The sequence below is a fragment of the Odocoileus virginianus genome, unplaced genomic scaffold, assembly GCF_023699985.2.
Source record: "Odocoileus virginianus isolate 20LAN1187 ecotype Illinois unplaced genomic scaffold, Ovbor_1.2 Unplaced_Contig_8, whole genome shotgun sequence".
In the NCBI taxonomy this organism is placed as follows: Eukaryota; Metazoa; Chordata; class Mammalia; order Artiodactyla; family Cervidae; genus Odocoileus; species Odocoileus virginianus.
In genome coordinates, this window is record NW_027224325.1 from 1,581,754 (window position 1) to 1,725,932 (window position 144,179).

Genomic DNA, 144,179 nt, shown 5'->3' on the forward strand with positions numbered 1-144,179 from the left:
AATGATTGGCTAAAGACAACCCGGAAACTAATCCCATCACCATAAAACCCAAGGCTGCCAGCCACTGTGGCAGAGCAGTTCTCCTGGGTTCCCTTACCCTCCTGCTCTCCACCTGGGTGCCCTTCCCAATAAAATCTCTTGCTTTGTCAGCACATGTGTCTCCTCGGACAATTCATTTCCGAGTGTTAGACAAGAGCCCAGTTTTGGGCCCTGGAAGGGGTCCCCCTTCCTGCAACAAATGGCAACTCTGGCAGGGACTCTTCTTCACTGCGACTGACATCCTGACCACTCGGGGTACTCAGGGGCCAGCTTGCCTGCCAATGGACCAGACCCAGTGGCTGCAACTGGGACCCTTTTGTCCCTGGTCTCCTCCTGACGCAGACAACTGGCCAGAGTGCCCCGACCGGTAAGGAACAAGAGACTTTATTGACCTCTCTCCCCTTCCCTCTCTTTCCTCTCCTTAGCCCTTCCTATCCTTCCCCTTTTTTCTAGTCCCCCGGTCCTGGACGTAGCCGAGCCCATTGGAGTCTGGCTTGCCTCACTGCACAAGCTGATCACCAGCAGCAGCTGGCCTCAGTGACACTGTTTTTTGTCCTGGTTTCTTCTGTTTTACTCACCAGTACTCATGTCTAACGACCAGAGGAAGAGTCTGGCAGAGAAGCCCCAAGCCCTGCCTGGCTCTACCAGTTTTCAGCTGTGTTCCCCTGTGCAAGTGGCCTGATTCTCTAAGCCTGTTTCCTTACCTGAAAAGGGAGATCTTTCTTGCACACCTGGCGGTGGTTTGGCTTCAACAATGGAAACCTGTGCCTGATGCTGCCCAAGTGTTACACAACATGAGCTGCTACAGTCCCTCAGTCTGGTCTCTGAGGCCCATCTAATGGCAGAACTCAAAATCACCCTCCCTTGCTGGCCAGGCCTTTGGGTCTAAACCACACTTGTGTCCTCAGCCCTGCACTTGGGAAATAACTTGCCCCCAGGCAGCTGCATAAGCCCTGGCTGGCCCTCCCTCTCAGCAGGCCTGTGGTCATTCTGGGCTCGCCTGGATTCTAGAAAGTCTCCAATTTAGACACAAGCCTAATCTGTGGACAGACTCTAGTCTCCCCTAGAACCTAAAATAACATAGGACTGATATGCTCATGGAATCAATGTTGAATTGAACCTTTTCCTTCTGACAGTTCTGCCAGAAGCTTGTTTCAGTAGAGTGGCAGTGGCTAGCTTGTGAATGAGTGTCATCTGGCGGACCTTCAGCTGCTGCTGCAGGGCCACCTCTAACCCTGCACGGTGGCCCTTCTGGGGTGAAATGGAGTTGCTGCCTAGCACTCTCTTCCCAGATCTTCCTTGCCTCCCTCATCTCTGATTTTCTGAACTTCCTTAGCAGATTGTTGCTACAGGATAGATGCCAAGGGCTCACTTCCCCATTATTAACGGCCTAAGAGAAGGACGGGTAACTCACTGCAAACTTAGTCCACCACTGTTAGTGGCTAAGACTCAGAGAGAGGACCCAGTTACAAGGGGTCAGTGCTTCCCATCAGCGCTCACCTCCCCACTTGATAATTTTGTTTCCTTAACACGCCTGCATGAGCTTCCCTTGTAGCTCAGCTTGTTAAGAATCTGTCTGCAATGTGGGAGGCCTGGGTTCGATCCAGGTTTGGGAAGATCCCCTGGAGAAGGGAACAGTTACCTACTCCAGTATTCTGGCCTGGAGAATTCCATGGACTTTACAGTCCATGGAGTTGCAAAGAGTTGGACACCATTGAGCAATTTTCACTTTCACTTTTCACTTTCAAGACAATGGCATACCTTTGTTGCCAAGCCTTTGCTCATGCCATTCCCACCCCACGGAATGCTCTTTCCAATCTCTGTCCTTGGAAGTCTGTAACATCCCCTCTACAAGTTTCCAGACACCCACCACCATTATGATCAGCTCACCCATCTATATTAGCAACAGTACATTCCTCTGTGTGTGCCTGAGACTGCATATATTTTGGTCAAATTGATTTCTTTCATCTTATTTCATTTAACACATTTTTATGTCTTCCCCTTTGTTTTTTTAATTAATTTACTTGGCTGCGCTATGCCTTAATTGGGGCACATGGAATCCAGTTTCCTGACCAGGAATCAAATCCAGGCCCCCTGCATTGAGAGCAGGGAGTCTTAGCCACTGGACCACCAGGGAAGTCCCCATTCTACACATTTTGAAAACATCATTCCAAGAAGAGGTCCATACCTTCCCTGATTGCCAAAGGCACCAGAAAGTGAAGCAGCCTTGCGTCTAGACTGTGCAGCCCGTGCCCACACATCCAACAAGTCCCAGCACACAGTAGGCTCTCAGTGCATGCTTGCTGGTTTGAACTGGGCCAGCGTGGATGACAGTTCTCACAACACGTTGTGGCAGCGCGTCCCCAAGCAGCTCAAGCAGCCCTGTCTCTTACCAAGGACCGCAGTCACTCTCATTTTACATGTGCTGCTTGGCTGCCCTGCTGACCAGGCCCCAGCATGGCCTTGAGGCTCCCGCACTGCTGACCCAGCTGTGACAACATGAGACTGGGATCCAGCTGTGAGCGTGTCCGCAGCTTCTCAAGGTCACACCCAAGGCTCCATCTGAGGGCCCAGGATCTCAAGTACGAAATACAGTTGCAGCAGAATTTCTCTTTGGCTAATTTGTCTTCTTTAGTATCCAAGCAGAAAAATCAGACTCATTGTTCCGCTCTTAATAAAAATAAAATTCAGTCTGGAGAAGCAGCTGAAAGCTGGTGGTGTCCACTCAGCTATGCAAGCCCGGTTGTCACTAAAGCTGATTGATAGTTACATGAGCATTCAGAAATGATATAACTTTTATGTCCCTAGAAATTCCTCATTACACATTTTACCCCTCCTTCTAGGTTTTCAGTCGTGATTGCTTCACAGTCAGGGATGGTCTAAGAAAACAACAGGGATCAGACTAATGAAACTCAAGAAGACAGAGTTGATTGGGGACGGGGAGGAGCATAGCTGTCTTGGAGCATCTACTGCATCCCAGACCCTATTTCAGGCAGGTTACAAACTTCTTTTCATTTATTCTCATACCAACCTTCTGCATTAATTATGCTGATCCTCACTTTGCAAGGGGGGAAGTCAGGGTTCAGAGAGGGCAATAAGCATGTGCAAGACCACACAGCTAGTGAGGAGCAGGTCTGGGTTTGTCTCAGTTTTGTCCCACCACAAAGCCTGTGCACTTCCCAAACTGGTCAAGTGGCCCAGGGCGAGGGCAGCTTCGAGCTCGACCTGAATCTCTGGAGTGACAGATGTTTGGTCCTTTCATCTGGGTCTGTCCTAGTGTCCATGGCCGCTGGTGCTGCCTGACCTAGCCACAGTCCTTGCTGGATGGGTGAAACAGCCACGTTTTTGCTGACCGTAAACTGAGCAACAGGCAAAGTTATTGCCAAGAAGCCCCAGAGCAGGTGGCAGCACTCAGTCAGCCTCTGCCACATTTACAAAAACAGAATATTTGGCTTTTCTGAAATCCCCAAATTCCTGGTTGTCTTCTTCCAAATTCCTGGAAGTGACTCCCCTGTTGTCCATTCCAGCTAGCATCTTTCTTCCTTTTGCTCTGAATATCCTCACAACAGCTTCCTCTTCTGTAAACCTGCCCTAACAAAGGACTTGGTAGATGAATTCCCTCTGACTCTGACAGGGCCTAGTACATACTGCTCCCAGAGACATTTATATTTTCCAAGAGCCAAAAAAATCTTACAGGTCAGGAATGACTTTATAACTGTGAAGTCTTTGGAGGAGATGAGTGAGGTAAATGGAGAGAAAGTATGAGAACGGAGGGACAGAGCAATGTCTTCCCCGTGGAGCCCCGGAACTATACTCAGGGGGCAGTTGCCAAAAGTAAAATTAGTCCTTTAAAAGTCTCTATCCAATAAAGGGGACCCTCCTGCACAGTTGGTGGGAATGTAAATTGGTATGGCCACTGTGAAGAACATTGTGGAGGTTTATCAAAAAGCTAAAAATTGACCTACCAAAGGACCCATCAATTCCATTCCTGGGTATATATCCAAAAGAAATGAAAATACTAACTCGAAAAGATACATGTGCCCCAGTGTTCATAGCAGCATTATTTACAATAGCCAAGATATGGAAGCAAACTCAGTGTCCACCAACAGATGAACAGATAAAGAGAATGTGGTGTATATGTACGATGGAATACCACTATTTAGCTACAAAAAGAATGAAATTTTGCCATTTGAAACAACATGGATGGACTTTGAGGGCATTATACCAAGTGCAAAAGTCAGAAAGAAAAAGACAAATACTGTATGGTATCACTTATATGTGTAATCTAAAAAATACAAAAACTAATGAACATTTTTTTTTAAAAAAAAAGCAGACTCACAGATATAAAGAATAAGCTAGTGGTTATCAGTGGGAGGAAGCCAATATACCTGATACAAACTATCAGGTATAAAATAAGCTACATGGATATATTGTACAACATAGGGAATATAGGCAATATTTTATAACAACTATAAATGGTGTATAACCTTTAAAATTGTGAATCACTAACTATAGTATACACCTGTAATTTATATATTATATAGCAGCTATACTTCAACAAAAAATTAATATTTAAAAAATTTTCCATCCAGATGAGAATCCTGAAGTTTGTTCTGTAATCAATCACTGGACCAATTTCCTGTGGCCTTTTAAATTCCCAGCAGGGTTTACAGAGAGCCATCGTTTTCCCCTTTGTTTCTAATCTTCACATCTTTGAAGGAGTACTTCTTCTTTGGCTGCCCGTTTGGCTGCTAAGTTGTCTGCAACTTTATCATGATACTAGGATAAAAGGCGATGCCTGAAGAACTGATGCAGGCCTATAACTGCTGTGTCTCAGACAGGGCCAGGTTCCAGTCAGGGCGGGGCCTTCAGGGCAAGACAGAGGGCAACACAGCAAGCTCAGTTCACTGTGCCCACGGGGCTTTCAGTCTGGTGGGGTATGCAGGAAATTTAAAGTACACCCCCATATTTTTGGTACCTGGAAGTGGACTGCTGCCATAACAAAACCCTTAAATGTGGGAATGGCTTTGGCACTTGACCTGTTGAGTGAATAAACAAGTGGATGGATGAATGGATGAAAACAGATTAAAAAAGAACATGACATGGTCTGGAAACCGAATTTACTTTGGAATTACTAGAGCAAGGGGTTCATTTTGATGGGAGGTGCAGGAATTTTCCTCATTCAAAAACTATTTATTGCCTATTTTGTTCCTGACACTATGCTGCTGTCTAACACTGCAGTGATGGGCCCAACACACACAGTGCATGAAGCTGGGAAGGTGAGCTGATGGAACCCCCGTACACATAAAGCTCCTCTTCCTCCCTCCACACTTTCAGGGCTTCACAAGGTCTCGACTCAGCTCCTTCTCTCCCTCTCCCTCTGCATCCACATCCCTCTCCCCTTGGCTCTGAGTCTGTATTTCCTGCCCAGACTCGTCTGAGCCCCGGCTCCGTTTGTGGCAGGTTGAACTGGTCCACAGGGAGAAGCCCTGAAGACATTTGCTGGGTGATGACAAGGCTTTTGTTATGCTCGTGAGGGGTGCAAGCTAGGAGCCAAAGAGGAACACCTCAGTTAATGGGAGAGTTTAGAGGGCTCATGAGGAAAGGGAAAGAGGAAGTAGGAACGAAGAAACTATGTTTCTGCTGTCTGGTGGACAATGTCATTATTATAGCCTAATTCCCCTTGAAATCTTTGGCATATTATCTGTTCATCTATACATAATGTCTATTTTTCATGAATACAGTATCTGTTAGATTAATGGATATATTAATAATGCATTATCATATCTACTTATCACTAAGAAATACTTGTTGAGCACCTCCTATGTGACAGACAGGCAGTTAATGCGCTGTGAAGTGGGGTCTGTTTGAGGGTGAGAGTCGCAGAGTGAGGCAGCATCAGGATGGGTGTAGGGGGACTTCCCTGCTGGTCCAGTGATTAAGAATCTGCTTGCTGACACACGTGACATGGGTTCGATCCCCAGTTTAGGAAGATCCCACACGCTGTGGAGCAACTAAGCCTGCGAGCTGCAACCACCGAAGCCTGCGCCCTAGAGCCCAGAAGCCGCAACAAGAGAAGCCACCGCAATGAGAAGCCTGTGCTGCCACAGCTAGAGAAAGCCCGCGCAGCAGTGAGGACCCAGTGCAGGCATGCTGGATCGTGTTCAGTCGTGTCCGACTCTTTGTGACCCCATGGACTGTAGCCCGCCAGGCTCCTCCATCCATGGGATTCTCCAGGCAAGAATACTGGAGTGGGTTGCCATGCCCTCCTCCAGGGGAATCTTCCCAGCCCAGGGGTCAAACCCAGGTCTCCTCCATTGCAGATGGAGTCTTTACCAGCTGAACCATAGGGAAGCCCCAGTGCAGACATAAACAAACAAATAAAGATGCAAGTAGGCAACGGGAAGGTCTTCCCTAGGGCTACCCCTGTCTGAGTTATACACCCATGCCACAGATATCCATGGAGCACCTGACATGTGCCAGAGGGCTGCAGAGTTGGACAAAGCAGGCAGAAAGCCCTGTCTTCCTGGAACATATCTGTCTATGGCCCATTTCTTGGGGTCCCACCTCAAATGTAACCTGCTGAACTATTCTTACACTCAGCAAACTTGCTTCTTTTGTATTGTTCCTCTCAGTTTGTGGTGCCTGTGTTCCATATCTTAGCAAAAGAACACTCTTATGCACATAATTACTTAAACAGAGTGTCATCCCTCTCCTTTCCCTATTATTAACTCATTATTGAGTAATAGCACCTGTTAATATTAGACCAACAGCCATTGTTGCTTTGCATGTTTGTATTCTCCATCATGAGCTCTATATCAAGATGCCTGGCACATAGGAGAAGCTCAGCAAACGTTTATCCAACAGAGGAGGGAAGCAATTGTAATAAATTTAGCACAGGTAGAATTGATTCCCCCAGACCTTGGGAAATACTCCATGATTATCATCCTCCTAGCCTCTCCTCTCCTCTCCCTCCTGCCTTTCCTAAGGCACTGGCTCAGCTCAGGTAATGACAGCTCTTGCTGTATATTTCAGCTGTCGTTTGGCATCAAATCACATCACTGCCCCTGCTCCAAAATCATCACATCCAGGTCTCTCAAATTCCAGTCTGAATGCCTGTCTAGGCCAGGCTCACCCTCACCCTGGGTGCCGACCCTGCTCAGAGAATCTTCATTTTTCAAGCAGCCTCCTCCATAACTGCTCACTCCTCCCTCCAACAGATGCACACAACACTCTTCTATGAGCACCCGCTCCTCTCAACCTAGTAGTGGGGAACCAGCCTAGTCATGTATGTCTCATTCATTCTACACCTTGCCTTGCTCTGAAGCTAACAAAGATGTAAGAAAACAGCAAGATTCAGTAGAGCTACCAGATCCAGTTGTGCAGGGTGTTCACTGCACAAAAGCACCCACTGAAGGGGAAGTTGGGGGCTGAAATCCAGTCCATCTCACCCAAGCCATGCAGCCCAGCTCAGGCTACACCTGCTCAGAGATGGCTTCTTTCTCTATTGTGCACAGTCTTCCACGTGCCAATGAGAATTAAAAGTAGAATGAAAGATGAAATAGAGAAATAAGGCTGAAGACAAAGGACAGCCAGGAAAGCTATGAAAGCCCCCAGAGGCAGACATCTGTTCAAATCCTTGCCCAAGTGTGTCCCTTAGGAAAAAGAGAACCATAAACATGTCCAAGATACATCCAGGGGCTAAAACGAAGAGAAAGGGTAACCACTGCTGCTCCATAGGGAAAGACAAGAAGGATTTTGAAGAACATGTGTCACACTGCCTCGCACTCTGGTTGTTTCACTGGCCTCATTTCTAGACACATCAGAGTCTAATCAGGTGAGGCAAATGCCTGTGAAGGGAAAGGCAGCAGCCTCTTCTTCTCCCACATTGAAGAATCAGCATCACTAGTTCACAAGAATATACTCACCTGGGAAATGCTTGTGCGTGGGCTCTGGCCCCACTGTACCAGCTACCAACCGGATGACCTGGGACTAGAGTTTTTTTCTTGGATACTTCTGTTTGCACAATTCTGATATGAATTCTGTGGGTAGAGAGAATGGGGAATGGATTCTGTAAAGGCTACAAGACTCCCAAATCTGAAAAATAAAGATCAGCGGTGATCCCTGGCCCTCCCATGCCTGATCCTACTTACTGGCTTTGCTACCCTTAGCAAAACAATCTAAAAGGGCTTTGGCTTTAGCATCTGAGAGTCAACACTGCAACATGCTTCTCACTCTGCCTGACCCACGTTTTACTGACACAGATAACGCAGAGCTACTTGGTAATTTAACTCACCAGTAGGACCAAGAAAGAACTATAACCTCTGCTTACTGGCCCAAGGGTCTCAGATGAAGAATTTATACACATTTTGCTTTGCTTAGTATGTGTAATGAGTGGGGAAAACTATTACAATATACCAAATGATGGTTTACCTCAGGTCCACATTTTATAAGACCCATTCACACGAGATTATATTAACAAATGTAATCAACAAAATGACAAAGTATAACATTAAGTCAGCAAGTGTTTCAGGAAGATGATACAGCCACTCACCTGCCACCCCACTGGGGGATGTGTCTGGCTTTGTGGGTGGGAGCTGGGGGTTAGGGGGGTCACACAGGGTCCACCATCCTGGAGCCTGTCCAGGATCTCTGCCTTGTATCTTCCAGGGGCCTGCAGACCGCCCAGCAGCTCCCACCTGTGTGCTGGCCACCTGCCAGCCCTCAAGACTCCAGGGCCACCTCTAGCTTCAGAATAGCCCTTTCATTTCTTTCAGGTACTCTCGCAACGTCTCTGAGTTTGTTAACTTACAAAATGAGAATAATACTCTCTACCCCATACGACAATTCTTTTGAGGTGGTTTTTTTTTTTTTTGAGATAACATGCCAAGCACTTAAAGTACCTGGCACATTAGCAGATCCTCAACAAATTATAATCATCATCAATCTTCAGAGAAATAAAGGAACAGAATGTAGGGGTACTAGTCTAGCTCCTCTCCCTGGTCTTCCTTCTCTGGGTTAACTAGTGTCTCAGAAGCTAAAACAAAGTGGACCTCTTCAAAAAAAAAAAAAACTTTTTATTTTCTGTTGGGGTATAGCTGATTAACAATGTTCTGATAATTTCAGGTGAACACAAAGGGACTGAGCCATACACGTACATTCATCCATTCCAGAAAGTGGGCCTCTTTTTGCATGCCATACACTGTGCCTGGGTTTACACCTGTGTGCTGAACACTTGCAATGAAGACTGCTTTGTATTCACATCACTGTGGGACTAGAGGCTGAACACGGTCTGGAGAAAGGTGCCCAGCTCTTGACCTGAATAAGCTGGAGAGTCTCCTGGAATAGTATATCTTCATCAATAATAAAAGGCTCTTTATACATAGAGGGCATAAGACACATAGCCATTTTTTTTTTTTTAAATCTGCTTCAAAGGACAAGAGGCAACCTTTAAGAAGGTATAACTTGACAGCAACAAAAACAAAAAGAAAGAATCACCATCAGGCTCCTGTCCAAACCCTCACGCCGTCACACAGCAGGGAGAGAAACCCAAGCTGTCAGGCTTGCGTATGAGAGGAGAGGCAATTCAAGTACTTTGTGCAGAAGGAAACACAGGTTACTGCAAATCAAATGTTCAGGGGGTGACGCCTGAAAATTGAGTCAGAAAGCCTTCAGTAAGGCCTTGGAGTCAGAATGGGCTCGCATTTTGCAAGCCTGAACAAAAGCCCCTGTCCCAAACCAAACTCAAATGTAAACTGTTATCATCACTGGCGAGACAATCCTTGAGTGATTTTGGCCCCCATACTCTGCCCATAATTAGTTTTATAATAATCAGGGCTCCAGTCAGGGGGGAAACATGATAGGCTGAGCATGAGAAAATCGGACTACTTCCATGGAGGCTTGGTTCAAGCCTTGGTACAACCCTGTTACAGCAGTCGGCATTTTCTTTCCATGGCAAGTAGCAGAAACCCACTTCAAAGGAAGATAAGCGGAATAGATTTACTGGCTCCTGGGAAGAGGTGGATTCAGGGGCTCAAACTTTGACTTCAAAGTTCTCTTTGCCTTTACGTCTCTCCGCTGTGTTTCTCTTTGCTCATTGGCTTTATTTCCTCCAGATGGTATTTCCTCCAGAGGCATTTGCTGTACCCCTCAACACTGGTGAAGATGGCTCAACCGGAGCTTCAGACAAGCTTATTATCCAAAAGGAGGGCAGAGCCTCTCTCCTCTGGCTTCCGTCAGTGACTAAAACAGGTGCTGACTGGCTGTGTTTCGATCATGTGCCTGACCCTGTGCCAATCATTCGTGTCAAGGGTGAGAGGTCTATTTTCATTGGCCAAACTGAGGACAGGTACTTCCCTGTGTTGGGGGAGGTGAGGGCAGCGGCACCTGAACCACATGTAATGGAGAAGAGTGGCTTTATTTCTAGGAGAAGTAGGAGGGTAAGCTGGGCAGGCAAAAACAATACAAGTCTCGACTTCTGGTCAATAGGAGAGAATCATTTGGGGGCCAAGGTGCAAATTGATATAGTCAGAGCCTCTATCCGCTAGACTAAATTCTAGATATTTGGAAGGAGGGCAAGTCAACTGGCTTTAAATTGGTATCAGGTTTCCACGAGAGTATTGAGCCCTCTCCTCTCCATACCACATTGGAAACCCAGGGACCCAAAGTGACTGTAAACTTGGTGGGACCAGCTTCTGCACCACTCAGGGACGGCTTGCGGGTAAGCCAGACTTGTCTCTTCCTGACCTCCCTAAAAGGCCAAAATAACCTAACAGCCCAGATAGCCGGACTTCCTGATGGGACCCTCCTCTGCTTAGCATTACCTTCAGCTTGTAGTGTCCACAGAAGCATTCCCAGCTCCTGACACTGCGACTGGTCTCCTCTCCTCCTCGTGGGGCAAGCAGTGTGTTTGCTAAGTAAGCCAAACTCTCCTTCCACTCCTCAGTCGGCCCCAGGCACCAAGGAGGCACTTGATAAATGTTTGCTGAGGCCTTTTCCCAGCAGATGAAAGTAAATACTTTTGAAAAATGACCTGGGCTCCCTATTTGTGGTTCATCCATCAGCAGATGAGAGCTCCTTATAAGACCTGGATGGGCTATTCTCGAAGATATCCGTACAAGTAAAAAGAGACAAACACCCACAGCCCACACAAACCTGTTTCCCTGTGAGTTAGAAGCTATCAAGTACTAATAACTCCTTTCCTACAAAAAAGCATCCTGAACCCAAAGGGAAGACGGCTTATTTGCTGAACAAGACCGGTGGCAGCAGAGCCTCAGAAGGTTTTGGCCCTGCAGAGAAGCTCACTCAGAGTTTTGGCAGGTGCCTCTGACTGCCTCTTGCCTTGATGCCATAATGGAAAACAACCAGCAAGGCTATTTTCCACTGTGTTCTAAAGGCCCATCATGGGCAGTCCTTGGTAGGTCCAGAAAAATATTTATATAGTACTGTTACAGGCTGAATGTGCCTAAAATTGATATGTTGACGTCCTTACCCCCCATGCCTCAGAATGTGACTGTATTTGGAGACAGGGTCTTTAAAGAGGTAATTAAGTTGAACTAAGTTAATTAGAGTGGGCCCAAATCCAATATGACTGCTGTCCTTGTAAGAAGAAGAGGCGATTCGGACAGAGACAACACAAGAGGAAAGACAAGATGAAGATAGAGAGAGAGATGGCCATCTCTATAAACCAAGGAGAGAGGCCTCAGAAAGAAATGACTGCTTCATCTGACACCTAATCTCAGACTTGACTCCGGAATTGTGAGAAATTACATTTCTGTTGTTTGAACCACCCTGTCCATGGTATCTTGTTATGGCAGCCCTAGCAAACTAATACATATGCTTTACAATTTATAAAGCTGCTTTCTCATACCTGAGCTCACTTAATTTTCACAACAATCCAACTGAGTGGAGAGTATTATCCTCATTTTATTGATGAAACACTGAGCCTAAGAAGCTATTAGCCTAAAGTCATACTGCTCAAGAGTAACAGAGCCTTGGCTTGAATCCAGAGTTTCTGATTCCAGACCCCATGTTCTTCCCAATAGACTTGCTTTGTTCTCAGAGTGCCTGGTGTCATTGTTGTCATTTGTTTTTCTGCCCATCAGCCATTTAGAGACAGGTTACAATTGGCCTCTTAACCTGGAGAGTGGCTGAGCAATTCACTCCAGCTTACACAATAAGTTGGTGGCAGGAACGGTATTAAAGCAGCTCCTGAAATTCTGGGTCATTGTTAAGTGATGATTTCTTATTTCTCCTGTTCACTCAGCCAAACCCAAAGAGTCAGGAGCTTTGGGGTGGGTGGTTTTGTTCCCAGACCCAAACAGTAACAGGCCCTGCCTCGAACTCCTACTTCAGGTGAGCCTGCTGAAGGCAATCCTGGAATTCAGATGCTCAGCTCCTGAGCTCCCGACCCCCTACCCTGTTGTTAACAGGCCTTAGTGCAAGGGCGGGATTGATTTGGTCCTTAAGGACCTGCTTTCATCATTTACCACCTACTGGGAGGAGAACTGAAGAGGGTTCATCTGGAGTTTGCTTTCAACTTAAAATAGTCATGTCTTTTCCTGAGAACATTGATTGAAAAGTTGATACCAAAGTAAGCAAAGGAGCCAGACTAGCAAATTCCAGTGGTCTGAGTTCTTTTTCCTTTTTGGGGGTGGGGCAGAAGTACACGATAGGTGCAAAGAGCAAGAATTGATATCAGAATACATAAAAGAAAGAGAAAATGATACCCATAACCCTATCACCTCAATTTTTTCTTTTGGTGTTCCTTTGTTTCTTTGTCCAGATATGCATGTAATTTCTACAGTTATGCAAAGATGAGATTTTATATTTTCATTTAACATCATAATAGAAGCATTTTCTCACATCACCACATAACCGTCACAATTATATTTTTAATGGCGCATAATATCACTTGAAGTGATGGAACCCTCATTTGTACAATCCTTCTTTCCTTAGTCATTAGGTTGTTTCCAATTTTTCACTTCAAATGATCCATTCTTTTGCAGACTACAGAAAAGCGGCTGATTCTTGATTTAACTGCGAGTTTTCTGGTATCAAACAGTGGTTCCGTTTACAGGTGGGTACTCCGGAGTCGCCCTGAGGCTGTGGTGACTGATGGAGCGGTCAGCACAGAGGGAAGGCTGGGTGGGGAGGAAGGGCTGGGAGCCAGGGAGCTAGAGTCAGGCATGATCATGCATTTTCCCACCCAGACTTTCCTGTCTCTCAGGGACCCCTGGCAGCTACTCAGCTAGCACTGAGGTAGGAGCAGCCTGTGAACACAGGGGATAAATGACAGAGGGTCCCATTTTGGCTGCCGTAAAAAACAAAACCAACAAGCTACCTGAGAAGGTTCTGTGCCTTCGGCTCTTCCCAGGCTGCAGAGCATTGGGTCTCCTGATAATAAATACTCAGGCTACTTGGTGGACCTAACCACTAATCCCAGGAGGCTGAGCAGAAGAGATATGGTGGATTCTGCTCATTTCATCAAGTTGCATTCTGTCTGACCCGATCCTAGCATATTTTCTGCTTTCCTGCAACTTCTGCCTGAAGGGACAGAAGTCCCAACCCAAACGCAGCCTGGGCACACCCACCTTGGTCCTGCCCCAGCCAGAAATCCCTCTGGCTCTCCACACTTCTCCTCCCAGAGTGTCTTACCTGACCCCTTAGGGAAAAGCCCCCACTTGGTGAGAACTGCTGACAGCCTTGGGAACTAAAAACAAGCAGGAAGACAGAGGACGTTCTCATTGCATTGAAAGTCAGCTCCACTTGGAGGCAATTCAAAATGCAAGCGTACTTGTGCAGTCACTGTTGGCCAAGTTAATTTATTGCCTCCTGGTTACAGCAGTAGTCCCGCCCCCTTAGAATGAATTCAGCTTGGAGTCTCGTGGCTGGGCAGAATCCTACGGAATTTTCTCCATCATCCTCTTCATGGCCCATCCGAAGGTCATTCAGGATTTCCCTTGACTGACAATAGAAGAAGCCAACCATGAAGCGTATTTACTGCTAGGGACTAAGCAAAATGGTTTACATAAATATCTCAAATGATCCTCGTAACTTTATGAAGAAAGGAGTATTATTACCCCCATTCTATGGATGAGAAATTCTATAAATGAGAAAAGGCTCAGAAAGGTCAAGTAACTAACCCCAAGTCATACACCAGGTAAGTGGTGTTAGTTAAGACTCAGATTCAGACAGTCTGACTGGAGTGCCCAAGCTCCCCACTAGGGACACCTCTTTTTGCCAGCCTAGCCGCACCGCAGTAACAATAATCATTAAACTGAACCGTTTAAGTCCCAGGCACTCTGCTAAGGCATCTGCTTGCACTCCTTAAACTCTTGAATGAGGAAATAGAGAATCAGAGAGGTTAATTCACTTCCCCAAAGTCACATGGTTAGTAAGCAAGTAAGACAGGCACTATTTTCTTCTAAGGGCCTGCCTGGTGGCTCAGTGGTAAAGAATCCACCTGCCAATGCAGGAGACACAGCAGATGCAAGTTTGCTCCCTGGGTCTGGAAGATCCCCTGGAGAGAGGAGTGGCAAACCACTCCAGTATTCTAGGCTGGAAAATCCCATGGGCAGTGGAGCCTGGCAGGCTATGTAGTCCATGATGCTGCAAAGAGTTAGACACGACTTAGCAACTAAACAACAATGTCCTCTAAAATCCATTTTCTCCTTCTTGTAGAATAATAGATTCTCATTATTAGCTGAATATGTGGCCTTCTAGAATCAAGACTATATTTATTTGCTAGATTTTGTTGAAGCTAGGTGAGTCCATGTGACTAAATCATGGATAACAAGATGTAAGCAAAAATGCTTTGTACTGCATAGCACAGGGAACTCTCCTCAGTGTTGCATGGTGGCCTGGATGGGAGGGGAGTCTGGGAGAGAATGGATACATGTGTATGTATGGCTAGGTCCCTTCACTGTTCACCTGAAACTGTCACAATATTGTTTGTTAATCAGCTATACCCCAGTACAAAATAAAAAGTTTTTTAAAAAGGCTATGTGCAACTTCCTGGAAGTGTCAGTCTTCTTTCCTCCTTCCTGCTGGTGGAATGTTGACCTGAGAGCTGGAGCTGGAAGGGTGCCAGCTTGAGCCGTGACATGACCAACGCCACAAGTAGCAGAGCCACAAGGTAGAAGGAGCCTGGGTTTCCGTGGACTCCATGGAAACAAGTCAACTCAGCCATCTTGAGGTAACCACCTCTCAACTTTTACGTGAAAGAGAAATAAACACCCAGCTTGGTTAAACCACCATTGTTTTGGGTTTTCTGTCATTTACAGCCAAACCTAATCCTAATTAACATAGTGGTGGAGCAGAAATCTAAACCAGTTTGACACCAAAGGCCCAAATTAACCACTCTGACATGCTGTTTCTACTGTACAACTCTATGCCCACACTGGTTCACAACATTATCAGCCTTCCTCTCCCTTCATTTGGAGAATCATGCAATAAATATCTACCAAGTAACAGGGCCTGAGCTAGGGAATAAGCCAAGAATATAAATATGAATGATTTGGTCAGTGCCCTCAAGGAGTTGGCAGTCCATCTTGAAAGACAGATGGCTAAGCAAATAAATAAAATACAGTGGGACGAGTCCTATAATAGAGACATGAGCCAGATGCTGTGGGAGCGCAAAGAGAAGAGCGACTCACTGCCTGAGGATCAGGGAAGATTTCACCTAAGTATAGCAGATGAGCTGCACATGCTAAGCAGCTGCAAGAAAGTGTGAAGTGTCCTTGGTTCTCATACACCAATACATATAAATGTGGTGCAAGTGGTAAAGAATCCGCCTGCCAGTGCAGGAGAAACAAGAGATGCGGGTTCAATCCCTGAATCAGGAAGATCCCCTGGAGGAGGGCATGGGAACCCACTCCAGTATTCTTGCTTGGAGAATCCCATGGACAGAGGAGCCTGGCAGTCCACCAGGTCACAAAGAGTCAGACGCGACAGAAGCCACTTAGCACACACGCACCAATGACCTACCATCTTTTGTCTAGAAGTGCAGCCCATTCTCCTTTCTCTGCAGTTTTAGACTCGAATTCTTCAGCAGTGGAACCCCATGGAGCCCCTTGGGAATCCAGACTGGTTTTGTTTGCTGGACCTTCAGCCATGAAGAAAAACTTATGTGTGACTCATAAGGCCAACCCTCCTCACAACAAGGAAGAAAACAGAAGCAGGACACAGAAAGCCCCCAGCAGCAGGGCTGGATAAATAAAGATTCTTCAGCATAGCTGTGAAAGCCAGAATGAGCTCTGTCCGTAATTACTCTGCGCTCGGAAATGTTGTTTCCAATGTGACCTTTCTACCTGTGATTCTAACAGAGGAGCTGCTGTCAGTGTTAATAAAGCCCGGACTCGGCTCTCCTTGATTGGAGCCAATTAGAATTACCCAGAGAGGGCAGCCAGGGCAGCATGGCCGCTAATGAGGGCAGCTGATGTGTTGGCATTGGTTTCTTTGCCCAGTGAGGAGGGGATGGGAAACTCACCCCGCCTAGCGGTCCCCTCTTCCCCCCTCCCATGGCCTCCAATAACTCTATTTCTTGAGCACCAGCTTTAAATCAAGGCAATGAGATCTACTGGGGAAAAGAATATCTCCTGGATAATGAGGCCAAGCAACACTTTTTCTCACTCAGCCTGTATTTATTAAGCAAACTACCACAGTCCCCCTTATCCGAGGGGATATGTTGCAGGACATCCAGTGGATGATCGAAACTGTAGTCATCCCTATATACACTATGTTTTTCCTTACACGTGCATACCTGTGAAAGAGCTTATATGAATTAACACAGTAAGAGATGGAACATTTATAACAATATATTAGAATAAAAGTTATATAAACATGTTCTCTCCCTCTCTCACACTCTCAAAATATATTATGGTACAAATTCAATGCCTTTTCCATTTTAACTAAGCACTTATCACACACTGTGGTGTTAAGTTCTGCAGTATGAGGTTCGACAAAGCTAGCATGAGTTTCTCAGTGTTATGTGGCAGCCTGGATGGAAGGGGAGTTTAGGGGAAATTAGGTACATGAATATGCTGAGTCTCTTCATCTGAAACTGATCACAACATCGTTAATTGGCTATACCCCAACACAAAAACAAACAAACAAAAAAAAACCGCATGAATTTTTCTTCCTCCTCACAATTTCACAGACAAAATTTCATTCTTACCATAGATCTTAGCAACCTCAGCATAGGATTTTTTTCTTTCCTTATTAAGTGTAGAACTTTCACCTTTTCACTTAAAGAAAGCGCTTTGCAACTTCTCTTTGGCATATCTGAATTGCCAGCATCACAACTCCTGCACTTTGGGGCCGTTATTAAGTAAAACAAGGGCGACTTGGACACAAGCACCACAATATTTTGACGGTCACACTAGTAACCAAGATGGCTACTAAATGCTAACGGGAGAGAGATCCTGGATGAAAGGATGATTCACGTCTCAGTGGGAGGAGGTGGGATGAAGCAGGACACTCGAGATTTCATCACACTACTCAGTTCAGTTCAGTCGCTCAGTCATGTCCGACTCTGTGACCCCATGGACTGCAGCACACAGCCTTCCCTGTCCATCACCAACTCCTGGAGCTTGCTCAAACTCATGTCCATCAAGTTGGTGATGCCATCCAACCATCTCATCCTCTGTCGTCTCCTTCTCCTTCTGCCTTCAGTCTTTCCCAGCATCAGGGTCTTTTCCAATGAATCAGTTCTTTGCATCAGGTGGCCAAAGTATTGAAGCTTCAGCTTCAGCATCAGTCCTTCCAATGAATATTCAGGGTTGATTTCCTTTAGGATTGACTGGTTGGATCTCCTTGCAGTCCAAGGGACTCTCAAGAGTCTTCTCAAGTACCACAGTTCAAAAGCATCAATTCTTTACTTTAAAATCAATTTTAAACTTATGAATTGTTATTTCTGAAATTTCCCATTTGATATTTTCCAACATGGCTGACTACAGGGTAACTGAAATTGTAGAAAACAAAAGGATTAGGGGGACCACTGTACTATGGGCCAGGAGAGGTGCCAGGGCAACATGCAATAACAACTAAGATACAGACTGAGGCAAACTTACCATGAAATGAAGGAAGCTTAAGCTTTAGGGCATCCCATCAGCACAAGTTCTGAAAGGGATACTGGCAATGCTGTTCATGTTTTGGTCAACTTTGCAAACGTAACCACACTTAGTTAAGAATGCTGTCTCTTTCTGTTCAGACTCTGTCACACTTCCCCCAGGGTAGAGCAGCAATGAAGTGGCATTTATGGGAACTGGCCAAGGGCAAGTAAGTAGGGGATACGATTAGGTTTGCATTCTGTGGAGGTATATTAGGTGGTTTGCAGTCACTTTTTAAAAATTTTATTTCTTTACTATTTTTTTTTGGCTGCACTGGGTCTTCATTTGCTGCTCGTGGGCTTTCTCTAGCTGTGGGAAGCTGGGGCTGCTCTCTAGTTCTAGTGCATGAACTTCTCACTGCAGTGGCTTCTCTTGTTGTGGAGCGTGGGCTCTGTAGTTGTGGCATGGGTGCTTAGTTGTTCCTCGACATGTGGGATCTTCCCAGATCAGGAATCATACCCATGTCTCCAGCACTGGCAGGCAGACTCTTTACCACTGGACCACCAGGGAAGTCGTGCAGTCACTTTTTTTTTTTCATTTATTTTTATTGGTTGGAGGCTAATTACTTTACAATATTGTAGTGGGTTTTGTCATACATTGACATGAATCAGCCATGGATTTACATGTATTCCCCATCCCGATCCCCCCTCCCACCTCCCTCTCCATCCCATCCCTCTGGGTCTTCCCAGTGCACCAGGCCCGAGCACTTGTCTCATGCATCCAACCTGGGCTGGTGATCTGTTTCACCATAGATAATACACATGTTTCGATGCTGTTCTCTCAAAACATCCCACCCTCGCCTTCTCCCACAGAGTCCAAAAGTCTGTTCTGTACATCTGTGTCTCTTTTTCTATTTTGCATATAGGGTTATCATTACCATCTTTCTAAATTCCATATATATGTGTTAGTATGCTGTAATGTTCTTTATCTTTCTGGCTTACTTCACTCTGTATAATGGGCTCCAGTTTCATCCATCTCATTAGAACTGATTCAAATTAATTCTTTTTAATGGCTGAGTAATATTCCATGGTGTATATGTACCACAGCTTCCTTATCCATTTGTCTGCTGATGGGCATCTAGGTTGCTTCCATGTCCTGGCTATTATACACAGTGCTGCGATGAACATTGGGGTGCACGTGTCTCTTTCAGATCTGGTTTCCTCGGTGTGTATACCCAGGAGTGGGATTGCTGGGTCATATGGCAGTTCTATTTCCAGTTTTTTAAGGAATCTCCACACTGTTCTCCATAGTGGCTGTACTAGTTTGCATTCCCACCAACAGTGCAAGAGGGTTCCCTTTTCTTCACACCCTCTCCTGCAGTCACTTTTTAAATAAACTTCTCTAGCCATCTCAGTGTGGAAGTAGCTTCCAGGAATCCTCCTAGTGCCCATGGTATCTTCTCATCTGGCATGTGGCACTAAGGAGCAGGGCCAAAGTTCGTATCAGATTTGAATACATCCTACAGAAACAGGCAGTGGAAGTATGTGGGTAGTGGAGAGAAACAAGATTTGAATTGTACAGAGCCAAAAGCTAGTCTATGGGAAAATCTTCTATGTGTAAAATTCTAAATGCAGGATTCAGCTCTCATAGATACCAAGTCATATATACTAGGAATATTCAGTAATACACTGATGCAATTCTATCCTATACCTTTTTTCTTTTTGATGACAATTACGCCAAATAGGACTTATCAGAATATGTTTGTAAAGTATAAACTAGCAGCCCTACAAACAGCAAGTATGTCTGGTTGGGAATTCACATGTTTTATGCATCCTAATCATCAATAATAAATCTTATTTTTATTATGCTGACGGAAAGACTTAATTCACTTTCCTTTTTCTATACAGAAAAGATGACAAAACTGTTGTTATATAAAGAGATGAAAAAAGAGTATTCAAACAAAAAATGCAGAGGAAGAAAAGTATTATAGCAGTGTGCTAGGCAATTAATAAAAACATTGTATTACTTTTCTGTATCTTGTGATATTTGTGAAATACTTCAACTTTAAGAGTCCTACAGTTTGTTGTCATTTTTTCCCAATCTAAGCAAAGATCCACTTTCACACCCAATTTTGTATTTGTAATTTTTTATTTTTCTTAAAGAGGGTCCTTCAAATTGTCTAAGTTTCAGGTCCCACAGACACCCCTGGAGCATCCAGTCATGGTTTACTCCCTATCATAGTCTGACTCTGACAAGAGAACACAGTTGCCTTTCCCTGCTCCACACATGTGCGGCCAATGCCCACTGAGGACCCAGTTCAGAGCCAGGGCTGGGCCGGCACACAGTGGGTGATAGAGCAGATACGGCATCTTCCTAGGTGTGGAGAGGGAGACACCACTATCAAATAAGCTAAATCATACAGCATGCTGTGGGAGAGAATAAGGAAGCAAAATTTTCATAGGAAATATTTTAGCTGAGACCCAAAGGTTAGGAGTTGTTCAAATGGACTTCCCTGGTGGTGCAGTAGACAGGAATCTGCCTGCCAGGCAGGGACATAGGTTCAATCCCTGGTCCAGGAAGATTCCACATGCTGTGGAGCAACTAAGCCTGTGTGCCACAATTACTGGAGCCCGCGTGCTGCGACTACTGAAGACCATGTGCCTAAAGCCTGTGCTCTACAACAAGAGAAGTCACCACAATGAGAAGCCCACACACCAAAATGAAGAATAGCCCCTGCTCACTGCAATTAGAGAGACCCCATGTGTAGCAACAAAGACTCAGAGCAACCAAAAATAAAATAAATAAATAAATTTTAAAAAAAGAATTTGTTAAATGAAGAATTAAAAAAAAAAAAGAACATAGCAAGCAGAAAGAACAGCATGAGTCTTTACTCATGGTTCTGGGATGGTAAGGGTTTGATGTATGACAGGTACTCAGTAAATATCTAGTGAATTAACTTTTAAAATAAATACTACAATTTGGGCAGGGCCAGAGCACTTTAGGAGCACATAGGAGAGGCACTGAACTCTTGCCAAAGGGCAGCTGGAATGAAGTAATGAGGAATAAGCAAAAGTTAGGTTAAAATTGACTTCCTGGCTTTCAGGAGAAGAAACAGCATGTGCAAAGTCCCTGGGATTAGAAAGAGATTAGAAAGCAGTGCTGTATGGCTGGACAGATAGCAAGCTAGATTTAGGAAGGAAAGGTTGGCTGAGGGAAGATGGAAAAGTAGAACTGGCAAGAAATGAGGCTGGACATGTAAACCAGAGCCAGACCATGATAGAGCCGCATCAGTCATGGTAAGATGTTTGGACTATGTTAATGAGGTGGCTTTAGCAAAGGAAACGACATGCTCAGATCAGTACATTAGAAAGATCACTACATTGGTTGCCAGGTGAAGAGGAGACTGGATGGGGCCTCAGGCAGCAAGACCAAGAAGGAAACTTACAGAAATGCAAGGGAAGGTGGTGGCCAGAGGCAGTGACAGTGGGAATGGGAGAGGTAGAGAGATCCCTAGAGGAAGATTATGGTACCTGATGCAGTTAGATTAGCAAGGTAGAAGAATCACAGCAGGGGCTGGAGCCAGGCTGGTTCCTAGTTCCTCTTCTTTCAGGAAGCTAGCCAGTCTCTTGTTTTCGGTGAAGAGTTTCTTTCCAGTAACAGGACTGCCTGTGTCCTACTGGTCATCCTGGGCTCCATATCTTTGTTCACTCCTCGGATCCTGCTCTTTTTTCTCTGACTTCTCGTTGGGTTCAGCCAATGGGAGCTGACAGAAGACTGGAGGTCGGGGGAGAAAGGTCACAGTATTTAATCCCTGTGGCCTCCCTAAGAGAAGGACCCAGGCTAGTTATGCCCTTCAGTCTCTCTCAGGTCAGCCTTCTCATCTCTACTTTCCCCCTCCCTGGTTTCAGTATTCACTTCCCTCCCCTTCAGTTAGGGCTTAGGGAGGTTACAGCTCCACTGACCCGTGGCAGAATCACCTCAACATCTCTTGGTTTCTGTAGGCCTCATCCACACCTTGGTAAGAGGTTTTGAATCAGACCACACCCCCACAAGCCCGGCAGCTAATAAGGCCAAGCTCGAACCCTCAACTCTTCCTGGTGACCAACCAGCATCTTCCTGTGCACCTTGGCCCATGTCAAGTCCAGTTTCCTCCCGCAGTGTGGAATTCATCTCTGATTCATGGCTCTGACTCTCAGGACTTCCCTAGCATTGCCCACCCCTGCCCTGTTCAGTCCCTGGGGCTTTCCTCCAGCACTGGGGAGACCTGGGGAGCCAGTCATCAAATGACTAGTGGTCAACATCCCTGCCTGCCTCCCTGAGAGGTCAGACTACACCCGCCCAATTGCTGTTCTCAGACTCACCATCCTCTAGGCCCCCTGCTGACCTGTAACCTTCTTTATGTCTATCAAGGTGTATGTGTCTAGTTCAGTCGCTCAGTCATGTCCAACTCTTTGCAACCCCATGGACTGCAGCACGCCAGGCTTCTCTGTCCATCACCAACTCCCGGAGCTTACTCAAACTCATGTCCATCGAGTCAGTGATGCCATCCAACTATCTCTTCCTCTGTCGTCACCATCTCCTCCTGCCCTTCAATCTTTCCCAGCACCAGGGCCTTTTCCAATGAATCAGTTTTTTTGCATCAGGTGGTCATGTAAATAAGTATAAATAATCATACTTGGAACAAAATCCAGTCTCCTTACCTCACCACTGCCTATTCTTTTCCTCTACTGCTCATCTCCTTTCTCATCAGGGTCTTTTCCAATGAGTTGGTTCTTTGCATCAGGTGGCCAAAGTATTGGAGTTTCAGCTTCAGCATCAGTCCTTCCAATGAATATTCAGAACTGATCTCCTTTAGGATGGACTGGTTGGATCTCCTTGCAGTCCAAGGGACTCTCAAGAGTCTTCTCCAACACCACAGTTCAAAAGCATCAATTCTTTGGTGCTCAGTTTTCTTTGTAGTCCAGCTCACATCCATACATGACTACTGGAAAAACCATAGCTTTGACTAGATGGACCTTTGTTGACAAAGTAATATCTCTGCTTTTTAATATGCTGTCTAGGTTTGTCACAGCTTTTCTTCCAAGGAGCAAACATCTTTTGATAGCTCAGTTGGTATGTGTCTCAGTCTCTGGTATTGGTCTATTCCTCCCTCCCCACCCCCAGGGGCAAGGATGTTGCCCGGTTCTTGCTTTATTCCAGCACCTACCCCAGTGCCTGGGACCTAGTGGTTACTGGGTAGCTTTTTGTCGACCAATGGACCAACCAACTAGACTCTTGTTTTCCGCTAGACAAGATAGAGCACCATTGATTAGGCTGCAGATTTAGTCTTACCTCCTGGAGAAGCATCTCGTCAACATCACGACTATTTCCCATTCATATATGACAACTCCTCAGTTATATATGTATAATATTCTTGTGCGACACTCCCTGGGCCCAATTAATGTCTTCATTGGCCCTAAGCACTGCTAAGTACACAAGGACTGACTTCACATGAAAATAAAAATAAAATTTTATTTTTTGATCTAGCAATTGCTAAGAATTTAAAAAGCATCTTCCTTCTAGATTTTTTGCCTGCAAAATTATGAATAAACTCATTACAGCTATACTTATGTCTCTTCCTGTCTCTCAGCTTGATGGGACCCCAGGCATGTATTTCCTCTATTGGGTGATAGTCATTAAAAAAAAAAAAAAAAAAAAAAACCTCCAAAATCTTCCTAAGGCACAGTGCTACTTCAGGGTAAGCTGTACTATCTCAGGTTAAGAAGCATTGTGACCTGTGTGGTTGAAGGCAGGTTGGGAGAATATCCTGAATGGTCCTACGTTCCCCAGTTCTTTACATCCTCTCTGTCCCTCCCTCCTGAAGTTGCTGAGCCAAGGTCAGCAGGTCTCTATGCCCTCAGCTTCTCCCCGCTCTGAGCAAGCAACTATGGCTCAGGTAGTATTTTGTCATGTGGTGTGACTCTTGTTATATCACCACTTTTCACATTAATTAACTCTCGGGGCTTCGTTCTAGAACATTCCCAAACCTGCTTGTGTGTCTCTGAGCAAATCATAAGCTCCCAGAGGGCAGAACCCATGTTTTATACCTCTTTAAGGTGAGGTGTGTCCTTTTATACAGTTCATGAGGCTCTCATGATAAGTATACTAGGGTGGTTTGCCATTCCCTCCTCCAGTGGATCACGTTTTGTCAGAACTCTCCGCTATGACCTATCTGTCTTGGGTAGCCCTACACAGCTTGACTCATAGCTTCATTGAGTTACGCAAGCCCCTTTGCCATGACAAGGCTGTGATCTGTGAAGGGAGGCATGGTGTGCTGCACTCCATGGGGTCGCAAAGAGTTAGACACAACTGGGCAGCTGAACAAGAGCAACAAGGTGAAACTTAGGTGTGAGGTGACTCAGGAGGAGGCATCTAGAGATCAGTGTGGAATGTGGGTCTGAGGAGGAGAGAGGAGTTTGGAGCCTGACACAGATTTGGGAGGCAGCTACCCACAGGAGGAGCTGACACTGGTGGGAGAAGCTATGACATTATTTGAAAAAATGACCACCTTCAGGGTGTGGGAGGAAATATAATGCCCAACTGAGGAAAAGACGGGATGATATACTTGTGGGAGTTCATGGGAATGTTGCTGACTCACAGAAGTCGACAGGGAGGGGACAGGTCACCAGGACCAGAGCACGCGGGAGTGAGAAGGGGCTGCTCCACAGGTCAGCTGAGGAGTTGAAGGTGCCTTCTAGGAGAGATAGAAACAGTTTGTTGGCAGAGGTGGAAGAACTGTTTGCAATGGAGTGTTTGAAGATGCAGGCAAGCCAGGTCTGGGTAGGAGAACATGAGCTTCAGGTGGGGGCTCTTGGACTTGGTCAAGAAACAAACATTCCTGGAAGACAGGAATGATGGCATGCAGGGAGGGTGGGAAAAAATGGATATTTTGCAATGAAGGGATTGCTTCCCTAGCAAGTTTGCCAAAAACATGAAATAACTCTGATTCTTTCTTATTTATGCAGAGTCATTTTGATGGATGTCAGAAGCTCTTGAGCCTCTTATAGAATGCAGGATTTCTGTCATTAGATTTAAAATGTCTACCCTAGAACATTATAGCTCAAGCCTAAAGAGAGAGGGCATTTGAGGGCAGGCTCAGAAAAAGGAGATAACACTACCAATGAGCCCAGAAAACCAAAATGCCTCTTTCATTCCGAGCACAGAGGTCAGTAATAAAAAAGCATTTAATCCACAGCCTGAATGCAAAGGTTAGAAGCGGGGGGAAAAAAGGCGGTTGCCTAAACTATATGATGCCCACTCTTCCTTTTTACAACCCTGACAAAAATAGGCAGGAGACAAATCCCATTTGTAAGGACAGCAAAATCTTGATCTCCTCTCTGACCCAAACCCTCTCTATGCATCATAAATATTTCCATAGTCATAAATATCACTGATGAGGAAGCAGAAGGCTCTTAATTGGCTCCAACTCATTTCATGGTGGAGGAAGCTAGGAAAAATGCACTGAATAAGAATAAGACAGGGCGAGAGATCTCCCGGGAGGAAATTAAAATAGCATCTTCTACCAAAATGATGCTCTATCTATGTGCTGATTTACACCAGGAAAGAATTAGCTGAAGACTCATTGTGAGAAGTATCTTCTCCCACTGTCCCAGGGTCTTTTCCACTTTAGAAATGCCAATTCTCTTCAAGCTGAGTTCTATGGTGGTTGATTTCGTTGAAAATGAGCCACTATAAGGAAAGAATGGAGCTCACTAGTATTTATTAAAACTTCATAGCAGGATAGTGGATAAATAAACAGTAGTATATTCATACAATGGAATACTACTCAACAGCAAAAAAGATGGGCCACTAATCACACATCATCAGGGACGGATTTCAAAAACATTATGCTGAGTAAAAGAAGCCGTATACAAAAGAGTACACACACTATAGGATTCCATTAATATTATGCTCTCTAATAGGTGATCTATGGTGGGGAAAAAGTCCAAACAATGGTTGCCTCTGTGGGTTGGAAAAAAGACGAGAAGGGATGTGAGGGAACTTTCTATAATGACAGAAATGTTCTCTGCATCTTGATGGGAGTTTGGACTACACAGGCACTCACATTTGTCAAAACTCAGCAAAAGTTCCCTTAAGATTTGGGCATGCCATTGTATCTAAATTTTACATCAAATGAAAAAGCTAGACAAAGGCCGAGCTTTAGTAATGATATGCATACTGAAGTATTTAGCAGAAAGTGTTCTGCTGTCTACAAATTACAGTGAAAAGCGCCACTAAAATAAAATAGATTCATGGATGGATACAGAAATGGAACAATACGTGAGAAAGCAATTTTAGTAAGATGTTAATAGTAGAGTTTAGGTGGCTAGTAGACAGCTGTTCCCTGTAAAATTCTTTCCACTTTTTGCTATGTGTATGAAAAATGTCACAATAAAATGGGAGAAATAAGAATAGTGTGATTCATTAAAAATAGCAAACATTTACTGATTCCGTAGGTTCGCCAAGTGCTTTACATAAATTTTTCCTCATCCTATCCTGATTTTACAGACCAGGAGGTTAGCATTCAGAGAAACGCAATTTCAGAGTCAGGGACTCTTCTTTGCCCTTCTCTTATATGTGCTCTCCAGATGAAGGCACTTATAGTTTGGGTAATAAACACTCTCTTCTGCACCTGTGACCACTAAACCTTCATCCTCATTAACTGGGAAGGTGAAGAGGCCTTCTTGACCACCAATCAACCAACAGTGTCACAAAGACTAGCCAAACACCTACTACTTCCCAGGGGGCTCAGTGGTAAAGAATCTGCCTGCCAACACAGGAGACTGGGGTTTGATCCTTGGGTCGGGAAGATCCCCTGGAGGAGGAAATGGCAACCCCCACTCCAGTATTCTTGCCTGGAGAATCCCATGGACAGAGGAGCCTGGTGGGCTGTAGTCCATCAAGTCACAGAGTCAGGCACAATTGAACACACACATTCATTACTACATGTAGGAAATTCAAAGAAATATAAAACACAGTCTTGGCCTTCAAGAGGCTCCTGCAGTATTGAGCCCAGCCTAGACTCCTCTGTGTGTGACTTTGGCACTAATTAGCTGTGTGACCTTGAGCAACTTACTTCAACTCTTGGGCTTTATTCTCTTTATCTGTGAAATAAGGGTTTGAACTAGACCAGCCCTCAGGTTCCTGACCACCCTCGTGTTTCTGTGACTCTTGACCCATAGTAATTTAAGGGTCAACAGCTGGTCCAGATAGTGTTTGCTAGCAGAATACTGAAGAAGGAAATCTCTAGGTGAAGGTGAGTGGGGGAGGAAAAAATCTCCAGGAAATGGGGTCTAAGCAGTGCCCATGTGGATGGGGGAGGAGATGCAAACATGGGGCCTGGAGGCAGGACACACAGGGACTGTGAAGAGGGAGTGTGACTGGAGACGGAGCTTAGTTACCAGAAGCCGAGACAAAAACCAAGAAAACAATTTGCACTTTAACTTCTGAGAAACAACATCCCACCAGAGGTATTAAGCATGGGAAGTATGTGATGAGATGGTATCTGAGGAAGATTAATCTATTTATTTTCAGTCCTGGAAGAAAAGAGCAGCATAAATAACCACAAATGGCAGATCATTATAAGACTATGTGGCAGACTCTGGAATACCCTTGATCTGTGGCTTTCAAGTTACCATCTTGAGAACATTAGGGTTCCTGGGAGCAAGGGGACACTGGGGGAGGGCAGGGTCCAGCACCCTCTCCCATTCCCACCTTAACCAAAACAGCACTGCTTTTAATGGTTTCATAATGGGAGTTCCAGATCAAATTTATTTTTAAATAATTCAACAGACTTCAGTTGAATTATGTAAATTAATTACACAAATAAGAACCAGACAAATGTGTCAGGAGGGGGTTGTTGGAGGAGAAATAACTTGCTGGGCACGTGCCTCACACAGCTAACTGAGACTCCACATTTCCACCTGTGAGGTGCCAGCACTGACGAAGGAGAAGGGTCTTAGGAAGAGGGCAGATTTGGAAAGAGCTGTGCCTGTGCCCCATGGTGTTAACGAAATATCCTCACTCCGTGCAATATGCATGTGCAGGGGACTTTCAACTACTAAGCCCCGGGGGCCTGACTCGGGCTCAGCAGGGCTCTGTCCTAACTTGATTCCCTCAGCAGGTCCCAGGGCCTCACTCACTTGCCTCTTCCTGGTGGCTGCCTCCAAGTAGCTTTGGGTGGGGCACTGTCTCTCCCCACTCCCTGACTCTTTGTGATGTGCCACCCTAAACAAACATTCAAGAGCTTTCCACCCTGTAAAACTAGACCAGAGTGGCAAAAACAACAAAACTTCGGGAGGTTCCACAGGTTCTAGATTCTTGCAGGTGTATTTTGGTTGGCTCTCCTGGCTTTTGTCTTCTTTGCAGGAGATATTAACTGACAGATTCTGCCCTCCACATTTATTCTTGAATGGTCTCATCAGTGTTCTTCTTTCAGATGTGACTCTTAGATGCCCTTAGGCACAGCATTAGCTCTCTGCTTGTTTCAAGTGCTCCCTGACCCTCTGTCCCACAGAAAAAGGGCCTTCCTCATAGCTGTGTTTTCACCCCACTACTTCATGCATGACTTTATGCTCTGCACCCTGGTTCTCTAACACTGCCTGACAAGTCGCCAAAAGCTTAATGGCTTTAAAAAAAAAACATCATTTATTCTCTCTCACAGTTTCTGTGGGTCAGGAACTTGGGAAGGACCCAGTAGGGCAGTTCCGGCCCAGGGTCTCTCACGTGATTGCCATCATGCATCAGCTGGAGCTGCGGTCATCTGAAGGCTTGGCTGGGGCAGGAGGATCCACTTCCAAGGAGGCTCACTCCCCTGACTGTTGAATTGCTGCTGGCTCTTGTCAGGGGGACCCAGTTCCCCTCCATGTGGGTCTCCCCATGTTGCTGCTTGAGTGGCCTCATGGCGTGGCAGCTGGCCTCCCCCCAGGCAAAAACCAAGAGTCCAAGCCAGATGCTGCAACGACTTTCATGGCCTAGCCTTGAATGTCATACACTGTCCCTCCTACTCATCACACAGCGACAGCCCTGACTCACTGTGAAAGAGGACCATGAAGGGAGGCAAGGATCATCGGAGGTCATCTTGGATGCTGGCCCACCACACTATAGGAGAGTGGTCCTCCAGAAGAGGAGGACCCGACTCAAGCCATCAAGTAGTTTACAACTTAGTTGGTAGGAGATGGGGGAGAGAAATCTTACATACTTGTAGTAGGAGGAGGAAGGAGGAGGAGGAGGAGGGGAAGGAGGAGAAAAGAAGCAGCAGCAGAAGGGGAAGGGGAAGGAGGAGGAAGAGAAAGGAAGGAAGGAATAAGGGGACGACGAAGGAAGAAAAGGCAAGCAGAACATGCCCTAGAATGCAAATTAGGTATGGAGTAAGCACATAGGAAAGATATAGTCTCTGGCCTCTTGAAGTTTGTGATCTGGTGGGAATGACTGTTTTCATGTCAGTTCAGTTCAGTTGCTCAGTCGTGTCTGACTCTTTGTAACCCCATGGACTGCAGCACGCCAGGCCTCCCTGTCCATCACCAACTCCTGGAGCTTGCTCAAACTCATGTCCATCGAGTCGGTGATGCCATCCAACCATCTCATCCTCTATCGTCCCCTTCTCCTCCTGCCCTTTAATCTTTCCCAGCATCAGGGTCTTTTCCAATGAGCCAGTTTTTCACATCAGGTGGTCATGTAAATAAGTATAAATACTTGTACTTGGACCAAAATCCAATCTCCTTACCTTGCCTTGCCTATTCTTTTACTCTACTGTTCACCTCCTTTCTCACTGAGCTTCGACCATTCGACCGCACTGGCCCTTCCTCCCACACACCAAGCTCCCATCTCCTTCGGGACCTTCCCCTTCTGTTCCCTGGAATGCTCTCCAGATCTCAGCACAGTCAACTCTTTCTTGCCATTCAGGTGTCTGCATTTAGTTGCCACATGATCTTTTCTGGTTTTGTCATTCAATTCCTCCGACTGGAACGTAAGCTTCATAGAACAGAGACTTCGTTAATCTCCAGACCCAGAGAGCACTTGTTACACACCAAGTGATGAATATATGAGTATATAATGAGTAAATGAAGTACCTCTTTCTGACATGGTTCTAAAATTGTATAAAATCATCCTTCTAGAATGCTGTAAACTGAAGCTCCAGCCCTGTCTCTTGTTCATCTTGCAATCCAAACCAAGGTTGGCGAATTGCAGGCTTACCGAAAATCTAACCTTGCTGACTTCTCGTCTCTGAGCAAACAACATACCTCTGCCACACCTGATCTTCTGCCACATCTGAATTCAGCGGATCCAGTCTGGGCTGACTGTGTTGCTTGTGTTTTCCCTCAGAGTGGGGTCCTCAATTTCTGATTGCCTTTGCTTGGCTTCTGGAACAACTCCCCTCTCTCTCTCCTCCAAGGGAAGGGCCTTCCAGCCTGTTTTGCTGCACTCATGTTTTCAGCTTTCCTGGGCTGAAATATTGAAAACAGTTGCTCATTAATATCCCAGCTTTCCTGCTTTTCAGGAGAAACAATATGACAGAGATCCCCACGCATATTCGTTTTGAAAAAATGGTTTCTAATTTGAAAGTAAATGGATGCGGCTGGTCTGCAGGTCTTTTCACCTGCTGCGGTGTGTGATTAGTGAGGCCTTTTCTCTCTGGGTGGTGGTGCCAGCTAATGGACTCACGCTTCCTCTGTATGTATTTATCTCAGTTAATTAAAATTTTGCCAAGTCTTCCTCACCGCCCTTGTGCACAGCAAGGCCAAACATTGGCTTGTGGCACTGATCCGGGCTGGGAGGCTGGGTGGGGGCAGCCATTCTATTAAATATTAATCGAAGAGGGCAATCAGGCCTGTGGGCTTCCACCCCTGGGGTTCTCCCACTGGGAAGTCACAAATCGATGCCAGAGCTCAGTGCTGGTGGCAACTGTCCCCACCAGGCCTGAGTCAGCATCAGATGCAATTATTTGGAATGGTTATTTGACAATAAATCTGAGCAGAATTCTGGGAGATGTCTCTTAAAAACTGGAATGAATTACATGCACATCTATCTTGAAAGGGGATGTTAACCATCATGTGAAACTCTATCTTATAAATGATGATGGAGTCAATTTGCCAGCATTAATTTTGAAGTTATGGGTTAGATTAAAGCTAGAAGAGTAACCTAGACTTCAGATGTTATGAAACTGGGCCGCCACCACGGCTGGGGGAGGAGATTAAGAACTGAGTGGGCACTCAAGGCCTCTGTCGCCCCATTTTAGGAAATGCTCACAAGTTCACCTCCTCACCAGCCTCCTCCCTTCAGTCACTGTGAGTTGTGTCCTAGCTTTTGAATCATTTCAGCAGGTACCGTGGCTGACAAACTTGGAAGATAGGAATAGTGCTCTGTTGTGAGTTGAAGTGTTCTATATGAGTAGAAGATGAGTTGAAGTCTTAGCCCCCAGGACCTGTGACCTTATTTACAAACAGGGTCTTTGTAGACGTGATAGTCAAGATGAGGCCATACTGGATTGTGCAGGCCTGATTCAGTGACTGGTGTACTCATAAGAAGAGATCACAAGGACCTACTGTACTAACCCAACATTATACATCAACTGTAATTCAATTTTTAAAAAAAAGAAGAAGAAAGAAAATAAGAATAGATCACAGAGCCACACAGGGAGACCACCATGTGATGTGAGAGGTGCAGATCGCATTGATACATCTACCAGCTAAGCTGTGCCAAGGATTGCCAGCAATGCCAGAAGGTAGGAAGAAGCAAAGAAGGACCCTCTCGTGGAGCCTTCAGAGATAGCAGCCCTACTGATGCCTTCATTCTGGGATAGAAGCCTCCAGAACTCCAGAGAAGATAAATTTCTGTTGTTTTAAGTCACTAAGTTTGCAATACTCTGTTACAGCTGCCCAAAGAAACTTAAGCACACTCTACTCCAGGCCCCACTGCTGCCTGCCTCAGCCAACTTGCCTCTCTGCTAGACCTCTTGGTCACCCTGGTTCCTTTCCCTTTCTGAAAGGTCTTATACAATGAAATCCCAACTGGCTAGTAGGTTTACAAAGTGGGGAGTCAAACTAAGAAGAAAACCTCATCATATCTCAAGTCTTGTGGATGATTTTTGCAACATCGTAGCCTGCCTTCTTGCCTAAGTGGAGGTCAGTGAACATAGTAAGATGGTTCATTGACAACAGAGGATGTTGCTCTGCCTCAAGGGTCATCACTCTAAATTCACGTCTCCCTGGTTGGCATCACAGATAGAGAGAAAATAAGATGTTGGCATAAAATTGTACTGACCTCAGCACTTATTCTGGAAACTGAATTTTTATTTTCATATTTTTGAGTAGCTCTTTGTCACTTCTAAAATTTGAGTGTATAACAACAACAAAGTGCAGTTAGACAGAGAGCTAGGTGAGTTTCTAGTAACCAACCTATCGTTAGGTGAGTTGCCAGCAAACAAGATTCTATAATATTCTGTTGTAGCTGGGGGGAGGGATAGTGAACTTGAGGTTAGAAAACTTGGACTTGAATTCTACCTCTGCTCATCCTCACAACAGACTTGCAAGGTAAGTATAATTATCCCCCAGTTATGCATGGCAGGATGGACTGAGACTGCCCCAGCCCCTCTCCAAAGAGATACACTCAAGAACTAGAAGGATGGCTTCTGCTTTGTTTTGCTGAGTGGGGCACACCCACGGAAGGCAGAGGCGAACAACTCCCGACAATAGGGAGAGTTTTAAGAAGATATAAAGGTGAAAAGGTAAAAAGGTGAGAGAGCAGGAAAATTATTGACAAGAGAGAGGAATTTTGGAGGGTAGGTGGGAAAGAAATGTGTGATGCAAGTGCTTAAGCTCCGAAATATCCAAACACCCGTACAATTCAACAAAAAAAAATAAATAATCCCATCAAAAATGGGCAAAGACCTTAATAGACATTTCTCCAAAGAAGACATACAGATGGCCAGTAGGCACATGAAAAGATGCTCAACATCACTAATTATTAGAGAAATGCAAATCAAAACTATAATGAGGTACCACCTCACACCAGTCAGAATGGCCATCATTAAAAAGTCTACAAATAACAAATGCTGGAGAGGATGGAGAGAAAAGGGAATCCTCCTACACTGTTGGTAGGAATGTAAATGGAAAAGAATGTGGAAGTTCTTCAGAAAACTAAAAATAGAATTACCATATGATCTAGCAACGCACTCCTAAGAATATACCCAAACAAAACTATAATTTAAAAAGATATATGCACCGCTGACATGGAAATAACCTAACTGTCCATCAACAGATGAATGGATAAAGAAGATGTAATACATGTATACAATGGGATACTACTCATGCAGAAAAAAGAATGAAATAATGCCACTCGCAGCAACATGGATGAAACTAGAGATTGTCACACTAAGTGAAGTAAGTCAGAAAGGGAAAGCTAAACATCATGTGATATCATTTACACGTGGAATCTAAAATATGGCACAAATGAACCTATCTACAAAAGAGAAACAGACTCAAGGAGAACAGCCTTGCGATTGCCAGGGGGAAGGGGGAGGGAGAGGGATGCATTGAGAGTTTGGGGTTGCATATGCAAGCCATTTCATTTAGAATGAATAAACAGCAAGGTCCTACTGTATAGCGTAGGGAACTATATGCAATATCCTGTGATAAACCATAATGGAAAAGAGTATTAAAAAGAATATATATATGTGTACAACTGAGTCACTTTGTATAGCAGAGATTGACACAACGTTGTAAATCAACTATACTTCAGTTAAAATTTTTTAAGAAAAGGAGTCTGATGGAGAAATTGATTTGGTATCTATTATGTAGTATGTGTGGGGGCTTCCCTGGTGGCTCAGATGGTAAAGAATTCACCCGCAATGCTGGTTCGATCCCTGGGTTGGGAAAATTCCGTGGAGAAGGAAATGGCAGCTGCGTAGTGTGTGATCTGTGTCTTTTCCCCTATATCCCCCCCCAAAAGGTTTCGAGCTAATACATTATTGAGCTGGATCTGGTTGGGCAGTAGGAATCTGATGACAACAAAGACCACCTATGAGGATTCAGCTGTCCCAGGACTAAAAGGGAGCTGAAGTTCAAAGAGCTTGGGTGCCTCACACAGGGTTGCACAGCCTCAGGTTCTGAAGTCAGATCTGTCTGACTCCACACCTATGTTCTCTCCTATAACAGACAGCTTATTCTCATCATCAACTTGCCAAACTATTTCAAGCCCAAGAAGCAGAGAAGGCTGAAATTTTAAATATTTCAAAACTATTTGTATAAATGCCCTGAACAACAAGCAATAATGACTTATTAATTATAGTTTTCATATGGCTAGACCTTTGCAGTTTTGAGATGTGGCCTTCATTTACTGAGCGTTTACTCAGTGTCAAACACTTTTCTGTGCATTTTATGATCTAATCTTCTGAGTAGGCCTGAATAGTAGACATTTTAATCCCTATTTTACAAGTGAGGAAATATTAAAGTTACTAAACCAAGTTGCTGCTGAAAAGCAGCAGATCTAAGACCTAAACACCAAAAATCATGTAATTTACTTTCTCAATAGTTAACATATACATACAGTACAATGTTTACCAAGGATAAGGTCAACAGTGAAAAGTTAAAGCCTTTCTCTTCACCATCCCCCAGAGACCCAGTTCCCTTTCCTGCCAGCCTCATATTATCCACTCTGACCATTACCCACTCTGACCAGTTCTTGAGTGTCCTTCAAAGATATCCTAGGTATTTACACATATTTCCCTGAGGGTGCAGCCTTCAGGGAAAAAGAATGTTTGAAGTTAACTGGAGGAAACAGTGACTTCCCTCAGCCCTCTCTAAGCTTCAGTTTTAAACTTCTGGAGCTCAAATACAATGGAGTATGTTTTTTTGTCTTCCTAGGAGCCAGTGAGGGATACAGAACAGAGCATGTGGTCTGGAATCTGATAGGACTAAGTTCAAGTTCATGCCGAGAACTGGTGACTTGACCTCTAAGGCATTTCCACACCTGAAAACAGAAGCAAATATCCCTACCTCCAAGGGCTGCTAGGAGGATAAGAAAATAAAAGTAAAACATCTGGCACATCAGACAGCCTTCCTCCCTCCCTCCTGAGCAAGAGCCTACAGCTTTCCCAATGCATCTTTAAGAACACAGAGAAAAGGAAAAGCAAACTCCCCACATCTACGTGCAGTTTAGTGATCGGCTTTGACCCAATTCTACTTCAAAGCCTTTCCTTCTCTTTCCTACCTCCCACTGCCTCCCACCCAGCTGCCAAGTATAGAGAATGCATGAAAACTTAGGCCAAATGGGAACCTGGAATGTTAAAGCCTTTGAGAAAACAGCTGTTTGTTTGTTCATTTATCACCGTACTTTTGCCCCTGTCTCATTTGATTACAAGTCTGTGGGAAAAAATAAAAACCCGTTGTGCGTAGACTAGTCTTCACAGGGATATCCCACCCTTGGTTTCACTCTGCAGCAGCTCTGTGAAAGAGGCAAAACTGTGACTCAGGTATTAAATGCTTTGGCTAAGAGGCGCGAGGCAGAAATGGGGCCAGAATCCAGGTCTACACTGATTTCCTTGCCTTTTGGTCTCTCTAGTAGTTTTTTATGTATAATCGCTACTGTATTGGTTAGGATCCATTTGGCTGCAAGCAACTGAAAAGCCAAGCAACACTTGCTCATATAACTGGAAACGCAGAGGTTGGATGTCTTTGGTAGAAGCCAAGGACTGTGACTCTGTATTCTCTCTGCCCCTCTCTTGTTTCTTTCCTCATCTGTGTACTGGCTTCATTTTCAGGCTGGCTTCTCTCATGCCAAAATTATTTATTGCACTCCAAACACCACACCAACACATCACAATGTCCAGAGGAGGAAAAGAAAGTCTCTTACTGTGTCTGTCTTGTAAATGAGGATGATTCTTCCTAAGAGATCCCAACCAACAATGCTGTCGGGCCTCATTTTCTCAAACTGGAGCCAATCTTGTGGCAGAGTCTGTCATACGTGTAGTCACTCTGTCTCTTTGAAACACTCATCCTTTATTTGGACAAGGTTAAAATTTTAGGTCCCAAACTTCCCTGGTGGTTCAGTGGTTAAGTATCCACCTGCCAGCGCAGGGGACCATAGAGCAACAAAGCCTGTACGCCACAACTACTGAGCCAGACAGGAGAAAGGAAGAAAAGTTAAGATGGCAGGAATAGAGGGGCAGATTAGTCTGAGCCCCAACCTGGGCCATCCTATGGCTGAGCCTCTCTCACCTGCTCTCCTTGCCTCCTCCTACCTCTGCATTTCATTCAGCCTCCTCTTCCTGCCCCAGGTTTGATAGGTTCTGCTACTCCAGGAGTCCTGGACTTTCCCTCTCAAAATCTGGCCATCTTGTGGTAGATGTTTTTATTTTGGCGGGTATCCATCATTCCCTTCAACTTTAACTTCGTATTGTTGCCTTAATTTCCCTTTGGGGGAAATTACCCATTGTATATATGTGTGTTTGTGTATGCTCATTCAATCATGTTCAACTCTTTACAACCCCAAGGACTGTAGTCCACCAGGCTCCTCTGTCCATAGGGTTCTCCAGGCAAGAATACTGGAGTGGGTTGCCATTCCTCCTCCAGGGGATCTTCCCGACCCAGAGATCAAACCTGTGTCTCCTGCAATGGCAGGAGGATTCTTTACCACTGAGCCACCTGGGAAGCCCTGCCCATTGTATATATAATGCCTCTCTTATGCTATGGAGGCTGGAATGATTAGATCATTCCTCTCCTTGGTCCAGAGTTGGTGGGAAGAGGAGTGGATACATAAAGCTTGACCAACTGTAGGCTCTTTCCTGGACTTTGACTCTTGGGTGAGAGGCAAAGGGCAGGCTGCAGCAGTATGCAGGCCTGAGCATTCCCCTGGGATGGCCCTGCCGAAGGAGCAATTGCCTGGCCACTGACCGACCTGTGGCCCTTGTCCCATTTCCCAAGCCCAGCCCTTCAGCCTCTTCCTTATGCATTCTGGAAGACTCCATGATCTTGCTGATAATTCCTTCTTTGTTCAAGAGGGCCGGGGTCAATTTCTGCTGCTTGCAATCAAGAATCTCAGTCATACCATATGACCAGTCAATTCCACTTTTAGGCATATATCCAAGAAAAATGATAACATATATCCATGCAAAAACTTGTACACCAGTGTTCTTAGCAGTATTCATCATGACAGCCAAAAGTGGAAATGACTCAAAGGTCCATTAACTGCTAAATGAGTAACTGAAATGTAGTATATCCATACAATGGAATACTACTCAGCCATCAAAGAAATGAAGTGCTGATAGATGCAGCAACATGGATGAACTTTGAAAACATATGCTAAGTGAAAGAAGTCGACACAAAAGACCACGTACTATGTGATTCCATTTATGTAAAATGTCCAGAATAGGCAAACCTATAGAGACAGAAGGTAGATTAGTTGTTGACAGGGGCTTGGGGGAAGGTGATTACCAATGGATATGGTATTGCAACCAACCCCGTATTTTGCCTAGAAAACTTTTTGGACAGAGGAGCCTGGTGGGCTATACAGTCCATGAGGTTGTAAGGAGTTAGACACGACTGATTGACTGACCACATACTCATGTACTGATATTGATAGTGATAAATGTCCTAATATTGACCATGCTATTGGTTATACAACGCTGTGAATATACTAAAACCCACAGAACAGCACACTCCAAAAGGGTGAATTTTATGGTATGTGAGTCATATTATAATAAAGCATTATTTAAAAACAAAAGAGCTCTGAGGATTTCTTGGTTCAGTGGTAAAGAATCCTCCTGCCGATGCAGGAGACATGAGTTCAATCCCTGGTCCAGGAAGATCCCTCATGGAATTAAGCCCCGTGCCACAACTACTGAGCCTATGCTCTGGAACCAGGGAGCAGGAACTACTGAAGTCTGTGCTCCCTAGAGCCTATGCCCCACAACAGGAGAAACCACTGCAACGAGAATCCCATGCACTGTGATTAGACAGCAGCCCTCGCTCACTGCAACTAGAGAAAAGCCTGTGCAACAACCCAGCACAACCAAAAATAGATAAATAAAATTATTTGAAAAAAGAGAAAAAAAAGAGCTCTAATCAAAATGCCTTCTGGTTTAAAAAAAAAAAATTGCCTTCTGGTGCAAGGAGCTCAAGGTGGGAAGGTGGCCTGGGCTTCTGAGAAGACCACCACCCCGGGCTCTGGAGGGTTCAGTTCTCAACCCAGTTCTGCTTTTTGACAGTCTTCACCTTCACTCTTTTGGACCTCAGTGTTTTCAGCGCTAACAAGAAGGGGCTTATAAGATCAGTGTTTCCCATATTAGAGTCATTCGTGAGCCACCTTCACAATTATTATTGTGTCAACTGAAGGATTATCTACCTGCTTCTTTAAACAAATGCATTTTTTAAAACCTAGCATCATTCTAGACAAAAATATTTATAAAATCATGCATTTGCTGTGCTAGTTGCATTTTCCCAAAACACATTAAAATCAACATTACGTGGTAAAGTTAGAAGTGTTCACTCTCCATGTCACTGTCTGATTCCTACTATTTGGGGATCCTGGACTGGGGTCTTCAAGGCTCGTCTACAAACTAGCCCACTGGGGAGAGGACCAGGCCTTGCCTTTGTTCCTCTCTCAGCTAACATGGATTTTTAATTATTGCCTCTTAGGACATGGCCTTGTCCTGTGGCCATCCCTCACTCTGGTTGTGGGAACTTCCAGTCAGAGAGGATGAAGGCTGTCCCAAGGTCACTCAAGGGGTTCTTCCTGAGATGCTGGTGATGGTTATTGTTAATCTAATTTTACAGAGTGGGGAGACTGTCTCAGAAGAGACAGGATTCAAATCCAGATCTTTCTAAAATTCCTGGATTCTTTATATCATAATAGACTATTGGATCAGATAATATGGGGTGGATGTAACTCTCCGTTGCCATTAAATCAGGCCCTCCACATAACTGCCACCTTTGCCTAAGGGCAGGAACAGCACAGAAGGAATGGGACATTAATGTGGTTTCTGAGATGAAAACTACATCCATCAAATTTCTATCATTTCTCTATAATAGTAATAAACAGTAACAGACTCTGCTGTACTTCTTTCATTATATACATCCCACTATTTCCTTGTTCAAAATCCCTATTCCCCACTTGTCAATGACCATGTCTTTCTTATTCACTGCTGCTTCTGAACACTGGACCCAGCATTTGGCACAGAGCAGGCCTGGCTCAGTGGTAAAGAATCCACATGCCAATGCAGGAGATGTGGTTCAGTCCCTGGGTTGGGAAGATCCCCTGGAGAAGGAAATGGCAACCCACTCCAGTAGTCTTGCCTGGGAAATCCCATGGACAGAAGAGCCTGGTGGGCTAACAGTCCATGGGGTCACAAAGAGTCAGACACAACTTAGCAACTATCACACACAGGCCCCTAATAAGTCTCAATTATAAGTTTAATTCACTAACAGTCCCTCACCTCAAAGGCCCTCTTGCCTAGGTGCATGTGTTTGGGACGGGGAATGAGGTGGGCCGAGCCAAGCCCACAGGCAAGAGCAGGACTCAGCTCTGTGCCCTGGCGCCGCACAGGAGGCAGGAGGAGGTTGGGACGGCCTTCAGTCGTGTACCGTACAGAGATCAACACGTATCCCACATCCTCTGCCACGGAGCAGACGGCTGCAGTCACCTGGGTCCATCTGTGGAAATGGTTTCAATCTGTCCAGATCAGAGAGCAGAGCTGAGGAGTGATGCATTTATTCCACCCAACAAGTAACTGTCAACAGTCAACCCCATGCAACGTCCTGTGCCAGGTACTGTGGAGGAGACAAATGCAACTCAGGCTTGCACTGAGCCCCATGCCAGCCTCCCGGGTACACAGATCCACCAGCCTAAGTCTGCCAGTTCCTTGTGCGGTATTCCTTCCACAGCAGCACTGCCTTCCAAAGAGGACATCTGAGCTGCCAGGATTAGGAGCATTTTTTCCCTTCTGTATCCTCTGGAAAGATGAACCTGGGACTTCTGCACAAGGGGTCTGCAGTGAGCCGGTGAGAGCGTTCCTGGGTAAACAGGACTCATCCAGTCCCAGGATCCTTCCAGTGGTGGCTGGGTCAGTATCTAGATGAGATGGAGGGGGTAAGAAGGACCTGCTCTCAGAGGTAAGAGGACGAGGTAAGATACAGGGTTAGTGCCAGGGCCGGGGGGTGGGTGGTGGTGCAGGTATGCAGGGCCTGTGAAGTGCTGTGTTCGGGGGCTTCAGTGACCTGGGGCTTTCTGGTTGGTTCCTATCAGGGGAGGGGGCACTCCTTCCTAAGGTAACAAGCCCAGGAACTCCTTCCGTAGCCTCTGCCCTTTTGGGACCAGCAATGACAATGGACCTAAAGGCTCTTTGTTTTCTGCTTCTGGCACTCAGCATTCTTTCCCCAGGAGGTTTCTGCCCTCCAGGCTCCCAGAGAGCCAGGTGTGCCCTCCAGGATGAATGTAGCAGCCCACCCCCTTGGGAGGCATATCAGCTGCACAAGCGGATCAAAGATGAAGAACCAGGTAAAAGAGTTTTCAGGGAGTCCTAAAGAGATGATGTAATGGTTGATCTACATGGGATTTCTCAACCTTGGCACTACTGACATCTGAGTCATATCATTCTTTGCCTTGTGTAGTGTAGAGTGTTCAGCAGCTTCTGTGGCCTCTACTTACTATGTGGTAGTGAGCAATTCCCCAGTTGTGACAACCAAAAATGTTTCAGATCATTTCCTGTGTCCCCTGGTGGGTAAGATCGGTCCTTGATGAGGAACCACTGCTGTACAGGCGTCAAGGCTTCAGGTTTGAATCTTGGCTCTGGCTCTATCACTGGCTGCTGCGTGAGCACTGCAGTTTGTTTAATCCAGGCCTTAGTTTTCTTATCTGTAAAATGGGATAATAGTAATATCTATCTCAGAATATTGTTATGAAATAATATGTGTAAAGAATAGTGTCTAGCACATAATAACCACTCAATAAATGCTATTGCTCTTATCACCAGAAACCAAAAGCAGATAAAGTAGAATATCAAAAAGACTGCTCCATAAACACTTAGCACAGTACAAAATAAGAAATTTAATTAGTTCATTCATTTTCTGCCCTGCTTATTTCTGGAAAACTATCTGAAGCAGCTTAAAATAAAAGCACACACTCTATTGGGCAATTAAAAACTTTTTTTTATAACACAAGGGTAATTTTTATATTTAAAGAAATCATACAGATCAATAAGTAAGCACTAACATCACTTAGATTGATGAGGACAGGACATAAAGCACAAAAACTTATAGGAGAAAATAACATGAAAAAGTGCTCAACAAAGATAAAACAATTTAAATACCAACCAAAAAACAACCTATTAAAAATGTCAGATTAATAGATAAGAGGCAATGAAAGTGATAGTTTCATATATTGTAGTTAGAAGCATGACAAATTAAAATTGATTCCGAGATGAAACTTCCCTGGTGGTCTAATGGTTAAGACTCCATGCTCCCAATGCAGGGGGCCTGGGTTGGATCCCTAGCTGGGGACTAAGATCTTACATGCCGCATGGCATGACCTAAAAAAAAATTGATTCAGAGATTAATACCCTTTAAAATTGGAGGGAAAACTAGACAGGGGGAAGTTAATTTCATCAAGAACTCAAAATCGGATAGAGTATTCTCTTAAGCAACAAATAGAAACCCGGGCTTCCTAGCAGCCACTGCAAAAATAAAAACATAGCCAAGAGAACTCACTATTAGGACTTTCAAGATCCATCTAGATTTACTTAAGTGAGCATAGTTCACCATTCAACCATCTTTCTTTTCCCAACTTTCAAATGAGATAAACTTTGTTCACGAAACACAAGAGGAAACTTTTATCAAGTGAGTCTTAACACGAGGGCCTTGAGTAACAGAGTTAGACAACATTTCAACAGCAGTTCTGAGGCCATAAAACATGTGCCTCAGCTAGAACAAAAACTCATCTCAGACACTACATACAACTCTATACCTCTGCTCCCGCCCCTCTTCACCTCGAATGCCTTCCCTGCATTTGCTTGCCCCTCTAAGCACAAGTTGCAGCTGGCAGGAAAAGCAGGCTCTCTCCACTGCCTGCTAAGCTGGCCTGCAGGCCCCCTTCCAGGCTGACCACAGGACTGGTGGCTAGGACATGCTGCCAGCTGCTAAACCACGTCGATGGCTTGGCTCTCTGTAGCCCCTCAGTGAAGGGAGGCCCACAGCAGAGCCTGGCATGGGTGCAGCACCATAGCCAAACTCCCCCAGTGCTATTCTGAGTGACCCCCTGGGGACAAGGAGGCAGGGGAAGGACCCAGCTCTGGGTGTGTGGAATAAAGGAAGTAGAGACTCGGAGTGCCCCCAAGGCAAAGGAACACAGTCACCTGAACAGGACGTGGTGAAAGCAGCTCCTTCCCCTCTTAACCTTGCTGTGCCTCAGTTTCCTCTTCTGTAAAATGGGGATAATCTTGATTCATGGGGTTATTGTGAGGATTAAAAGAGTTCAACGCATGAAGTGCTTAGAGGTACAGTGCCTGACATACAGTAAATGTTCACTACTATTATTATTATTTTAATTTTTGCCCTCAGCACTCTTCTGTGTATATCATAGACTCAAGCATATATCTCCTGGCAGGGCTCACAGTACAGGGAGGTGACAGAAAAAGATTTCTGAACCTTTGAATCACTGGGAAGCCCTCAGCCTGAAGACAAGCTATGAGACCAAGTACTAGTTCATGATACACTGGAGGAGCCCTAAGCACAGAGGACTAGTCCAGTCCTGCCACTTAACTAGTGCCCTGGTGCCAGGGCCTAAGGCCTTGGGCACATCCTTGCTCTAGTCTGGGCCTCAGTTACTCACTTGCAAAATGAAAAGAAGGGACCAAATAATTCCTAACTTTGACTATGCATCCACATTATTTCAGTTCAGTTAGTTACAGAACTGAACTATCCACATCATTCAGTTACTCAGTCGTGTCCAACTCTTTCCGACCCCATGAACCGCATCACGCCAGGCCTCCCTGTCCATCACCAACTCCTGGAATATACCCAAACTCATGTCCATTGAGTCAGTGATATCATCCAATCATCTCATCCTCTGTTGTCCCCTTCTCCTCCTGCCTGAAATCTTTCCCAGCATCAGGGTCTTTTCAAATGAGTCAGCTCTTCGCATCAGGTGGCCAAAGTATTGCAGTTTCAGCTTCAACATCAGTCCCTCCAATGAACACTCAGGACTGATCTCCTTTAGGATGGACTGGTTGGATCTCCTTGCAGTCCAAGGAACTCTCAAGAGTCTTCTCTAACACCACAGTTCAAAACCATCAGTTCTTCTGCGCTCAGCTTTCTTTATAGTCCAACTCTCACATCCATACATGACCACTGGAAAAACCATAGCCTTGACTAGACGGACCTTTGTTGACAAAGTAATGTCTCTGCTTTTTAATATGCTATCTAGGTTGGTCATCACTTTCCTTCCAAGGAGTAAGCGTCTTTTAATTTCATGGCTGCAATCACCATCTGCAGTGATTTTGAAGCCACAAAAAATAAAGTCAGCCACTCTTCCCACTGTTTCCCCATCTATTTGCCATGAAGTGATGGGACCAGATGCCATGATCTTAGTTTTCTGAATGTTGAGCTTTAAGCCAACTTTTTCACTCTCCTCTTTCACTTTCATCAAGAGGCTTTTTAGTTCTTCTTCACTTTCTGCCATAAGGGTGGTGTCATCTGCATATCTGAGGTTATTGATATTTCTCCCAGCAATCTTGATTCCAGCTTGTGTTTCTTCCAGCCCAGCGTTTCTCATGATATACTCTGCATGTAAGTTAAATAAGCAGGGTGACAGTATATAGCCTTGATGTACTCCTTTTCCTATTTGGATCCAGTCTGCTGTTCCATGTCCAGTTCTAACTGTTGCTTCCTGACCTGCATACAAGTTTCTCAAGAGGCAGGTCAGGTGGTCTGATATTCCCATCTCTTTCAGAATTTTCCACAGTTTATTGTGATCCACACAGTCAAAGGCTTTGCATAGTCAATAAAGCAGAAATAGATGTTTCTCTGGAACTTTCTTGCTTTTTCGATGATCCAGAGGATGTTGGCAAATTTGATCTCTGGTTCCTCTGCCTTTTCTAAAACCAGCTTGAACATCTGGAAGTTCACAGTTCACATATTGCTGAAGCCTGGCTTGGAGAATTTTGAGCATTACTTTACTAGCGTGTGAGATGAGTGCAATTGTGTGGTAGTTTGAGCATTCTTTGGGATTGCCTTTCTTTGGGATTGGAATGAAAACTGATCTTTTCCAGTCCTGTGGCCACTGCTGAGTTTTCCAAATTTGTTGGTATATTGAGTGCAACACTTTCACAGCATCATCTTTTCAGGATTTGAAATAGCTCAACTGAAATTCCATCACCTCCACTAGCTTTGTTCATAGTGATGCTTCCTAAGGCCCACTTGATTTCACATTCCAGGATGTCTGGCTCTAGGTGAGTGATCACACCATCGTGATTATCTGGGTCGTGAAGATCTTTTTTGTATAGTTCTTCTGTGTATTCTTGCCACCTCTTCTTAATATCTTCTGCTTCTGTTAGGTCCATGCCATTTCTGTCCTTTATTGAGCCCATCTTTGCATGAAATGTTCCCTTGGTATTTCTAATTTTCTTGAAGAGATCTCTGTCTTTCCCATTCTATTGTTTTCCTCTATTTCTTTGCACTGATCGCTGAGGAAGGCTTTCTTATCTCTCCTTGATATTCTTTGGAACTCTGCATTCAAATGGGTATATCTTTCCTTTTCTCCTTTGCTTTTCACTTCTCTTTGGGACATCATAAAATGCAGCTTCCCAGGCTGCAGCAAGTTTGGGAAAGGACTTTCCCAGACTTAAGAGTCTGGAAAGGGAGACGGAGAATCTGCATGTTAATGAACTCCTTGGAGAATCTGGTGCTCAGTCATGTTGGAAAGTTATTGACTAGATAAGCTTGAAGGCCCTTTCCAATATTCATGTGCTAAATTAAAACAGTAGACTCCTAGAGCAAAAGGAGATTGGAGTGATCATACAGCTTAGGGGCCCGGAGCAGGTAGCCACTTGCCTGTAAGAGAGCTCCAGAAGAATAAGGCTCATGCTCTTGGTGCTCTCCCAGGGTTTAACCATCCCCAGAGGTGAGAAGTTATACTTTCTGTCTAAACAAATATTCTGTCTTGGCAATCTGCCTCCCACCCTGAAGATTTTGTTCCCACAGTTGCAGAGCAGGGCTAGTTGGTGCTCTTCACCACAACCTGCACAACCTTGAGTGCTGCTTGGAGTCAGCCTGGTCCTAACAATACTACTGGGGAGATGGATCTTGATTTGGGTCCTTTCTCTCCATTCCTGCTGCCCTAGTTTATAGGCTGTTAATTCTTTTTGTTTGGACCATATATCAGCTTCCAAGCTAATCTTCTGGCCTTCAGTTTCTCCAGTCTTCAATCTCTCCTTCATGGCACCAAAAGTTATTCTCCTAACCCCAGTCCTGATTGCATCACATGTCCCACCCACTCTCCTCCATGCCTACCAATCAAACCTTAATTCAGCCAATCATTCAAGGCCTTTCGGATTCAAAACCAAGCCACATTTTTGCTTTTATAGCTAATTGCATTTCTCTTCCATAACCCACCTCTGGCCAAGAATCATCTTGGGCTACCATTGACTATCTTGACTGTTTTTGACAGAAAGTTCCCCAAACTTGAATATTGTGGAACTCCATTTCTCCACTACTGCCTGTTTTTTGTGGCAAAATACTGATAACAGCTCATGGATACCAAGTGATTCATGGAACTCAGTTTGGGAAATACTCCCTATGTGCTTCCACCTGCTTATCAACAGCCTGACTCTGGGGTCTGCCCAGGTCTTGAACTCCAACTCAGGATAACTGCTAAGGTTGTCATGCCATCTGACATGACAGGTTTCTCTCCATCTGGCTGTTTTTGAATACCATCAAGGTTCTACAAAGATATGAAGAATCCAGACCATTATTCTGTCCCCATCCTTATTCCTCCTTTGCCTTTCTTCTTGAGCTGGTACTACATTTCCCCCCAGTGTTGAATTTCTCAAGGTCTGTGTTGATTTACTTACATGAGCATAGGTGACCATTCCACCATTTTTGTTTTTCCAACTTTCAAATAAACAGCCTCCTCTTCTAATGAGCGATTTTAGCAGGTACATATCTACCTCTCTTGGGGTTATTCCCCTTTCCCACATCTACAATGGACACTGTTGACTGATCATAGCACTTGCTCCCCAGCCCCAGATGTGATGATGTAGATTCAGAATCCTTCTCAATACTCTTCCCCAGACAGGTATTATCCATCAACCAAAGTTGGCATGCCAGTTGAGACAGTCCTACTTACCATCAATGACCTAGTTGATTAAATGGCTAATGTGTTAACTAGAAAAGCTCTGGTAAGTTTCAGTTTCAACTCTCTTATGGAAACTTAAACTAGAGTAGTCTCTAGTTACACTCTATCTACTCTAGTCTTTGAGGCTGGAGGATCTGGGCTGTGGGGGAGGCTCTATGAGAAGTCTCATTTGGCATAAGAATTGTAACAAACTGCCAAGGTCAGAAGGGCTTCAACTAAGAACTGTCTTGGGGCATTGTCTACTGTTCCCTCTCCTCCTGCCAAGACCCACAGAAGTGTCCCGGTGAACTGGCTGGTGAGAGTGATTAAAAGTAGCACCTGAGAGGCTACAAAGCAAATAAAAAACTACCTCTAGAAAGATGAATCTCTGGGGCAGAGAACAATTGGAGATGCCTTTGATGTCCCTAAGCAGCAGCAAGGTTTTCAATTTGGCCTGAACCAATGGAAAAATCATCATTGGAAACACTGATATCTTTGGTTAGATAGCAGGCTGCTCCAGTTTCTTCTCTCCTCCACCCCCTCCTTCTCCTCCAAGCTGATCACATTTCCTTGGTGATTTTCATGCTTAGTCAGTAGGTCTTAGGGGACAAGTGTCAATTCCATAGGGACATATGGACCTTGTCCATATAAACTACTGTGTACTAATGTTATCCTCTGTATGGATTCTTCCTTCCTGTCCTCCTGCCAAAAGTGCTGATTAAACAACTACTATGTGCTATCTGGTAAGCACCACTATGGAAAGCATTTGAACTGCAAACAGGAGTCACCAGGGGAGGCTCTGTAGAGACAAAGATAATAGCACTGCGCAGATCAGCAGAAAAATGCATTTCAAGTTACGTTCTCCCTTCTTTAGATCTCAAAAGAGCTATAACTGAGTGGGAGCAAATTGAGAGCCTGGCAGCTAGAACGCAGGAATTCCAGGGATTCTACAAAATCATGAACAGGTAAATACAAAACAGTCTCAAATCCAGAATACAACTGAGAGAGGTCAACAGAATACTTTTAGCCTTTGATTATTATCTGGGATTGTTAAATTGTTTTATACATATTAACTCTCTAAATCCCCATAATAATGCTCTGAATTAAATATCTCATTTAGAGATATTAGAGCACAAGAGGTTAAATGCCTTGCCCAAGGTCAGCAACTAGGAAGAAAGTGTTGGAGTCGGGACTTGAACTTATGTAGCTCTCATTGTAGAGTCCTAAACTACCTGAAATATGTATATTTAAACAACAAAGAAAGTGTTAATTCATGGACTGGAGTGGGATGGGGTGGATAATAACTGGATGGAATTTTTGACCCAAAGATATTCTGTCAGTCAGAGATAGAAGTTTTGGGGACTTTCCTGGTTTCCCAGTAAAGATTTCATCTTGCAATGCAGGGGATACCGGTTTGATCCCTGGTCTGGGAACTAAGATTCCACATACCATGGAGCACACACATTGGCCACAACTAGAGAGTCCATGTGCCGCAACAAAAGATCTCTCATGACAGAACAAAGACCCCATGTGCCACAACCAAGACCCGACACAGCCAAAAAGTTTTTTGTTTGTTTGTTTTCTTTTTGTTGTTTGTTTGTTTTGGCTGTGCTGTGCAACTTACAGAATCTCAGTTCCCCAACCAAGGATTGAATCTCAGCCCTCCAAAGTAAGAGAGTGGAGTTCTAACCCTTGAACTGCCAGGGAATTCCTGATAGAGGGGTTTTGATAGATGGGAAGCTCAGAGCACCTAGCATGCCCTCATGCTTCTAAGGAAGGACACACAAAGGCCAGTCGCTCCCCTAGACTCACTCAGATATGCTGGGTGTGCCCTTGACAGATGGTCGACTGGGGCTCCAGGGCCTGAGCCAGATTATAGTGTTCACGTTCTTTAACGCCAGACATGGAGGCAGATCTGCATGGGTCCCTGTAAAAGCAACCTATATTTTTGACTAGAAAAACATGTGATGTAATTAGTAGTGCAGCAATGTTGCTGGTCCTAGAAGCCTGAAACCCTACCCTCTACACTAGACTCTACTACCTACTGTCCCTTGATTTGGTTTCTTCATCTGTAAATATTTATTCATTCAGTAAGCAATTTTGAGTGCCTCTCTGTGCCAAGTACCACATGCTAAACTCTGAAATCACCAAGTTGGACTCGGTAGTTGGCCCCCAAAGATCTATTTACTGGCAGAGACAGACAGGGAAAGGGGTGTATTATGATGCCCTGTGTCCTCTCCAGAGACCTAGGGAAGGCCCCACTCTGGAGGGCAGCACCCTCCTCCCTGGGAGTCAGTGAGCAGCAAATGAGATCACACCGCGGAAAGTGCTTGGTAAACAACAGAGGGTGAGGATGAGGTGTGCTGGGAGGAGGGGAGGGCTTATAACCCAGGAACTGTCTGCAGTGTCTGGAGACCTTGGGCAGGCAGCTGACCAAGCTAAGTGCTCACTCTGGGGCTGGGCACCTGGCTGAGGCCTCCTGGATGTGAGGGGACCGAACCTGAAGCCCCTGAGTCACTGTCCCAGCAGGCTGAGCCCAAACCTTGCAACCTGGCCAAGCTTCTCTGGGCTCTGCCAGGCAGGAACCTAAACCTGTGTGATGTTGCCTGGGACTAGGTGCTTTTGCGGCACTGCGCCACCCACGACCTCTTCTGGGTGGCTGGAACGTGGCAAAGGCCAGGTCACCCCTCTATTGTGCAGCCCATGAAGCCCGAGTCCCACGAATCCCCTTATATAATGAATATCCCCAAGAAAAGCAGGCCCTAGGTGACGCCAGCTACTACCATTCTCTGTGCTAAAGCGCCACCTAGAGGTCAGCTCTAGCTCAAACGGTTGTGTGGGTTCCTCTCACCATTTGCCTCCGCCTGGAAAACGTGGAAAAGAGATGTTCAAAGGACTAAAAGGCAAGCAAACAGCAGGTGACAGGTAAGAGGACCCCATCATTCCTCCACCAGGCCCCCTGTCACTTGCTGATGAGATAGTCAAGGGCTGATATGTCTCAGCTTCTCACTGGACAGGGTTTCCTCTATGACTAGGGACCAGTGTGAGAATGTCACTGTATCTCACATACTCTAGATCTGAAGAGCAAGCATGCCAAGAAAACCCTCCAGTTTGCCCTGCAGCCTAGACCCCAGTCCATCTGCTCCTCCTCTCCTACCCCAAAGTTTAGACTCTGTCTAGCTTGGGAAAACATTTTTCGGCGGATAAGCCCTCCTCCTAGCGAGAGCTTGCTGATGCTGCTTACATTTCTGGGATTGGCTACCCTATGCTGAGCATGAACACACATTTATTGTGGGCCATTTATTCAGAAGTAGCTGGATGAATCTACAGAGGCATCAAAAATAAGCCAATACTTCAAAATCAACACAGAGTTATTTTTTCCTGAAGAAAATCCAAGCCAGATGGTAGTAGAGTATCAAGAAAAGTAAGCCAAAGCTCCCAAACTGAGCAAGGATCCCTTTTTTAAACCCTCTTTAGGATTTTCTCTTCAATCTTTTGCCAGACCTGCAATTTAGTTTCCTACTACTAAGCTTTTTTAATTCAAGTATAATTGGAAAACAAGATACATAAAATATTCAAGCTCCCATTATCCATCAAAGTGTCCCAGTTCATGCTGCTTGGAGATAGCACTATGTGTACTATCCATGGAATGCTCACAGAGACAACACATCTTTGCCTGCAAGCAGCTTCCGGTCGCTCTTCATACCAAGGACAATTCAAACACAGGGAAACCCTGAGGAGCCTTAGGAAAACTAGAATGATGTTTTGAATATATTTTTAAAAAGCTATAGCTGTTTATCATGGATAAAGTGCAGCCCACTGACTGGCCGAAAGGGCTAGAGAAAATGAAGTTGCCATTTCCCTTCGCCTATACTCTCAAGTAAGGTGGATGAACTAAATTCCCAGGTGGTACAGTGGTAAAAAATCTGCCTACCAATGCAGGAGATGCAAGAGACTTGGGTTCAATCCTCTGGGTCAGGAAGATCCCCTGGAGGAGGAAATGGCAACCCACTCCAGCATTCTTGCCTGGACAATTCCATGGAGAGAGGAGCCTGGTGGGTTACAGTCATGGGGTCGCAAAGAGTTGGACATGACTGAGCAACTGAACACACACACATGCTAAATCTAGTAAATCCAGTTTTCTTCTCCTGGTCGCAACAATTCACTCGGTGATCACAGCAATCTTGACGTGAGATTCTGAGATAGTATTATTATTGCTGTCTTTCAGAGAAAGAAACAGAGGCTAAAAGAAACTGCATAATTTTCCTATAAGTGAAGTAGCCAAGATTCGAACTCAAGTGTTCTGCTTCCAGTTTTCCCAAGGTCAACATCTCTCTTGGCATGAATTCAATGTATTAAGTACTGAAAAGAATGTTCTGAAAAACAATTCAGTCTGCCACAGATTATTGCAAGAATTCTTACAGTCATTAGTACTACACAGTAAGTGGAATTTGTAGACCAAGGATGACCCTCATTCAGGGTCACTGGAGGTCAGTTCATACAACACACTTTCTGGGAGGATCAATATTTCTCCAACAAAAAGATTTCTTTAGACTTTGGTTCCAATTCCATTCCTTTCATTTAAGCTAGACAGGTTCTTTACCCTCTATAAAATCCCATGCAAGTGTTGTAATTATTATACTCTGATAAAGTGAGTTCCCTCCTGGGGTTGGGAGACTGGGTGAGGCCACCTGGATGCAAGGGGACAAAGCCTGAGGCCCTTGGCTAGCTATCTCAGCAGGCCAAGTCCAAACCGTGCAGCCCTAGCCAAGAATGAAGAACCACTAAACAATAACTAGAAGAAACAAAGACACAATAGGGACAGTGGTGAGGATGGGTCTCTGTGCCCAGAAAAAACAGTATTTCAGAACTGGAATGGGGCCTCTGAGAGCATCTGATGACTTTCCAAATGCTCTCTTGGCAGATGATATCAAGATCCAGCAGTTAAGCTACTTTCCAAGATCACATGGTCAGCGAGTGGCACAGCTGATCAGAATGTCAGTCCAGTTGATTTCTAGCTAAAGGTACTTTTTCGTTTAACCATAGATTCAGATTGTATCTTGTTTCTAAATAAAATCCAACTAGGAACCCAAATCTCTGGGGCTACCCTTGAAATGACTCTTGAAGGAAACTTGACATTCCTTATCTTGAGCTGTTTGAGATGGGATAGGATGGGGATGGGATGGGAAGGGGAGAGCAGGGACAGGAGGGAAGGGGAGGGGCGGGGAGTGTTCTTGGGTGCCCATAACAATAGCTAATAGCTGAAGTTTTTCCCACAGTTTGCTGGGAACTGTGCTTAGTACTTTAAATGCATTACCTCCTCACAACAACAGGATATGGTAGGCATGATTCTTTCCACTTTACAGAAAAGGACAACAAGGCACAAGACTTGAGATTTCACAATGTGTAAGAGGTGAAGGCAGGAAGGGAACAGCTCTGTTCTACATCAAAGACGGTGCTTCAAATCACCGACCTAAAAACTGTATGGTTAATGCAGGGCCCAGGGAAACTCAAAATTTTGTTGGTCATAAGAAATCCTCACATACCAGTCAGTTGTCCCTGCAGAAAAGCACAGCTCTACTGAGCTTGAAAGAGGGTATTTCCACCATGGATGGCAGATGGGGTACTTAGGAGTTTAGTTTTTTTGCTTCTTCTGCCCAAAGTCTCTTACCGGGGCATGAGAGAAGAGTAGGATGAGCAATATGGAAGGGAACGTTCAGGACTGGAGGTTTAGTGGAGACAGAAAGGAAACAGGTTTTCTTTCTAAGCTAATGTGTGTGTGCTAAGTCACTTCAGTTGTGTCCAATTCTTTGTGACCCTATGGACTGTAGCCCTCCAGGCTCTTCTGTTCATGGGACTCTCCAGGCAGGAATACTGGAGTGACTCTTCATGCCCTCCTCCAAGGGATCTTCCCAAGCCAAAGGTATTCTAAAAGCCCACTCTGCCTTCAAGAGCTACAAAAGAAATTCTGTGCCATTCTTTTTATTATTTTTTTTCCAACCCCTCCCCCTGCCCCCCTCCCCACCTATGCCATTCTTAAATTCTGTCACTACCCTCAGTAACCATTTGACTAACAAATCCTGCATCTGCTAGAATTTGAATTATACACAAGGAAAGACTTCTGGGGAAAATGAACCGGTCATCTCTGTAAACTGGAATTTCTCTTTACAGACTCCCTTTCCTGGAGTAAGGAAAGTAATATACCCAGCCAGTTCTTAAGGGCTTCTCTAAGGCTGAAAGGAAGAAACACTGAGACTTTCAACAGGGGAAGACAAGGAGGTAGTTTTCAAACTTCTTCCCTCCTCGGGTATTAAAGTCTTTCCACCTCAAAGGACCTTCCAAAAATGGTACATATTCACAGGTAAGACAGGTGACTAAGGTGTCAGAGAAGACTGGAGGCTTGTGAAGAAGTGGGGCCCGGGAGGCAAAACTCCAGCCGACAGGATGCATTGCTTTTCCCCCAAACCTGCAATTCATTGTGATTTATTCTGTGCTTCTCCAGAAGTCAGAAGTCCTCAACATTACACACTTGAGTCTTAACCTGAAGTTCCTTTTCAGTAAGAGCTCATCTGTGTGGTCCCCATGCCACCACCTCCAGATTACTCATATAAAGAACAGGGCCCTGGGAAGCAGCGGTAATTCACTGTTTGATGATAATTGTATTTCTTCTCTGCACTAACTGTTCCTAGCATGGAACATATACTCATGCACTTGTCTCTGGAGCTTGCCCAGAAGAATAATTCAAGCTAGCCTCTAGCACTGTGACCTTAACCACATGTCTATTGTTTTTGAGAGAGAGGAATTCACACAGCCTTTGACGGCACATTTTAAAAAGACAAAAAATTAAACTACTTGATCTGGCATATGACTCAAAAGCAGCCGGTCATTCCACATATGGGATTCCACTTACTAATTTAAAAACCTGGCCTCTCCTTTGGAAAGAAGAATAAAACAGAAGCTTAAATGCACTTACTTCTAAATGCTTCAAATACCTTGCTTTTGGATCCAGATGCACTCAACAATCATTCATGCCGTAAGCACGTGTCACTTTTTTGTGTTCTGGCAAAGCATCGTTCAGTACTGCAGTCACTGTTGCTGTAACCGCGGTGAGGCTGGCAATGTGCGATACTTCAGAACTCCAAGCAAGCCAGCCAGTGTTCGCCGGTTTCGTGTCCAGTCTCTCTGCAGTGCATTTCAGCAGATACAGCATCAACTGCTGTCAGAGAAGCAGCAGCAGTTCAGCAGAAGCCCATGGGCTTCGGATCATCTGACGACACAGTTCACTTAGCCTGAGTTGTAAGAAAATTCTACCAACCTGGCTGGGTTACTGAAAGGCTGAATTAGTTTGCTGGGGCTACTACAACCAAAGGCTGAAATGACAGAAGTTTATTTTTTCACAATTTTGCAGTCTGGAAGTCCAAGGTCAGTATGTCAGTGGGTCTGGTTTCTTCTGAGGCCTCTCGGGGGCCTGCAGATGACTGCTTTCTCACTGCATCCTTCTTGCATGTGGTCTTTCTTCTGTGCACTTGCAAGTCTGGTGCCCAGATTTCTTCTTGTTAGAAAGACACCAATTATATTGGATTATGGCCTACGCTAAAGACTTCACTTTAATATAATTACCTTTAAAGACCTTACATGGTCACATGCTGGGGTACTGGAGATTAGGGCTTCAACATGTGAATTTGGGGGCAGGGAGGTGGGGCACAGAATTCAGCCCATAACAAAGACTAAATGACAAAGTAAGACCTTGATAAAAAGTTCATTTTTTCCTTTCTAGGCATGGAGTGAGAACCTGTGCTTTGAAATCATGAAGTGTAATTTTAACTCCTGCTTCTATCGCATGTTAATTATGTGAATTTGTCTAAGTTACTTGTTTCAACATCTGTAAAAACCTTCTGCAGGGCTTCCCTGGTGGTCCAGTGGTTATGAATCTGCCTTGCAATGCAAGGGACATCAGTTCAATCCCGGTCCAGAAAGATCCCTCCTGCCGTGGGGCAGCTGAGCCCCATATGCCGTAACTAATGAGTCTGCACTCTGGAGCCTGTGCTCTGGAGCCCGTGAAGCACAGCTACTGAAGCCTGCGTGCCTAGAGCCCATGCTCCACCAGAGAAGCCACCACAGTGAGAAGCCTGCACACCACGACTGGAGAGTAGCCCCCACTCACCCCAACTAAAAAAAGCAGCAACAAACACCCAGCACAGCCAAAAGTGAATTTAAAAAAAAAAACCACCTCCTCAAACCACTGTTGTGAAGATGAAGTGCTGAGTATGTGAAGTGCTTAACAGTACCTGAAAGGGGTAGGCAGAATGTGTTTGCTAAAATTGCATTATTTGTTCCTAGCAGTAACTGATTAATGCTACCAGACCACCTTACCTTGCCTCCTGAGAAACCTGTATGCAGGTCAAGAAGCAACAGTTAGAACCTTACATGGAACAACTGACTGGTTCAAAATTGGGAAAGGAGTAAGACAAGGCTGTATATTGTCACCCTGTTTATTTAACTTACATGCAGAGTACATCATATGAAGTGTCACATGGATGAATCACAAGCTGGATTCAAGACTGCCAAGAAAAAAAGGAACCTCAGATATGCAGATGATACCACTCTAATGACAGAAAGCAAAGATGAACTAAAGAGCCTCTTGATGAGGATGAAAGAGAAGAGGGAAAATGCTGGCTTAAAACTCAACATTCAAATAACTAAGATCATAGCATCCTGTCTCATCACTTCATGGCAAATAGAAGAGGAAAAAATGGAAGCAGTGGATGGTGATTGCAGTCATGAAATTAAAAGCACTTTTGCTCCTTGGAAGGAAAGCTATGACAAACCTAGACAGCATATTAAAAAGCAGAGATATCACTTTGCTGACAAAGGTCCATATAGTCAAAGCTATGGTTTTTCCAGTAGTCATGTACAGATGTGAGAGTTGGACCATAAAGAAGGCTGAGTGCTGAAGAATTGATGCTTTTGAATTGTGGTGCTGGAGAAGACTCTTGAGAGTCCCTTGGACAGCAAGCAAGGAGATCAAACCAGTCAATCCTAAAGGAAATCAACCCTGAATATTCATTGGAAGGACTGATGCTGAAGCTCCAATACTTTGGCCACCTGATGCAAAGAGCTGACTCATTGGAAAAGACCCTGATGCTGGGAAAGACTGAAGGCAAAAGGAGAAGAGGGTGGCAGAGGATGAGATGGTTAGATAGCATCACTGACTCAATGACATGAGTCTGAGTAAAATCCAGGGGATTGTGAAGGACCAAGAAAGCCTGGTGAGCTGCAGTCCATGGGGTCACGAGGAGTCAGACAGGAGTTAAGAGACTGAACAACAACGGTACTTCTTACTTGTCTCTTTTTGTCAGGAGCTTTGGGAACTGCCTTTGATGTTGCCCTATGACCTAAATAAACAAAGTGACCAAACTTGGCCTTAGAAATTTCAAGATTTCTTGATTGGCTGAAAAAAGCAGCAGAGGTGGCAGATGGAACATTCCCTATAGAGCCTTGATTACACAAGGCTTAGTGTATTTTACAAACATGTAGGTCCTAGCAACTGCCCTGCAACACAGACAGCTTCAGCACTGGGTTACAAGCTTCTAAATAGCTGAGGGCAAACAAATACCTTTCATAACTCAGCAGGACTATTACTTGGGCCCTAGTACATCACACTTCAAGACAAAAAAAATAATAAAATCATGGCATTTTTCTTCATTCCACCTAATAAGAAAATGACAGTGTGTTTCCCTATCAGGAATAAAGTAAAAATCAGCTTCCACTGTACATTTCCAGTCCAGTCGTTGACCATATTGAAAGTGATCAATGCCCAGAAGGCTTTTATTCCAATGTTTGTCTGTAAGCACTCTTTAGAACTGGAAAATATCACAGTGGGAAAAATTCTGAACATTGAGTCAGAAGTTCTGAATTCAAATCCTGACTCTACTGCCTAAAAGCTTTTTCACACTGTTTGATGATCTCAATGAGCCATTTGTGGCAACTACAGAAAAGTAGATTAAAATCCTCTGCCCAATCCACATCTTAGGAGTACTGTGTGAGACAAACAAAATGTTTGTGGAACATGCCTCAAAGAATAAACCGCGGCAGAGGTGACGATGGGATCAGTATTATGAGCTTGGCCTTCAAAGAGTTGACAAACTCAAAGGAAATAGCCCCTAAAACCATACAGCAAGGAGGCTGACCAGAATACTGACATTCTTCAAATATCTTATTAAAGATTTGCCAGATAGAAAACACAGTCTTCAAATTCTTGATGCAGAAAGCACTCTTATTTATTTCAGTTGTACTGGATCTTCATTGCTCTACACCAGCTTCTAGAGAGAGCAGGGGGTCCCCTCTAATTGCACTGTGCAGGCTCCTCACTGCATGGCTCCTCTTGTTGGGCAGCACAGCCTCTAGGCACACGGGCTCAGAAGTTGCGGCTCTCAGGCTCTGGAGCTCGGGCTCAGAAGTTGTGGCACATGAGCTTAACTGCTCTGCAGCATGTGGGATCTCCCTGGACTAGGGATCCAACTAAAGTCTCCCGCATTGGCAGGCAGATTTTTTACCACTGAGCCTCCAGGAAGTCCAGCACTCTTCCTTTCTAACAAACTCTCAGATGCGTTTCTTTCCATCCCCCAGGCAAACAGCACCCCAGTGGGCAGCGTAAGGGAGGAAGGGGAAAACGAGCAACGCCCGCCTGGGGCAGCTCACAGCGCAGGCTGCACCCGAGGCAGGCTGGGGGCCGTGTGCGACGGCTACACGTGGCAGGACCTGGAGGAGAGCAGCCCTTCCCCATCTTAACTTGTACAGCTGTTTGGAGACCCTCTCAAAAGGACCACAACCTTTAAAATGCACCATTTCATTCCTGTCCTTCAGGCAAGAAAAGACCAGAACATCATCATGTATTTTAGCTTTATTGAAGACATTACAGTAGACAAACAAGTAGACAAACACATGCTTTATAAAATATACATTCTCATGTGTGAGAAAATATAAATAGGTACTAGGAAAGGGCCACACTGAATGACAACTTGGCTTATAATTCTCTTTACATACATCGAGTACCACGGCAGCTCAGACTGACATCCTCTGACAGGTAAAAAGGGAGAAAGGGAAAGGAGAGGGGAGAAGTAGTCTCTCCATGGATCAAGAGGCCACTTTAAGTAGCCAAGAGATATCCAGAGAGCACTTGACCACCTGCTGATCAATTAGAACTGACAAAAGATCACTTCACTCCTTACATTTGAAAACAGGTTCAAACCAAGCTGTTTCTTTACCTTCACCCCACCTGTTGGTAGAGACTATTAGAACTGCTAAGAAACACTCAACATACAACCTTGAGGGAGCAGGTCCAAGTATTACTCCTCACACATGCACGCACGCGTGCGCGCACACACACACACACACACACACCCACCCCCTCCTCGCTACCCACAAAATCTCCAGATGATTTGTGAGCTAAGAAACACTCAACATACAACCTTGAGGGAGCAGGTCCAAGTATTACTCCTCACACATGCATGCGCGCGCGCACGCGCGCATACACACACACACACACACACACAAACACTCAACATACAACCTTGAGGGAGCAGGTCCAAGTATTACTCCTCACACATGCACGCATGCGCGCGCGCGCGCGCACACACACACACACACACACACACACACACACACTCAACATACAACCTTGAGGGAGCAGGTCCAAGTGTTACTCCTCACACATGCACGCACGCACGCACACACACACACACACACACACCCCTCGCTACCCACAAAATCTCCAGATGATTTGTGGGCTTTCAGGTGTTGTTAAGAGAAGTTTGTAACATATCTCAATTCAGAACATGTTACTTTTGTCAACAAACCAAGCAGTTGTGAAAGAGAGGAACTGAGGAAAGGAAGGAAGAAAGGAAAGAAAGAGGAAGAAGGAAGAAAATTAAGGTTAACTGATGTTGACTTAGACTGTACTCCAAACAAAAAAGTTTTAGATTAGAAGCAAGAGGGAAAAACATCTGCCAAATTGAACTAGGAAAGAGACCACGTAATGGAAAAATGAAACGTTACTAACAGGTTGCCTAGCAATCTTAACTCAACTTTCTTGAGGTCCAATTGCTTCACAATTACTTCTATAATTTGCATCAGAAGCAAAATAAGAAATGGAAGATGTAGCATAAAATGACAGCCAATTTACCTGTGTTACTTCACCACTCCTTTGGCATTTCTGTGGCTATGAACATGATTAGAAGAGGCCACAACACACTTGGGTAAAACACTGGGTACAAAACTGAACACCACAATCCCATTCCCATTCCCATGGAGTCCCACTGATAAAGAAATGGTGGGGGGGTGGGGAATAAAGAAAAAAACAGGAATAAAAATTAAACAGTAAAAGGGTTCTAAGCTGTAACATTTTTTTTTATTATGGTAATGCCATTTGGCTTAGGAACATTATAGATTTCCTCAAAAGAATAAGACCAGTTTCAGGTTTGCCACTATTAACACAGAACAGGCTCCTTTTGTCAACCAAAGAACATAATCTTTTAGTTAAAAATAAATTATTTTAAAGTATACAGTAAACTTACTGTATACAAAGGATTCTAAAGGATGAAGACTGTCTGACTGCTTCTGGAGAATTCCAATGATAAAACTGCAAGAGGGTTTAAGTCATCTTGTCCATATTCCATTTCAATACAGAAATTTCTCCAATGCTCTTAATAGATGATTACTTAGCTTCTGTGCATACTTCTCCCATCAAAGGCTGATTATTCCTATTGTCAGACAAATCTAATTTTTAGAGTGTTAGGATATATAGAATTATTGGCAAGTGTATAAACTCTATTTCCCTGTAACTTCTGTCCCCCTGATTTGACCCCTGTCCAATGGAATAAAAAGAATTCATCTAATCCTTGTTCCCTATGACAACCCTCTACATAACTAAAGACTTTATCTCTCCCTCTTCTTAGGAAAATGGCTAAGATTCTTAAGTTGCTTAACATCTTAATGTTTCTTTTACAACCTCCCAAGGGGCAACATGAAGGCAACTGTTTTTAAACATGACATTTACCTTACAGAAACATACACATTTAAAGCATTATAAGATGGCACATTAGAGGGGACAGCACATTGGGCTGGGTTTCTGGTACTTCCTGTTCTACAGATTCACCTGCATCTAGGGAAAGCACATCAGAGGCTGAATGACAGAAAACCAACGGGGTCCACTTGTAGATTCTGTGGCAGGGAAGCTTGAAGTACAAGAAAAACATTATTTCTTCTTCAAGGTAGGCTTACAGAATCAGTCTCAGAGGGGCACAAACAAATGAAGAGAATGTATGCATCCCTACTGTTATGAAGTGGGAATTGGGTGGGGGACAGAGTATTTCTCTCGGCATTTGTTTGCCTTGCTCTTACAACATTTCTGATTAAATCGGCGGCAGGCAGACATTACGCTGCTGGGAGGAAACAATGATGAGCCACTAATCCTGTTTAGAGCAGAGCATCTGCTTGGTCAAAAACATGCAGTAATGAAAAATTTCAGGAATTCCACCTCCTAAGATTAGAATTTATTAAATTTACTATTTTTAAGACCAGGGGTAGACTATCCCCATTTAACCAAATTCCTGACTAGTTTTTTAGGCGAATGTTTTTATTTAGGAAAGCTAGCAATATCTGGGAGGACATCTCAGCCAGCTGACACGACAGAGAGCCTGGTTACACAGGAGCAGCCTGACACCAGGGGCAGCAGAGGGACCGCTGCTAAAGGAGAAGCAGCGCCTGTGTATTTTAAGTTTTCTGGAGCACTGGTTTTGTCCTCTCACATGTAACGGCTGATGCTCATTGCAGCCTTGCTCTGACTCCACTTTTTTCACTGAAGAAAGTCCATCAGAATGTGCGTCAGAGTACTATAATTAGAAGAATGACCTTGAATACATTAGAAAGGTGAGTCATAAACTAGTCACAAATTAGCAGTGGCATACCTCTCAACAGATTCGGATACTCTGGTGTGCTGTAACACACCAAGGGTGGTTCTCAATCTAGTCAAGATTCTTCATGTTTATTGATACTGTTTTAGAAGCTGAAGGTATTTTCTCCTCATGAAAGGTTCTTATAGCATTACTCCTGCTATAGAGGAAATAAATCTGGCTCAAGTCAGAGTAAGCAGCATCACTCCTGTTCTACTCTAACAAATATTTCATGAAAGCAGCTTTTTATTAGAGTAGATAATCCTCCTTGATTCCTGGAGGGACCACAGATTCATAGAACATTACAGCTGGAAAGGGCTTTACAGCATCTAGTAAAACATCGTTTCATAAATGAAAAAGTCAGGCTGAGAAGTAAAGAGACTTGCCCTTGATTACACAACTTGTAAGCAGCAGAGCTAAAATTAAATCAGGTTTCTTGATTCTAAGTCAGCCCAGTACAAGCTACACTATTAATACAACCTAGTAAGTAAGAAGAGGGATCCAAAATTGAAAGGAGAAGAAAATAGTGGTACTTAAGTTCAAAATGAAAATGAATGAGGCTATTTAAAAAGGAAAAAAAAAAGAAAGACATGGTGGTATAAAACAGCTAGAAAGTGCTACTGCCTATGGGACAAAAACTTAGGATTGAAAACTAGTATGAAATTCAGCCAAACTTCTTGGCAAAGAGCTGAGAAATTACATAAAGTTTAAAACCCTTGAAATGTACAATGACTTAAAAACTGATATTTTCATTTAAGTGACTGAATTCATCTAGTACATAACTACTCCTCACTAAACTCAGAGGACAGAATCCGACAGTCTTTCTTTCTGAAAGCAGAAAGAAAGAAGAGCTTTAGTTCATTACACTTTATTACAGCACTAAGTCTTTTGTTAACATAAAGCCTTCTGCTATCAGAAATTCAAGAAAACGTTTTGGCTTAAATAATCACTTATACAAAACAAGGACCATGCTGAAGTTCTGAGTTTCTGCATGTTCTTCCCCAAAGCAGTATTCCCTTAAGATATACTGTGCATTGGCAGAAGAGATATTAAACTGTTTAAAACAAACACACACACACAGAAAAAAACCAATCTTTGGTTTCCTCATCAACAAAGTACTTTGCTGAAAGAAGATATTCCCAAAACAAGTTTTCCTTTATCTATGTGTATATGGCAATAACAAGACTATTAGTCTTTTGAAAGTCTTTTTATGCTAGAAATATTATATTACCTGGCACTTGTAAACAGATGACAAATGATTAGATGTATGAATCTTTAGGTATCAAGAAAGTGGTTAATTACACCAAGATTGTGTTTATGTGTACGCAATCACTAGGTACCGTGCTTCTATACTTATTATACTTCTTAACAAGTATGTATTCAAAACTCAAAACAAAATCTTTGGATTCACTAAACCAAGTTGTACAAAATCTGTGGTCTGAGAAGCTGTTGTCAATATTATAACTGGATATTATATATATAATTTTAGCATATCAAAAATATTTACATTGCAACACATATGATCAATGAATACAAAAATTATTTATAAATGCACATATATTTACATTGAGGCCCCTGAACCAAAAAAGAGAGTCACAAGAATACAAAACCCTTGACCTGGTAACAATTGGTCAAGTCTGGGATTCCTGTCGACGACCTTGAATATCAAAGCCCCACTCTCGACTATACGTTTAAAATCACTGCAGAATCCCAGGCACACTTCCCAGGGGCCTCCAAAGTTATTTCTCTTCCTTGGAAGGCAAAACAAAATGGCGTTGTTTATTCAGGGTCATTCTGTAGGTTGAGACAATCCAAGGTGTTTAAGCAGCAAGAAGACTCTTCCTAAGAGGCCATGCACACCTGGGCACATCCTGGCAGAACCATCACAAAGCACTTTGTCCTTGTATCTTCCTCTGCCCGGGTTGCACATTTTCTATTAGATGTACCCATTTCGGTCAGCTGTTACCCTTTCTTCATCAAGTATAAGCCAAACGAATGCCCGGCCTACCTTGGTGTGGTCAGATAGAATTGTAGACGTAAGTAAAGAAAATGCTGACTCTGGGGTTTCTTCTGAACTTTGAGGTAGTAAATACAAAATCAACTAATCTGAGTCTGCTGAAATTTCATCCTAGAGTGAGTTTCATGTGCCCTCACTGCCATCTTGAATGTTCCGAGTCCTACTAAAATCAAAAGTGTGGTCGTGTAACCTGTGACAGGGCATGGGGGAAGTGGAACAGTTTGGATCACTCTCTGCCAGGACCTCGTTTTGATGGAGTTGTGATGACTCAAGGACTGACTGCTGGGGAAAAGGAGGATGAGGCATACCTGGTTCTCTGCTTATGTTCCACAGAGGCCGCTGCAAGGTTTCTGAGAATGAAAGACAGTAATAATTACCAGTGGTGAATGGAAGTTCAAACTTTCTAAGACTTAATTTTCTCCTACCAAGTCTTCAAAGAAATAAAGATGCCCAATATTCCTAAATAAGGACATTAAGATCAAATTTATACTTGCCATTTTTCTTGCAACGACCAAAAAAAGAAAACAAAAACTGGAACTATGGTCTTTCAAACTGTTCTAACCAACAACCTCACCAATTAATTACTGAAATTGTGCTATGTGTGATCTACTTTCACCTATTATTGGTGTTTCTGCTACTATAAAAATGAAAGCTTAGGCTCCGCTTCCGGTGGCAGGGTCTGGGGAAGGGGCGGCAGGCGCCATGTCGGGCCGCGAAGGTGGCAAGAAGAAGCCCCTGAAGCAGCCCAAGAAGCAAGCCAAGGAGATGGATGAGGAAGATAAGGCATTCAAGCAGAAGCAGAAGGAGGAGCAGAAGAAACTCGAGGAGCTAAAAGCAAAGGCCGCGGGGAAAGGCCCCCTGGCCACTGGTGGAATTAAGAAATCTGGCAAAAAGTAAGCTGTTCCCTTGTGCCTGAGGCAGTGATGACCCTTAGTTCCATTCCTGTTTAAACACCTGGATTCCCTGCCATGAATATCTGTTGCCGCCTATAGCTAGAATGAAGTGTTGTCTTGGAACCTATTGTACATTTAAGAATAAACTTTTGTAAAAAAACAAACAAAAAAAAAAAATGAAAGCTTAAAACTCTCTATACACATGGAAACAGACTAAAAGAGAATTAGTATCCAAATAGCAATGAAAATTGCATAATACATAGAAAAAAAAACATGGATTAAGCAGTCAGTATATCATTAAAAAACAAATAGCTATCTTTAAAAAATCATTTTAAAAATAAACAACCATTCCCCTTCAGCTTCCAGCATGCCAGTAATTCTAAAAACAAGATAATAACCAAAAGCTGGTGCTTTAAATCAGATTATCTGTACTTTGGTTTAAAAAATATGCATTTCTCATTATTATTTACTGCAGTGGTAAGCTCTTTCCCAAGAGAACATTGACTAAAAGTTATATTATTAACTTAATGGGGCTGCATTTTGGAAAAGGCTAGCCCAACATTCTAGAAACAAACACTCAGAAATAAAAATAAGACCATGTGCAAAATATGTTAGAGCAGGGTTTCTCAAGCTTTAATATGCATAAAATAACCTGGAGACTGTGTTAAAATACAGACTCTGGTTCACATGCTCTGCATTTCTAACAAGCTCCTAGGTAATGCTAATGCTTTGAGTAGCAAGAAGCTATAGCACCCTAGGTAAGGAACAAGCAGCGTACCAAAGCACTCTCATTTACTGAGTTCCTCCCTTACAAACCAGATTAACAATACAGATAACCCCAAAGTTGGGGAAAGATACACTGCATTTTTAGTTCTACTTAATATTTTGTGTGTGTACAGCTCTTCTAAGACATGGGGAAATGGATTTAGTGTTGATGCCTTTCTTTCACGGACACAGAACTTTAAAGACGAGACTAACTTTAATAACAGGATATTTTTCTCTGACCTGTATGCACCCTCTTTAGAAAACTTAGTTAAGAAAACAACAGAGCACATAGCAAAAGCCCTTGCTGTTCCACTTGTTCCAGCCAGAACCTTCCCTGGAGGCACCACTACACGTCTTCCACTGGAAACCTGCAGTGGTGAGCCCCACCCTACTTCCAGCACTCTTCTATTCCAGGCTGACGAGAGGGTGAGAGCTGATGAAGAGCCTGGATGGATAAGAAGACACACTCAGGAGTGCCCTTCATGGTCTAGAAAGAGTTTTATTTTGCTTTGTTTTGATTTGCTTTACTGACTGGGTTGTTTCAAATGCCCTATCACACAACACAACATGTGTTCCTCTTCCTCATCTGCACAATAAAATTGAAAGCAAACACCTGCCAAGTCATACTGACATTCAACTTTACCTAACAGAACAGCAATCAAATAAGATGTTTTTAAGTCATAGAAGTGCAAATATTCACCAAATTATGCCCAAATTATTGTATCCTTGGTATTTCAGGTCTCCATTATTTAAATAAACATGGAAGAAAAAAGTACTGCCTATGTGCAACTTTATAGAAACTTTTTCTGTAACTTTTCCTGAATCTTTACAAATAAGATCTTGCTACTCCCACAAAAACAGCTTTCATCCTAGAACTTCAGACTTCTTTCCATAAAAATCTCTGGCTCTAGTTTATAAAAGTTAACAGTAGCTAATTATTACAATATACCAATTTGTTTGTTTCTGTCAAATGAGAGTGCTACGGACATGACAGAAGGAAAAATCAAGTAGGTGAAAGTGAAAAGCAACCAAAATAACAAAAAACACTGTGCCCTTTACCACTGCTCATCTGTGTGGAAGAAAGTTTCTTCTCATTTATCCGCTCATGGTTGGTGGGAAAGGCAGATCTCTCTCTCTCTGCTGACGACATCAGGCTCTCCAGGGTAGTGGCATCTTGGGGAGGATGTGCCAAGTAAGTCTCTTTGGGCATCTGGACCATGAGGCTGGACAGTGTCTGATCCAGAACATCCTCTTCAGTAATATAGGTGTACGGACAGTATTCTCGGGTCCGGGAGTAGATGTTAGCATTGTCATAGCAATCTGAGCAGATAACTCGGGTGCCAGTGCCACCTAATGACAACATGGGAGAGAAACCAAACATCCTTCAGTTAAGCACTCAGTCTTGCCAATCATTAGTTTTGTCTAACAGTTGTCATCATTGTCATCACAGCTGGCATTTGTCAAAACTTACACTATAAACGTGATGAAGTTTCAAGGTCTTTCTGTGAATCAACTTATTTAATCCTTATAGTATGCTTATGAGGTAAGGACTAACTATTATCGCTGTATTACACATGGAATAGCTACAACACAGAGAGGCTGGGTAACCTGCCTGAAGACATATTGCCCAGTGGAAAGCTGAAATTAAACTCTGGTCCTCTGACTTCAGCACGCACGCTCTTGAATAGTACATTAAATTATCCTTGTCCAGCCTGAATAAAGTCATGCTAAAATCAAGAGGGCCAAGATAAGGTTGGCACTGTGCTACAAGACACATGTTTGGCTTAAGCAAACTAAAGCAGAGAAGAAGAAGCTAGGATGACTTCACTTCACAAAAGCCCCTGTGACTTTCATGAGTCAAGCGGTTAAGCAACACTAATTGCTAAAAGGACTTCTAGAGAAAGTTTCTGATGGTCATGGGTCCTGCCTGACAAGTGTGTGTTTGGTATAAGTAAAAGTTTAATAATGAGCTCCCTGAACCATTATGTGTTTGAAAATTGAATGATAAAAGAGAGGAAAGTGAGAACTAGAGAGTGAGTTACTTATTCATGATCAAGCAACAGAATTGTTAGAACTGGAAAAGAACTGGAAGTAATTAAGTTTAACCCAGAAAGTAGTGTTATTTTCTACAAACTGCAAAGAGTAGAGGCTTTTAAGTATTCTTTAAACAGCTAGAAGGACTTCCCTGTCAATGCAGTGGTTAGAATTTGGTGTTTTCACTGCCATGGCCCCTGGTTCAATCCCTGGTTGGGGAACTAAGATCCTACAGACTGCTGAGTGCAGCCAAAAAAAAAAAAGCTAGAAATACCCTCCTTTCCATGGAAAGTCAAAAGAAAAGCCAATTTGTCGATTTACATAGAAGTTCTAGTAACACCCAGTCTAAAAAAAAAATCTCTGTAGAAATGAAACAGACCTTCCATTTGATTAGGACTTGAAGTACTACACAGATTCATTCAAAGAATCTTTGAGAATCTTGAGAGAAATGCTTTATAAAATTTTGTTGCTTTATTTTTAAAATGAAGAAATTAAAGCTCAGATTTTAAAGAGCTTGTTCATGACCACATGGCTGGAAACAAGAACTGAGAGCCAAACCCAATTCTATCCCCTAACTCTCCTCCCTGTGCCCGTCACTCCCCATGGGAAGGGTGGAGTGGAGAAAACTGCTGTTGAGAAGTTAGGTTCTTAATTATTACAATTTAACTATTTTATATCTTAACTATGTTATCTCTCTGATGCTCTCCAATATATACTGAGAATAATCAATGCCCTTTAAACTTGAGTGAATGTCTACCTGTCAGCAGACAGAACAAACTTCCTGGACATGGTCTGAAGGGTGCTCATGCCTGAAAAGGATAAAAGACATCTCAAAGAAGTTTCTAGAACACCTCTCTCCCATAACAATACTTTGGTTTGAAAGCCTTTGCTGTGTTCGCCAATCCCTTGTTTAAGAATGTGTTCCTCTAGAGTAGGAAATGGCAACCCACTCCAGTATTCTTGCCTGGAAAATCCCATGGACAGAGGAGCCTGGCAGGCTACAGTCCACTGGGTCACAAAGAGTTGGATGTGACTTAGCACACACATAAGGAAATAATTACTGTGTATGTGTCACTTTCTCTTTGCTTGTAATTTATATTTGTCATGTAGTAGATTAGCTAATGATATGGGTTGTAGAAATAGATCACCTAGGTTTGAATTTTTTCTCCCTCTAAATGTAGTCTTGTATAAATGTCTTAACTTCTCTGTACCTCAGCTTTAATCGGTGCAGTAGTGATTATACTGGTACTGAATACATAGATTGTCATGGGGACTAACTGAGTTTGTACATGTAAAAATATTTAAATGGTTTCTGACACATAGTAAACATCATTCAATAAATGTTAACTATTTTTGTCTTTTTGAAAAAAAAGAATGTGTTGCTCCTTTCTGTCAAATGATTTTCTCCTCTGTTAAGACTCTAGTCAATTTTCATCCTATTTTGCATGGATCCAAATCTTTTCATTGTGTATCTTATTTTAAAATACTGCTTCAAGTTAGTGGGGAAGACTATCCACTGAAAACTAAACCCAACCGGGTAGGCTGAAGCAATAAGCACAGACAATGAAGAGTCATTACCATCAGCGCCTTTGTGTAAATACCCACTGGCAGGAGGCATAAGTTGCTGATGACTGCCTGCCTCAGAGTTGCTGTAGCCTTCCTGTGGTTCAGACAGTGTTCCTTGGGAAGACAAGTAGCTGGGAATGTCTGCAGGCAGATTGAGTTCCTCTGTAAAAGAGACATCTGTAACTCTCAAATAGAGTTAGGTAATTTAAGCCAACACTCAGAAGACTATTTTGCAAATGTATGTACCCAGGAACTCAAGAGCTCTTAGAATTTTCTCTGAAAATTATTTCTCATTAGAATTCTCCCCCAAGCTTCATTTAAAAAGTTTTAGCAAAAGAAACAAAACCTAAAGTCTGAAATCCATAGATGCACTTTCACAATCTATCTGGCTGTACTGTACCTCCTCTCTCACAGGGTTTCAGGGTGAGTGAGAGGTGTGAAAGACTGACCCGTCAGTCCTGTCCTAAGGACTCCACTCTTTCCCAGAGGAAAATTACAAGAGAAATGAGCCTCAGGAATTAAAGAAAGAAGGTGCACTGCAACTGTTTATAAGAGCAAAGCCTGCGGGAACTGTCTAGAAATTCTTAAAATTATTCACTAGAGAGGTTCCATCACATCAAGGAAACAGGACGTTTTAACAGAAAAACTCTTCCTCTATCACACATAAAGTATCAAAACTCTTTACTACATTCTGACTCAGACACAAGCCACAGTGGTCAACCGGATACCACTTACCTGTGTTCGTGATGCTATAGTCTTCGTTTTTCCTTCTCATGTGGTAAATAACAATGACCCAGATCAAAGAGGTACCCACTACACAGCAGACAACAACAATGATCACAATGCCAACTGTGGTCCAACCATCATCTTCATGTCCAATGCTACTCTGGGAAGAGTCACAATTGGGGGATGAAATCACATTTAGGTAAATGTGACCACGTTCTGTCCCAAGAGTGTTTGACATAATGCAGGTATATTTCCCAGCATCATCTAGCCCAGCATCTACGATGATAAGAAGCTGGTTGGCTGCAGCAAAGAAGTGCCGTTCTGTCACCAGCAAAGGTCCATCATCTTTGGTCCAGTTGAGGCGAGGGGCGGGACTCCCTCCAGCTATGCACTGTAATACTGCAGTTTCACCTCGGGTTACTGTCTTGTCCTCCAGGGGTCTAATAAATGAGGGTGTCTCTAACAGAAAGATGCATTAAAAAAATATCAGGCAATTTTATCCTTAAGATTCTACTGAATTAGACTAATGAGGTTATGATAAAATAAGCACTTTCATAAGCTCATGGGAGGATTAGAAGTTTTTCAGAAAAAGCAAAAGTCTGAAAATATCTAAATCTCCTCTCAAGAATTCTACCTAGAGCAAGTGATCCTAGGCAAAGAAGTCAAGATTCATATACAAAAATGTTCATTACAAAATTAATTGTAATTTTTAAAGATGAAAAAATCTAGCAGAAAAATGAGTAACTTACAGTACAGTCACATATTTCATGAAGACTTAATGACAATGTAACCCTGTGATACAATATTAAGTAGAAAAAAGTAGGTATACATAACCACATGAAGATGAGTATTTTTTAAAAGTCCAGAATGTGCCAAAATCTAAACAGGGTTTGAGTGACTTTTGCTCCTTTTTTCACATTTTCTGCATATCTTAAAATTTTTAAACAATAAATTTATTTTCCTGGTTACACAAGTAGTTAAACAAACCAACACATTTTTAAAAACCATAACATCTGGAAGCAAAGAGAATTTGCCTTGATTTGAGTCCCATAAAGACAAATGTTATAATAAGGGGAAAAAAAACTGGCTTATCAGGGGAAATCTACAGGGAAAAGATATTTTACCAGAGCACAAGATTAACAGGAGTACACTGGAAGGAAAACAGGAAATCTAAGCAGAAGACAGGTCTTTTCGTCTTTTACAAATTTGTTTTTTTTTTTAATGCAGGGGGAAAAGTTAAATTGTCTCAAGTTCTCTGAAGCAGTATGATGAAAATTCACTATGAATGGTAGAAAAAACATATACATGAAGTAGAAAGCTGACAGAGGAACGTAACAGGATAAAGAGATTTGAATTCTCAATTCATGGGATAAAAATCTCCAATTCTGCCCTCAAAATTTCCCCAGACTCCAGTTAACTGTTCCACTAATATCCAAGCTTGACACATACCTGTATAAATTGGCAGAACAATGAAACAAAGATATAAGGATCCCAACTGAAATCTAACTTGAGATTTTTCTTGCCATTAAGACGAAGAGTTGATCCACAATAAAAGAACTCCCACAAACATATGGATCCACGAAGCAGTAAACATACCTAACACGATGAGTGAGGCATTTGCTGAGAGACCGCCTGCTATATTCTGTGCCATGCAGCTATAGATCCCCATGTCTTCTATTTTCACATTTGCAATGAAGAAGACATCATCCTCAGGCATGACATGCATGCGTCTCTCTCGAGCTGCAGGAAAGTCAGTGCCACCATCTTTCTGCCAGGAAATCTGAGGTGCAGGGTGCCCCTCCGCAGCACATTCTAATCTGGCCATGGCACCAGTGCGAATAGTTAGATCCATTGGAGTTTTCAGAAAAGATGGCATCTCTGTTTCCAAAAAGATCACCAAAAGATAGTGGGTGGGGAAAAATATATATACATACACACACACACACACACACACAAGGGAGAATCTATTAGGCAAAATACCAACTGTTGTGTTGCTCCATTTCTTTGAGAAGACATGCTCTCTGCATTGATAGTAAATACAAATCAGAGGCCATCTTTTCTCTAAGAATCTCAGAGCATGGAGTACAGTGATGACTAACTCTTCCAGAATGCATGACAAATCTACCTGATCTCCTTGACAGGGGCAGAAAAAGCTGAGGCCATAAACTTTTCTGAACCCATATTTTAGCACTTAATATTTACTATTCCTTACTTAAGAGATGCATGATAAAAAAAAAAATTTATGCCTTCAAACAGCTCATAAAGCAGCCCAGAAGCAAGACACATGGACATCTTTTGGTTGCACAAAGCCTGAAGTGCTGTAGTTATTCAATCTAATAGGCAATAGACCAATCAAGCTGTTGTTTATCAGACACAATGAAAAAGAGCATTATTTTCAAAAATGGTTTCACTGACTACACTTGGACAATAATGATCAATGGCCCCCAAATGTTCTCAATACCCCATTATTAGACGGCCCTGTGACAAGTGTCGGGAATAAATTTTATAGTTTTTAGAAGAGAATTACAGGTCTAGAAAGAAAATGGAGAATTAAAAATAATTTTTTTTTTCAAAAACATGAAAGAGAATAGTTCATCTCCTGAAACCATGGAATTCACCTTTACCCCTCAGTCAAAGACTATTTAGGGACAGTGTGGGTAAATTAACAATCCAGCCTGTATACTATCATAACCCTAAAGACAAAAACAGTAAGGACCCTGACCCAGTGTCAGGTTTAGTGTAATATTCTTGGTCAAAATTTCAAAAATTAAACATGAAAAATCCTCCTAACTATAAAACCAGCAGGGAGCATAATTTCTTACCATTCACAGTCAGTTTGGCTTTATGAGAATAGTTAGAACCAAAGTGATTAGTAATAATACACTGATATTTTCCTTCATCTGTGAAATTCACACTGAAAAGATGTAGGACACTAGTATATTCCAGAGCTTCTCCAGCCTGCTGCTGATAACGAACAAAATTCTCAATATCAGCATCATACAAGGCTTCACTGTCTTTGCGCCACAGAGCAGACATGGGTGAGTCACTGCTGCTCACTGCAGTGCATGTCAGAGTCACATTCACGCCTCTCAGAGCAACCGCGGTTTCAGGATGAGTTCTTATCTGTGGCTTGAGCAAATCATCTAAGAGGAAAAAATACAGGGCAGGAGCCAAGTCACTTATTTATTTTTGCTTCTACAGATTCAGTTTTAAAACAAATAATGTAAAACTGCAGGTTTTGTTGACAAAATTTCATAATAAGGTTGAAAGGGCCTACAGAACTAGAACCCAATTCCCTTATTTCAACATGAGGAAAATGACATCCAGAAGGGTCAATGACTTGCTCTAAGATATATAAGTCAGCAGCTCAGCCTGGACTGAAACCCAGGTTTTCAAACTTCAGGGCTTAGTACTCTTTCCACCCTCCCTTACTGTCACTTACATGTAAAATGCACCATCTTAAGTATTATCAGTTACTGGCAAAGCAAAAACTTAAATTAGAATTTTAAAACAAGCTTTAATTCTATTACCCTTTGTATCTATGAATATGTATGTGTTTGTGTATATATAACATATATAAAAATAGATATTCTATTAATAAAACATACTATCTCAAAGTACTTTGGCATAACTTTCAACTAAAACAGTGAAAAATTTCAAATATGTCAAAAATCCAACTGAAGACTGGCTTAGGACTGGCTAAAAAACTATAGATTAATAAATAATAATATATTATTGAATTGATTCAGAGAAGCAGGCATATGAGTTTTTAATGAAACGTCTTTACTCAGTAACATTTCACTGTGTCATATATAGCGTATGTTTACCTTTAACACTAAGTAAAGTCAGAAGGGCATTCATGGGAATGTAACTAGGTTCTTTACTTTCTTAAAATCTGTTTTACAAATTCACAAATTTTACAAATTTTAAATTTGTAAAAACAAGTAAAGTATTTTATGCACCTGAACTTCTAAATGTCCTAAAGCATTTTTAAGTGACCTGGCAATATACAGGTATCTAAATGCTACTAGCAACACAGATACACTGATCTAAAAGTTCCATTGTGTAAAAGCTAAGAATTAACTACTTTAAAGGAAATGGAAGTGTAAAAGAAAAATCTCCAAAATGAGAATACAGATGTATACTTGAAATGACGATTAAGCATTAGAATTAAGACAACTCATCTATGACAATTTGTCTATGTCCCTCCTTTCCCTCCAAAAAACTGCCAAACCTTGCTGCTTTTGTCTTAAGAAAATGTATTAAAAGTAGAAACCAAATGAAACTGGTACATCCATACATTGCTGGTGACCACATAAACTAGTGCTATCTGTTTGAAAACACCTGGGAGCACTTTTTCAAGATCCACCAAATATAAAATCATACTTTTGAATGAATTCATGAACAAACTCATACTTTTTGATGCAGGAATCTTACTAGATATTTATTCTAAGGCTAACAATCCCCTAAAAAGAAAAGGCTTACATTCATAAAGATGCTATTACACTGACATTATTTTAAATGATTGTTTAAGAATACACAGAGGAAACAAGACTGCCTAAGTTATATTAAGTCAAAGAACACAAAAGTTAAGCTACAATTATAATATTACAGAAAAAAGTAAAGAAATGCAAACAGGTCAGTGGGAAAGCATTCTACTTTAGATTTTTTAAATTCTGCTAAGACAGTAAGGAATAAGACACAAAATTTAAAACAAAAATACAAACCACAGACAAAATCTTTCAGATCCACATTCAGGATGCTTTGCCCTGCAAGCCATTCAGGGTGTGCACAGCTTACATTCACAGAATGTTGAAAGTTATTATCAACCAGCCACTGAAGCAACCATTTCAAATGGCAGTCACAGAGCAAACTGTTTGTGTTCAGAATCCTGTAGAAATAAAGAGGAAAATAAGTGCTCTTTATTTTGCATTCCAAGTTTCTCCAGCATTAAAAGCTCACTGCATATCTATTCACTTTTTTTGCCAAAAAAATGCCTAACCTGACTCTAAACATAAGAAAACAAACTCAAGCGGTCAACCTTGTTTCCTGAAATATGACAGCAGGATGAAAGACACTAACAAAAGGTGTGGGGGGATAAGGGTAAGGGATTTATTTTTAGTCTAAACGAAACTAAAGAGTCATTACAATCAAATGTAAAGTGAGATACTTCATTAAGAAAATATATCTACAAAGGACATTTTTTTGGACACTGGGGAAATCTAAGTATCGACTGCATACTGGATATTATTTTATCAATGTTAATTTAACTAGGTGTGATAATAGTATTGTGGTTATGCAAGAAAATAATCTTGCAAAGGAAATACATGCTGAGATATTTTAGGAGTAAAATGTCATGATGTCTGTAGCTTACTTTCAACTGGTTAAGGAAAGTAATAGTATGTATATGTATATGAGCGTGTGTGGAAAGAGGGAGAGGGATGGAGAGAAAGGGAGGGAAAAGGAAGGAAGGAGGGAGAGAGAAAAATATGTAACAAATTTAGCAAATAGTTCAGAATTGATGAATCCAGGTAAACTGAACATGGATATTCACTGTGCCTTCCTTTAAATTTTTGAGGTTTAAATATTTTCCCAAAGAAATTTGGGGAAGAGCTTACTACATATATTAGAACAAAGAGACAACTTTGTCATGGAGAGGGTATAATTATTCTCAAATTATTTCATCAAGATTAAAAACATTTCAGCCCTGTGGCAACATGTACTGCAACTTAAATTAAGAACCACTGAAAAATGGTTTGTGGTCAAAATAAGCCTATAAAATACATTTGAAAAGTCAGTGTTTTCTTTTCATCACCCTTAAATGTCCCATCCCCTTGGAACTACGGAAAGCAAGTGATTTTGACAATATTATAACCTGCTTTGTATACATCTCTAAAATCCTCAAGTAGTTTTACAGTTTGGTATAAAAATATCTAAGATCTGATTCCAAAGAAGTTTCAAACAGTCTTTAAGGGTACCCCAAAAGCCGTATTTTATCAAGGGCAATTTTAAGTAAGCAGGCCAAAGACTACCTTCTGCATTTAAGAATTCTTATGCTATATGCATTCATTCATAGAGAAATATCTGAGACTACTATATGCCAGGCACTGTTCTAGGCTGTGGCACTATAGCCCTCACAAAGCTTGTATATTTAGACTCAAGCAATAAACAAACAAATGCAAAGTAGAGTTACAAAGTTAAATCCTATCAAGGAAAAATAAAGCTGGGCAGAGACAGAAGGAAAGCAGCTACCACTTTAGAGACAGCAGCTACCAGTTTAGGTAAAGCAGTCAGGGAAAGATTTTTTTAAGAGATGGCATTTGGGCAAAGAACTGAAAGAATCAAGAAAGCAAATCACGTGAACTGGGGTAAGAGTGTCACAAATGGAGGAAACTGCACAAACACATTGAGGCCAATGCTTAGGAAAAGCATCTACAAGGAAAAGCTCCAGGAAAAGAAAGTGGGCCACTGACGCCAGAGCACAGAAAGTGAAGGGACAAGGATGGGAATGAGCTCCAAGAACTGGGCAAGAAGGACCAGACCGGGCAAGTGCTTTATAAACTTAGGAAAGAACCTGAGTTGTTCTTTTCCTACATGTACTGGAATACACTGGAAAGTTAGGAACAGAGGAATAATATGGTCTGATTTATGCTTTCTTAGGTATAATGTAAGTTGGCTCATGAGACCTGGACTCATATCCTAATTTCACTACTTACCTTAGGCAAGATACTGAATGCCTCCAAAATCTCAGTTTCTTTTTCTGGAAACTGGGATTGAGAATGCCTACCTCAAAGATTGTTTTAAATAAAGCATTTTGCACAGTGCCTGGCCACAGATACCAGAGAGTCCACATTAGTTCACTTCACTTCCACTTCTTCTCCATCTTTCCACTCTTCCCAAGCTAATGAACCCTGTCTCACCAGTGGAATACACCCTGTCTTCTCTCCACAAGTATATGGAGAGATATACATCAAATACTAACAGTGGTTGTCTTCTGAGTACTGAGGATTCGGGATCTTTCTCTACCTTGGTTTAATTATCAAATTTTCTACCATGATTATATAACTTTAATGCCAAATGATTTTTAATTTATATTTGACTCTCCCATCTCCCCCTCAGGATTTTTGCAAAGCACTGTGAAGGATACAAAAAAGTATCAAGAGATATTTTAATAAATGGTGATGTCGAATTCAGTATCATAAACATGACTTAAATTTAAGAGCAACTAAAGAGCAACTAAAACTTCTCAGTAAAAAAAAATCTGTATTAGAATTCCTGCATTAGCAGCCTATTCAAACCAACTCACAAAATTACCAAATGACTCTCTGAGGAATGAAACTACAGTATTTGCTTTCACCTACTATATAAATTATATTTAAAACAGAGTTCTCTTTAGAATTAAAACTTTCTTGCTGGCCCTCAGATTATCACAACCAAAAAATGGTAATACTTGATATACTGTTATGCAGTAAGTTGTGCCTTTTCAAGTTCAAGTGAGCCTTAAGAGAAATAACTCAAAATATGTCAAGAGACCAAAAACAAAAAAAAAGCCACTTTAAAAATCTGGCAGAAAGTAACAAAAAATGAACTTCATATTTTAACTTTTGCTGTTATCTTAGTTATTCATCTCTTACTGTGTGCCAGGCTCTGTGTGAAACATCTTCTCAAAAGCTTTCTAAAGCATTTGGTGGTAAATCCATGGCTGATTCATGTCAATGTATGGCAAAAACCACTACAATATAAAATTAAAAAAAAAATATCGTAAAAAAAAAAAAAGCATTTGGTGGCTGAGGGAGGTGGGGGGACATGGGGCGGGTTGTGAAATCCTAACTATTCATGGCCTATTAGGCCCTACATGATCCCGTCAGCTTCACTCTCTGCCCTCCTTTCCTACCACGTTACCCCTCGCTCTTGTCTTCCATTCACACTAGTGTGTCTGCCATTCTTCAAGCACAAAAAGCAGGTCTCTACCTCTGGGTCTTTTCACCTGCTCTTCCCTGTGCCTAGACTGCCCCTCACCCAGTATAAAATGGCTTGCCACTTCATCTCGCTAAGGGCCTGGCTCTAAGGCTGTTACCTTTAGAACAGCCTTCCCTCACTATTTCAAATAACAATCCCTGTCACTCTGTACACTTTTGACCCAGTTTTTTCTTCAGAACATTACCTGATGAGATATCATATGCCTAACTTGTTCACAATTTATTTTCCCTTTAGAATTCGCTGCAATGTGCTGTGAGGACAGAGGCTTTGTCTTGTTCGTTGCTGCATGTTTAGCATTTAGAACAGCATCCTACATAGCAAATGACAATATTTCTCGAACAAACAAATTATTTCATTTTATCCTCACATAACCCTGAGGACAGTGCTATTCCCATTTTGAGAAGGGAAACTGAGTCTTAGGCTAAATACATAGTAATAAAGAATGGAACAAGAATCTAAACCTAGACAGTTTGAACTCACATACTTCCAGTGTATCACAAACTATATGTGGAGAAGTTTTTTAAATTCTCAATCTGTTTTGATCAATACTTTTATAAAATTCAACAAAAGTGTCATAGTAACGTCAACTTGTTCTTAAAAGTCTCTAATATCATGTGTTCTGAATTTCTGTCCTGATCTCGTCATGAATCCATTCTGGTCCACAGATCTCCCTTTGAGTAGCCTTCTGGCAAAGCAAGATAAGTTGACATACCCCATTGATTCTCACCAGTGGCTAAATATTCAAATCACCAGAGCTCAAAATTAAGAGCAGTGCCCAACTAACCACCCTTCCCCTGGGAAACCCTCCCCTAGGAAAGAAGAATAATTTTTTAAAAATCATGAACAAAAAATGGTTAAAATGGTATGTATTTTTCTATCATAACTATTCAATAGTTTTGGAACATTTTAGTCATTTGAACAGACCACAGGCATCCTCTCTGACCATTAAAATCAAAGTGCTAGATCACCTCCAAAAAATTATGTAATATCTTAACTGTAACCCACCCCAAGGGAACACATGTCTCCAATAGTCCAAAAAGGAAGAAAGGAATAAAAAAGAACAGAAGGATAAACACAAAGCATAAGGAGTAGTGCTAAGGTCTCTTTTAACTACAAGCATCAGCAGAATAGGAAAAGAAACAGAAGGTCTTGGAGCCATACACTCTGGGCTTTTCAATGTTGAGTTATTTTTAAATTACATCCAACCACCAAAATAACTGAATGTTAACACTTTCTTTTTTCCTGCCTGAATTGTGTGCTTTGCGAAATATCTGGGTCACATTCATCACACGTACACAACAAGCATGTATAACTATCTAATTAGTGACAAAAAAGACTTAAGGTACTTACAGTTCTTTCAAGCGAGTCTGGGAAAAAGCATTTTCTTGGATAGACATTATAGCATTGTTGTTCAAATCTCTGAAATGAAGAGAAATGAAACATTCCCAGTCACCATTTCTACAGTTAAGTTATATAAACACTTTAAATGGTCATGAAAACCTCTGCTATTAGCAAAGATTATTTATATACTAATCAAAATAAATGATAAATACTCACAGATGCTCAAGGGACTCAAGACCAATGAATGCTTTCTTTGTAACTGACTTAATCTGATTTCCTTGTAAGATTCTGAAATACAAACAAACCTTTCTAATAAAGCTCTCCACTAAACAAAATTAAGTTCATTAAAATAAACATTTACCTATAAAAGTGAAAATAAGCTTAACATGCATTTTTAAGAAAGTTGTGAATCTTTATTATCAACCAATGCAAAGCACAGAATAAAGGCATCTATTAACATGTTGGTGCTCAATGAGGTACCTGTAAACAACTATCTAACCACAGATATCACTTGTGGTTTTCAATAATAAACTGGATCATATTCCCAGTTTCTCCCTTCTCAGCAAAAGATCATTCAGTCAAAGAAATTCAGGCAAGTGTGAAGCCTTGGAGACATTCTTAATGGGAGATCTAAAATCTCACCTGAGAGAATTCTCTTTTGCTAGTTAAATTACTCATAAATCTCACATGATTAAAAAGATGACTGGTTCAATTGTGGTTGCAGTGCATTTCTTTTACTTAAATTGAAATTTTAGTTCCACAAATAACTTCTCTTTAAGTGACCTTAGGAATGCTCTTTCAGAGAAAGTGCCCCACCACACACATACACACACAAAAAGAGAGAGAAAGAGAAAAAAAAAAACCAAAACACAAAAACGTTAATAAACAACAAAGCTTCTTCCTTCAGTGGATGAGTGAGAAGGCTGACTTTCTAGCCATAGCAAATAGATACAATCCAATTACATTTACAACTGATTCTTGACCTTTGCAAAATGTGAAAAATACATACAATTTAGTGAGACTTGTGAGTCCAGCAAAGGCTTCACTAGCATCTTCTATGGCCCATGAAATTTCATTGTTTCTTAAGTTTCTACAAAAATGTCAAGGACAGACAGGTTATTTTAGTCAGCATGACCATCATACCATCAGGCATCATCCTGACATAGCAATGCTAATTTTAACTCTTATATTAAAGGTTATTTATGATAAACACTCAATTCTTCCTCTTAAAGAATACTGAGATAAGCATGTAAGCACTAATTCTCATAAGCTAAGAATTACGCCAACCTTGATAAATACATTAAGCAACCCGCTAAGAGTATTAATCTTCCTAGTTAATAGCCTGTAACTGTGTTAGCATATTAGAAATTAGTCAAGGACCTACAAAAAGCAGGAGGAATTCAAGATGCAAGGCGTATGGCTTACCAATCTGATTTCAGACTGATGGGATCTGGGGTGACCCACACCTTCCCCTGAGACCTCAAGCCTGACAAAAACTAATGTCATTAGAGAGCTTCACAGCTCAACAGCAACTCAACAGGACCCCTGGGAAGTAACAATGATACACCCATGTGCTAGAGTGATCACTCTGCTTTCTCTAAAAGAAAAAATATGGGTCTTTTAAAAATTCATTCTTCCATTCTCAAAGGACATGCAACTGCACCGCACCTTGTACTCACAAGAGAAATACCAGTTAAAGATATTTAGTCACTTTTGTTCCTTAAGTCATCTCAGAACAAAGAACAAAGCTTTTTGCTTTGTAAGACACATGTAAAGTTATGTGAATAACAGTAAGGAGAGAGATCACTCTTCCCATTTAGCTATGTCTCTACTTGAAGTGAAAGCTACAAAAGATCACCTTATTTTACCAAAGAATAAACAACTGATGGCTCAACTCTGCAGGACTCTGCACTCCTCCGCAGAACTCACTCACCAACGTGAGTAACAAGTATATCTACTCTGGCAAGAGCACTGATCCAAAGCCAGAATATTTCAGATCTGTTCCTAATTCTGCCTTAACTATCTTTATAGCATTAGTTATTACTGCTGCAATTACTTTCCTAAGCTTTAATACTAAAAGTAATAATCAGTGCTGTACTGAAAGAACCTGTCTGCCATCCCATGCACTGCCAAAAGGCTACAGCTGCTTCTAATATAAATTCCTAAAGAAATAAATTCCTGAGATTGTACTGATCTAATTTAACCTCTGATAATGTAGAAAAAAATAATCACTTTTAAGTTTTCAAAGTCAACTCTAAAGAAGGACTATTTCATTAAGTTAAAAAAAAAAATCAAAACACACACTTGTGCACCCATAGACACCCTCACAAAATCATCATGCTTTGTCACTGATGGTTAGGTCCCAAAGTTCGGAACCTGCCTCTTTTCTAAGTCCATTTATCAACTAAACCTGATGACCAAAGAGTCCCCTATTCAAGAACCTTAACAATCTACAAATTCTACTAATTACTCTTAATTTATTATGCTCTAAGTTTGAGTTTACTGTATCTCATTAAAATATCTCTTCATTCTATTACATTCCATGATAAGGATAAAACATTCAACTTACAGAACCACAGAGCTGACAATGCCTTTTGCAACTATCTAATCCTATGTCCATCCTTCACTGGACAAAAAGATAAAAAATTAACACCCAGGAAAAGTTAAGTGATTCTGTTTGTCTGATAGTAAAGTAAAAAATCACACGAGCTTTAGTAAAAAAGACCTGGGTTCTAATCCTGGCCCAAACATTTACAAGGGATGACTTTAAATAAATCATTTTAATCTCTCTGAACTTCAGTCCCCCAATATGGAAAACAGCAGCAATATCCTAATACTCTGAAAGCCCTTGACCCATATCAGATCATTAATAATGATGATGAAAAAATGTCAGTTTTTTCTGTCCAAAATAATGCAGCAAATAACAGTAGCAGGTCTCCTGCCAGGGCTGTTTCCATAATACATCCTGCATTCTTCTGAATGAGAAGTGGTAATTCTGGTATACTACTATTAGCGGAAGGTCAGAAGAGTACGAAAATGTGTGTTCTTGACACTAGCAACTGTGTATTATTCCACAGTAAGAGATGCTCTGTTATTTAGTTAACTCAGAATTCAAGTACAAGCTGAAATCACTAAAGATAAGTAAAATTTATGTACAGGGATAGAGATAAGCAAGACTGTCTTGCCCTACGACACAGAAGAGAACTGCAAAATATTAACATACACGAATTTGTAGATTCATTAGTTATTTTGCTTCACAGCTTTAAAAAAAGTCAGCAAAAAAAAACCCCAAAAAGGACAGATGTACTTACAGTGTTTGTAGATTGGAAAGAAACCTAAATACACCATCAGCAATGTGAGTGACTCTGTTGTCCCCTAAATTCAGTCTCTCCAGTAAGCTCAGACCCACAAAGGCAGATTCATCCAGACGGGTCAACTGGTTATAGGACAAATCACTAAAAACAGGAAACATGGTAAACAAGTAAAAAATTCACTCTCAGTTCCACTTTCATATTCTTACTCCACTTACATGATAAATTTAGGGCTTTCAAACTTCTAATAAAAATGGATATTAGATCTCATTACTAGCCATGGGAATGACTTATTCAATCTGCTCCAGTCTCTCAGCCCCCACTGAAATGCCATCCCACACTCACAGTTCAGACAGTCTTTGGCAGAACTCCCACGCATCAGGGCTGATTCTTTCAACAGCATTCTGGCTCACATAGAGCTGCTGTAACATTCGCAAGCCGTACAACCACCCCTTGTTCACTTCTGTAAGGTTATTATGCTCCAGTTCTCTGCAGAATTAGAGAAAGAAAGGAGGAAATATGTTTCAAACAAGGCACTGCAATGGGAGATTCCAAAATTTTCATTAAGTCTTAAACAGAGAGCCATACACTTTTGCTCAACCCAAGTGAACAAATTCTTTTCATAAATATGTTACTTTAGATTTAGTGCAAGAAAGTGGTGAGACTGTCTAAAATGTATCTATAAAACAAACTCACCACAAGATACAGTATACCTGGTTCTAGTTAAATTCTGATAATTTTCACCTATCAAACATTAAGGGAATATAAACACTTTAGATGAAATGTTTGGAAAAATGATAACAGAAACACTGGTTAGATTACAAAGCTTATAGTTTAACTTATTTCACATAAAAACTAAAGTATTTTGTTAGAATTAAAGTTACTATCTTAGAGCACTGAAAAGACCAGGACTCCTTTCCTAACAATCTCCTATTCTAGTTCACAGTACTTACAATTCTTCCATGTTATCCAAGCCAAAAAAAGCTCCATCCTTAAGTTTGCTAATTCCATTCCGTTGCATTTTCAAAGATCTTAAGGAGTCAAGCCCTTGGAATGTGAGACCCTCCACAACTTTAATCCTGTTTCTTTTAAGTTCCCTTAAAAAAAATTGTTTTACAGTCAGAAAACCAGTTTGCTGATTTGCCCTAATAATAATAAAAAGAAACAGACACTATAAGAAAAAACGATCTTCTTATAACCCATCTATTCAGTTACTCACAAGAACTGGAGGTGAGGTAGCTTGAAGATCTTGGGTGGAATCATGCTAATTCTGTTCCTGTTTAACTTCACCACTAATAAGGAACTTGACAAATTATCAAAGCAACCAGCCTCCAAGACGGTTATCCTATTATTACTCAAATTCCTAAAATGAACAAGGTAACAACAAAAAAAATTTAATGAAACTAAATAAACATTCTACCACCAGAAAGCTGCCCCAAGTCTATGACTGCGTCCCAGTTCTACCACTTAGCAACTGTAAACAACTTTACAAATCATGTAACTGCTTTGCTTCTTCAACACAAAACAAGGGTAATACCTACTTCATTAGGGCTGAAACAGTGTGAACATGTTTTATAAACTGTAAAACATTAGCATACATACTAATTATCATCATCATCACACAGAGTAAGCTGCTATTTAACAGACCACTACCATTTATCTTTCACAAAACTGGTAGTAAAACATAATCCATAATTAAATCTCAAAAACTGCCCTGGATACTTAATATTTTCTGTAAATAGGGTAGTCTTTCTTGAAGGGCAGGGAAAAAAAACAAAAAATCTAACCTAGGTTTGTTTCACATAAGCAAAATCACAATAAACAACAGACATATCTGGGAAGATAAGTATCGACAAATAACAAACATGCACTTCATAGGAAATCCAATTTAAACTCTTATTTTACTTACAGGTATTTAAGCTGCATTCGAGGAAATGAAGATGTCTTGATTTCTGATATTAGATTTGAGCTGAGATCTAAAGTCTCGAGAGCAGGGTAAAACTGGAACACTTCTGCATTTATTTCCGGGATTATATTATGAACTCTACAAAACAAAGATTGCATTGAAGCTATTGCTAGGGATCCACCCTAGAGCACAAAAATAACTACGATTAACAACAAGGGTCCCTAAAACAAAAATAAAAAAACTATGTACTATTCACAATTTAAGTAAAAGACCTGACATCTTATTTACTTACAACGAGAGGAGAGTAATATTAGAAGTTGGTTCTCCAAAATACGGGATTTCTGTTAGTTCATTATAATTCATTTTCCTGGATAGGAGGAAAAATAGATTTAAAAATTTAGTGAGGGAAATGTTACCTCTTGAGTTCTAGTTTCTAGCTAATACATATTCTTTAGAATAGATGCTACATTTGGAAAAAAGCCTATGACTCAGAATGAGTCAGACTAAATGTATTCTACTGAGAAATTGGAAATTTTAATTAACAAGTTTTCATAGTACAGAACTATAATTTGATACCAACATTTGAAAGGTTAGGAAATATTTTGCAACACTATATATTTTTAATTCCCAGCAAGGTTCTTTCAATAGTTATATAAGTTATTAAATACAGTTTTAAAATATACACACACAAATTTAAGTTACTCAAAGTTAGGGAAAGCTGTTTGAGACCACAGACCTAACAGATTATCTCAGTTGTTTCAGTAGTAAATCTAATGCAATCACACTTCACCAACCTGGTTTTCAATCACTGAGCAACCTCAACAATCTAGAATACAGAAAAGAAGCCAGGAGTAAAATGCCTCCAATCAACCAAATGAAGTAACTAAGTCCATGCAATATATAATAAAGCTCATGCACTTCCCACTGAGCCTTTTCCTTTCCTCAGGGCCTACTCTTTCAGCTAATAAGCTTGTTAATTGTTCATTCAGTCCACAGCAGATTAGAGGTGGTCAATTTGAGGCAGGGAAGAAGAGAATGCAGAGACAATGAGAGCACGAAGTACCTTTTGTCACAAAGATATTCAAAAGAAAAACTCATCTGAGATTCTGGGGGTGTTTAGTACAGAGGTAAACAGTTGTGCCTCTGAAAATATCACAATGCAATAACTACATTAATAATATTTTAGAAAACACTCTCCAAAAACTACATAATAATACATTTCAGTACTAAAGGAAAAATGTTAGTGAAGTGGAATAATGAATTACATTAAACACACTCCAAATGATACCAAAAATATTGTATTTCATATAAATTTACTTCAGACATGACGCTTCCATCTCAGACAAGTCAAAAGGTAAAAAATAAATAAATTTACACAACAGAGTTTTAAGGCTAAAACTCTGGCAAAATATATATATGTAATATATACACACACACACACATCACTCTAAAGAGGGGAGAAATCTTACTTTAGGGCCCTTGGAAGTAGAACAGTATTTCTATGCAGTTTACAACTTGAAATCATCAACTCAATGGCATAATACCCAAAGAGTTTGTGATAGTAACAAAGCTAAACATAAGTTTAGATTTTTAAACATATTTTAATCTAAAGTTTTATTTTCAATTTTTTTTTTTAACATTTTTGGACTGAATATCCTGGAATTCCTAATTCACCAAATCACCTCAAAGAATTTAACGTAAATTTAAGTAAAAAAAAAATAACTTACACTTCTTGTAATGTTTGAGACTCCAAGCTGATGTTCCAGTTAGACAACCGATTATGACTCAAATCCCTAAATGGAGGACAAAAGACCATTTTTAGGTTAATGTTGGAAAGCACACTTCAAGGAAAGAAAAAACAGTGAAACTAAACTAGGAATCTAAAAAGCACTACCAAACATGAATCTGAGTACCACAGATTAAAAAAAAAATTTACAAAGGATGAATAAAAATTCATCTAGATTTCAAAATAACTTTTTCAGTTTTATTGAGGGCTTTTTTAATTTTTGTTTTTGCTCACTAGGAAATATATTCATGTGATTCAATAATCAAGAAGTATAAAAGGATGTACATTAAAAAGTCTCCCACACTTTTCTCCAGTCATTCAACTTTCCTTCCCAACATCAACAAGTGAAAGTATATACATATTTTTTAAATATACTAATACCATTTCTTTTATAGCCTGTCAGATATACCAGAAAAATTATATACAAATGGTAGAATAATTTACACATTACTTTGCCTCTTGCTTTTTTCACTTAACAATACATCTTATAGATCCATTTCAGTGATATGGTTTCTTCATCCCTTCTAGTGATTATATTATACTTTTTATTATAATGCACTATATTCTATATACTTTTGAAAGAAATATACAATTTTTAAAGTAGTAAGAAGTAATATATACTTCTAAGGTAATATACACTTCACATAATATATATTACAATATGTTATATATTATACTTTAGATAAACTTGAAGATGAACTGGATTTCACAAGTCAAAACATGAGTTTCTATTTTAGAATTGAGGTTGACCACATCCCTGATAGAGATGTAGTCTTCCTTAAAAAAAAGGGGCGGGGGGGGAAATCTAGCTTCAGAGAAGGGAAATTCATCTCACTCCAAGTTACCTTAATGATGATGATAGTAGTGGCAGCAACAGCTAACATTTATTAAGTGCCACACACTCTTCTATGCACTTTATACATATTAACTGTCTAAGCCCATACAACAACCTTATGAGGCAAATACTTTTACACTCCTCATTTTCCCAGCACAAAAACAGATGGAGAAATTAATAATTTGGCAATCCAAGGTCACACAGCTAATAAGTGAGGAAGTTGCGATCTTGAAATTCCATCTCACTTCTTGTATTCTTGAAATTCCATCTCACTTCTATCAGATACAGCAGAGATTTCACTGATATTTAGTCATGAGTCTAAATATTTAAATAGGCTTAAAAATTCACCTTGATGCTTTCTGGCATCTTTTCAAGGCTGAGATGGAATCCAGCCCACACAAGCTGTCTGCCCAAGAGATGTATTATACATTACAATATGGCTAGCAATGGGGACACACTAGAGACACATTACAGATCACTTTATCTCACTGTGCCACCATGGGCAGCTGACAGATGCATGTAGTTTGAACGATGTCTCTATCACAGCAGAACAATTTGTTCTCAGCTAGATTCCTGTCTATAAAACCTAGCCACTTTCATGTAAGAACCTAATTTACACCATAATGTAACTAAGGCTAGAGCCAACCATCACTTTTTCACATAGTTCTAAAACCTTTTTCATACAGTTCTAAAATCTGTATTCTAAGATATGTGGCACCAGATATCAGCTCAAGGACACTCATGAATGGAGGGACGTGCTGGAAAATGTTAAGAAATAAAAATACGAATTTACTCCACATAAAAATCTTATATGCACTTTCTTTAATTTTAACTGGAGAATAATTACTTCACAATATTGTGGTGGTTTTTGCCATACATTGTCATGAATCAGCCACGGGTACACACGTGTCCCCCCCAGCCTGAACCCCTCTTCCACCTCTCTCCCCGCCCTATCCCTCTGGGTTGTCCTAGAGTGTTGGCTTTGGGTTCCCTGCTTCACACATCAAACTTGCACTGCTTATCTATTTTATATATGATAATACACATGTTTCAAAGCTATTGTCTCAAATCATCCCATCCTAGCCTTTTCCCACAGAGTTTGTTCTTTACATCTGTGTGTCTCTTGCTACCCTTATGCAGACACTTTCATCTAATTCACACCTGCTACTGAACAGTAAACACAGAATTTCATATTAATACAAGCAAAAAGATACTTATTTATTGTGGTGCTTCAACTGAAGGAGAAATTCAACTGTTTTAAGTTAGATACTCTGTATTCTGCTTCAAGGTGGCTGGTCTGGCCAACAGAGAGCTAACATCATCTGTGTAGAAGGCTAGCACAGTAGGATTTCATTCCATATCTCATGCTTTTTGGAAATTAGGGTTTTTTTTCCTTTTACAGATTAAGGGCTTTCATTTTAATCAGTGCCTCTAATGCCTTTCCAAACCCTAACCTCCTTGACAGTATAACTTTTGGCTGTACAATCCCCTACAGTTCTCTCATGGATGTTAATGATGACCAGACAATCAGTTTTAAAGAAAACCATTATTAAAGAAATCTAAAGCAATCAAATGAAACTCAACTTATATATAGTATAAACCACTATGTATTCAGTATCAGCGAAAACTGTCCAGTGTCTCTACTGGAGTAAAGAACAATTTTCTCTGTATGTCTGAAGAACCCCTAAGGATTTTCAGTGGAACGCAAAAGATACCTGAAAAACTCCGGAGCCTCTCTACAGACTAACACTGTCTTAAGAATATATGCCTCACAGAACCCCATATAATGAGGCTCTCTGGACTTTTCTGCAACAAATCTACATAGTACAGATTAAAAAATACAGCAAACTGAAATTCACTCCCCTAAGTAGTACTATCATATAAAGCAACTAGTATAAATCATATAGCTGCTAGATCAAAATACCAGGTGTATAACTACAATTATATGGATTGATCTGATCATCAGATATTTATGCAAAAGCATTTACTGAACCATATGCCAGGCACTGCGCAAGTGCTAAGGTTACAACCACTGTCAATTTTAGTAATCTTTTTGTCTTTTTCAAAAGCAGCATTTATAGTACTCTCTGGAGTCACTTCAAAAGAGTAAACACGAATTCAACATCAACTCAGCAACTGTCCTTCATGGAAACGGCATAAATTAACTTTTTTATACCTTAATTTCACTCTGGCATTTAATGTTACATGGGCATATGAAGGGGCTTCCCAGGTGGCAATAGTGGCAAAGAACCTGCCTGCCAATACAAGAGACATAAGTAGATGCGGGTTTGATCCCTGAGTTGGGAAGATCCCCTGGAGAACATGGCAACCCACTCCAGTATTCTTGCCTGGAGAAGCCCACGGACAAAGGAGCCTGGTAGGCTATACTCTATGGGGTTGCAAAGGGTTGGACACGAGTGCAGCAACTTAGCACACCCACAGGCATATGGAGGTGTCCATGCACACACACACACACACACTTGCTTTCCATAAGCATGCCTTCCTTATTTTTTTTTAAAGTACTCCAAAAGCCCAAAGAAGACAAATATGAAGACTTCAAATATCAGATGTAAAATCCTTAAGATTAACAATTTGAATAATTTTCAAAATTAAGGTCTCTCTCACTATTCCTGCCAATGGCCAGCCATTAATTTCATGTTAGTCCAGTAAAACTAATGCTAGTTTGTTTTTTAAGTGAAAGTCCTGAAATGGAGAACTGCCTTTCAAAGATTTTCCCCTTGAAGCATCCTTAAAATGCACTTAAATAGGTGAAGCAATTTAATGCTTCATAAACATAACCTAAAGAGTCTAGCTTTCGAACAGTCAATAATCTTTATTTTTTAACAGCACTAATATCTGAATATTTATTGATATGATATTTGGAGAATAAAGACCTGAGCAAAGGCCTTAGCTCAGTGTTATACTCAGCTCTCACTCACGCTCATCTACAGGGATGCAGCTGTAATAAAAGATGAATTATTTAAGTTCTTGATATCATGTGGAGCCAGAGGTGCCATTAATGCAGCCATTTAGCATCATCAGGGTGTAAATAATTTATAGGATGTGCAGAGCAATCACAACAGTTTGGGGAGAATCAAGTTCTGCAAGCTAATTGCAAAGAAATCCTGTAGCACTGGAGACACTGGAGTTTTCTTCTGTCCAGTCATATATGTACATTTTTGAGCCATCATCAATATTTTTTGTTTTTCAGAATATGTAGCACTAATAATTCTGAACTGTGAACTTCAACAATAACAGAATTTATGATGAAGGGGCTCTTTGCAAAAGTTGTAAGATAGTAACAATATATATTAAGTCCAATAGTTTGGGTATGACAATGCTTTATTTTATCCGGTATAATTCACCCTTTCTTCTGTGAATGGAAATCCCTGTTTTGCTAATTAAAGTGTATCCAGCATAATTTACTTTTAAAAATAACGCTCAGGATTATCACTTTGGTGAATTACAGCACTATGATTTAACAGGCTGATGTTCAATCAGCCTTAAGGGCTCTTGGAGTACACTGAAGACAAAGATCCAAAACAACTCGAAATGCTGTCTGCTTTTAGTTTTACTTTTCCTTTACCACTAACAGCTGTATACAAAAGCTATCCCTTCTTAGAATTGTAAGTCTTCATGTCTCTAACAGTATTCCTTGCATTTTTTTTTCTAATTTGTTGCTTCTTATCATCTATCATAGTGCCTGTTAAAAACCCAGTGCCTGTTAGAACTGTCCGAAACAGGAGTAAATGAGATAGATGTGTGTGAGAGTATGAGAAGCTCCTTTACAAATAAGTGCTTCCTGGAAGCACTTTTGCTTTTCCATTGAACTAGTCAATCCTAAATGAAATCAACCTTGAATATTCATTGGAAGGATTGATGCTGAAGCTCCAATACTTTGGCCACCTGATGCGAAGAGCCAACTCATTGGAAAAGACCCTGATGCTGGGAAAGACTGAAGACAGAAGGAGAAGAGGATGACAGAGGATGAGATGATTGGATGGCATCATCACTGATTCAATGGCCATGAACTCTGGTGAACTCTGGGAGATGGTGAGGGACAGGAAGGCCTAGAGTGCTGCAGTTCATGGGGCAGCAAAGGGACAGACACCACTTAGCAACTGGACAACAAAAGGCACGGCTGGAGATATTGGGCAAGTATCTTTTAGTATAAATAAAACTGTATTATGGCATGAAACACAATGCTACTCCAAATTAAAGTTTCTATCCTTCATTTGCATTACTTACTTGCAATACACTGTGTAACACTTTTTATATGAATACAAAAAGTTGGAGGTGGTAGCAATATGGGAGCATTAACTTCAAGAGGCATATCTTATTTTCTTCCATTATCTTTCTCTGGGATCTTAATGATCGAAAATACTACGTCATTGTGGGGACCACAATGTATATAATTATATATATTTATATATCTGTATTATAAACATACATATACAAATATTATTCAGCCACACACACAAAAAAGAATCCCTGTGATTTGTGACCAAAAAAAAAAAAAAAGGAAAAGCCATGTGTAAAACTTTGTGGAAGTACACCCAAGAAACAGTTAACAGTGAGCCTTCCTTAGATGACAAAGGAACTTTTTACTTTTCTATTTTATATGCTCCTGTACTGTTTTAATAGTTTACCATAGGAAAGTATTATTTAAAAATAAACTCACACATAAAACCTATCTTTAGCCCAAGATGTGACTGGGAAAGAAGATTTTAATTCTGTTACTTTTCAAAGAGATTAGGAATCTTCTTCAGAATAACATCCTACATTGACCCAATGAGGTTAATTATGACATTGGACAATGGAAAAAATAATTGATTTTTTTTTATTCCTAATTAGTAATATACCTCAGAAAGAGAGTGTAAAATACATAGATACTAGACTTAGTTTTTGGACTGACTTATGAAACAGTGAATTGCACTTTATATCCTGGTGTCTGACCCCCAAATTTCAAGCCAATGAACAGCTGAATTTTTAGTAAGCAGTACAAAACCATGGTCCGTCTAGTCAAAGCTATGGTTTTTCCAGTGGTCATGTATGGAAGTGAGAGCTGGACTGTGAAGAGAGCTGAGCACAGAAGAATTAATGCTTTTGAACTGTGGTGTTGGAGAAGACTCTTGAGAGTCCCTTGGACTGCAAGGAGATCCAACCAGTCCATCCTAAAGGAGATCAGTCCTGGATGTTCATTGGAAGGACTGATGTTGAAGCTGAAACTCCAATACTTTGGCCACCTCATGAGAAGAGTTGACTCACTGGAAAAGACCCTGATGCTGGGAGGGGTTGGGGGCAGGAGGAGAAGGGGACGACAGAGGATGAGATGGCTGGATGGCATCACCGACTCGATGGGCATGAGTTTGAGTAAACTGTGGTAATTGGTGATGGACAGGGAGGCCTGGCATGCTGCGATTCATGGGGTCGCAAAGAGTCAGACACGAGTGAGCAACTGAACTGAACAAAACCATGGCATACTAATCCCATGCTTTTATTTTTATTGGATATTAACTGCTTTGCAATATTGTGTTTCTGCTGTACAACAAAGTGAATCAGCTATATGTATACATATATCCCCTCCCTCTTGGACTTCCCTCCCATCTCCCCTCACCCCACCCATCTAGGTCATCGCAGAGTAATCTCATGTTTTCTTTTTTTTTTTCCATTTACTCAATAAAATAAAAAACAATTCAGCAACAGCAGGACAAAGGCTGTTGCTTATATATGAAAATATACAGAAAGCTAAGATATGTTCCATCATCAGTTTCTGGGTACCAACTGGGTTCACAGTTGAATAGTGAACCAGAAATAGTCTGTGAATCAGACTATTTTATATTTATATTTGGACAGACTATATTTTATTATATCAGGTTGCTGCAAACATAACTGTGGTTTCAGACCATGAATTTTAAGCCATTATAACTAGGCTCAAACAACATCTTTATTAATTAAAATAGGAACCATGATCTTCAACACATTTTTGCCAATAAGAACTAAGTTTGTTTATTCCTGTAGCATAAAAATGCATGCTTTGGAATTCGACAAACTCTTGAAAACATCCTGCTAGTTGTAGAAGCAAAAGGTTGTCAAGATACTTTAAGTGGTAGTCGGTTGGTAGAGGTCAGATGAGTATGATGGATGAGGCAAAACTTCATAGCCCAACTCATTCAACTTTTGAAGCACTGGTTGTGCAACGTGCAATTGGGTGCTGTCGCAGAGAACTGGGCCTTTTCTGTTGACCAGTGCCAGTTCCAGGCATTGCAGTTTTCAGTACATCTCATCGATCTGCTGAGCGTACTTCTCAGATGTAAAGATTCTGCTGGGATTCAGGAAGCTGGAGTGGATCAGACCAGCAGCAGAGCACCAGTGACCTGACCTTTCTCTGGTGCAAATCTGGCTAAGCACTTTGGAGCGTCTTCTCAGTCACAGTGTGATCTCATGCCACAATCCCACCAAGAAATGGTGCACTGTTGTTGTGTAGAATAAGATGACACTTCAAAATGACAACTTTTTTGATTTGCAGTCAACTCATGAGGCACCCACTTACTGAGCTTTTTCACCTTTCCAATTTGCTTCAAATGCCAAATGACTGTAGAATGGTTGATGTTGAGTTCTTCGGCAACTTCTCATGTAGTTTTAAGAGGATCAGCTTCAATGATCCTCTCAACTGGTCATTGTCAACTTCTGATGGCTGGCCACTGTGCTCCTCATCTTCAAGGCTCTCATCTCCTTTGCAAAACTTCTTGAACCACCACTGCACTATACGTCTGTTAGGAGCTCCTGAGCCAACGCATCGCTGATGCTGCAAGTGCTTTACGTGCACGTGCAAGTGCACTGCTTTACCACCCATTCTGAAGTCAAGTAAGAAAACCGATCAAATTTGCTTTTTGTCTAACATCATTTTCCTAGTCTAAAATAAATATAAAATAAACAGCAAATACAAGCTATTAGAAAAAAGAAAAAGCGAGAAATGTGCATTAAAATGATGTATAACATAACATTTATTTAAGAATGTATTCCAGTATCAAATGGCAAAGTTCAACAATGCAAAACTGCAATTACTTTTGCACCAACCTAATAATCATTAAGTTACAGTAAAGATTTTGGGAAGTGAATAGATATGCATTAATATAAATTGTCTTATCACAATACTGGCAGAGAAGGCAGGTCTAACCAAAGCCAAGCATCAGCTGGTTTCTCACTATTAACATAATCCATCATTCCTTAATACTCACGTAGCTTAACCTGGCACCAAGTCTAGTATCTCCTCAAATATGCCCTAATTATGCTCAGGGTTGGCTATGCTTTTCAGGCTGCAACCTGCCAAGATTTTTGATTATATAAGCAGGATGTCAAAGTGATTTTGAAAAGGAAATACAAAAAATAAAAATGTATAAGAGAAATCCAAAGTTAAGAAGCATTTAGCAACAAATTTATTTACATCACACTTCATTAATGTTGCACTGTTTATGGTTTAACTTGTATTTTTTTTTTATGGTTTAGCTTTAAACTATTCATCACTACTAGTAATTCTGACAGTTATTCCAGTATTTAAGTTTATTACAAACAACATAGTTACAGTCTTTTTGGGAAAAAGTTGGGGAACAACAAGAGAAACAGAGGAAAAGAATACACACACTTAAAAAAAGGTTTACAGCAAAGTAAAAAAAAACTGGCATTAAATATTCTATTCTGGTTTTTATTCCAAATATGAAATTAATAATTTGGATGGAATCTAATTACTTAAATTGCTTTTGTTTTTTATTTGCGCCAGCAAAACATCTTAACATTTTTGATGACTGGAATAATACAGAATAAACAAGCTGTGTCATTTAGTTTGGCATAAAAAAGAAAATACAACATACAAATGCATTTTTTTAAACATTTTTGCTAATCTCTTAATATGATTTGTTTTCTCTACTGCTTAAATGCCAGTTTTCCATTAGCATTAAAGACTCCTTAATAAAGAAAGTATACTATATAAAATGTCATGAACCTAAGATGAGGGAAATGTATTTTCCAGCATGGGGAAGCCAAATGATTATCTTAATGTACAAGTAATTCTTTGATTACTCATGTGCTGATTATATATGTTGTATATAAGGAAATGCAAAATACTTTTAATATAATGAAACATAATCAGGACAACAATCTCTATAAAAATAAAAGTGTCTTCCAAAGCATAAAGGACTTAATTCTTTAAAAGAATTAATTCTTTTAAAGAATTAAGTAAAGCACAGATCTTCCAATTAACATTCAGTAAGCAACAACCATTTATGGTTCAGCAGTTCTTCACCACCACTATACATCAGCATTACCAGGGAATATCTAAAACACTGATGCAGGGGTCTCCTTCAGACCAATCAAAGCAGAATCACTGGGGTGTGAGACCCAACCATTGGTATTGTGCTAAGGTTCTCCAAGTAGCAATCTAACCTGCAGCCAGTGCTGAGAACCACTGCGCTCTCCAGAAATCTAATACCCAAAAGGATGCTCTGCTAAGATTCTTTCTTTTCCTTTCCCGCCTTACAATAAACCTCTCAACAAATATATGCCAGGCACTGCACTAAAAAGCAGAGAATAAACAGGCATTTAAGGAGTTATATACAATCCCTCTTGAAGTTTACAAGATCACTTTAAGATAAAGTCTCAAAAAAAAAAAAAAAAAAGATAAAGTCTCACTGACACCAAAATGTCACTAAACAGTATTCATTATCAAGATGAAATTCCTATAAATCCCTATTTGCACCACAGGAAGGTAGGATAGAAGGGGCAGAAGAAGGGATGGATGCTTTTCTATTTAATTCACCTCTGTTTTGCTTATTTCTTTTAATAAGAATATATGCCCTTTTATAATTTATGCATGTTTTCTAAAATCAGATTTTTAAAGTGCAGTCTTAGATAAACACAGCAAGACGTACTAGTAGATTGTTGGATAGCTCCTTGGCTATCTCACTGGAGAACAGAGTCAGGATACAGGTTTAGCTAGGGAGTCTATGGGATTCCCAGGTGGTGGCAGTGGTAAAGAAGCTGTCTGACAATGCAGGAGACAAGTGGGTTCCATTCCTGGGTCGGGAAGATCCCCTAGAGGAGGGCGCGGCAACCCACTCCAGTATTCTTGCCTGGAGAATTCCACGGACACAGGAGTTTGGCGGGCTGCAGTCCATAGTGCTGCAACAAGTTGGACACAACCAAAGCAACTTCACACGCAGGGGAGTCTAGCAAGGTAAAATGACCCTAGGTTTTCTTACCACTTTTCAGCAGTAGGTTTGTTTGTCTGTCTTCATCTCTTAACTACTGTTCCCTTGCCCAGCAAGATCTTGTCAAAAAGACCAACGGTCAAAGATAAAACTCCTCAAAGATATATTGAGCACACTACTCTCCTCTTTCCAAGTGTTCTAACATCTAAAATTAAGTGCAATTCAGGACAAGGGAAGCAGTGGAGGCAAGTTAAAAATAAGAGAATCAAATTATACAAAGAAAAGCAATTAAACCAATATGATTTTCCCCTACCAAATTAACAAAAAAGAATTTAGACGATGATAATCAATGCTAGGGAAAGTGTGATAAGAAAGGCACTCTCAGTGTCAAAAGGAGTTTAGATGGTAAATCAAAACAGCAAGGAGAGACAGGAAAGCTTTAAGTGAACAATACAAAGAAATAGAAGAAAACAATTAAGAGATCTACTAAAGATCTCTTCAAGAAAACTGGAGATACCAAGGGAACATTGCATGCAAACACAGGCACAATAAAGGACAGAAATGGCAAGGACCTAACTGAAGCTAAAGAGATTAAGAAGTGGCAAGAACACACAAAAGAACTATACAAAGGTCTTAATGACCTGGATAATGTGTTCACTCACCTAGAGCCAGACATCCTGGAGTGCAAAGTCAAGTGGACCTTAGGAACCATTACCACAAAGCTAGTGGAGATGTTAGAATTCCAGATGAGCTATTTAAAAGCCTAAAAGATGATGCTGTTAAAGTGCTGCACTCAACATGCCAGCAAATTTGGAAAACTAAGCAGTGGCCATAGGGCTGGAAAAGGTCTGTTATCATTCCAATTCCAAAGAAAGGTAATGTCAAAGAAGGTTCAAGCTACTCTACAATTATACTCATTTCACATGCAACCAAGGTAAAGTTCAAAATCCTTCAAGTTAGGCTTCCATATATGTGAATCAAGAAAATCCAGATGTAGAAGTTAGATTTAGAAAAAGAGGAACCAGCAATCAAATTGCCACCATTCTCTGGATCATAGAAAAAGTAAGGGAATTTAAAAAAAAATCTACTTCTGCTTCACTGACTAGGCTAACGTCTTTGACTGTGGATCACAGAAAACTGTGGAAAATTCTTAAAGGGATGAGAATACCAGACTACCTTGCCTGCCTTCTGAGAAATCTGTATGCGGGACAAGAAACAACAGTAAGAACTGCACATGGAACAATGAACTGGTTCAAAATTGGGGAAGGAGTATGTCAAGGCTGTATATTGTCACCCTCCTTATTTAACTTATATGCAGAGTACATCATGAGAAATGCCAGGCTGGATGAAGCTCAAGCTGGAATCAAGATTGCCGGGAGAAATATCAATAACCTCAGATATGCAGATGACACCACCCTAATGGCAGAAAGTAAAGAGAGCCTCTTGATGAAGACGAAAAGGAGAGTGAAAAAGCTGGCTTAAAACTCAACATTCAAAAATCTAAAAGCATGGCATCCGGTCCCACCACCTCATGGCAAATAAATGGGGAAAAAATGGAAATAGTGATAGACTTTAATTTCTTGGGCTCCAAGATCACTGTGGATGGTGACTGCAACCATGATATTGAGATATTTGCTCCCTGGAAGAAAAGCTATGACCAACCAAACCAGCATATTAAAAAGCAGAGACATCACTTTGCCATCCATATAGTCAAAGCTGTGGTTTTTCCAGTAGTCATGTATGGATGTGAGAGTTGAACCATAAAGAAGGCTGAGTGCTGAAGAATTATTTGAACTGCAGTGCTGGAGAAGACTCTTGAGAGTCCCTTGGACAGCAAGGACATCATGCTAGTCAATCCTAAAGAAAATCAACCCTGAATATTCATCAGAAGGACTGAAGCTGAAGCTCCAACACTTTGGCCACCTGATGCAAAGAGCTAACTCACTGGAAAAGACCCTGATGCTAGGAAAGACTGAGGGCAGAAGAAGGGAACGACAGAGGATGAGATGGTTGAATGGCATCATCAACTCAATGGACAGGAGTATGAGCAAACTTAGGGAGACAATGAAGGAAAGGGTAACCTGGAGTGCTGCAGTCCCTGGGATCACAGAATCAGACACGACTGAGCATATGAAATCCAATTAATCTAGTCCAGCAGTGGTTCCCAAATACATGATGAAGTTGCCACCAGTCAACAAGAAATGAAAACAAAGTCAAGGTTACAAGTTTTCCATAAAGCTAAATATATTTAATCTACAGAATTGCCCTTAACTCTAAAATCATGTATTTGCTAACTTTTTGATGCTATCATGACCATCAGTTCAGTTCAGATGCTCAGTCGTTTCTGACCCTTTTCAACCCCATGGACTGCAGCACGCCAGGTTTCCCTGTCCATCATTAACTCCTGGAGCTTACTCAAACTCATGTCCGTCGAGTTGCTAATGCCATCAAACATTGTTACCCTCTGTCGTCCCCTTCTCCTCCCGCCTTCAATCTTTCTCAGCATCAGGGTCTTTTCAAATGAGTCAGTTCTTCGCATCAGGTGGCCAAAGTACTGGAGTTTCAGCTTCAGCATCAGTCCTTCCAATGAATATTCAGGACTGATTTCCTTTAGGATGGATTGGTTGGATCTCCTTGCAGTCCAAGGGACTCTCAAGAGTCTTCTCCAGCACCACAGTCTCAAAAGCATCAATTCTTCAGTGCTCAACTTTATAGTCCAACTCTCACATTCATACATGACTACTAGAAAAACCACAGCTTTGACTAGACAGATCTTTGTTGGCAAAGTAATGTCTCTGCTTTTTAATATGCTGTCTAGGTTGGTCATAACTTTTCTTCCAAGGAGCAAGTGTCTTTTAATTTCACGGCTGCAGTCACCATCTGCAGTGATTTTGGAGCCCAAAAAAATAAAAGTCTCTTACTGTTTCCATTGTTTCCCCATCTATTTGCCATGAAGTGATGGGACCGGATGCCATGATCTTAGTTTTCTGAATGTTGAGTTTTAAGCCAACTTTGTCACTCTCCTCTTTCACTTTCATCAAGAGGCTCTTTAGTCCTTCTTTACTTTCTGCCATAAGGGTGTTGTCATCTGCATATCTGAGGTTATTAATATTCCTTCCGACAATCCTGATTCCAGCTTGTGCTTCATCCAGCCTGGCATTTCACATGATGTACTCTGCATGTAAGTTAAATAAGCAGGGTGACAATATATAGTCTTGATGTACTCCTTTCCCGATTTGGAACCAGTCTATTGTTCCATGTCCAGTTCTAACTGTTGCTGTTTGACCTGCATATACATTTCTCAGGAGGCAGGTCAGGTGATCTGGTATGCCCATCTCTTTCAGAATTTTCCACAGTTGTTGTGATCCACACAGTGAAAGGCTTTGGTGTAGTCAATAAAGCAGAAGTAGATGTTTTTTTGGAACTCTCTTGCTTTTTCAATGATCCAGCAGATGTTGGCAATTTGATCTCTGGTTCCTCTGCCTTTTCTAAATCCAGCTTGAACATCTGGAAGTTCATGGTTCACGTACTGTTGAAGCCTGGCTTGGAGAATTTTGAGCATTACTTTGCTAGCATGTGAAATGAGTGCAATTGTGCAGTAGTTTGAACATTCTTTGGGATTGGAATGAAAACTGACCTTTTCCAGTCCTGTGGCCACAGTTGCATCTTTCAAATTTTCTGGCATTTTGACTGCAGCACTTTCACAGCATCATCTTTCAGGATTTGAAATAGCACAACTGGAATTCCATCACCTCCACTAGCTTTGTTCGTAGTGATGCTTCTTAAGGCCCACTTGACTCTGCATTCCAGGAGAGTCAAGGCTCTAGGTGAGTGATCACACCATCGTGGTTATCTGAGGCATGAAGATCTTTTTGTCTAGTTCTTCTGTGTATTCCTGCCACTCTTCTTAATATCTTCTTCTCCTGTTAGGTCCATACCATTCTGTGGTGTAAGATGGTGGAGTAGAAGGATTTGTGCTCATCTTCTGCAAGAACTCCAAAACTACAACTCACTACTGAACAACCATCGACTGAAGAATGCTGGATCCCACCAAAAAAAGATACCCCATGTCCAAGGGCAAAGGAGAAGCCCCAGCAAGATGGTAGGAGGGGCAAAATCATGTTTAGAATCAAACCCCATACCCACCAGAGACACTCAGAGGGCTCAAACAAACCTTGTGCACACCAGGACCCAGAGACCCCACAGAGACTGAGACAGAACTGTGTTTGAGTGTCTCCTGTGGAGGTACGGGTCAGCAGTGGCCTGCCACAGGGGCAGGGGCTCTGGGTGCAGCAGACCTGGGTATGGCATAAGCCCTCTTGGAGGAGGTCACCATTAACCCCACCATAGAGCTGCCAGAACTTACACAGGACTGGGAAACAGACTCTTGGAGGGTCAAACTACGGTGGAAGGAACACAGCCCCGACCGTCAACAGAAAACTGGATTAAACATTTACTGAGCATAGCCCTGCCCATCAGAACAAGACCCAGTTTCCCCTCAGTCAGTCTCTCCCATCAGGAAGCTTCCATAAGCCTCTTATCCTTATCCATCAGAGGGCAGACAGAATGAAAACCACAGTCACAGAAAACTAACCAAACTGATCACATGGACCACAGTCTTGTCTAATTCAAACTATGAGCCATGCCATATAGGGCCACCCAAGACAGATGGGTCATGGTAGAGTTCTGACAAAACATGGTCCACTGGAGAAGGGAATGGCAGACCACTTCAGTATTCTTGCCTTGAGAACCCCATGAACAGTATGAAAAGGCAAAAAGAAAGGACCCTGAAAGATGAACTCTCCACGTTGGTAGGTGCCCAAAACACTACTGGAGATCGGTGGAGAAATAACTCCAGAAAGAATGAAGAGACTGAGCCAAAGCAAAAACACCATCCAGTTGTGGATGTAACTGGTGACAGACTTAAAGTCCGATGCTGTAAAGAGAAATACTGCATAGGAACCTGGAATGTTAGGTCCGTGAATCAAGGTAAGTTGGAAGGGGTCAAATAGGAGATGGCAAGAGTGAACATTGACATTTTAGGGAATCAGTGAATTAAAATGGACTGGAATGGGTGAATTTAACTTAGATGACCATTATACCTACTACTGTGGGCAAGAATTCCTTAGAAGAAATGGAGTAATCGTCATAGTAAACAAGAGTCCAAAATGCAGTACTTGGATGCAATCCCAAAAATGACAGAATGATGTCTGTTCGTTTCCAAGGCAAACCATTCAATATCACAGTAATCATGACCATAAAAACAAATAAATGTTGGAAAAGAGGGGTTCTAATGCCCTTACTTGAAACAAACAAAAAATTGACTAATACATCTGGTCCTTCAATTCTCTGTGTATGGGGGGTGGTAGGGGTGTAAAATCAGAACAATGTGATACAGACCTCTGCACTTTTGAAGAATCCAGTGAGTTTTTAAATAACCAAATAAAATTTAGAAGTTTCTGACATACAGAAGCAAAGACAGTATCTAGGGAATTCCCTGGCGATCCAGTGATTGGACTCAGGGCTTTCACTTAGGGGCCTGGCTTCTATCCCTGGTCGGGGAACTAAGATCCTGCAAACTGAGTAACGTGGCCTAAAAAAGCCCAGTACCTATAACTGGTACAACCACTGTGGAGAAGAGTATGGAGATTCCTTAAAAAACTAAAACTAGAACTGATCATATGATCCAGCAATCCCACTCCTGGGCATATATCCAGAGAAAACCAGTCTGAAAACATACATGCATCCCAATGTTCACTGCAGCACCTGTTACAACCACCCAGACGCAAAAGCAACTTAAATGTCCACTGACACAGGCATGGATAAAGACAAGGTAGTACATATACACTGTGGAATATTATTCAGCCACAAAAAGGAGTGAAATAATGCCATTTGCAGCAACATGGATGGACTAGAGATTATCATACTAAGTGAAATAAATTAGATAGAGAAAGGCAAATATCACATACTGCTTATATGTGGAATCTAAAAAAGAAAAAAGTACAAATGCACTTATTTACAAAACAGAAAGAGACTCACAGACTTTGAAAACAAATTTATGGTTACCAAAGGGGAAACGTGGGAGGGAAAGACAAATCAGGAGTCTGGGATCAACAAATACACTATATATACACTATATACACTATATATAAAATATATACACTATATACACACTATACATAAAATAATCAACAAGGACCTACTGTACATCACAGGGAACCCTACTCAGTATTCTGCAATAACCTACATGCAAAAAACCTGAAAAAGAATAGATATATGTGTATATATATATATATACAATGAATCCTTTTGCTGTGCACTTGAAACTAACACGACACTGTAAATCAACTATAAGAAAAAAAATTTTAAAGACAGTATCTAGTAATAAAGTTTCTGTCCAGGAAAAAAAAATTTTACCTTTACTCACACACACAATGCTCCTGACACCAGATATTTTGGGGCTTCTCCCCCCACACGAACCAATTCTCCAACACCCACTGGATATCCTGCAATTCAATTCTGACACTAACTAGAGTTAGTGCAGACCACATAAATTAAGGGTTTAGTCCCACTAGACTGCCCCCATCCCCACTTCAGACACCAATTACAAATAGAAGGTCCCCATGTTATCCACTACAAACTGGAGGTTTCCATGACCCCCTCCTTGGATTCAAACACTTGCTAGAACAGTTCACAGAACTCAGGAAAACACATGTTTACTAGTCTACTATATAACAAGAAAATATGATAAAAGACTCAGATAAACAGCCAGATGAAGATACACACAGGGGGAGATCCAGAAGGGTCCAGTGCAGGAGCTTCGGTCTCCGTGGAGTTGGGATGAACCACCCCCACAGTATACCTACCAGCAGGTGTGTTCATCAACTCAGAAGCTCTCTCATCTCCATACTTTCAGGATTTTTATAGAGGATTCATCACACAGGCATGATCAAGTACTACCTCAATCTCTACCCCCTCTCCTCCTTCAGGAGGATGGAGAGGGCAGGGGAATGCAGGTGAAAAGTTCCAAGCTTCTAACCATGGCTTGGTCTTTCTGGTGACTAATCCCCATCCTGAAGCTATCTGGAGCCTACCAACAGTCACCTCATTAGGTCAAAAGACACTCCTATCACCCAGGAAATCCTGAGAGATGTAGGAGCTCTGCATCAGGACTCAGGGTCAAACAACAAATATTAGACCAGTAGGCATTCCAAATACTCTTTTCACTTTGGAAATCACAGGGGTTTCAGGAGCTCTGTGCCAGGAACCAGGAGCAGAGATCAATTCACGTATTTTCTGTTATTTCACAGCCCACATTCTTGGTCTCTGGCCAACCCCCCTCACAGCAAAATGACACACAACTCAAAAAAGACACTGGCACATTGTTAGAATCCCATTCAGTCATTAATAACTGGACCATCTGTCATCATATGATATGAAAAATAATTTCCAGGCATGGCCACTTGGGTTTGCAGGCTTCCAATTAATCATCAGGTTCCAAATGCAGGTATGGTCTAGGCAAACATATGATTTCATTCTTTTAGTTGTCTGGTGTAACTGAACTAAGATACGATATCATCTACTACTCTGAGCCCTTCTGAGGTGTTAATATTGGATTTCCCTCACTATAACAACCCATTTATTTGTTTATCTTCAGCTCTTCCAACCCAAACTCTTCCAAATTTAGAAGGAACATCAGGTTCAGCCACTGTGCTGATCTAGATAGCAAACAGCAATACTAGTTTAGCAAGTTCTTCCCCTTCAATCCACTCATTCATTTAGGGTAAGGTTACAAACGTATAGAACTACTGGGCTATTTCTACCACCAGACAATATAGAGACAGTCACTGTTGACCTCAATTTTGCGAGATGGAGTGAAAGTACAACACACACCACCAGACACTTAGGAACCTTGGCCCCAAATTTAAAATTAGAGTTAACGTCTTGCTTAAGAACCATCCATTTCCAGCACTTGTATTTGCAGCCCTGGTCCTGGTAACCACTGCATCAAGCAGGTGAAAAAAGTTGACATGATGTGGGGAAGAAAGAAAAAAGTATAGTTATTACACCAGCATTCTTCTCCCTTGGTAAGAATTGCATAGTCATTCCATACCCTCTTCCCCAGACTCACCAAAAGAGAACTCTATAGAGGATGGCCACTCCTTTAACCACACCCCATGTTGTGAGTACACTTTGATGGTATATAATAAGCCAGCCTTTCACATCTTTATCTCCCCCATCTTAGATAACCAATGTTTTAATTGCCCACTCTAGTTCTCCATCAAACTAGTACCCTGAGGAGGATCTCTCTCTGCCCACTGTTGGGACATTATGGGCTATAAAGTATATTCTTTGGTCTGAAGAGATGATGGTCGACCATCCAGATTGGTACAATTACCTTCTCTTCTGGGTCTTTTAAAGTACTCTTGAACACTGGCATCTACCGTCAAGTGAGCAAAGCCTGGTCAGGGTCTACTCTATGAGGACGCATCTGTAGCCCGAGGCCCACCAGCACCAGGCTCACTGACCAGCTATGTTCAAGCCTTTCCACCAGAGCAGTCTGACGTAACCATCCACTGTCTTTGTCTCTTTTGCTTGAAGACAGAACATTATTCTGTCAACGATTACTGTCACTTTGGGCCTCAGGGGTACAAGAGAATTATGTCTATAGATTCAGACTATCTCTGCATTCCTGCAGTGTCCCCAGATCCACTCATTCAGGGACCACCTCAAGAAAGCACACAGGCGTATTTGCTTATTGATCCTAATCACCTTCTGAACCTAGAAGGGGCTTCTCCTAGTGGGCATCAAGAAAGTCCTACTTAAAGGCGCCCTTCAAATTCCCAAAGTAGTTCCCACAGGGCTCTGCCTCTTAAGGGCATCCCTTCAACGGGCCAGGTTTTCACGGTTCTTCTGCCTGACCACATGGCCCGGCCACAGGCCACTGCCCATGAGTCAAACTCAAACACAGGGGTTCTCACCACTGTTAAATTCTTACTCCAGGAAAGAAGAGGACTCCAGGAAAACAGCGTGCAATTCAACCCACTGAGCTAATGTCCTTATCTTCTTCAATCAGTGCTGGCCTTCCAAATAGGATGCTGTCCATGCACCTTGCAGCTGTCATTCACAAACTAAGCAACTCTTTGTTGGTCAGTTATAGGACACTGCTGGGTGACAACAGAACCCAGCAGCTGCTCACACAGTTCCAGAGGCTCCCTGCTCTTCAGGATCCCCTCCTCACACGCCCCAGGCAGTACGATTCTGTGTAAACCACTTCCACTTTACTACTCTTCTGGGCACTGCCCTCCCCCAGAGCGTTTATCAGACATTATGCAAGACATCACGACTATTTCACATTTCAAGATTACTTTATGAGTTTTAGTCATAGTGGCAGTTTCAATTAATGTGCAATAGCAAGCCAATAACTACCCTTCAACTGGGAATTCTGCAGTCTAAAGTCCTAGCAGTTGCTGCTGGGAGGCATTCAGGTACACACAGGGCTATCACACAGAGAATTTGTTCATACCAACACTCCAACTTCTACCCTATGTTGTGTGGGCTTGGTCCATCTCATTGGTTCCCACTTAGCAGGTCCAATTAATATTGCCTGAAGGGTAGATTTACATGCCTTCTGTTTCATGATACTGTGTGGTAGAAGAAACATTCCCTGATCAGATCCGATACAATGTCCATCCTCATTATGTAATCAGGTAAAAGTCTGATCAAACATATCAATCTCCTACAAAGTTTCACCTTACATTCTTAACTGTAGCCTCCACAAGGCTGATATTAACACGTTTTCATTTTACAATACTAAGTAAAGGAAGCAATCCCCATCCAGATGTAACACCCATTCCCATAAAATATTCAGATAAAGGAGATACAGCTTTTTTACATAAAGCCTGTTTAAACATTCCTACTTTCATAATTCTATCAACTCTTATACTCTTATGTTCTCAGCTGCATCAGGTTTCACAAATGGTTTTGGTACCACAGGGCAAGATGCTCTCCTATCAAAAAATCCTGGGAAATTCTCTGCCTTCTGACCATTATCCACTCTACTGCAAAAGGTTTCAGGGTACTCCCACCATAGGCTGAGCCAAGGGACCTTGGTCCTCTTTGTCAATTTTTTTTTTCATCCATGCCACAAGGCATGCAGGATACTAGTTCCCTGACGCGAGATCAAACCTATACTCCTTGCAGTAGAAGTGGGAAGTGTGGCATCCCAACCACTGGACTGCCACAGAAGTCCCCCTTTGGGTCAATTTTTATCCCATTTAATCTGCCTAACCAATGATCCAAGCACTTGCTGGTCATGTTTCTCACTGCACTCTCAGTCTTTGGACTTTTAGACTTCTTCAAGCAGCAGATTCAAGGCCCTTTACTCTTCGGGGATCAGAACGAGGTCCCTTCAGCCTGCCCAGCCTTGGATAGTGCAGTATTAAAGCCTTTGTTTTAACCCAATTAAAGTCCATTTTATTCATCCCATTTCTTAAAAGTCATCTAAAGCCTTCCATTCTCCATTCTGCTTTCCATGGGTTGGATCCCATGATTCTTCCCTATTTCCTTTGTTTTGCTAAAAATATTTGCTTTATTCCCCACATTTCTAAAACCTGTTTTAAAATGCTTGCCTTAAAATAAACAGATGTGACCTAATTAAACTTAAAAGCTTTAGCACAACAAAGGAAACTATAAGCAAGGTGAAAAGGCAGCCTTCAGAATGGCAGAAAATAATAGCAAATGAAGAAACAGACAAAGGATTAATCTCAGAAATATACAAGCAACTCCTGCAACTCAATTCCAGAAAAATAAATGACCCAATCAAAAAATAAGCCAAAGAACTAAACAGACATTTCTCCAAAGAAGACATACAGATGGCTAACAAACACATGAAAAGATGCTCAACATCACTCATTATCAGAGAAATGCAAATCAAAACCTCAATGAGGTACCATTACATGCCAGTCAGAATGGCTGCTATCCAAAAGTCTACAAGCAATAAATGCTGGAGAGGGTGTGGAGAAAAGGGAACCCTCTTACACTGTTGGTGGGAATGCAAACTAGTACAGCCGCTATGGAGAACAGTGTGGAGATTCCTTAAAAAAACTGGAAATAGAACTGCCATATGACCCAGCAATCCCACTCCTGGACATACACACTGAGGAAACCAGATCTGATAAGAGACATATGTACCCCAATGTTCATCGCAGCACTGTTTACAATAGCCAGGACATGGAAGCAACCTAGATGCCCATCAGCAGACAAATGGATAAGAAAGCTATGGTACATATACACAATGGAATATTACTCAGCCATTAAAAAGAATACATTTGAATCAGTTCTAATGAGATGGATAAAATTGGAGCCCATTATACAGAGTGAAGTAAGCCAGAAAGATAAACACCAATACAGTACACTAATGCATATATATGGAATTTAGAAAGATGGTAACGATAACCCTGTATGCAAGACAGAAAAAGAGACACAGATGTATAGAACAGACTTTTGGACTCTGTGGGAGAAGGCGAGGGTGGGATGATCTGAGAGAACAGCATCGAAACATGTATATTATCAAGTGTGAAACAGATTGCCAGTCCAGGTTGGATGCATGAGACAAGTGCTCGGGCTGGTGCACTGGGAAGACCCAGAGGGATGGGATGGGGAGGGAGGTGGGAGGAGGGGGTTCAGGATGGGGAACACATGTAAATCCATGGCTGATTCATGTCAATGTATGGCAAAAACCACTACAATATTGTAATTAGCCTCCAACTAATAAAAATAAATGGGAAAAAAAAAAGTTTGCCTTGCTAAGATCAGTTCCTTGACTCTCTCCTTTGCCTTTGCTCATTATTACTAACCTAATTTTTTATTGGCATCTATGTAAGATCCCTTGTAGCTCAGTCTGTAAAGAATCTGCTTGCAGTGCAGGAAACCTGGGTTCAATCCCTGGGTTGGGAAGATCCCCTGGAGAAGGAAATGGCAACCCACTCCAGGATTCTTGCCTGGAAAATCATTGCCTGGTGGGCTGCAGTCCATGGGGTCGCAAAGAGTAGGGCACAACTGGGCAACTAACACTTACAAACTTATGTAAGATCCAGAGGGCAAGCTGAAGCAGCAAATGCAAAAGGATTCCACATCTGTCCCTTGGTTTTGCAGCAGTAAGGTTATACGGGGTGCCCATATAAGAGTTCCCCCTTAACCACAGCAGTTACCATGGACTGGGTAACAAACATATTCAGCAGGTGACTATCTCAATTATCAGAAAGATAAACCCACGGGGCTTATATACGAAACACACTGTTTGTTTTCCCTTGTTGTTTATTGGAGGAGGTGGGCAGTCCTCTTCTTCAGGGATAAAGAGACCTTACAGTGGCTTCTGTCCAATCCATTAGGCTGGCTGTTCCCTCAGAAATAAACTGCTTTGTGTCTGAATCACATATGGCCATCAGTAATTGTTTCATGGTAAGCTGTGGGTCCTTCATCAACTCAAACATGCTTTTCCCCATTGTAGCATCTAAAACCAGATACTGCTACTAAATTAATTACTCCACAATCCATTTTAATAAAGGTTCTTCAGGGTATTCCTTGGTCTTCAATAAGCTGGTATCCACAAAAGCAAATGTCTTCTTCACACCATATTCCCAGATTTCAGTAGTTTCTTGGTTTTCCTCTCCTCCCACCCTGACTACATTCTTGGTGACCAGAGGTCTAAGAGGTACTTTCTGCTATCCTTGCACATTTTTTTCCTTGGTGGGCAGCTTTGAGGCCAATGACCAAAGCTCTGACTTAGTGAAATCTGACCTTGGTCCAACATCAAGGTCTGACTCAGGACTCGCTTTTAATTTCAATTTTAGCTCTTACTCATTATATTACAAAGAAAAGACAATGGCAACCCACTCCAGTACTCTTGCCTGGAAAATCCCATGGATGGAGGAGCCTGGTAGGCTGCAGTCTATGGGGTCTCAAAGAGTCGGACACGACTGAACAACTTCACTTTCACTTTTCACTTTCATACATTGGAGAAGGAAATGGCAACCCACTCCAGTGTTCTTGCCTGGAGAATCCCAGGGACAGGGGAGCCTGGTGGGCTGCTGTCTATGGGGTTGCACAGAGTCAAACACGACTGAAGTGACTTAGCAGCAGCAGCAGCATTGTATTACATTATTTCAATGTCAGCTATTATTATTTGGTTATCACAATAACCAAGAGATTAAACATTTCACCTTCTTCTTGTTAGTTTCCATTTCCTTATGCATCCAGTGAACCGACATGCTGGGAATTTGATTCATCTCTAAATTCCATTGGTAACTTTCACCTTTAGTAACTGAGAGCAGCAAATTTGCTGCTCCATACCATGGGTGACCACATGCTCTCCCAGGAATCAAAGGCTCTGCATCCCCTGCCTTTTATCCTTTCTCTTCCCAAACCATGTTTCCATGAGCCAGGTCCATTCTAGCAAGTCTCACTCCTGTGATACCAAATGTCCAGGAAAAACTCCCTGTGCTAAAAGAAAAAATAATCAATGACACTCATTAAAATGTGGTAAGAAAGACTTTATTCAAGGTGATGCAGGTTATCTCTATGAGTACATGGACTAAAATGATGAAATTCTGCAGTGGGGGAAGAAATTGAGCTCAACTCCAAATGCTGCATGTGCTAATACAGATTCACAGCCACGAAGCAGGGTGGACAGGCAGGGTCAATGGATGGAAAACTGGAAACAAGGGTAAGGGGGGTTCTGGCTAAATAGACCTAAGTGGATTCTTGCTGAAGACAATCCATGGTGATCAGACATCACCTGAGAGATGGCAGAAGATGAGAAACCAGATCACAGATCAAGAGTGATCAGATATCAAGGGTTTATTGCTAAACTGACTTAGCAGGATTCTTGCTAAAACTGCATTTTACAAGGAAGTATACAGATGAGCCTAGAAGAAGGTGGTTCAGGAGTCCGATTAAAATTTAGTCAAAGAATCTTTGTCAGGCCCCTTTCTGTTCAAGGAGAGGAGAAACATAAGTTTATTTTCTTATTCAGTAGTCTTTTGCTCATTAAGGACCAGGGTAAACCTTCTGTGGAGACTTGGTATTAGTGGATATTTGCTCAGTGGTGCCAGCAGTCAAGCATTTAATAATGGCAGTTTCTATGAAAATAAAAGAGAAACCAAAATTAATAGCTAGAGACCCAATTTCTCAATCCAGACACAGCCAGTTGGGATTCTTAGATTTTGAACTTGAAGCATCTTTTAATGGTAGAGTGAGGAGGGCAGTGGTCACCTGAAGAAGTTTCCTGGTTTGCAGTTTCAATGTCGCTGGTGAAGGCACTAACTGTTCAGGAGGCACAGAGGTTGCCCATATACAAGGTGTCGTGGTCTTTTTTTTTTTTTTTTTTAGGTTTATACCAAGTCATCTAGCTTCATCTTGCAGAATTTCAGGAAAAGGCCAACTTTAGTTCTCAGGGATGCCACGTCAGGAGGGTGGGAGAAAAACTGGAAACATCAGTTTGGAGCATCACAGCCAGATATCAGAGGAAACTAGAACTGAGAATGTGGTAAGGACTGGCCAATGTGCAAGACAGAATTCACGAGCCTGCACTACAGTTTTACACTGAAACAAAAAACTTTCTCTCTACAGTCAACCTTTTAACTCTTGCTTGCAAATTCTGATCTCATTAGATTTGTCCTTATTATTTACATAAGTGCAGCAAGAATAGTGACTGACCATATAAGTAGGCTCTTTTTGAGTTGGTTCTACTGAAACTTGCCAAAAGGAAACTCAGATTAGGCTTTTAAATGCCTCTCGAGGCTAGGAAGACAGCTCAGGAAGTAGCCACCAGACTTCATCTCCCACTCCAAAAGATTCAGGTGAATTTTGCTTTTCTTGGGGTCCCCAAGATATCCTAAGGGTCCTGAGCCAGCCCAGAAGCAACTTTCCTTACTCACCTATGAGGCTGGGAACCTTATCAGCCAGATGCCAGGCCAGTTTTCCCAAGAACACTGGTCCATGAACTCAACCTTGGTAGCTTAAACCAGATTCCATACACAGTTCACTTTTAAATATAACATTTCAATCAAAGCCATAGTAATATATCAATCATTTACAAGTTGGATCCTGTTACAAGAGCATATTATTGAACTTATTCAAATTACTACACTGTCCTGAAAATAAGAATACTAGCTAAAAGTTTCTGAATTCTAGAGGAACCAGGAAGGGAGAAAAAGTAACTGTTTCTTCTTTGTTCACAAAGGTATTACTGTTGTTAAGCTATACATAACACAACAGAAAAGAAAAAGGTTATTTAAATCTGAAGAAAAAAACATTAAAGAAACAGCATTGCTTCAAATAAAGAGTGATAAAAAATTATAACCATTCTCATTAGTTTACAGTCTGATGTAATTAACTCTTATTCTAATTGGTCTCGGGTTAACCATTTTATCAATTCATCGGCCTCATTACTTCTGGAAACTCTTAGTCTTGTGGCATGGCCTTCCTGATGCCATCATGAAGCATCCTTGCCTGTGGCTGACTGTTTATACTTTCAGAGAAGGAGAGTAAAACAACAACTTATTGATGAATGAAAAAAAACTCAAAATGGCTATGATTAAAGTTCTGATGAGAGTTCATTTGATAAGGAAAATTAGTTATCTCTGTGGCATACAATACTTCAACATAATAACCAGACAACAAGGCTATTCCATATCTCTGTGAACTTCATAACTTTTCTGAAACACCTATATTAGTAACTTGTATCCATACATGTATAACCTAAGGTTTTTCCTCATTTATTTACTATGCTTCTCATGTAATTTAAAATATCAAATAAACCTAATTAGTTTAACATATCCTTTTACAAGGTGAGAGACATATCCCTTGAGATTTTCCAGGCACACTCTGGAAAGTCTCAAAGTTAGTTTGAAATCAGATTCCATTCAGAGTTTGATTTTGTGAGGTCAAAAACATCAAAAAGTTTTAAAAACCTGACTAAGATCACAGGTCATTGTGAAACAATACTCAGTTATCCATTTAAACAAAGTGGAAAAAGATTTCAAAGGCAAATACAGAAAGTCACAGTTGATTTTAAAAAAAATAGCTCTTCTAATAAGAGAAAACTCAATTTTTTAAAGTAATCAAAGATCTGAAAAAAAGACAACATGAAATACAGGAAATTATTTTGTTAAGATACAAAATCTTTGTCTCCTAGACAGATTACTTAGGCACAGGAAGGACTTCACTGGTGGGCCAATGGTTGGAATCCACTTGCAGGGGACAAGCATTCTATCCCTGGTCCCGGAAGATCCCTCATGCCACTGGGCAACTAAGCCCATGCACCACCACTACTGAGATCTTAAAAGGAGCAGATCAATGATCCAATAAAACTCTGGGATTCCAGTTTTGCATCAGGAATACTTATGCAACTGCTCGTTTTTCTCTAAGCTAATTTGAACAGAACTGGATTTTATTAATTAATTTGGTAATATCACCTAGAAACAGAAAAATTCACATCTATCTACAACATATATACAGACCCACATAAACATACACACGGATTCTAACAGATCTCAGGTTTCACTGGAAATTTTTAGTCCTAAGTTAGTAAACACAGAAATATAAACTCACTGGTTTACATAAAATAACAACCTCTTGTATTTTCACTATATTTTTATGTGAGTTTTGTTTATGGCAAATGGGACAAGTTAAGGTTATCTGTTTACCAATTTTGTACAGACCACCTTCCCTTGCCCTGATATGTAATCATATGGAGACTATGGACCAAATTTTTTAGGTGTTGACTAAGAAGATATCAAGAGACTTATCTGGATGTCTCCAAAGCCCATTCAACTGGTGAAAACATCCAGTGTATTTCCAATCAGCCTTTTCTTTTTCAGTTGTTTTGGGGGGCCCTTAGTTCCTTAATAGCCTCCAGTGGAGAGCAGGTGGTCCAAAGTTCAAGTGACTACAAAGATGGAGGTGGAAAAAGGTTTGGCAGGGTGGACATAGGGATGAAGGATGAAGGGATTTTGAGGGAGACATACCCCAGGTGGCGCTAGTGGTAAAGAACCTGCCTGCCAAAGGAGGTGTAAGAGACATGACATGGGTTCAATCTCTGGGTGAGGAAGATCCTCTGGAGAAGGGAATGACAATCCACTCTAGTATTCTTGCCTGGAGAATCCCATGGACAGAGGAGCCTGGCAGGCTACAGTCTGTGGGGTTGCAAAGAGTTGGACACAACTGAAGTGACTTAGCACGCACACAGGCATCATAGGATTCAAGGGAATTGGAAGGAAGACTGAAGGCGGTGAGAGAGCAAAGGAAGAGGAGAGCAAAGAGAAAGGAGAGGTCTTAAAGGAGCCAGTGTAGAAAGATCTCAAGTTGCCAAAGAAGTCAGTGAAATTCCATATTACCCTCAATAAAAGCATGCCAACAAGAAGGGAGGCAGACAGAGTCAGCAGGGATTCAAGAAGGGTGTTTGAGCCATCTGATAAGTTCTCATGGAAGAAGGAGGACCCAAGAGAGAGAAAGGCCTCACAGCCAGCCAGGAAGAAAGATTTCCAGCATAAGGGGTCAAGGAATAATCCCCACTCAGGAAAAACAGAGCTAGGAAGAAGAGATTTCCAGGCCAGTTTCTTCAAACAAAGAAGCCTAGGACTCTTAACTGAGCTTTCTTACAAACACAGAACCTGAGATTCTAACCCAGCCTGTGTTTATCTAGGACTCTATCCCATTTTCTGGAGCATACAGTTGACCTCTGAACAAGATGAAGGTTAGGGGCACCGACCATCTGCAAAGTTAAAAATCCACAGGTAACTTGTAATTGCCTTCCAAACATGAAGTTTCTCTGCATTCAAGGTTCTGCATCTGTGGATTCACCCAACCATGGACCGTGTAGTACTGGAGTATTTATTTATAGTTCAAACCCATGTTGTTCAAGGTCAACTGTACTCAGACTCTTAAACATCTAAATCTGTCCTTACCAGCTTCCACGGATGTTTGTCCGGTGCAATGGTTCAGGAGTCGGACTCACCAATGGATCCCCGATCAATCAGTCAGGAGTGAAGATAAAGACTTCAAAGGTATGCACTTAGGGTCCTGGGTGAGAGGTCCGGGGGTCCAGTGATGAATCTGATCCTATCCCGAGTTGTGGCACCACAAACTGTTAAAAGGAAAAAAATATTCAATGATACTTGTTACAGCATGGTAAGGAAGACTTTGGGGGATGAGGCTTTCTCCATAAAGGAACCACTGCAAAGAAGTTTTGAAGTTTGGGAAAAGAGATTGGGCTTAACTCTGAATACTCCATGAATAAGAGGAAACTCACAGCTAAGGAGCCAAGTAGGGTTGGTGAATGGAAAATTACTATGAGTAAACATCAGGGAAAGGGGATTTTTAACTCAACAGACCCAACAGGATTCTTGCTGAAGACAGGCCAGGGTAATTAAATATCACCTGGGGGGTGGTATAGGTGGAGGAATCTGATCAGACACTGAGGATGGGGGATTCCCACTACACTGACTCAGTAGAGATACCGCTAAAACTGCATTTTAGAAGAATGTGCAGAAAGGGTCCAGGATAAGGTTCAGGAGACTGACTAAAGTTTGGTCAAGCAAAAAATTTTTGTCACTGGTTTTTTCCTTTACTCACACATACAATACTTCTGACACCAGATGTGTGCCTTTTCCCCCCGACACCAACAAATTCTCCTTCACCAGCTGGCTGTCCTGCAATTCAATTCAATTCTGACACTAATGGGCATTAGTGTAGACCTCACTGCTTAAGGGCTCAGTCCCACAAGACGGCCTCCCACTTCAGACACCAATCACAAGTCCCCACGTTGCCTGCAATTTCTGTCAACTTGGTATAAATTGGAGGTTCCCAAGACCCACCTCCTTGGATTCAACCACCTGCTAAAGCAGCTCACAGAACTCAGGAAAACACTTACTCACATTTACTGGCTTACTATGTAATAAAAAATACAATAAAGGACACAGATGAAGAGCCAGATGAAGACATACAGAGGGTGAGATCCAGAAGGGTCCAGTGCAGGAGCTTCTGTCTCCATGGAGTTGGGATGCACCACCCTCACAGCATACCGCGCAGTAGATGTGTTCACCAACTTAGCAGCTCTCTAAACTCCATACTTTAGGACTTTTATGAAGTCTTCATCACACAGGCATGATCAAATACTACCTCAATCTCTAGCCCCTCTCCTCTTTCAGGAGGATGGGGAGGGGAGACGGGGCTGAAAGTTCCAAGCTTCTAATCACGGCTTAGTCTTTCTAGTGACCAGTCCCCATCCTGAATCCATCCTGGAGCCAACTAAAAGTCATTTCATTTGGTCAAAAGACATTCCTATCACCCAGAAAATGCTAAGAGATGTATGAGTTCTGTGTCAGGAATCAGGGTCAAAGACCAAACACAAAAATGAAAGGCGCTCCTAGTTCTCCTATCACTTTGGAAATTACAAGGGTTTCAGGGGCTCTGGGTAAGTAACTGGAAGCGTTTATATTAAGTCAGTAAATCATGTCCAACTCTTTGTGAACCTATGAACTATAGCCCGCCAGGTCCTCTGTCCATGGGATTTTCGTGGCAAAAATACTGGAGTGGTCCTTCCCAACCCAGGAATTGAACCTGCATCCCCTACATTGGCAGGTGGATTCTTTATCAGTAAGCCACCTGGGAAGCCTGTAACTGGGGACAGATACATATTTTAGAACCCAGGATTAATGAATCTTGTCTACCAACTTTCTGATGGCTACCACAAGTTAGAGCATTTGAGTTTGATTCATTAATAATTTAAAGCACTGAATGTGTTTTAAAGATTCAAAAGTACATAAACCCACGTGCACTGCTGGTTTCATAGCTGAAAGCAACTGATTTTTTAAAAAATGTTGTATTTCTCAGTTTAAAACAGCACAATCCCATCTTTTAATATCGTAATAGTTCTTTTGCTAATGTAAGGCTTCCATCCAGTTACATTTCTACAAGAGAATTGCTCTCCAAGGCATTTCACTTCAACTGCAAATGCCAATTTCACTAGAGGACACTTAAAATTTTTGAATTTTATTTGGCTTTGGGCAATTTGTCTTCATTACACAAAAATCAAACCTCGACATAAAATAAATGTATCCGACATGAAACTATTTCTAATTATTGTTTATCTACCAATGGATAAGCTTGAAAAGTAGGCCACATTCATTTCAATTACAGCTAAATGAAGTTGTGTTGTTTTTAAACCTGCACCAAATTTAGTCTGTCATAATCAGATAGTTGTTTCAAGAATTTCTTAGGAAAAGGTACTTGTTGCATTTCTAAGATACTATACTAGGTTTAATTCAGACTATGCTGCACATTGATATGAATTTTTACCTTTTATCTGTGTCAAGAGAATCAGAATTAGTTAAAGTTATCACTATCCTAAAACAACAGAAAACACCTTATTACACTGCAGATCTATGCTATGACATTTGGTTGTTAACATTAATTTCCTCAAGGAATTTACAAAGTAGCTTTCTTTCCTAACATAACCTATTTGCAAATGTATAAAGGTTTTAACCACTGCAAAGAGAGACATTTTATTTGTATTCCATTTCTTTTTTATGTTTTTAATTAAAAGATAATTGCTTTACAGAATTTTGTTGTTTTCAGTCAAACATCCAACAGCCCCTCATACTTTAGCCACACCTGGATCTATTTTTCACCTCGGGCTTTTTTTAGAGATGACTCTATTAGAAGTCTGTCAATTAATAAATACATTGTTCAGTTAGTGGCAGGAAAATAACTGTATGTTAGTGGTTAAGAAGCTCCATAATTGCAGCATTTAATGCCTACAGTTGTTCCTAATGCCATCAGGCTGACTCAGACTAATGAACTCCTCAGGTGCCACTGTCTAACACAGGCCTGTCAAGATGAGCACTCAGCAGTGGAGTCTCCAGAAGAATTCATCCAACCATGGTACTTGCTTCTTATACATAAACAAAGAGTACTGATTTTTAGATTATTTGCCACAAGGAAATGCCCATCACTTAATTCTGTCACGGATAAGCCTTCTTCTTTACAGTGACTCTTAAAGTAGAAGAAAAATGCTATTTATAAAAATGCTTGTTCAAGGTAGCATTGTACGTAGTAACACATGAAGTTTTAACCCAGTTAAATATGAGAAACAGCACAAAACTAGCCAAAACGTGGACAGCCAAAAAACAGTACATAAGTCTTTATGATAAGGATATAAAATCACATACCCGGGGATCATTCAAGCTGATGCATTGGATGATGCAGCCCAAAGTGGCCCAGGAGCCCCAACCGTTCAGAGCGAATGCTGGTGCCCCAGAACCAGTGAGCTCTTAACAACATCCCCGCCCCAACTCCTCCCAGCCCAGGAATCACGTACTCCCAGGTCCCAAGAATTTTAACTGTGGTTTTCTTACAAGTCTCCAGAACCCTAACACCAGGATTTCAGGCTCCCACCATCCTCCCCGAAAGTTCACAATATCGCAATGGCATTTCCCTTCAGAACTTAGGCTCCCGGCCGCACCCTCCGGCCAGGCATCTCTCTCCTGCCCCTCTGGGAGGGGGAACCCACCCACTCTCCCCCGCTTTCCTTTGGTCCCCACCCAGCAACTCTACTCACAGGCTGACGGCATCGGGGGGCAGCGAGGTCGCCAGCGCCCTCCAGTTGGGCGCTGGTAGTTTCCTGCGACTGCAGTCCAGCAGCGGGATGCGGCAGGAACAGGGCGCGGGGCAGAGGCCTGCACGGGCGGCTGGCAGCAGGAGCAGCACTGCCTGGGCGAGGAAGAGCAACCGGGAAAGCAATCTGGACCCACACTCCAGCAGCGGCTCCTCCCGAACGCCTTGGGGCGCCGGCGCCATTTTTCCCTACTCCCCACCCCCCCCCCCCGACCTGGACCGAGCCGAAAACAGCAGCCAGCTAGAAAAAGCAGCTCGGCGGAGATGTCTGGCGGCTGCGCGACCCCCCAGAGAAACGGCTGTCGCCGGTACCCTCTAAGGGCAGGCGAGGGGCGGATACAGCGCGGCAGCGGGGGCGGTGGCCGAGGACACAGAACACAGGCCCTGTGGTCAACGCTGCTTCGCCCCGCCCCACGACGCAACGTCTTCACGCACAGGAGCCAACCAATCGGAGGCACAGGACGAGGCGCGTCGGGGCGGGACTCCACGAGGGGAGATGGTGGAGACAGCGAGCTCCTTAAGGAGGACTTTAAGGTGTCCAGAGGTTAGGGGCGGTCCCTGGGGTTCCACCGCCGTTTCTCCGCTGGGGGGCGCAGTGGCTCCTTAGGAGGGAGTGAGGGCAGAAGCGCAGAAGTCACAAGTCCTGATTTGCGATGTATCCGCTATGGTACTAGGAAAGGATCTTTAATCGTCTCTCGGCATCAAGTAAGGGGAATGGCAGAAGAGGTGCCTCCCGAGTGGCAAACGCTAGGGGGTGCGGGAGCTTTCATGAGCCCACTGGACTCCAGAGCCAAGTGTGGGCCTCCTCTGCAAGCCCTGCTGGTCAATGGCTCCTGCAAATGCAAGGCAGCTCCCAACAGGAAGCCACACCAGTTGGTCAGAGCAGACACCGTATTTATTCATCTGTGTACCTCCACCTTCTGTTCTGTCTTGGAGTTCAATAAATGTTGATGGGGCCACACTTGCAAGGCATGTGTTTAAGGAAAATACTCCTCTTTCCTCTGATTTGGAGAATGCTGTGGTGTATCTACACTTACTCTCACAGAAGCAAGCAAGATATAGATAGAGAATGTTGAACTGTCAACAAAGAAAAGGCTTAGGTGTGAGGATTTTTTTTTTTAACTCTAAAGCAGAGGCTGCAGAAAACGTAACAAGAACAATGAAGTTTGGCCACCTTGTAAGTGTGAATTCATATGACCAAGACACAGTGAGGCCAAACAAACTGAAATGTGAGAGTTTGGAGAAGAGAAGAGTTTATTGCAGGGTCATGCAAAGAGACTGGTGGCTCAGGCACACAAAAAAATCCCCCAGTTCCTGAACGGTTTTAGTAAACAAGTGTTAGTCGCTCAGTCGTGCCCAACTCTTTGCAACCCCATGGACTGCAGCCCACCAGGCTCCTCTGTCCATGAGATTTTCCAGGCAAGGATACTGGAGTGGGTTGCCATTTCCTTCTCCAGGGGATCTTCCAGACCCAGGAATCGAACCCAGGTCTCCTGTACTGCAGGCAGATTCTTTACCAACTGAGCTACATAAAGGCCAAGTGAGGGAAGGGGTCACAGAGTGTGTGATCAGCTCAGGCACAATTCTCTGACTGACTGACAGTGAGGTAACAGGTTGGTGTCACAGGGGTTAACTTTATCACTCCTTCAACTCCAGGAGGCCTGGGGCTATGTGCTCCAGGTCATCAAGTAGTTAACACCTTCCATTTGGTTGTGGCTTTTCACATCTGAGGAGATACCCCACATTTGAGGAGATACCCCACGTCCAAGGGCAAAGGAGAAGCCCCAGCAAGACGGTAGGAGGGGTGAAATCGTGTTTAGAATCAAACCCCATACCCACCAGAGACACTCAGAGGGCTCAAACAAACCTTGTGACACACCAGGACCCAGAGACCCCACAGAGACTGAGCCAGAACTGTGTCTGAGTGTCTCCTGTGGAGGTACGGGTCAGCAGTGGCCTGCCGCAGGGGCAGGGGCTCTGGGTGCAGCAGACCTGGGTGTGGGCATAAGCCCTCTTGGAGGAGGTCACCATTAACCCCACCATAGAGCCGCCAGAACTTACACAGGACTGGGAAACAGACTCTTGGAGGGCACAAACAGAACCTTGTGTGCACCAGGACCCAGGAGAAAGGAGCAGTGACCCCACAAGAGACTGACCCAGACTTGCCCGTGAGTGTCCAGGAGTCTCCAGCAGAGGCATGGGTTGGCGGTGGCCTGCTGCAGGGTCTGGGGCACTGAGTGCAGCAGTGCGTGCATGGGACCTTTTGAAGGAGGTCGCCATTATCTTCATTACCTCCACCATAGTTTGGCCTCAGGTCAAGCAACAGGGAGGGAACACAGCCCCGCCCATCAACAGAAAATTGGATTAAAGATTTACTGAGCATGGCCCCACCCATCAGAACAAGACCCAGTTTCCCCCTCAGTCAGTCTCTCCCATCAGGAAGCTTCCATAAGCCTCTTATCCTTCTCCATCAGAGGGCAGACAGAATGAAAACCACAATCACAGGAAAACTAACCAATCTGATCACATGGACCACAGCCTTGTCTAACTCAATGAAACTATGAGCCATGCCATGTAGGGCCACCCAAGATGGACAGGTCATAGTGGAGAGTTCTGACAAAACGTGGTCCACTGGAGAAGGGAATGGCAAACCATTTCAGTATTCTTGCCTTGAGAACTCCATCAACAACATCATAAGGAAAAAAGATAGGACCCTGAAAGATGAACTCCCCAGTTGGTAGGTGCCCAATATGCTACTGGAGAAGAGTGGAGAAACAACTCCAGAAAGAAAAAGAGATGGAGCCAAAGCAAAAACAACACCCAGTTGTGGATGTGACTGGTGATGGAAGTAAAGTCCGATGCTATAAAGAACAGTATTGCATAGGAACCTGGAATGTTAGGTCCATGAATCAAGGCAAACTGGAAGTGATCAAACAGGAGATGGCAAGAATGAACATCGACATTTTAGGAATCAGAGAACTAAAATGGACTGGAATGGGTGAATTTAAACTCAGATGACCATTATATCTACTACTGTGGGCAAGAATCCCTTAGAAGAAATGGAATAGCCATCATAGTCAACAAAAGAGTCCAAAATGCAGCATGGATGCAATCTTAAAAATGACAGAATGATCTCTGTTCGTTTCCAAGGCAAACCATTCAATATCACAGTAATCCAAGTCTATGCCCCAACCAGTAATGCTGAAGAAGCTGAAGTTGAATGGTTCTATGAAGACCTACAAGACCTTCTAGAACTAACACCCAAAAAAGATATCCTTTTCATTATAGGGGACTGGAATGCAAAAGTAGGAAGTCAAGAGATACCTGGAGTAACAGGCAAATTTGGCCTTGGAGTACAGAATGAAGCAGGCAAAGGCTAATAGAGTTTTGCCAAGAGAATGCACTGGTCATAGCAAACACCCTCTTCCAACAACACAAGAGAAGACTCTACATATGGACATCACCAGATGGTCAATACCGAAATCAGATTGATTATATTCTTTGCAGCCAAAGATGGAGAAGCTCTATACAATCAGCAAAAACAAGACTGGGAGCTGACTGTGGCTCAGATCATGAACTTATTGCCAAATTCAGATTTAAATTGAAGAAAGTAGGGAAAACCACTAGACCATTCAGGTATGATCTAAATCAAATCCCTTACAATGGAAGTGACAAACAGATTCAAGGGATTATATCTGATAGAGTGCCTGAAGAACTATGGACAGAGGTTTATGACACTGTACAGGAGACAGGGATCAAGACATCCCCAAGAAAAAAAAAATGCAAAAAGGCAAAATGGTTCTCTGAGGAGGCCTTACAAATAGCTGAGAAAAGAAGAGAAGCAAAAGGCAAAGGAGAAAAGGAAAGATATACCCATTTGAATGCAGAGTTCTAAAGAATAGCAAGGAGAGATAAGAAAGACTTCCTCAGTGATCAATGCAAAGAAACAGAGGAAAACAATAGAATGGGAAAGACTAGAGATCTCTTCAAGAAAATTAGAGATAACCAAGGGAACTTTTCATGCAAAGATGGGCACAATAAAGGACAGAAATGGTATGAACCTAACAGAAGCAGAAGATATTAAGAAGAGGTGGCAAGAATACATAGAAGAACTATACAAAAAAGATCTTCATGACCCAGATAATCATGATAGTGTGATCACTCACCTAAAGCCAGACATCCTGGAATGTGAAGTCAAGTGGGCCTTAGGAAGCATCACTATGAACAAAGCTAGTGGAGGTGATGGAATTCCAGTTGAGCTATTTCAAATCCTAAAAGATGATGCTGTAAAAGTGTTGCACTCAATATGCCAGCAAATTTGGAAAATTCAGCAGTGGCCACAGGACTGGAAAAGGTCAGTTTTCATTCCAATCCCAAAGAAAGGCAATGCCAAAGAATGTTCAAACTACTGCACAATTGCACTCATTTCACATGCTAGCAAAGTAATGCTCAAAATTCTCCAAGCCAGGCTTCAATAGTACATGAACTGTGAACTTCCAGATGTTCCAAGCTGGATTTAGAAAAGGCAGAGGAACCAGAGATCAAATTGCCAACATCCGTTGGATCATCAAAAAAGCAAGAGAGTTCCAGAAAAACATCTACTTCTGCTTTATTGACTATGCCAAAGCCTTTGACTGTGTGGATCACAACAAACTGGAAAATTCTTTTTTTTTTTTTTTTTTTTAATTCTTAAAGAGATGGGAATACCAGGCCACCTGACCTGCCTCCTGAGAAATCTGTATGCAGGTCAAGAAGCAACAGTTAGAACTGAACATGGAACAACAGACTGGTTCCAAATCAGGAAAGGAGTACATCAAGGCTGTATATTGTCACCCTGCTTATTTAACTTATATTGGAGTACACCACGAGAAATCTGGACTGGATGAAGCACAAGCTGGAATCAAGACTGCCAAGAGAAATATTAATAACCTCAGATATGCAGATGACACCACCCTTATGGCAGAAAGCAAAGAAGAACTAAAGAGCCTCTTGATGAAAGTGAAAGATGGAGAGTGAAAAAGTTGGCTTAAAGTTCAACATTCAGAAAACTAAGATCATGGCATCCAGTCCCATCACTTCCTGGCAAATAGATGGGGAAAGAGTGGAAACGGTGAGAGACTTTATTTTGGGGGGCTCCAAAATCACTACAGATGGTGACTGCAGCCATGAAATTAAAAGACTCTTTCTCCTTGGAAGGAAAGTTATGACCAACCTAGATAGCATATTAAAAAGCAGAGACATTACTTTGCCAACAAAGATCCATCTAGTCAAAGCTATGGTTTTCCAGTAGTCATGTATGAATGTGAGAGTTGGACTATAAAGAAAGCTGAGCACCAAAGAATTGATGCTTTTGAAGACTCTTGAGAGTCCCTTGGAGCAAGGAGATCCAACCAGTCCATCCTAAAAGAAATCAGTCTTGAATATTCATTGGAAGGACTGATGCTGAAGCTGAAACTCCAATACTTTGGCCACCTCATGCGAAGAACTGACTCATTTGAAAAGACCCTGATGCTGGGAAAGATTGAAGGCGGGAAGAGAAGGGAATGACAGGATGAGATGGTTGGATGGCATCACTGACTTGATGAACATGAGTTTGAGTAAACTCCAGGAGTTGGTGACGGACAGGGAAGCCTGGCGTGCTGTAGTCCGTGGGGTCGCAAAGAGTTGGACATGACTGAGTGACTGAACTGAACTGAACTGAACTTTCACATCTGTAAAACAACTCAGGAAATGTGCATCAAATACTGTTATCTAGGTACTTCAGAGAGGAGCTAAAGCAGAGGATATGAGGGAAGGTCCCATAGAGTCCTGCTTTACTGCAACTTTATATTCATCCAGCCATATATTATACCCAAGTTTATGAGCAGATGTTAAGAATAATAGTGATGCTCCACTTACACTGAGTGGTTTTATGTTCTTCAAGGAGCATTTACATCAGTTACATGGTCTGATCTCTCAACTACTGTGAAGTTGGCAAGACAGTTACTACTGTTGAGGAAACAAGCCCAGAGAGGTTAAACTAACTTAGCCAGAAACAAAGGCAAGCTGGCATTACTGTGGGTTTTCTGACTTGTAAATTAAACACCTGAACAGGTTAAGACGAATGACAATGCCTAGGTCATGCAGTTGTCCTAGAAAGTAACAAAAATCAATCTTCCCATGGCAGGTTTGGAGTCACAATTATGGTTTTAAGGACCTTTTTCTGTTTCTTAATATTGAAATATTTCTTGGACTCAAGGACATATCCAATGCTCTAATCCAAACTAAACGTTTGAAAAATCAAGACAGCAGAGTGAAACTTGCTCTTACTTAGCCTCACTTCCCTGCTGTTGAGAATGCTTAACAACCTCAGCTAAGAAACCGGGCCTAGACATTTGAATCAGTTATAATGAGATGAATGAAACTGGAGCCCATTATACAGAGTGAAGTAAGCCAGAAAGATAAAGACCAATACAGTATACTAACACATATATATGGAATTTTAAAAGATGGTAACGATAACCCCATATGCAGGACAGGAAAAGAGACACAGATGTATAGAACAGACTTTTGGACTCTGTGGGAGAAGGTGAGGGTGGGATGATCTGAGAGAATAGCATTGAAACATGTATATTATCAAGTGTGAAACAGATCGCCAGCCCAGGTTGGATGCATGAGACAAGTGCTCAGGGCTGGTGCACTGGGAAGACCCAGAGGGATGGGATGGGGAGGGAGGCGGGAGGGGGGATCGGGATGGGGAACACATGTAAATCCATGGCTGATTCATGTCAATGTATGGCAAAAACCACTACAACATTGTAAAGTAATTAGCCTCCAACTAATAAAAATAAATGAAAAAAAAAAAAGAAACTGGGCCTAGAAAAGATCCCCACAAGAAAAAAAAGAAAGCAATGAGGCATCTTAGTACCACTGTGTATTATAGTTTCAAAGCTTCCCATGGGCCCTTTAGATGTGCTAAGGCTCTCTATCCAGTGTCTTTTCCAATAAGTGGTGAAGGTCACACCTGCAAGGTGTCCCTCCCAGCTCGTAATTTCTTCTGCACATTATTTTTTCCATTTTGATAGCACTTATATGTACCTTATATGTCTTTATACTCCCATATGAACTAGCACAGATACTGCCACATAATAAACATTCAATAAATGTTTGATAAATGACTAGATGATGAGATTATTTTATATTCTACTTAATAAAATTATCTAAACATTTTTCTGGGGCTTCGCTGAGGGCTCAAGTAAAGAATCCACCTGCCAATGCTGAGGACATGGGTTCGATCTCTGATGTGAGACAACTAAGCCCAATGCCTACTGAAGCCTGCATGCCTAGAGCCCATGCTCTACAACACCTGCTCGCCACAACTAGAGAGTAACCCAGCTCACCACAACTGGAGAAGGCCTGAGCACAGCAGCAAAGACCCAGCACAACCATAAATAAATTAAAGAAACAAATCTTTAAAAAATAAAATAAAATTTTCCTTTTGAAACTTTCTTAATATGAAAAAAATCCAAATAAAGAGAATCACAGTATAACCCCCCATGTAGCCAAATAGATTTAGCAAATGCATGTTTTTAATAAAGAGTTTAGTGGCTCACTTCTCACTAAAAATGGAATAAAGAGTTTTGTATTCATTGCTCTAGAATTATCTAATTAATCGTTGGGTGCCAAAGTACCAGGGCAGAGTTTTTAGAGTTCAGTGTGATCTACAAGCAGAGATAACTCAGTTCCAGACTCCTAAACAAAACAGTTTTGGATTCTTTGGTGGTCCAGTAGCTAAGACTTCCAATGCAGGGAGCCCGTGTTTAACCCTTGGTTGGGAAACTAGATCCCACATGCAATGACTAAAGATTCCATTTGCTGCAACTAAAACGTAGCACAGCCAAGTAAATAAATATTTTTTAAAAAGAAAAATAAAACTGCTCACTTTGGATACCTTGTTCCAGACCTTTGTAAAACACCACCCCATTAAAATTTAGCTGCCCCATCTTCCATATCTATCTCCCATTACATCTCCCATTGTCTCTATTTCAGTAATAGAGATATATGTACTGAAATAACTAAAAGGTTTTTCTTCTTTGACACACACACACATATATACTAGTATGTGATATATAATATAGGTCACGTATACCATATAAGATATATGTAAATATCTATTATATGAGGTATATCATCCAAGTGTGTGCTAAGTCAGTTCAGTCGTGTCCAACTTTTTGTGATTCTATGGGCTGTAGCTCACAGGCTCTTCTGTCCATAGGATTCTCTAGGCAAGAATACTGGAGTGGGTTGCCATGCCCTCCTCCAGGGGATCTTCCCCACCCAAGGATTGAACCTGTGTCTCTTATGTCTCCTGCATTGGCAGGCAGGTTCTTTACCACTAGCGCCACCTGGGAAGCCTGAGATATATCATATATGTGTATAAAACATAGTATTCCAGACATATTCATTATAAAAACTCTTCACCAGCTTGGAATATATGAACCCCCTTAAAGTGATAAAAGGCATTTACCAAAAACCAACAACAAACTTCATACTTAATAGTGAAACATTAAAAAATATTTATTTTACATTAGGATCAAGATAAGGATGCCTATCACTGTTTCTATACAACAGTGTACTAGAGGTTGTAACAAGTGCAGAAAGAGGTCCTAACAGATACAAGCAAAAATATTAAAGGTACAAGGATTTTTAAATTGAACTATAGCTGATTTTTGCATTCCAGTCCCCTACAATGAAAAGGACATCTTTTTTGGGTGTTAGTTCTAAAAGGTCTCGTAGGTCTTCATAGAACCATTCAACTTCAGCTTCTTCAGCATTACTGGTTGGGGCATAGGCTTGGATTACTGTGATATTGAATGGTTTGCCTTGGAAATGAACAGAGATCATTCTGTCGTTTTTGAGATTGCATCCAAGTACTGCATTTCAGACTCTTTTGTTGACCATGATGACTACTCCATTTCTTCTAAGGGATTCCTGCCCACAGTAGTAGATATAATGGTCATCTGAGTTAAATTCTCCCATTCCTGTCCATTTTAGTTCGCTGATTCCTAGAATGTCGACATTCACTCTTGCCATCTCCTGTTTGACCACTTCCAATTTGCCTTGATTCACAGACCTAACATTCCAGGTTCCTATGCAATATTGCTCTTTACAGCATCGGACCTTGCTTCTATCACCAGTCACATCCACAGCTGGGTATTGTTTTTGCTTTGGCTCCATCCCTTCATTCTTTCTGGAGTTATTTCTCCACTGATCTCCAGTAGGATATTGGGCACCTACTGACCTGGGGAGTTCCTCTTTCAGTATCCTTTTACCTTTTCATATTGTTCATGGGGTTCTCAAGGCAAGAATACTGAAGTGGTTTGCCATTCCCTTCTCCAGTGGACCACATTCTGTCAGACCTCTCCACCATGACCCATCCATCTTGGGTGGCCCCACACAGCATGGCTTAGTTTCACTGAGTTAGACAAGACTGTGGTCCTGTGATCAGATTGGCTAGTTTTCTGTGATTATGGTTTTAGTGTGTCTGCCCTCTGATGCCCTCTTGCAACACCTACCGTCTTACTTGGGTTTCTCTTACCTTGGACATGGGGTATCTCTTTAAGATAATCAGATAATCATGATGGTGTTATCACTCACCTAGAGCCAGACATCCTGGAATGTGAAGTCAAGTGGGCCTTAGAAAGCACCACTACGAACAAAGCTAGTGGAGGTGATGGAATTCCAATTGAGCTATTTCAAATCCTAAAAGATGATGCTGTGAAAGTGCTGCACTCAATATACCAGCAAATTTGGAAAACTCAGCAGTGGCCACAGGACTGGAAAAGGTCAGTTTTCATTCCAATCCCAAAGAAAGGCAATGCCAAAGAATGCTCAAACTACCGCACAATTGCACTCATCTCACACACTAGTAAAGTAATGCTCAAAATTCTCCAAGCCAGGCTTCAGCAATATGTGAACCATAAACTTCCAGATGTTCAAGTTGGTTTTAGAAAAGGCAGAGGAACCAGAGATCAAATTGCCAACATCCACTGGATCATCGAAAAAGCAAGAGAGTTCCAGAAAAATGTATATTTCTGCTTTATTGACTATGCCAAAGCCTTTGACTGTGTGGATCACAATAAACTGTGGAAAATTCTGAAAGAGATGGGAATACCAGACCACCTGATCTGCCTCTTGAGAAACCTGTATGCAGGTCAGGAAGCAACAGTTGGAACTGGACATGAAACAACAGACTGGTTCCAAATAGGAAAAGGAGTACCTTAAGGCTGTATACTGTCACCCTGCTTATTTAACTTCTATGCAGAGTACATCATGAGAAACGCTGGGCTGGAAGAAGCACAAGCTGGAATCAAGGTTGCTGGGAGAAATGTCAATAACTTCAGATATGCAGATGACACCACCCTTATGGCAGAAAGTGAAGAGGAACTAAAAAGCCTCTTGATGAAAGTGAAAGAGGACAGTGAAAAGGTGGCTTAAAGCTCAACATTCAGAAAACTAAAATCATGGCATCTGGTCCCATCACTTCATGGGAAATAGGTGGGGAAACATTGGAAACAGTGTCAGACTTTTTTTTTTGGGCTCCAAAATCACTGCAGATGGTGATTGCAGCCATGAAATTAAAAGATGCTTACTCCTTGGAAGGAAAGTGATGACCAACCTAGATAGCATATTAAAAAGCAGAGACATTACTTTGCCAACAAAGGTCCTTCTAGTCAAGGCTATGGTTTTTCCAGTGGTCATGTATGGATGTGAGAGTTGGACTGTGAAGAAAGCTGAGTGCCAAAGAATTGATGGTTTTGAACTGTGGTGTTGGAGAAGACTCTTGAGAGTCCCTTGGACTGCAAGGAGATCCAACCAGTCCATTCTAAAGGAAATCAGTCCTGGATGTTCATTGGAAGGACTGATGCTGAGGCTGAAACTCCAGTACTTTGGCCATCTCATGCGAAGAGTTGACTCATTGGAAAAGACCCTGATGCTGGGAGGGATTGGGGGCAGGAGGAGGAGGGGACGACAGAGGATGAGATGGCTGGATGGCATCACCGACTCGATGGACATGAGTTTGAGTAAACTGCGGGAGTTGGTGATGGACAGAGAGGCCTGGTGTGCTGCGATTCATGGGGTCGCAGAGTCGGACACGACTGAGCGACTGAACTGAACTGAATAGCTGATTTACAGTAATATATATTAGTTTCAGGTGTTCAACATAGTGATTCAATATTTTTATAGATTATACTTTATTTAACGTTATTACAGGAACTTCCCTGATGGTCCAGTGGTTGGGAATCCACCTGCCAATGCAGGGGACACAGTTTCAACCCTGGTCTGGGAAGATTCCACATACCACTGGCAACAAAGCCTGTGTGCCACAACTACTGAGTAGGCATGCTGCAACTACTGAAGCCCAAAGCCCACACACAGCAATAAAGACCCAGCACAGCCAAAAATAAATAATTAAGTTTTTTAACTTATTACAAAATAACGGTTATATTTCCCTGTGTTGTACAATATGTCCTTGCTACTTATCTGTTTTACACAGGGCTTCCCTCATAGCTCAATTGGTAAAGAATCTGCCTGCAATGCAGGAGACCCAGGTTCGGTTCCTGGGTCGGGAAGATCCCCTGGAGAAGGAAATGGCAACCCACCCTAGTATTCTTGCCTGGAGAGCCCCATGGAGAAGCCTGACAGGCCACAGTCCATGGACTCGCAAGAGTCGGACAGGACTTAGCGACTAAACAACAACAAATCCCATGTGCCTATCTTGTCCCTCCTACTTCCCTCCTCCCAATGGTAGCAACTCGCTTGTTCATTGTATCTGCAAGTCTGTTTTTTTCTGTTATATTCTCTTGTTGGTTTATTTTTTAGATTCTACACACAAGTGATAACATAGAATGTCTGTCTTTCTCTGTCTGACTTATTTCACTAAGCATAATACTCTCTAGGTCCATCCATTGTTGCAAATGGCAGAATTTCATTCTTTTTTATGTCTAAGTATTATCCCATTGTATGGATATGCCACTTCTGTATCTGTTCATCTGTTGGTCGGCACTTCAGTAACCTCCATATCTTAGTAATTGTAAAATAATGCTGCAATGAACATGGCAGGGCAGGTGTCTTTCAAATTAGTGTTTTGTGGGTAGTTTTTTTTTTTTTTTTTTTTGGATAGATACCCAGGAGTAGAATTGCTGGGTCATATGGAAGTTCTACTTTTAGTTTTTTGAGAACCTCCATACTGTTTTCCATAGTGGCTTGCACCAATTTACATTTCACCAACAGTGTACAGTGTTCCCTTTTCTCCACATCCTTGCCAACATTTGCTATTTGTGGTCTTTTTGATGATGGCCATTCTGACAGGTGTGAAGTGATCTCATTGTGGTTTTGATCTGTATATCTCTGATGACTGTCAATGTTGAGCATCTTTCCATGTGCCTGTTGGCCATCTGTATGCCTTCTTTGGATAAATGTCTACTCTGATCTTCAGCCCATTTTTTTATTGGATTGTTTGGGGTTTTTTGGTATTGAGTTGTATGAGCTGTTTATGTATTTTGGATATTAACCCCCGGTAGTCACATCATTTGCAAATATTTTCTCCAGTTCAGTAGGTTTTCTTTTCATTTTGTCAATGGTTTACTTTGGTGTGCAAAAGTTTCCATTAGGTCATTAGTTCTTTTATTTCTGAGTTTATTTTTGTATATGGCATAAGGAAATATTCTAATTTCATTCTTTTACATGTAACTGTCCAGTTTTCCCAGCACCACTTATTGAAGAGACTGTCTTTTCTCCATTGTATATTCTTGCCTCCTTTGTCATAGATTAATTGACCATAAGTGCATGGGTTTATTTCTGGCTCTCTATTCTGTTCCATTGATCTATGCATCCTTTTTTTTGTGCCAGTATAAACACATAAGGATTTTAAAAGAAGAAACAAATTACCCTTACTCACAGGGGATAAGATTGTCTGAAGAAAAAAATCAAAAAAATCCTCAGGTAATCTATTGGAACTAGCAAAAAATTCCAACGAAGTTGTGCCTACAAGATCAAAATACTAAAATAAATATTACTTGAATAAATTAGCAATAATAAAATATAATTTTCAAAAGATAACATTTGTAATAGCAATTAAAACTAAAAGATTCTTAGGATAAGCTGATAGATACCTAGATCACACAAAGAAGTGCAAGAGAATACATATGTAGAGAATATTATAAAACAAACTGAAAACCACTTTTAAAAGACCTAAGCAGATGGAAAGTTTTTTATTATGCATTTACACTGAAAGAATGGTTATTATAAAGATGTCATTTCCCTCAGGTCAGTTTGTAGATTTAATACAATCTCCTCAAAATTCCCAAATGTACATGGTATTGCAAGGGGAAAATAATAATGAAAAAAATCTTGGTATATATGTACTTGCTTTACTGGATTTCAAAATAGATTTTAAAGTAGTAGTGGTTAAAAAGTGTAGTATTTTTTAAAAAAACGTGTAGTATTGGGGGGAATTCCCTGGTGGTTCAGTGGTTAGGACTCCACGCTTTCACTGCAGTGGGCATGAATTTGATCCCTGGTTGGAGAAGTAAGATCCAGCATGCCTCTCAGCAAGACCAAAAGAAAAATGTAGAGTTAATTCAAGTCGATGCATGCACCTCAATATTCATAGCAGCACTATTTACAACTGTCAAGATACAGAAGTAATCTAAGTGTCCATCAACAGATGAATGGATAAAGAAGATGTGGTGTGTGTATACAATGGAATACTACTCAGCCGTAAAAAGGGAGTGAAACTTTGCCATTTGAAACAACATGAGTGGACTTGGAGGGCATTATGCTAGGTGAAGTAAGTCAGACAGAGAAAGACAAATACTGTATAATATCTCTTATATGTAGAATCTAAAAAGTAAAACATATTAGTGAATACAACAAAAAGAAACAGACTCACAGATATAGAAAACGAATTAGTGGGGAGAGTGAAGGGGAGAGGGACAAAGTAGAAGTAGAGGATTAAGAAATAAGATGTCATGGAAAAACCTGAACAAAATTTCTGGCTAACCCAATACAAAAATCAACTCAAGACCTAAAAATGAAAAGCAGAATCAAGACGTTTAGGAGAGAATAGTAAAGACTATTTTTTTCACTTGAGTACAAAATTATATCTTAAAATGAAAAAATTCATAAATACAAGAGCAGTAAATTTTAATACATTACAGTAAATTTGAATTTACTGAAGACACCATAAAAAGATTTTTGCAACATTCTTAACCTCTGCATGTGGGCCACCTGAGAGGGAAGTGAAACTTCATGAAAGACCCTCTTTATATTACCATAATCTTGCAAACAGTCCTACTTACATTTCTGTTTTAATTTAGTCACCTTTCTACATTGTAATTTTTTTTCAAGTTATACACAAACATATAGCTTCAGTTCTTGAATTTCAGCAAGTATCAGCATCACCTGAAAGTCTTGTTAACACTCGAATCCCAGAGTTTCTGATTCAGTAGGTGTGGGCTGACACTTGAGAATTTCCTTTTCTAACAATTTCCTGGGTGATGCTGAAGTAACTGGTCCATGGGCCACACTTTGAGACCTACAGTAAAATGTATGTTACACAGTACCTATGTTTTTGTGGTTGTGGAGAATTAGGAGACAAAGCAGTGAAAGAAAGTGTGGCACCCTCCACCTTCACCTTGGGAGGAGGCCAGCATGGAAGCTCATAATTCTAGGTGGCGAACAGGAGTGCTGACAGGGCAGCAGGTAGGAGCCAGGTGTCAGGGGAATGAGTTGGACTTGAATTCCCTTTTCCCTAAATATATGCCCCAACAGGTAGGTATGAGGTAACCGGTTGAGAAAGTAAGTTGGCTGACTTCCCATCAAACCATGCCCCCTCCCCACCAGCTCCCGCCCCCCACCCTCACTGTCTCCACTTCCCCATCCTCAGAATAAACTCTAGTTTCACACCCTGATGGTAGGAGGGAGGGAGCTGAAAATGCTGACTCCGTTGTGTACCCAACAAGCCAACTGTCCTGGGCTGCCGGAACTTCTGAGGTAAGCTGTTAATCCATTTTCTTGTTTTCATCTAGTGGGGCCACTCCCCAGGTCTGCTCCTTTATCCTTCCCAGGTCTAGAGGGAACCCACTCACACTCTGGATGCTAAGTCACTCAGTTGTGCCTGACTCTTTATGACCCCTGGCGGACTGTAGCCTGCCAGGCTCCTCCATGGTGATTATCCAGGCAAGAATATTGGAGAGGATTGCCATGCCCTCCTCCAGGGGACCAGAGGATCTTCTGGACCCAAAGACTGAACCCGAGTCTCTTACCTCTCCTGTATTGGCAGGCGGGGTCTTTAGCACTAGCGCCACCTGGGAAGACTGGAGGAGGCATTAGTAACGGTTTCACGGTCCTTGGGAACCTGGGGGTTTGCATATTCTCAGCAATCAGCAAGAGCAGTCGTGCGTATCTGGGCCCCCCAGCCTGACTCTGCTCACCAGCCTGCCAGGCCTGGAATGCACCCACAAACTCTTTAGCTGACCAAAAGCCCAGGGAACCGTGTGTGTGTGTGTGTGTGTGTGTGTGTGTGTGGATGAGAAAGTGCGCATGCATGTGCATGTGCCCAAGGGGCAGCCAAAGGCCAGTGCACGGAAGAAAGCTAAAGGCTTCCGGCTAGTCATTATCTCCAGGTCAGAACCTTCCAGGCCCTGAATGGGACTCTTCCAAACAGCCAGACTCTGTGTATAATGAAGTGCTCCCTGATTATCCTGATGATGTACCCAAAGACTAGGGCCCAGGATGATCCATCTACTGCCAACTCCGATTCCTTATTCAACTCCCCCATGGAAGTGAGGATGTCCCTGCAGCTCCCCTTCCGCCTCCCTTCCCCAGCTTGATGCGCATCCCTAGAGGACCCTGCTCCTGGGGGGGTTGAGCTGAAAGGACAGTGACAACAACAGTTTATTAATTGGACTCATGAGAGGCTTAGGCAGGGAGAGAAAGAGAAGCTGGAAGAGGAAGAAGGAAGGTGATAAAGACAGGAACATCTATAGCACAGGAGTTCAAGACAAGATTTCAAACTGGAGCCAGCAACTCACTTTCTATGTGCCTGGGGAGTGAGCAGGCAGGGATTTGAAGGATGGCTTTACAAGCCTCACACTGTTTATAGGGAACATGGTCATTTTCATCAGCAAGTTGTACCATCCCATGTCCTACAAGCCTGTGCTCTGGGCACTTCATTATTTGCTTGTTTGTTACTAATATTTATGTGGCTGTGTCCAGTCTTAGTTGCTGTACACGGGATCTTCCATCCTCCTTGTGGCATATGGGATCTTCAGTTGCAGCATGTGAACTCTTAGTTGTGGTGGGTGGGATATAGTTCTCTGTCCAGGAAATTGGACCTAAGTCCCCTGCATTGGGGACACGGAGTCTTAGCCACTAGACCACCAGAGAAGTCCCTACTTGATTGTTTTAGGAACATTATTTCAGTTAATCTTCACAAGAGCCATATGAGATGGGAATTCCTTACGTTCATCTTTCCCCTGGAGGAGGAAATGGCAACCCACTCCAGTATTCTTGCCTGGAAAATTCCAAGGACAGAGGAGCCTGGCGGGCTGCAGTCCATGGGTTGCAAAGAGTCGGACACGACAGAGTGACTGAGCACACAACTCAGGTAGGTGGAGAAGAGGAGTTTTCATTGCCTCCCTTAATCTCTCTTTGGTTCAAGCAGGCATCTTACCTAAAAGAAGGCTAGCTGCAGAAATGGTGAGACGTCATTATTCTCCAGTGGAAGCTACAGTTTGACATGGAAGATAAGTATAGCCATGAGCTTTAGCCTGTGGAGCTGAAACCTAACCAAGCAAGCTTAAGGGATAAATTGCCAGGACCTGGAGCTAGAAGCTTATATTGGATGCAACTGCAAGGGTTCCTTCAGGGCAACCTAAATCCAGCTCACTGCCCTCTCCAGGCAGAGGTTTGAGGGAGTTGCTAACAGCATGAAGTCTTCCTCAACATTTTAAGATCTTAAAAAAAAAAATAAATGTTTTGCTATCCACGAGGCTGACAGGATAATCTGCACTGGTAGCTGTGTCCTTCCTGTTTGTCCTTCTGAAGCAGTTCCAGCTGACCAGCCACTGGGAACCTGCTGCTTAAGCAGCTGGTAATGGACTGCAAAAACAACTCGAGGAGGGCCTGGCAGGCAGGGGTCAGCGCCCTCGAGGAACTGAGGGCCTTGCTTTGCTGATAGGAGCAAGGAATAGAGACACAGGAGCATAGCTGATGTGTGCGTGTCTAGCTGCCTTCTGCTCTGGGCTTACTTTGATTTTTTTTTTTTTTTTTTTTTTTGCAAAAAATAAGAAATGCTTATAAGGCAAGTTCAAATCATATGGGAGAATATAAAGTATAAATTGAAACTCCTCTTTCCAGATCTCCCACTCACAACTGCTATTTGCTGTCTATCTTTTCATATCTTTTTCTGCCAAATCTTAGCATAACTATGAGCTCACATTTTTAATTTTTTATTATCTAACATAAAATAGAAGGGATGTGTTGACCTTCAACTTGATAACAAGCTTTCCAAAATTCAATATCAATTTACCCACCCACCCAAAGTGTATATCAATTTACCCTCCCACCATCTTAGCCAACGGTGACTTATTTTGTAGTGAAAAAAAGTGCTAGTATGTAAACTTTAAAAATACCTCTCCTGAGACTTCCCTGGAGGTCCAGAGGTTAAGACTTCAAGCTTCCACTGCAGAGAACTTGGGTTCCATCCCTGGTCAGGGAACTGAGATCCCACATGCTGCATGGTGCAGCCAAAAGTAAAAACAAAACAAAAAAAAAACCTCTCCCACTTTTTTCCTTTCCTTCCGTCCTTTCACCTGTGCTTTACTTCAGTCGTGTCCGACTCTTTGTGACCCCATGGGCTGTAGCCCACTAGGCTCCTCTGTCCTGGAGTGGGTTGCCATGCCCTCCTCCAGGGGATCTTTCCAACCCAGGGATTGACACCCGACCCATCTCTTATGTCTCCTGCATTAGCAGACAGGTTCTTTACCACTAGCACCATCTGGGAAACCTGTCCTTTCACCTACTTTCTATTAAATTCACAACCTCTGACCCATGCATATTACAGAATTCCAAAGGTTTGTCAGCCAATGAAAAAACAAAGAGAGGGGGATTTTATGGCTCATCAACTGGCATACATAGAGATGCAATCTTCTGTAAAAGGTGATCACCCATCACCTATATTAACTAGAGTCCAAATGTACAGCTCTTTGACCGACAAAAAAAAAAAAAAAAAATGTATGTTCAAGACTTCTTGCTTAAAAAAAAAAAAAAAAGACTTCTTGCTAAATTTGGGATCTCACTTGATCATCAGATAATCATGCAGTTTAAAAAATCAAGCATTATCTCCCTATTTTAGAGATGATAAAAAGGAGACTAACAAGTTTGGGCGATGTGCCTAAGGTCACAGTCCTAGTCAAATGTGGAACTCTAAATCAGTATTCTCCCTCTTATGCTACAGCCACGATTTTTCTCTTTGTGTAAATAAAATATAGGTGTGTGTGTGTGTGTATGAACAATAAGTGTACAATGTGTAATTTGTGAGCACATATTTAGATCACACCCTGTTTTATACCAACAGACATATACTAGGTATAATCTCTATGTGTATAATACTGATACGATGTTTATAAAATGTAATAGATTTTATATATATTGTGTTCAGGAGACACTAAGAGGTGGTTTAAAAATAAAACCCCACCTAAATGTCACCTGGCAGGCCCTGACCAATTCCTGACAAAAGTATGTCAGGGACTACAACATGACAAAAATAACACTGCTATATGTCACATGTGTAAGTTGCTAAGAGAATAAAGCCTAAGAGTTCTAATTACAACAAATTTTTTTTCCTATTTCTTTAATTTTGTACCTATATGAGATAAAGAATGTTCACTAAACTTCTTGTGATAATCACTTCATGCTATATATAAATCAAATCCTTATGCTATAAACTTAAACTTATACAGTGATATATGTCAATTATATCTCAATAAAACTCAGAGGAAAAAAAGTGTGTCAGAGACTAAAAAGAGTTGGGAAAGGAACTCTAAATGAGATCGCTTACAGTCACAATTCTGAAACAAACAACGTGTAACAGGGGTTAAGTGAATGGAATTTTGGAATCAGATCATCTGGGTTCAAGTCCTAACTTAACCACATGCTAGATGCATGACTTTGGACTACCAAGTTCACTTCTCTGGGCCTCAGGTTCTTCATCTGTGATAAGGAGATAAAATTATCTATCTCATAGGATTGTTATTGAGAAGATGAAATGAGATAATACAATGAAATATCTTATAAGTCTTATAAGGAACATATAAGTCTCGTAAGAGTAGTTATTATTAATTCTTATATGTTTGCCTATATTCTTATTATATTCAACATAGTTCAGCTGTACAAAGAACTAAGCCTATGATGGAAGAAGTGACAATAACAAAGATTAGCATAATGATTCTCTATTGCTGCCCCAGCTGCTCACTAGAATCATCATCTGGTAAGCTGAAAATAAACTACTGATGTCTAGGCCAATGAAATCAGAAACTCTGAAGGTGTTGAGAATCACACCTTAAACAGAGGCTGCCATGAGTGTGAAGATTTGGAGGCTACTAAAATCCATGAATGAGGTTATATGAAAATCAAGGATTTAGGGACGTCCCTGGAGGTCCAGTGGTTAAGAATCTGCCTTCCAGTGCAAGGGAATGTCAGTTCAATCCTTGGTCAGGGAACTGAGATCCCACATGCTGTATGGTATGCCCCAAAAATTTAAAAATAAAAAATAATAATAGAAACAAGTTGAAAAAAAAACAAAAACAAACAAGTTGCCCCTGAGCAACTAACACCATGAACTGATAAATTCCTTTGTTGCTGTTACTCAGTTGCTCAGTCGTGTCTGAATTTTGCGACACCATGGACTGCGGCACGCCAGGTTTCCCTGTCCTTCACCATTTCCCGGAGCTTGCTCAAACTCATGTCCTTTGAGTCAGTGATGCCATCCAACATCTCATCCCCTGTTGTCCCCTTCTCCTCCTGCCTTCAATCTTCCTCAGCATCAGGGTCTTTTCTTGATAAATTCCTTATTCAAGTCTATTTTTTCTATTTGAAAGCATCCCAGAAAAGTATTTCTTATAGGTAGCAATAACAATGGACAAGGAATGCCTAGTGTTTCTTCCTATTTCACAAGAAAATAACAAGTATTTTGCCAGAGCCTCTTCCTTCTCTCTCTAGAACCCATAGCCCAAGGTAGGCTTCCCTAAGCAAAAGCAAATAAACAATAAACAAACAGATTAAAAACTCTTCTTTCAAAGTCATAACCCATTTGAACTCAGGTCTCTAGAACCTATGGCAAAAGTCTTAGGTTCCCCTTGTTAAGTTGTTGAGGGGCTATTACACCAGCATCAGCACCACAGTTCGGACCCCAGTACACTGCTCACTTTCCATGGCTCCGCAACTCCCCTTAAGGGCGCTTAACAAGCCGCCTCGCCTCTATCCTCATCTCCCTCTGCGCTACCCTATTCCCTCATCAAACTATTTGCGAGTCTCCAAATCCAATATGGGGTTTCCCAGGTGGCACAGTGGTAAAGAATCTGCCTGCCGATGCAGGAGATGCAAGAGACGTGGGTTCAATCCCTGGGTTGGGAAGATCCCCTGGAGTAGGAAATGGCAACCCACTCCAGTATTCTTGCCTGGAAAATTCCATGGACAGCAAAGCCTGGTGGGCTACAGTCCATGGGGTGCAAAGAGTCAGACACGATGAGCACACATGCAAACCCAATATGCTTTCATGTTTCATTCGCCAGTACCTTATATACAAGCAGTTCCCCTTGCCTGCCATATTTTTCCCCCTCCTCTGCATGGCAAATCCACCTTCAAGGTGCAAATCAGGTGCCACTGCCCCCATTTTTCAGAGGCGGGGCAGGGAGGCTTTCCTTGGTCTTTCTGCTGCAGTCTGTTGTACACACCTTCATCATAGTGCTTCTCACATGTTAGGGTCCAGAGTCTCTGTGCCAGTCTTCCCCACCAGGCCATAGTACCTCAAGCGCAGGGCTTCAGTCTACTTTCCATCTCAGTATCCCTAGAGAGGCAGTATAAACTGGTGGTTCAGTAAACTGGTTTTAGAGGGAGATTGCCTAGTTTAAAATCCCAGCTCCTCCTCTTATTAGCTCTATTACCTATAAGAGAGTGTTCTCTGCCTCAATTTCTTCATTGTAAAATGGGGATTTAAAAATAATATCCATGTCATAGATGACTGTTAAAATAAAACAAAGTTCTCTGGCAGAGGGCTTTGCACAGGTTAGCTATGACAATGATTACAACTAACAGCAAAGACAATTAGTACCATCCTAGTCCCTGGCATGTTCTAAGCACATTGTTGAAAGTAAACAATAGGGACTTCCCTGGTGGTCCAGTGGTTAAGAATCCACCTTGCAATGCAGGGGATTCGGGTTTGATCCCTGGTCAGGGAACTAGGATCCCACATGCCTTGGGGCAACTAAGCCCATGTACCACAACTAGAGAGTCTGTGCGCAGCAAAGAAAAATCCCAAAGGATGCAGTGAAGGTCCCGAGTTCACAACTAAGGCCCAACACAGCCAGATAAATAACTTTTTTTTTCAAAAAGTGAACAATACTCAGATTTCTTAAAGACCTTTAATTTAATCCCAGAGAGGCAGAATGCTATTCTCTGATTACTGCTGAAACCCAAAGACTTTGACCCCAAGGGGAGAGGAATGTGAGGCCTCTGAGGGAGCTTATATGGCTCAGCCTTTGCAGTTCTAGTAATTAGGCCACCTCTGAACAGCTTCTTACAGTGGCCCTTTTTGTTCTGCATGCAACCATTTTGAGGTCTCCCCAAATCCATTTATTTCTGGGCTCAAAACAGCCTGATTTTTTTTTTTTTTTTTTTGGTTTGTGTGGTCTTATTTTTCAAACATTTTAAGTTCCTTTTTTTTTCATAACAACTTAAACAGCACAAAAAGGAGAAAATAAATTATCACCTCCCTAGTCCTAACTTAAGAGGTAATTATTGCTTATTGCTTCCTGTATTTCCGTTCACACATTTTCTTTTTTTAGTTTCAGCTTTAATTGAGGTGTAACTGACAAATCATAAACTGCCTTTAGTTAAAGAGTACAAATTGGTGAGTTTTACCACACGTATATACCTGTGAAGCCATAACCATGATCAAGATAATGTACCATCCATGGCTTTCCCTAAGTTTCCTTCTGTTCCTTAGTAATCCATCCCTCACTCCCCCACTCCCCAACCCTGTCTACAGGAAACCACAGATCTGCCTTCTCTCACTATAGATTAGCTTACATATTCCAGAGTTTTACATAAATTAAATAAGACAAAAAGTACTCTTTTTGGGGGGCGGGGAGGGGAATCTGGCTTATTCTATGCAATATAATTATTTTGAGATCCATCATGTTATTGTATACATCAATATATTTGTTCCTTTTTAATTGCTGAGTAATATTCCATGCAATAGATTTATCTCAATATATTTATCCATCCATTATTGATGGACATTTGAGATATTTCCAGTTTTTTTCTATTACAAATAAAACTGCTCTGAATGTTTGTGTACAAGTCTGTGTAGACATAAAAGCCAGTCTGATTTGAGCAACTGTTAAAACAACAACAGCAACAGCTGTGAGTGATAGTGGTAACATGTGGATTGAACACAGATCTGACAGACTATCCCACACATATGCTTAGCTACCATGCATGCTACCTTTCAGAAGAATGACCAGGTCAGTGAGGTCCTAAGTTAAACTGTGCCTTAACACAAATGGTTAAAGAATCTGAGTCTGCATTTTCAAATATTTTTTGAAAATACTGTTTCTTTTTAGTATGTTTAACTAATATTTGCATAAAATCCTAAGCATCAAATTATCTAAACATTTACAAATAAGAATCATTGAGTTGCTTCAAACTTTGATTTCACTCTCTCTCTCTCTCTCTCTCTCTCTCTCTCTCTCTCTCTCTCTCTCTCACACACACACACACACACAATTTTTTTTCTAAGTAGCTCGTTTCATTTTCAAACAGTTCAAGACTCTTGAGAGTCCCTTGGACTGCAAGGAGATCCAACCAGTCCATCCTAAAGGAGATCAGTCCTGGGTGTTCATTGGAAGGACTGATGCTGAAGCTGAAACTCCAATACTTTGGCCACCTCATGCAAAGAGTTGACTCATTGGAAAAGACCCTGATGCTGGGAGGGATTGGGGGCAGGAGGAGAAGGGGACGACAGAGGATGAGATGGCTGGATGGCCATCACCGACTCGATGGACATGAGTTTGAGTAAACTCCAGGAGTTGGTGATGGACAGGGAGGCCTGGTGTGCTGCGATTCATGGGGTCGCAAAGAGTCGGACACAACTGAGCGACTGAACTGAACTGAACTGAATGATTATAAAGTCTTTCCTTACATATAGCAGATATTGACTATATTTTTTGTCATAATTATGCCCTCTGGAGCCAAGTTTTCCACATGAAACTAAAAAATATTTGAAAATACAGACCTAGACTCACTAACCATTTGTGTTAAGTCACAGTTTAGCTTAGGACCACACTGACCTGGTCATTCTGAAAAGCAGCATGCATAGCGGCTAAGCATGTATGTCGGATAACCTACTAGATCTGTGTTCAATCCTAATTATAGCTGTGTGATATGGCATAAATGTTTACTGTTATTATGTCCCAGTTTCTTTATTTGTGAAATGAAGATAGTAAGAGCTATCAAGTAAGACTGTTGCAAGGATTAAATGAGAAAATATACTAAAACCTCTTGCACAGTGTTATTATCATGGAATATCCTCCAGTTCTTTAAAGATTTGCCTAAAAGAACATCCACCAAACCACATATAAGTCTCCAGACATGGCCACTCCAGGAAGAATTCTTTTATTTTTTTGTCTGCCTTTAGTAGTCATACCAAAAATAATGAAGATCCCCTCCCCTCAGGGTTTTCCACGGGATTTTCTTTAGAATCATTCATTCAAAATCTCATACCTGTTCAACCTGTTTCTAGACTTAATTACAGGATGCAATATTCTTATTGATTTGAGGTAATTAGTCCAAAATAACAAAATCTTTTTGAATCTTGGCCCTGTTAGCTAATTCATTAGATACTGTTCCCAAATTTGTCATCTACCAATTTAATAAAAACACTTTCTTAAGCCCTTGATGAAAATACCAAGGAGGACAGGACCAACAACCCTGAATCAGTTCACATTGACATGAGCTGTTTAACCCATACAACCTAGCACACCATATTAGAATCTTGTCACATTTTTCATCATTTCCATAATAATATCAATGAACTCTGTAAATGTCTTTCTAAAATCAAGATAGAGTGAAACTATTGCATTGCTTGAATTCACACATCTAGTAACTTTATCATAAAATAAAATACAGACAATTTGATAGGAAATATTCCTAGAAAACTCATTCCAAGTGATAACATCTTTCTTTATGAAGTGTCAATATAACTATTTAATACACTATTCTGAGATTTATTTTTTCCTGTGATCAATATCCTGCTACTGAAGCTCTGAAATCTGCCCCTTTCTCATTTATGGAATTGATATTTTCTTGTTTCCTACCTTCTGACACCCTTTCATTTTGTCACAACTTCTCAAGGGTTCTTTTAAAGTTAAAATATTTATAACTTTATGCTCAATGATAAAAAATTGCTGGTAGATCCGTGATACCATCAACAAATTATTTTACTACTATGGAATACAATTCTCTGGGCCCAGAAATTTGGGGGGCATTCTTTAAAATAATTTGGGGAGGAACATTTTTTAAAAGCTCTTTTACCATCCTCCTTACTCACTCTGACTTCAATTTCTTCACAGCATTGTTCATGTCTTTATACTTGCTACACTAGACCCTTTTACCTTACAATGTCTGCGTGTCTAGAGTTTTGGTCTCAGTGCCTCTTTAGTGTGAGAAAGAAAAACGGAAAACAACCAAATCAACAAAAGTTAGTCCTGGCCCACACTCGTCCTTGTTACATCTCTCCATTAATTTTAAACTTGATAACTTAAAATTTATTCATCAGATATTTTGATGTATAATTTTTTTAAACTTTTGAATTACTGGCATTTAAATAAATAAAAGCGTATTAATTTCTAGTGACATTCCAAAGTAACCATGAATGATTTTAGACTATTTGTTTACTTAGGTGTGTTACTTAGGTCTTGATATTTTAATTAGTCTGATGTCACTGAAAACTGAGGTTTTGAAAACTCGTCTGGGTTTCCTAACTCCGAGAAGAAAAAAGTCAAGAAGGATGTAACGGGCTCGTTCACCCACGGATGCAGCCCTGATTCTGCCTGGCAGGGGAAGGAAATCACAAGTAGAACTGGAGGGGTGCTGCTTCCTTGGTTTCAGTGAATGACGGCATCTTCTCCTCCACTCTCCCAAGTTCTCACAGTTGCTATTTCTCCTTCCAAGCAAGGACCTGGCCAGACCTGCAGGAGTCCCCTATTCCTAACCAATTCCAAAGGGAGATGGGAAGGTCTCCTAGGAGATACTGGACTTCCCGCCACTAAAGGCAGTTGGGGGCTAGGTGGTAACGATAGCTTACGGTGAAGGATGTCGGATTCATGATCTCTGGACCAGCCTTGATCACTCAAGAGCTTTTATGTAGCAGAGTGTCATTAAAGTAAGAAAAGGGACAGAGAAATCTTCTGACACAATCAGAAGGGGGACAGAGTGCCCCCCTCACTAGTGTTAGGAAGAGAGTTGTATACTTTTTAAATTAGTTATTACAATAAATCAAAAGAATGCAGTAAAGATCTTACTAGACTCACTCCCATAATTTACATTTTAAAATAACAGGATTAGCCAGAAGGTTTTCAGGAAGGAGAAACTGTCCTCAAACAGGATACATTGTTGTTATATAATCCTTACAGAGTTTAAACTGAGTTGTTTGTTGTGTAATCATCAGTTCTGGGCTTAAAGAAAAAAACATTTTATGTGACTAAGGAATGTAGAGAAAAAAAAGATGTTTCTCCTTTCCTCCTCCTTGAGAATTCCAGACCCCAGCTTTGAGAGCCCCAGACCCCTTTCTCCTCCTGGGGACCCTGGACTTCTTATCAACCTGCCTAGGAATTGACTCTCTCAATAAGTAGAAAATTAAAAGATGAGACTAAGCTACAAGGCATGTCAGACCAGTTATGTCCGATTATGCAACACAAAGTGTCCCAAGACTTCATTAGACCAAAACTATAAAGTCACACCTCTTTAATATACACATCGCCATAACTCCAGGACTGCATGGAGATCCAATCAATCCATCCTAAAGGAGATCAGTCCTGGGTGTTCTTTGGAAGGACTGATGTTGAACCTGAAACTCCAATACTTTGGCCACCTGACGCGAAGATCTAACTCATTGGAAAAGACCCTGATGCTGGGAAATATGGAGAGCAGGAAAAGAAGGGGACAACAGAGGATGAGATGGTTGGATGGCATCACCGACTCAATGGACATGGGTTTGGGTGGACTCTGGGAGTTGGTGATGGACAGGGAGGCCTGGCATGCTGCAGTTCATGGGGTCACAAAGAGTCGGACACGACTGAGCGACTGAACTGAACTGAACCAGGACTCCAAGACATCTTCTCTAGAATGCGAGTAGCTGATTCCCACTGGATCTCAGTTTTCTTTCTTGTTTGTTTGTAGCAGGAATCACAGAAGAAACCCAACGTGATCTTGGCATTTGCAAATTTCCTCCCTAAGTACACTTGCCACCTTTGCTGCTGCTCCACATCTCCCAAACCACGAGATGCTCTCCGGGGACTGGGCTGCCTCCTCCCTCATGCTGGATACTGCCGCTGCTCTCCCCAAGGCGTGTCTCCCCAACATGGACATAGGCTTCATCCTTCCCTCCCCAAAGCACGGAGAAGACCAGCATGTGAGTGTCAAAATAATGTCTGACAGAAGATTTGAGTCTCACGAGAGTCATGACGCTGAAATGGAGAGGCACCTAAACTAGAGGGGATATATCCCAGCTTTCTGAATCTGTTAGTCCACACGCTCACAAGGGGAGCCTCTACCGGAGCTGGCTCCATGGGCCTTCAATTTGTGCAATCACACAGAACCCCATGCTTACCAGGGCCCCGCATTTAATATTCTGCTGTTGCCACCTTTTTTTTGTTTGTTTTGGCTTTTTAATTCATTTGTATTGGAGTATAGTTGCTTTACAATGCTATGTTTATTGTTGCCATCTTGAAATTCTTAATACAGTTTTGAACAAGAGGCCCTGAATTTTCATTTTGCCTTGAGTCTTGCAAATTATGTAGCTACTCACACTCTCTACTTCTTAATTGAGGTATAATTGGCATACATATAACAGTATATTCATTTTAGGTATACGATATAATGATTCACTATTTGTACATGCTGTGAAAAGATCTCCACAATAATTCTGGTTACAATTCACCACCATACGTTGTTACAATCATGCCCTCTATGAACCACACCTCTCCCAAACTCCTGACCTGCCTATGTTTGCAGAGACCAGATCACTCTCACCACCCAAAGTGTCTATGATTATGCCTTGTACCTGGAGTTCTGGTACAATTCCAGGCACAAAACTGCTCCAGAGATGCAACCTTACCCACAACAAAGACAACCAAGTAGGTCATTTATGAGAGATGAAACTGTCCGCCAAGTACCAGAACCACAAGGCAG

General features: G+C 41.7%; 2 protein-coding genes and 1 long non-coding RNA gene across 6 annotated transcripts; 1 reads left to right on the plus strand and 2 right to left on the minus strand.

Annotated features, from left to right (window-relative positions):
• Positions 1–21,214: 21,214 nt before the first annotated feature.
• On the minus strand, positions 21,215–116,851 carry LRIG2 (leucine rich repeats and immunoglobulin like domains 2). Of its 4 annotated transcripts, none has more exons than XM_070463881.1 (22): positions 116,389–116,478; positions 112,786–112,914; positions 84,667–84,732; positions 83,232–83,306; positions 82,943–83,077; positions 82,253–82,396; positions 81,987–82,130; positions 81,379–81,522; positions 81,034–81,177; positions 78,732–78,812; positions 77,939–78,010; positions 77,732–77,800; positions 73,129–73,292; positions 71,224–71,544; positions 69,998–70,279; positions 68,411–68,860; positions 67,688–67,837; positions 65,135–65,425; positions 62,726–62,767; positions 40,770–40,976; positions 30,371–30,574; positions 21,222–21,863 (listed from the first exon to the last, which is right to left on the minus strand). In XM_070463881.1, exons 4-21 carry the CDS (start codon positions 83,300–83,302, stop codon positions 30,561–30,563), a joined length of 2,925 nt encoding a protein of 974 aa, XP_070319982.1. In that variant the 5' UTR covers positions 83,303–83,306; positions 84,667–84,732; positions 112,786–112,914; positions 116,389–116,478; the 3' UTR covers positions 21,222–21,863; positions 30,371–30,560. The 4 variants fall into 4 exon arrangements, with proteins under 4 accessions (XP_020727143.2, XP_070319982.1, XP_020727148.2 ...); XM_020871489.2 differs by having other exon boundaries at positions 112,736–112,914; XM_020871484.2 differs by lacking the exon at positions 112,786–112,914 and having other exon boundaries at positions 21,215–21,863; positions 116,389–116,851.
• Positions 63,062–63,456, plus strand: LOC110123511 (translation machinery-associated protein 7). The gene has a single exon (XM_070463882.1). It carries the CDS (start codon positions 63,120–63,122, stop codon positions 63,312–63,314), a length of 195 nt encoding a protein of 64 aa, XP_070319983.1. The 5' UTR covers positions 63,062–63,119; the 3' UTR covers positions 63,315–63,456.
• LOC139033906 (uncharacterized) lies at positions 108,305–112,729 on the minus strand. Its single transcript, XR_011486390.1, has 2 exons — positions 109,041–112,729; positions 108,305–108,907 (listed from the first exon to the last, which is right to left on the minus strand). It is a non-coding gene; the product is annotated as an uncharacterized lncRNA (long non-coding RNA).
• Positions 116,852–144,179: the final 27,328 nt, after the last annotated feature.

Excerpts from the sequence above, each read along its gene's own strand:
- LOC110123511 (XM_070463882.1), top strand. The coding sequence starts at position 63,120 with ATGTCGGGCCGCGAAGGTGGCAAGAAGAAGCCCCTGAAGCAGCCCAAG.
- LRIG2 (XM_020871484.2), bottom strand. The coding sequence starts at position 116,627 with ATGGCGCCGGCGCCCCAAGGCGTTCGGGAGGAGCCGCTGCTGGAGTGT. Across the intron at positions 82,397-82,942 it reads CGAATGCAGCTTAAATACCT|GAATTTGAGTAATAATAGGA; the intron begins GTAAGTAAAATA and ends TGTTCATTTTAG. Across the intron at positions 40,977-62,725 it reads GAACATAAGCAGAGAACCAG|ATAAGAAAACTAAGGCCTGG; the intron begins GTATGCCTCATC and ends CCCATTTTACAG.